The sequence below is a fragment of the Carassius gibelio genome, chromosome A20, assembly GCF_023724105.1.
Source record: "Carassius gibelio isolate Cgi1373 ecotype wild population from Czech Republic chromosome A20, carGib1.2-hapl.c, whole genome shotgun sequence".
Lineage (NCBI taxonomy): Eukaryota > Metazoa > Chordata > Actinopteri > Cypriniformes > Cyprinidae > Carassius > Carassius gibelio.
Genome location: NC_068390.1, coordinates 27545982 through 27663481, shown reverse-complemented (window position 1 = coordinate 27663481; position 117500 = coordinate 27545982). Strand labels below are relative to the sequence as shown.

At 34.0% G+C, this 117500-nt stretch overlaps 8 protein-coding genes and 1 long non-coding RNA gene across 16 annotated transcripts in view; 7 read left to right on the top strand and 2 right to left on the bottom strand.

Moving 5' to 3' along the window:
* The first annotated feature begins 15487 nt into the window (after positions 1-15487).
* On the top strand, positions 15488-24065 carry LOC127938602 (transcription factor GATA-4). The gene is made up of 6 exons (XM_052535318.1): positions 15488-16139; positions 20568-20734; positions 21984-22109; positions 22269-22350; positions 22471-22592; positions 23916-24065. The coding sequence occupies exons 1-6, from the start codon at positions 15620-15622 to the stop codon at positions 24030-24032; spliced, it is 1134 nt and encodes a 377-aa protein (XP_052391278.1). The 5' UTR covers positions 15488-15619; the 3' UTR covers positions 24033-24065.
* Positions 24066-24282: 217 nt separating this feature from the next.
* Positions 24283-34991, top strand: fdft1 (farnesyl-diphosphate farnesyltransferase 1). Of its 2 annotated transcripts, XM_052535314.1 has the most exons (8): positions 24283-25911; positions 28683-28780; positions 29442-29625; positions 31344-31472; positions 31550-31741; positions 32839-33015; positions 34222-34374; positions 34630-34991. In XM_052535314.1, the coding sequence occupies exons 1-8, from the start codon at positions 25813-25815 to the stop codon at positions 34852-34854; spliced, it is 1257 nt and encodes a 418-aa protein (XP_052391274.1). In that variant the 5' UTR covers positions 24283-25812; the 3' UTR covers positions 34855-34991. The 2 variants fall into 2 exon arrangements, with proteins under 2 accessions (XP_052391274.1, XP_052391273.1); XM_052535313.1 differs by lacking the exon at positions 24283-25911 and having other exon boundaries at positions 28170-28780.
* Positions 34992-36504: 1513 nt separating this feature from the next.
* ctsbb (cathepsin Bb) lies at positions 36505-43176 on the top strand. 2 transcript variants are annotated; one of them, XM_052535315.1, is made up of 10 exons: positions 36505-36710; positions 37547-37649; positions 37756-37841; positions 38809-38923; positions 39008-39123; positions 39851-39936; positions 41036-41179; positions 41259-41375; positions 41477-41605; positions 42950-43176. In XM_052535315.1, the coding sequence occupies exons 1-10, from the start codon at positions 36520-36522 to the stop codon at positions 43024-43026; spliced, it is 1164 nt and encodes a 387-aa protein (XP_052391275.1). In that variant the 5' UTR covers positions 36505-36519; the 3' UTR covers positions 43027-43176. The 2 variants fall into 2 exon arrangements, with proteins under 2 accessions (XP_052391275.1, XP_052391276.1); XM_052535316.1 differs by having other exon boundaries at positions 36695-36710; positions 37527-37649.
* Positions 43177-47127: 3951 nt separating this feature from the next.
* On the top strand, positions 47128-62781 carry LOC127938814 (nuclear receptor coactivator 7). 5 transcript variants are annotated; one of them, XM_052535706.1, is made up of 16 exons: positions 47128-47452; positions 48191-48287; positions 49579-49733; positions 51216-51274; positions 51351-51458; positions 51539-51640; positions 52955-53029; positions 54245-54429; positions 55538-56127; positions 59231-59402; positions 59487-59637; positions 59729-59851; positions 60690-60842; positions 60930-61025; positions 61478-61551; positions 61627-62781. In XM_052535706.1, the coding sequence occupies exons 2-16, from the start codon at positions 48250-48252 to the stop codon at positions 61760-61762; spliced, it is 2217 nt and encodes a 738-aa protein (XP_052391666.1). In that variant the 5' UTR covers positions 47128-47452; positions 48191-48249; the 3' UTR covers positions 61763-62781. The 5 variants fall into 5 exon arrangements, with proteins under 5 accessions (XP_052391666.1, XP_052391665.1, XP_052391664.1 ...); XM_052535705.1 differs by having other exon boundaries at positions 48187-48287; XM_052535704.1 differs by lacking the exon at positions 47128-47452 and adding an exon at positions 47757-47899 and having other exon boundaries at positions 48187-48287.
* A 17-nt stretch (positions 62782-62798) lies between these two features.
* LOC127938813 (interferon regulatory factor 4) lies at positions 62799-72887 on the bottom strand. The gene is made up of 8 exons (XM_052535703.1): positions 72597-72887; positions 72076-72262; positions 69393-69478; positions 69164-69269; positions 68892-68999; positions 67217-67540; positions 66083-66189; positions 62799-66002 (listed from the first exon to the last, which is right to left on the bottom strand). Exons 1-8 carry the CDS (start codon positions 72768-72770, stop codon positions 65829-65831), a joined length of 1266 nt encoding a protein of 421 aa, XP_052391663.1. The 5' UTR covers positions 72771-72887; the 3' UTR covers positions 62799-65828.
* Positions 72888-81240: 8353 nt separating this feature from the next.
* Positions 81241-82770, top strand: LOC127939065 (proteasome assembly chaperone 4). Its single transcript, XM_052536066.1, has 3 exons — positions 81241-81468; positions 82429-82504; positions 82591-82770. The coding sequence occupies exons 1-3, from the start codon at positions 81292-81294 to the stop codon at positions 82710-82712; spliced, it is 375 nt and encodes a 124-aa protein (XP_052392026.1). The 5' UTR covers positions 81241-81291; the 3' UTR covers positions 82713-82770.
* Positions 82771-83737: 967 nt separating this feature from the next.
* Positions 83738-101827, bottom strand: LOC127939064 (solute carrier family 22 member 23-like). Its single transcript, XM_052536065.1, has 10 exons — positions 100989-101827; positions 95556-95659; positions 95334-95488; positions 93806-93974; positions 92335-92462; positions 92144-92246; positions 90633-90844; positions 90512-90544; positions 89051-89174; positions 83738-87894 (listed from the first exon to the last, which is right to left on the bottom strand). Exons 1-10 carry the CDS (start codon positions 101376-101378, stop codon positions 87528-87530), a joined length of 1785 nt encoding a protein of 594 aa, XP_052392025.1. The 5' UTR covers positions 101379-101827; the 3' UTR covers positions 83738-87527.
* On the top strand, positions 95441-98346 carry LOC127939066 (uncharacterized). The gene is made up of 2 exons (XR_008148881.1): positions 95441-95581; positions 98032-98346. It is a non-coding gene; the product is annotated as an uncharacterized LOC127939066 (long non-coding RNA).
* A 14989-nt stretch (positions 101828-116816) lies between the features above and the next one.
* LOC127938481 (desmoplakin) overlaps positions 116817-117500 on the top strand; it is a 30930-nt gene continuing 30246 nt past the window's right edge. Inside the window, exon 1 of one of the 2 annotated variants that reach the window (XM_052535128.1) lies at positions 116817-117233. In XM_052535128.1, coding sequence (XP_052391088.1) covers positions 117037-117233 — 197 coding nt within the window. In that variant the 5' untranslated portion in view covers positions 116817-117036. The remainder of the gene's footprint in view (positions 117234-117500) is intronic. The other variant, XM_052535129.1, reaches the window with a different exon arrangement.

The window sequence follows — 117500 nt, the reverse complement described above, 5'->3', positions numbered from 1 at the left end:
CTTACTGAAATCCTATTTAAACTTCTTCTTCTTCTTTTTCTTCTTCTTCCTCTTATTTTTCTGGGTGAAAAATTTTTGGCCACTAACTCCTCCTAGACCGTTCAAGCTACATACTCCAAACTCGGGTCAGACCTTCATACTGTTCTGGCTCGGTGTGACTGGTTTGAGTTATGGTTTTCTTAAAAATTAATATTAAAAATCATAAAAATGGCCATAGACTTTCATTGACAGGATGTTCAGATGACCCAAGCTCCAAATCCCATTAGACTCAATCAAGCTTTGATGCTAATCAATTTAAACTTATTCAAACTCATCTATCTATCTATCTATCTATCTATCTATCTATCTATCTATCTATCTATCTATCTATCTATCATAAATCATGGTAAACTATGGTAAATCATGCTAGAATCAGTAAAACATACTTGAACATGGTAAATCGTGGTATACCATAGTAAATCATGGTAAACTACGGTAAATTGTGGTAAATCATGGGAAACTATGTTAAATCATACTACAATCAGTAAATCATACTTGAACATGGTAAATCGTGGTATACTATAGTAAATCATGGTAAACTATGGTAAATCATGGTAAATCATGGTAAATCATGGTAAATCTATCTATCTATCTATCTATCTATCTATCTATCTATCTATATATATATATATATATATATATATATCTCTGTCCTAATAATATGCTAATCAAGCTAAAATCATGCTAGCAACATGCTAGTTGCATGCTAGTCATGCTAGAAACATGCTAGCAACATGCTAATCATGCTAGAAAAATGCTAGCAACATGCTAGTCGCATGGTAGTCATGCTAGAAACATGCTAGCAACATGCTAATCATGTTAGAAACATGCTAGCAACATGCTAATCATACTAAAATCATGCTAGCAACATGCTAATCATGCTAGAAACATGCTAGTTGCATGCTAGTCATGCAAGTAACATGCTAGCAACATGCTAATCATGCTAGAAACATGCTAGCAACATGCTAGTCACATGCTATTAATGCTAGAAACATGATAGCAACATGCTAATCATGGTACAAACATGCTAGTAACATGCTAGTCGCATGCTAGTCATGCTAGAAACATGCTAGCAACATGCTAATCATGCTAGAAACATGCTAACAACATGGTAGTCGCATGCTAGTCATGGTAGAAACATGCTAACAAGATGTTAATCATGCTAAAATCATGCTAGCAACATGCTAATCAAACCAGCAACTTTCTAGTCGCATGCTAGTCAAGCTTGAAACATGCTAGCAACATGCTAGCAACATGCTAATCATGCTAAAAACATGCTACAAAACATGCTAGCAACATGCTAGTCGAATGCTAGTCATGCTAGAAACATGTTAGCAACATGCTAGTCGCATGCTAATCATGCTAGAAACATGTTAACAACATGCTAGCAACATGCTAATCATGTTAGCAACATGCTAGTCGCATGCTAGTCATGCTATAAACATGTTAATCATGCTAGAAAATGCTAGCGACATGCTAGTCGCATGCTAATCATGCTAGCAACATGCCAGTCGCATGATAATTATGTTAGAAACATGCTAGCAACATGTTAATCATGCTAAAAAAATGCTAACAACATGCTAGCAACATGCTAATAATGCTAGAAACAGGCTAGCGAAATGCTAGCAACATGCTAATCATGCTAGAAACAGGCTAGCAACATGCTAATCATGCTAGAGACAATGCTAGCGACATGCTAATCATGCTAGAAACATGCTAATCATGCTAGAAACATGTTAGCAACGTGCTAGTCAAATGCTAATCATGCTAGAAATATACTAGCAACATGTTAGTCATGATAACAATATGCTACCAACATGCTATTAACATGCTAATCATGCTAGAAACATGCTAGCAACATGCTAGTAATGCTAACCACAAGCTAGTAACTTGCTAATCATACTATAAACATGCTAGCTACATGCTAACAACATGTTAATCATGCTAGAAACATGCTAGAAACATGGTAGCGACATGCTAGTCATGCTAAAAACATGCTATTTGCATGCTAATCATGCTAGAAACATGCTAGCAACATGCTAGTCATGCTAAAAAATGATAGTGACATGCTAGTCATGCTAAAAACATGCTAGTAACTTGCTAATAATGCTAGAAACATGTTAGTCACATGCATTCTTTCTGTCAAACGAATCTATCTATCATTCTTTCATTTGAGCTAATCAATATCATTCTTTCTAACTAATCTATCTGTCATTCTTTCTAACTAATATATATTTCTTTCTTTCAACTAATCTATCAATCTAACTTTAAACTATAAACTTCTAACTTCTTTAAACTTCTTCAAACTTTCTGGTCAGGCTTTCTCAAGCCAACTTAAAGTTTGTCTCAACAAACTTTTTTTTCTAGTTTTTACTGTATTTTGATCTGGAGTGGCCAGACTCTTTCCCAAGGAACTCTAGAGGAAAATAAAGAGGCTTTCTGCCTGTTTTATCCTTTCTCTTTTCATGTCTTGATGCAAAGTTGCAGCGGCTGCGAGAGAAATGTAGGGAGTGTGTGTCTGACAAAGAGAGAAGCCTTCCTCCCTTCCCTTCTCTCCGCCTGTCGCTCAAGGCCATGTTTCCTCCTCCAGCAGAAACACTGTTACAGATCCGCTTATCACTGCACTATCAGGAAAAACACACCTGGGGCTGAACGAGAGAGAGAGAGAGAGAGAGAGAGAGAGGGAGAGAGGGAAAGAGAGAGAGAGAGGGAGAGAGGGAATGAGAGAGAGAGAGAGAAGGAAAGAGAGAGAGAGAGAGAAGGAAAGAGAGAGAGAGAGAGATAGAGAGAGAGAGATTGAAATCACCTTCATTTATACCATGTAATACCATGCTGTGTTACTACTGCAATCTACATTCAACAAACTTCAGTCTCAATTACAAAGCATCTATAAATAATTATAATAAATACCAACAAAAGCAGTATTGATAATAACAAAATATACAATCAACAAACACCCAAACAAATATAATGACAACATTACTTTAGAAAGCCAACAACAAATCATAATTTTCATTGATTTCACAAACATTCACAAACCCTAAAATTTTATAGTAATTGTAAATTGTAAGTTTGTCACTGTAAAAGAGGAAGAGAGACAGAGAGGACGGTTGATCCAAGAGCTCTGCACTGAAAGCCGGATAAGTTGAATTTACTTTAAAAAACTGAGGTAACTCGTTGCCTTAGAAATGTTAATGATGAAGCATTAGTTGAATAAGTGTGGGATTCACTGGAGAGCAGCAGATCGAGCTGTCACTGTGGATTTGAGAGGATACAAGCACATTTGACTCATTCAGGCTGTGTGTGTGTGTGTGTGTGTGTGTGTGTGTGTTGACGATGGGAAATTTGCACCTGCTTAAACAAATGGAATAATCTTACACTCACACAAAATCACACCTGTTAGTGCAAACCAGAACACCAACACACACACAAACGCACTCACACACACACACACGTTTGTTTTTGTGTAAAGTGTGTTCATCCCATAGGTGTAATGGTTTTTATACTGTACAAACTGTATATTCTATTGCCCTTCACCAACCCTACACCTACCCCTAACCCTCACAGGAAACTTTGTGCATTTTTACTTTCTCAAAGAAACTCATTCTGTATGATTTATAAGTGTTTTGAAAAATGGGGACATGGGTTATGTTAAAGTTCTCCAAATGAATTCTTAGCAATGCATATTATGTTTTTTTTTTTGCATATTTGTCACACTTAAATTATCAAATAAATTGTGATATTACACAAGGATAATGCAAGTAAATAAAAAATGCAGTTTTTCAATGATGATTTTGGTCAGAGCCATTATCCTCAAATGGAGAAAACTTGGAGAGAACAATGGTGAGCTTTCCAGGAGTGACCGGCCAACCAAAATTACTCGACCCATAATGTCAACTCATCCAGGAGGTCATAAAAAACCCAGAGCAACATCTAAAGACCTGCAGGCTCACATTTGCCAAAAAAGTATCTTGATTATCCCCAAGACATTTGGGCAAATATTCTGTGGACTTATGAGACAAAAGTTGAACTTTTTGCAAGGTGTGTGTCCTGTTACATCTGGCTTAAAGTTAATATTTGAGCTCAAAGTGGTTTTGCTGACAAAAAACAAAAACATTTCGTAGTCCCATTTCATCCCTATATGAATTTTTGTCGGTTCTGGACGCTGGTTTGGGCTCATGTGGCGATTCTCACAGATCAGCTGGTCCTGACACTATCAGGGTCTGTCTGCAGCAGGAGCCTGACGTCAGCGGGGTCTGATAAGGGGTAAGGCGTAGCTGAAGGGGGTTTAGACTAACAGAGACAGTCTGGATAAGAGCTCAGACTGATAAGAGCCCAGCCTGTGGAGCCCTATTGTTCAGAGGATCCTCCACAAGCCTCTTATTATGACATGTATGATTGTTGACGGTGTGTGTGTGTGTTTGAGTGTTTCAACCGTACGGATCCTCGACAAACAGTAATATTTCCTCACTTATCAGGCTGTATGACCTGCTGAATTGAGACACTCCTCTGGTGCTATTATTTCCTCTCATTCTGTGTGTAACGGAAAGTGACAAAAACACACTACAAAATTACAAAAAAATTATAAAAACTATATAGACAAAAAACAATTACTACAGATATATAAAAACTATATAGACCAAAAAAAAATACTACAGATTTATAAAATCTATATAGACAAAAATTTACTACAGATTTATAAAACTATATACACAAAACATTACTAAAGATTTATAAAAACTATATAGACAAAAAATTACTACAGATTTATAAAAACTATATAGACAAAAACATTACTACAGATTTATAAAAACTATATAGACAAAAAAATTACTATAGATTTATAAAAACTATATAGACAAAAACATTACTAAAGATTTCTAAAAACTATATAGACAAAAACATTACTACAGATTTATAAAAACTATATAGACAACAAATGTCTACAGATTTATAAAAACTATATAGACAAAAAAATTACTACAGATTTATAAAAACTATATAGACAAAAACATTACTAAAGATTTCTAAAAACTATATAGACAAAAACATTACTACAGATTTATAAAAACTATATAGACAAAAAAATTACTATAGATTTATAAAAACTATATAGACAAAAACATTACTAAAGATTTCTAAAAACTATATAGACAAAAACATTACTACAGATTTATAAAAACTATATAGACAACAAATGTCTACAGATTTATAAAAACTATATAGACAAAAAAATTACTACAGATTTATAAAAACTATATAGACAAAAACATTACTAAAGATTTCTAAAAACTATATAGACAAAAACATTACTACAGATTTATAAAAACTATATAGACAACAAATGTCTACAGATTTATAAAAACTATATAGACAAAAAAATTACTACAGATTTATAAAAACTATATAGACAAAAACATTACTAAAGATTTCTAAAAACTATATAGACAAAAACATTACTACAGATTTATAAAAACTATATAGACAACAAATGTCTACAGATTTATAAAAACTATATAGACAAAAAAATTACTACAGATTTATAAAAACTATATAGACAAAAACATTACTAAAGATTTCTAAAAACTATATAGACAAAAACATTACTACAGATTTATAAAAACTATATAGACAACAAATGTCTACAGATTTATAAAAACTGTATAGACAAAAAAATTACTACAGATTTATAAAAAACTATATAGACAAAAAATTACTACAGTTTTATAAAAACTATATAGACAAAAACATTACTACAGATTTATAAAAACTATATAGACAAAAAATGTCTACAGATTTATAAAAAACTATATAGACAAAAAAATTACTACAGTTTTATAAAAACTATATAGACAAAAAATAATTAAAATGACAAAAACTATAAAATTACTAAAAATGTATAAAAACTATATAGACAAAAAATGTATATGACAAAAACACTACAAACATACTGATAATTTATAAAAACTATAAAACTATAAAGACAAAAGATTAAAAAGACAAAAACATACTACAAAATTACTAAAAATTTATAAAAACTATATGGACAAAAAAATTATAAAAGTGACAAAAACTCACTACAAAATGACAAAAATTAAATAAAATCTATATAGACAAAGAATTAGAAAAAATGACAAAAGCACACTACAAAATGACATACATTAATAAAAAAATGATATTGACAAAAAAATCATAAAAATGACAAACTACTAGTTAAGTCAAGTCACCTTTATTTATAAAGCACTTTAAACAAAAAGATTGGGTCAAAGCAACTGAACAACATTCATTAGGAAAACAGTGTCTCAATAATGGAGAATGATATTAAAGGCAGTTCATCATTGAATTCAGTGACGTCATCTCTGTTCAGTTTAAATAGTGTCTGTGCATTTATTTGCAATCAAGTCAATGATATCGCTGTAGATGAAGTGACCCCAACTAAGCAAGCCAGAGGCGACAGCGGCAAGGAACCGAAACGCCATCGGTGACAGAATGGAGAAAAAAGCCTTGGGAGAAACCAGGCTCAGTTGGGGGGTCAGTTCTCCTCTGACCAGACGAAACCAGTAGTTCAATTCCAGGCTGCAGCAAAGTCAGATTGTGCAGAAGAGTCATCTGTTTCCTGTGGTCTTGTCCTGGTGGTCCTCTGAGACAAGGTCTTTACAGGGGATCTGTATCTGAGGCTCTAGTTGTCCTGGTCTCTGCTGTCTTTCAGGGCAGTAGAGGTCCTTTCTAGGTGCGATCCACCATCTGGTTTGGATACGTACTGGATCCGGGCGACTGCAGTGACCCTCTGATCTGGACACAGACTGGATCTGGTGGCTACGGTGACCTCTGAATAAGAGAGAAACAGACAAATATTAGCGTAGATGCCATTCTTCTAATGATGTAGAAAGTACATCGGGTGTTATGGGAAGTGTTTCTGGTTCCGGTTTACCTAATTAATGCAGCCTAAAAATCCTTTAACGGATTTGGATATTAAAAGCATATTAGTATGTTATGTGTATGCCAGGTTAAAGAGATGGGTCTTTAATCTAGATTTAAACTGCAAGAGTGTGTCTGCCTCTCGAACAATGTTAGGTAGGTTATTCCAGAGTTTAGGCGCCAAATAGGAAAAGAATCTGCCGCCTGCAGTTGATTTTGATATTCTAGGTATTATCAAATTGGCTGAAAAAATTATACAAACTATATAGACAAAATATAAAAATGACAAAATTACTAAACATTACTAAAAACTATTTAGAAAACAAATAATTAAAATAAAAAACACACAAAAAAACAGAACAAATGTAAAATGCTTTAACAACTGTATAACACTGTAAGAACTATGAATGAAATATAACTAAACTGAAATAGAAATAAAATAAAAATAAATAGACATTTAAAAAAAAAAAAAAAATATATATATATATATATATATATATATATATATATATATATATATATAATAAAAATGACAAAAAATACTACAACATTACTAACAAAAGCTAAATAGACAAAAAAAAAAACAATGTTAAATTAAACTAAATTAAATTGACAAAAAAAATTATAAAACCAGAAAATATAAAACTAACGGATCTCAATAATACTAAAGTGGTTCAGCACTAGTATAAATACTACTAATTAAGATCAATGCATCCCAGATCAGTTGAAAGTAGTATGCAACAGGTGTCGATTTTGGCATTATTTGCAAGCTAATATTACCCATAACCCCTTGTACTAGTTAATATATTGACTACCAATGGAAACCAACTGTGTAGGCTCAAATGTACAATGAACTGATGGCTGGAGATTCAGGAAGCATTCTTTAAGGATGATTAGAGTTATGAGAAGGTTAAGAAAATATTTATTGTTGTTATTAGCACTCTTATTATTAGTGTTATTAGCGCCAGTTGTGTCACATCATCATAATCAGGTTCTGTGTGGTTTCAGTTGTTTTATGCAGATACTGAGGGACTGGTGACCTCTGACCAGCTCCAGTTAAACAAAACCATTTACCAAAACTCCAAAAACCCACTGTATATCCATACATTTATTCAAGTGCTACATGCAGCATTTTGATCTTGTAAAGCCTATATTGGGCCTTGACCATGATGATGTAATATAATCATGAGGATCGTTACTTGCTTTGATTTTTTTTATTTCAACGAGTAAAGAAAATATTCAAACGTATAATGTTTTCATTTTGCCCTGCTCATCTTCATAATATTGGTATTGTATTGATGTTTGTGCCCCTATTTTAGTATTATTATTATTTAGAGGTTATATATATATATATATATATATATATATATATATATATGTATATATGAATGTTATTCTTTATTAAAGTTAATATTTCTATAATTTAATCACATTTGCACATTCAAAGTTCTCAGATATTGATTCATGGTCACATATGTAAAGAAAAAAAACTTTTAGCCGGGTTTTTTTTAATATATTTTTTATATTATTAAATAATAAATGCATTATAGTTATAAAAAGTAAATCTTAAATAAAATTAAATTGTATAATTATATAATATTTTACATATTTTTACTATAGTAATAAATTATTTATTATTAAATATAATTTTATTTAATTATACGTATTTATGATTTTATTAATTATTAGCATTTCATAAACTCATGAACTCCCAGTTTGGGAAACCCTGATCTAAACAACATGAATCATTGTATCTCTCTCTCTCTCTCTCTCTCTCTCTCTCTGTGTGTGTGTGTGTGTGTGTGTGTGTGTGTGTGTGTGTGTGTGTGTGTGTGTGTGTGTTGTTCTGTTGTTATCAGTGCTTCTCTCGTTCACTGGCTCGGTGTTTGTTCGGTGGTCGGACTTTAGCCCATTATTATCTGAGGGTGAGGCCCTGCATCTCTCTCTCTCTCTCTCTCTCTCTCTCTCTCTTCATGTGTTCTATAAATAAACAGGTAATAAAACCAAGAGCAAGTAATAATTCTGAGTGAATCACATGAGTGAATGAACAAAGATATATGTAATACTTTTCTTTAAGTAAATATGGAGTGCCACAAGGATCCGTTCTAGGTCCTCTTCTATTTCCAATATACATGTTGCCCCTTGGTAATATTATAAAAAAATATGGGATTAGTTTCCACTGTTATGCTGATGATACTCAACTATATATCTTAACGAGACCAGATGAAACTTCTAAATTATCTAAAAATGTAAAAGATTGGATGAAAAATAATTTTCTGCTATTATATTCGGATAACACAGAGATATTACTTATTGGACCAAAAACCAGTAGTAAGTTCACAGAATCTAGTAGACTACAGTTTGCAACTAGACAGATGTGCTGTTACTTCCACTACAGTTAAAAATCTGGGTGTTATATTAGACAGCAATTTGTCTTTTGAAAATTATATTTCCCAAGTTACAAAAACAGCATTCTTCCATCTTAGAAACATTACCCAGCTATGAAACATGTTATCTGTTTCTGATGCAGAAAAGCTAGTTCATGCATTCATGACCTCTAGACTGGACTATTGTAATGCACTTCTAGATGGTTGTCCTGCTTCTTCAATAAACAAGCTACAGGTCGTCCAAAACACAGCAGCTAGAGTCCTTACCAGGTCAAGAAAATATGATCATATTACCCCAATTTTACAGTCTCTGCACTGGCTACCTATTAAGTTCCGTATCAGTTACAAATTATCATTACTTACCTATAAGGCCCTAAATGGTTTAGCTCCTGCGTACCTAACTAGCCTTCTACCACGCTACAACCCATCACGCACCCTAAGGTCACAAAACGCTGGACTTTTGGTAGTTCCTAGAATAGCAAAGTCCTCTAAAGGAGGTAGAGCTTTCTCACATTTGACTCCCAAACTCTGGAATAGCCTCCCTGATAATGTTCGGGGTTCAGACACACTCTCTCTGTTTAAATCTAGATTAAAAACACATCTCTTTCGCCAAACATTCAAATAATGCATCTCATAATTTGTGTCTGCAATTATATCTGATCAAATGTGCATTCTTATTCTTTAGCTTGGGTTAAACTAATATATTTTACTATGTTGGATCAGCAGCTATGCCAATGATGTCTCTATGTTTCTCTGTTTCTGCTGGATCTTCATCCCGTGGTAACTAGGATTTACACAAGCTCCAGTCTGGATCCAGAACATCTGAGAAGAGATGATGCTGACCCTCAGAGGACCTCAGATGATGCTAACCCTGAATCAACAACAGAAACTAACAAATATTGCTACAAGTGTGACTGCATCATATAATAATTATTAATTATTAATAATATTCATCGTCTGGCTGACTACGTCTTATGTTAATTCTTCTGAAAAATTCTGTCATATGCACATAAACTGATAGTCACCACTTATAACCTACTACTAAATATTGTAGAAACATAATTTTCTGTGAAGTTGCTTTGCAATGATTTGTATCGTAAAAAACGCTATACAAGTAAACTTGAATTGAATTGAATATTGCTATTGTAGGCCTCATTCTGATTTATATATATATATATATATATATATATATATATATATATATATATATATATATATATTTATTTATTTAAAGTTTTATATAAAAGTTGTAGAACCGATTAAACATAGAAAAATATTTAGAAATCATTGTGAAAAATGTATCAAATAAATATAATTTCAAATTTCGTGATTCCCTCTCAGCAGTTTCAGTGAGAGCACTTCCTGTGGTTGGTCAGAAACGAGCCAATCACAGAGTCCGCAGTTCATGCGGTGATGCTGAATGGTGAAAGCTGATTGGCTGTAAACACGAGAGGTTAAAGGTAGCAGTGTAGATCTACAAATGCTACAACAACACAAACACACTGAAGCTGTTAAACACAGATGTTTACATGTTGATAAGAAATGTTTGCGTTCATATTAAGAACTTTCGAATGCAATTGTTCAGACTGTAATCCGATAATCCGATAATGTCACTCTTGTAGATGAGATGAGGGGATCTGACCAGCTCTGCAAAAACACACACACACACAAATGTACACAATGACATATAGCAATGATCAAACACACTCACACTCTGTCTATAGACACTCTCTGTAGGCCTGATTCTGAGAGGATTGGCTCAGCGAGATAACACACTATTCAGATAAGAGCAGAGAACGTACCACAGAGACGGTCATTGATCGCTCTTAATTTCATCACATACACACATATCAGTGCGAGATGCCAACAAACAAACAAAGGTCAGACATGTCTGTCGCATCTGAAAAGATCTTCAGCACGAGGTGGGACTCATTTGATCACCCTTTGAAGAAAATAATAATAATAATAATTGGATGTCTTTAACTTTCAAATAAATGAGCTGGTATCACTTTCATTTTACCGCTCTGAAATGCTTACTGCATGACAACTATTGACTAAATTTGTGTCTGTTTTTAAATCTCCTCTGGTATTTAAGATTAAACTGTGTGTGTGTGTGTGTGTCACTTGTTTTGAGCTGTTTCCTGATTTCTTAAGTCTTGTCCTCCATGTCCAGGTCTCGTTCTGTCAGTGTTTTCCGTCTGATCCTCCGATGGATGCTCTTTTGAAATGCTCTTCCTGGAGACAGGGGGTCTGGCTGCGCTCTGACCCAGAGGAAGAAGGGCCAAGCGGGGCCACCGACCCCGTCCTGAGCCCAAGAGTCTGCACAGAGCCACACAAGGACATGCATCCATCAGAGAACTGATAAATATGAATGCATCATATTGCATTTTATTTTGGACTGCCTTCATGTCAGGAGCACATCAGTCATGCCCCAGGGACAAAGATATGCAAGTATGTAAATGCAAAGGCTTTATAGTTCAATATCATGCACAATTTCATTGCAATAAAACACTACAAAAAACCATGAGTTAGTAAAAGTTAAAAGCATATACATAGCATTAAAGGAAACAATGGTTAAGAAGAAGCAAAAATGTATGCATGAATTTAATAAAATGTATACCTTAAATGCAATATTGCAATTTCCATAAAGCAATGCCCTATCACCAACCTGTTTCCTCTTTAAATGCTACAGAGTCAGGACTGTAGGTTTGCAGACAGAATGATGGTCATATTTATTACTTCACATTCCAGTATCTTGATTTCCCTTCTTGCAACACATTCAGTTCTCCAACAAACACACACTTCTCCCACCACAGTCAGTCTCATCTATGCTATCTTTCATTTCTCCCTGTCTCTCCCTCTATCTGCTCTAGTCTTCATCAGCAAACACCTCGTTCATACTCGCTTTGACAGTGGTCTGGCCCCGAGTGAATTTCACAGGCGCTTCTGAGCCGAACGTTCAGATAATTTGTACATACCTCACAAAACTTTCTTCGATCAGTAAAGAGATAGAAATAAAAAGCATATGTGACAAGAAAACATCTGTGATGATGCCCTTAGTTTTAACTATCAGAGGTGTTTTATTAGAGGTGTTTTCAAAATCTATAGTCACTAGTAAAAAAAAATCCGTAAAATATACAGTAAAAACTGGTTGCCAGAATGATACCGTAAAAAATACGGTAACACCGTTTTATGTTTAACGGCTTAATACGTAAATAAATATGGTAACAAAATTGTATGTTTAACTGCTTTATACCGTAAATAAATACAGTAAAAAAAAATTGGTTTAACGGTTTTATACTGTAAAAAAATGCGGTAACACAATTTTAGGTTTAACAGTTTTATAGTGTGAAACACGGTAACACTGTAAAAAATACGGTATCATAATTTTAGGTTTAACAGTTTTATACCGTAAATAAATACAGTAACAAAGTTGTAGGTTTAACAGTTTTATACCATAAAAAAATACGGTAACACAATTTTAGGTTTAACGGGTTTATACCGTGAAAAATATGGTAACACCATTTTAGGTTTAGCAGTTTTACCTTGAATGTACAGTTTAATACTGTAATTTAACTGATTTAACATTAATATACCAACTTACTGAAGTACTGAAATCTGTTTTGTACCTTTATAATACACTGGTAACCAGTGTATTATATAGAAATTATTAAATGTAAATGTAATCACCAAATGCAGGTAGTGATGAGAAAGTCACGTGATTAAACAAAGCCCATCACCAGCAACTTTTAAATAATAAGTAAATAGAAGGTGCACAGTGTCATTCACACAAGCACTAAACACCATCATGGTGAGACTCATTAAACTGAAATATGCAATAAATATCAATTTAACAACATTATATGTAACATACAACCCTAATAAACATAACAGATGACAAAAAGATAAGAAGAAACAGTTATTTCAAAGAAAAAACATCATATTCAAACAAAATTTGAAACGCAACGAAAATAATTCTGGGAACGTCAGTTTACGGTTTTTCCCTGTACATTTTGGGAATATGGGTTTGTACTGTAGCATTTTCACAGTTTTGTACCGTTAAAATCACAGTCATTTTTTTACAGTGTAGTTGTAAAGTTTATGTTTGGGCAATGTAAAATAAGTGCTTTATAAGTAATAAACAACATATATGTAAACATGCTATAAGCAACTAGGTATAGTGAGAATTGGCCACTAAAATAAAGTGTTACCGTTTGTATTATTGTATATCCATGTACCTGAATTTCATGTGATGCTGCAAAGGGAAAACAAAGACTTCTATACTAAAATGACTCCTCTGTTGTTTTGATTATTCTAATACAGGACCCAACCCATGCACGTTTTGCATGTCAACTCATTAGTATTAGGTGTCTGATAAGGATGTAAGAAATGCAAAATGTGGACAGCTGGGGTCTTCCAAACCCCTGTTCTAATCGACAGCACTGAAATGAGATCATCTTCATCTCTGAGCCTCTCTGATATAATGCTTGTATTGTAGAGGAGCAGAGGATTTAATGTTGTTTATCAGACCTGTGATTGGGATCACAAGCAGTAATGGAAAGCGTCCCATTGAGGTTCACAGTGCCATGCGGATGGAGACGGAGCCGCTGAGGAAGCAGGGAGAGATATGGAGGAGATCTGATGATTTTCCAAGTATTCCAGAACCTGCTTCACTTAAACTGCATCCTGCCTATCCCCTATTATAATAGACATATGCATGTGTGTGTGTGTGTGTCTGTGTGTGTGAGAGAGAGAGAGAGAGAGAGAGAGAGAGATTATCTACAATGCAAAAAATCAAACTTAAAGTACAGTAAATGGTTTTTCCATTTAATTTTGTGTCTCTTCAAGTGAGCATGAAGACTTGCACAATGTGCATATTGTTTTTTTTTATAATAGCAATTTTACCATATTTCAGGTTTTTATTGTCAATACTGATTCAGAATAAAAACAAAACAGCTAAAAACAGTTCTGAAATCTAATTCTGCAATTAGACAAAAAAAAGTTTTTTAAACAGGAAACGACATAACATAATAATGAAGGATCATTCGAGACGCATAATTGTAAATTAGGAAAGAAACGGACACCAAGTCTGAGTTTGTTTATTAAGAACAGCAAAATGACGGAAAATATTCAGATAAATATTAGAAAAATAAATAAAATATGACATAGAATGTTTGTAAAATGATTTACATATTATTGTATCACTAGTATATCAAATATGATAAGTTATGAGTAACATGATTTTGGTTTTATACTTTTACGAGTGTCATGAGAGGCATGATAAAGTTCTGCGTATAGTTTATACTAACTTGTGAAATTCACAATGTAAATAGCTCTCAGGCAATGACGATGTATTATAAGTTCATATCTGAATGTAATTCTTAGGAAATTATATTGTGTAATTAAATAATTTCGATAAACTGTCCAGACATTTAAGCATTTTAGTTCGGAAAGATTTAAACTCTTCCCTGCTTTTCTCTAATTTCTCTTCTCCTTTGCTTGTCTCGCGACATTAATGTAATTTAATCAAATCATTTATTAAGGCTCTCAGTCAAGTAGGTTTCATCTTTAGATGTGAATTTTTCATGCATTCTTTTAATTTATGCAAATTTCTTGCAATACTGGAAATAATTGATTTCCTCCTGGAAGGAATCCAATTCAATTGGGTAAAAAAAAAATAAAAAAAATAATAATAATAATAATAATAATAATAATAATATATATATATATATATATATATATATATATATATATATATATATATATATATATATATATATATATATATATAATTTTAAGTGTTTTTTAAGTACCAGAACGTATGTTTTTCTAAAGAACTAAAAATTATTAGCAAAGAGTTTTATATGACCATATTTATTATTTAAATGGAGTCTTTATTTATAAAAGTAGAATCCAGGATTAATTCGTCTGCACATGCGCAAATATACATATTGCAGTTATTATTACGCGTATAATTAAATGTCGTACATGAACTGTTGTATGCATTATATGCTTCATAACGCTCCTATACGCATCATAATGACTGTAGGTTTTTTCCCGGAATATTTTGTTCGTGTAAACGAGGTCGGTGACCCGAGCGGGACTGAGATGCGCTTTACTGGAGGCGGAGAGATTGGGAGGAGTGCTGGGAGAGACTTCAGTGGACTCTCCACCCTCATCTTCCTCTGAGTCAAGTGAAGCAGAAATGCTCCCGGCGGGCGCAGGGTGAAGGTCAGCCCGGTGAGATCGAGTGGAGTGATCGCTCACCCGTGGACATGTATCAAGGCGTAACGATGACCACGAACCACGGACCCGCGTCTTACGAGCCCGGTTTCCTCCATAACGCCGTCTCCGCCGCCGCTTCGCCGGTGTACGTGACGCCCACCCGGGTCACCCCGATGATCCCGGCGCTGCCGTACCTCCAGACGCCGCAGCAGAGCAGCCCGGTGTCCGCGCACTCGGGATGGGCGCAGTCGGGCGCGGACGCGGTCGCTTCTTACAGCTCCGCCGGCGGGCACCATCATTCCCCGGTCTCCAGGTTCACGTTCTCCACGAGCCCTACGTTAACCTCTTCGGCCCGGGAGACGGGGAGTTACTCGAGTCCGCTGAACATCTCCGCTGGCGGGCGGGAACACTACGGGACGCGCGGTCTGAGCGGATCCTATCACAGCGGGTACCCGGCCTACGTGAGCCCGAGCATCGGAGGCTCGTGGACGGCGTCGCACTTCGACAGCTCCGTGCTGCACAGCCTCCAGAGCGGAGGAGCGCCCGGTGCCCCGCGACACCCGAGCTTAGGTCAGCATTCGGAATGATTTCTAATGCACTTTTTATTAACCCTATCGATACATTATGAATAAAGTCAAATAGAGTAAAAAAAACAAAAAAACATGACATTTTAAAGCAGAAAGACTTTCGTAAAGCTTACTCCAATATTTTTTTATTTGCAGCTTTGAAAAATGTTTTTTTACAGTGATGTATTTTTGGTAAAAGCGATGTTTGAGATCTTCAAATTAGGTAGAAATTTAAGAGAGAATTTTTTTTTAAATCGATTGTTTGAGCCTGATGCGCATTTAGGGTTGCACGTGCTATTTTACGAACTTTAATAATTAAAAAAAATATATTTCTTTTTACTGATATAGGATTGAATTACAATTAATTTAACGCTTATAAATGTGCTGCTAATTTTATCTGTTCCTTGCGTGAATGTATTTAATTGTTGATGAAGCTTTATAAAATAGTGAAAGAAAGAAAGAAAGATATATAATATTTTTTTCAAGGTTGCATTGCGTTTAAAAAGCATGTGTGGCAAACTAAAAAATAAAAATGATATATTATTTTTTTACGTTTTAATCCTATTTTCTGTACAGAATAACACTTATCAGAGTAATAATTCAGTTTTGTCAGATCACCTAAAATTGCTTTACGCGTTAAAATAAATGTAGTTTGGAATTTAATGCGTATAAACAGCAGCTTTAAGAAAATATGCTGTCTTTTGGGCCTTATACAATTTTGCAGATTTATTATTATTTTATTTTTATGAAAGACATCAACAGTCTTGTACGTAATCAATGTATGTGAACCCATAATTTATATGATTTCACTCTGACCGAGTTTGACATAATAACTTATGCAAAAATGGGATCTGAATCTGAATATAGACCAATACAACACAATTAAACGTGCAGCTGTCACTTTAAATAACTTTGATTGTGTGCAATCCGTCAACGATTCATGTTATATTGAATAATTACTGGATTGCTTTAGTATAATTACATTAATATCAGTATCAATTAATAATTATAATAAAGGGGAAATAACAGCTTGTGCATTTACTGCTATCGTCATTTTACTCGTTTCTTGCGTTTAATATGAACGTATTTATTGTTGCTTAAACTTTAAAACACGATTATAAATAGTCAAGAACATTGTTTTTGAAAGCATGAGGATGAAAACCTACAACATATATAAGAATAATAAGAATTACATTTATTTTCAGATGCAGTCGAGATCGTTTATCGTTTATATTTACTTAAAGACATAATGTCTGATGATTATAAATCATGCAAAACCTATTATTTTTTGTCTTAATACGTGAATTTTTTTATTATTATTTGCATTTCATGAAGAGTAAGCACTTTAATTCAAAAACGAAAATTAATCAAACACGTGATAATTTTTATGTATTTATTATATATATATATATTTTTTAAGTATGCTCTGTTTATTTTATGGCTAAATAAATTAAATTGTTTTTTACGGCATGTATATGATTACTTTTATTTGCGAGAGACGTTTAAAACATTAATTATAATTAATTCATAATATAATTCACTGTATAACTGTAAGCGATACTTTCATTCAATAAAACCAAAAGAAGAAAACGAATTAATCACGTCTCGGATAAAATACATAACTTTAGCTATATTTAATTTGGTAATTTTTATACATACTCCAGGATAACTAAGGGTTAAATTAAAAAATATTAGCCTCTTAGATTCGTTCTGACGACTGTTAAAGAATTACTATATCTAAAGTTTGACTTGTTTTTGTGTGTGTACTAAAAATTTAATTCAGCATGAGTATAATTCATACTGACTTTTTTTTGCATTCAACTTAGCTCTTTTAAATCCTGTTAATATTCTACCCGAGGTTAAATTAACCTAATAAATGCAATTTTATTGTATATTTGAATAGATCATATTAAATAGTGAACTCAGAGTGATGCATTATCACATATCTGTGTGCATGATAAATGATGTTTGCCTGAGAAATCAAATAAACTATAGTAGCAGGTTTTTCATTAAACCTAATAACTGACAGGAATCCTGTGCTATTAATATTCTGTCATAAATGACCCAGAGATGGACTTTAACACGCGACTGAAAGAAGCTTCAGTTCATTTCTCTTTGGCTTTGTTTTCTGTGTAAGTGTGTGATCTGCAGTCATTAACGCTGAACAATCTGTTATTTGTCAGTCGAGCTGAATGATTGCTGAGGCTTTTGTGTGGATTGAAATCTCAAGGTTAGAGCTGCTGTCAGACTGGAGTAAAGGCCACTTACAGCGATATGTTCTGAGAACGTTGTGCTCACGTTGTGGGAACGTTCTATTTTAGAATTCTGCAAACATTATTTGGAACGTTCGGAAACAAGAAGTTACATTTAAAAATGTTACTTCAACGTCCAACTGAAATGCTTTAGAAAAAATATGATTTTATTTTTGTGTATGAGTTTTGAAAACATTATTTCTCAAAGTTCTCGAAATGTTCAGAATTTCGTTTTTTGTTTTGATGTTTTCAAATGCAAGCGTTAAAGGAACATTCCATTTTTATAAATTTGCTAATATTATGGGAATGCTGCTTTTGAATGCTCTCTTACATTAACAGTGTATGAATAATGTTTTAATGCATTTTTAAACATGATTAAAGAACCGATATTTCTGAAACATTCTATTTATGTTTTTTAGTTATTGCAGTCTTTTCAGTTTTTTTTTTATTGCACTTTTTTATTGTTGCACTGATTATGTTTATCTATTTTATTGTTCACTGCTTTATTATTGCAGTGATAGTTTTTATATATATATATATATATTGCACATTTTTTTATTATTGCAATTTTTATTTTGATTTTGTACTATTTTTATAATGTATAAATCGCTATATAAATGTAAGGAATTAATAATTATTTATTATTATAATTGCAGTTTCTTTTGTGTTTGCAGAAACTTTTTTTATATCAATGTTTAGTGTTTTTATTATTGCATTTACTGTATATATATTTTTTTATTTCACTGTTTTATTATTCAAGCTTTAATAGTTTTTAAAAATCTATTTTTATTATATTATATTTCATTTATAAGTTGTACATTTTCTGTGTTGTCAAAATGATTTGCAACTTGCTGTAAAAACTGAAAAGATTGCAATAACAAGATACTCGTGCAAAATAAAAATAGACAATACTCTATGCAAATGCAAAATAAATAATAAAAATAAACGCTGTAATAGATTAAAAAAACAACAACAACATTGAAATAATAACAATCTGTCCTCTGATTGATCAGTGTTCATGAAGAAGTGGATCACAGAGCTTGTTTCTGTGTCGGGTTGTTGTGTGACAGATGATGTATGATGCTGAATGCATGAGAGTAAAGCTAACAGCTTGTTAAATGTGTTTGAAAGCCTGAAGAATGGTTTAGTGAGAGACACGTGTTTGTCTCATTTGTCCACATCGGTCCGTCGCTCAGTGATGTAGTTAAGTCTGGCATACATCTGCACTGTTTCCATTTAGAAAGATTAGCTGAGTTTGAGCAGGACAGGCTCTTATGTGTGATCAGGAATCAGTCTGTCACACGCTTCATGAGCAACAGCGCCACCTGCCTGTGAGGTGAAACATCACTTTTGCAATATTTTTTTTATTATTGCAGAATGCAATTTTGCACTTGTTTTTATTATTGCATTTATTTCCATTTTTTTATTGCAGTCTTTGCGGTGTTCAAAGAAAGTTTATTTTATATTTTGCATAATTGTTTTTTATCGGTGTGTATTTTTTATGCACTTTTTATTATTGCATTGATTATATTTATTTATTTTAATTTTTCACTGCATTGCGGTATTAATTTTTATTTATTTTGCATAGTTTTATCTTTGCAGTGTTTTCAGTGTTTGCAGAAAGTAAATCGTTTTATTTTGCATTCATTTTTATTATCGCAGTGTTTAATTTCTTTTTCATTTTGCACAATTTTTCTTGTTTTTACAGAAAGTATGTTTTTTTTGCATTATTCTTTATTATTGCATTGTGTATTTTTTCACTTTTTATTATTGCATTGATTATATTTATTATTTTATAATTGCCATATTTTCAGTGTTTTATAGTTTTTTATGATTGCTGAGTTTATTTATTTTATTTTGCACTTTTTCATTATTGCTGTTTATATTATATCAGTTTTTTCAAGGTTTGCGGAAAGTTTATTTAGCACTTATTTTCATTATTGCACTCTTTTTAGTGTCTGCAGCAAGTTGCCAATTTGGCAACTTTTAATGTTTTTAATGCATTTTTTTTTTTTGACTAACTCGATTAAACTAGCACCAGATTACAGATGCTTTTCTACAGAATCGAGAGGTGTCTGTGAAATGCAGTGAGCTCAGAGCAGGTCAGATGAGGACTTTGATTGTGGTTTTGTGTGAATATGAATATGCATGAGTGTGTGTGTGTGTGTGTGTCTCCTCAGAGCTGCTGGATGATTTCTCTGAGGGTCGTGAGTGTGTGAACTGTGGGGCGATGTCCACTCCTCTGTGGCGGCGGGACGGGACGGGTCATTACCTGTGTAACGCCTGCGGTCTCTATCACAAGATGAACGGGATCAACCGGCCGCTCATCAAACCTCAGAGACGACTGGTGTGTTTCACCAACTAACAACATTCATGTGATTTCAGCCTTAACATCTATGCATGTATGATAAATAAGAATAGCACATGTTATAGTAAGTAAAGTACACTACAGTTCATTAAACACGTTTTTTGTGTTGTTGACCTATCATAATTAATAAGAGGGATAAAATGACGTAATATGGAGCGTGCAAGAACTTAGCTTCAACCTAATTTATTTTCAATTTGCTACTGCAGGGCTTTTTTTTTTGCACTATTTTTACTATTGAAAATATTTCTAAAGTATATATTAAAAATGTTCCATTTTAATGTTACATTAATTTTTATTATTGCAAGGCTATTTCTGTGTTTTATATATTTATTATTGCAGAGTTTTTGTCTATTTTGAACTATTTTTTAATTGAAAAGTTTATTTTTGCACTATTTTTATTATTGCATTTATTATTTCAATATTTTCAGTGTTTGCAGCACTTTTTTAATTTGCACTGTTTTTGATTATTTTTTATTGTTTGCAACAAGTTTATTTTTATTTTGCATTACATTTTGTTTGTAAAGTCTTTATTTAGAATTTTTTTTTATTATTATTTCAGTGTTTTTTTTTCACTTTTTCATTGTTTGCAGTAAGTTTATTTTTTATTTTGAATTGAATTTATTATTATTTTTAATTATTGCAATGGGTTTTTTTTTGTGATTCCGGCAATTTTTTTTATTACTTTTTTATTATTACAGTGTTTATTTTATACATTTTCCATTTGTTTTTATTATTCCAAGGCTATTTCTGTGTTTTTAGTTACTTCTTTTTATTATAATTAATATTTGAGTTTCTTTTCTATTTTGCACTATTTTTGTCATTGAAAAGTTTATTTTTGCACTATTTTATTATTGCATTTATTATTTCACTATTTTCAGTGTTCGCAGCACTTTTTTTTAATTTGCATATTTTTTGATAATAAGTTTATTTTTTATTTTGGATTACATTCTATTAGTGCAGTCATTATTTAGATTTTTTTTTATGATTGCAGTGTTAAAAAGTGTTTTATTACTATTATTATTGCAATTTTTTTTTTTTGCACTTTTTTCTTTGTTTGCAGCAAGTGTATTTTTTATTTTGCATTGCGTTGTATTTATTTTTTTAATTATTGCAATGGTTTCAGTTATTTATTGACTTATTTTTTGCATTACTTTTTTTGCAATGTTTTGGAGATTTGACTCATATTTGTAGACTATCCCTAACCTGCTGGTTTCTGTCTCTCGGTCAGTCTGCGTCCAGACGGGTTGGTTTGTCCTGCACTAACTGTCAGACGAGCACAACTACTCTCTGGAGACGTAATGCAGAAGGAGAGCCGGTCTGCAACGCCTGCGGTCTCTACATGAAACTCCACGGGGTGAGACAGACAGACAGAAAAACACTTGATTTAGTTTAGGTATCGAGTTTAGTTTTTCCTTTGGCAATGCAGAAGTGCAGTTTATGTTCCCAAAACTCTGTAGAAGCATGTGTGACCAGCAGACGGAGTCAGAGAATGAGTTTCTGCTCCTCTGTTCAGGTTCCTCGTCCTCTCGCCATGAAGAAAGAGGGGATTCAGACCCGAAAACGCAAACCCAAAACTATCAGCAAGTCCAAACCTGGTGAGTGCAGACACTGATCACTGAACACAACAGAACACTCTTCTCCTTCGTCTCACTCTCTAAAGCATGTCAGAATCCAGAATCAGTGATTGTGACCTTTGACCTGTGTGTGATTTGTAGGGTCATCTGAGGGTCAGACGCCGTCCAGTGCTGCGAGCTCCAGTCCCACAGAGGAACCGCGGTCAATAAAGACAGAACCGGACACAGCGTCAATCTACACACACCATAACATGAACACAGCGGTCAGTAAACACACACACACACACAGACACACACACACGCAGACACACACACGCAGACACACAGACATACACACACACACACACACACACACACACACAGACACACACACAGACACACACACACACACACACACACACACACACTCACACGCACACACAGACACAGACATAGACACACACACACACACACACAGACACACACACACAGACACACACACACACAGACACACACACACACACACGCACAGACACACACACACTCACACACACACACACAGACAGACACACACACTCACACACAAACAGACACACACACACACAGACACACACACACACAGACACACACACACACAGACACACACACAGACAGACAGACACACACACACACACACACACGCACACACACAGACACACACACACACACACACGCACACACACACACACACACACAAACACACACTTACTGCAATTTTATACATAAAGATTCCTTTACAAGTATTATAAACAGTCATTGAAATAAAATACAACGTATAATCTATTTCATTAATACATTAATTAATATTACTATTTAAATATACACAATTTGTATTTATAAATCTTAATATTAATTTAAATATGAAATCTAATAAATATTTTTAGGCGGAATTTGTTTTCTCTTTTGTCTTTTCACATTAATTAAGGCAGTACATATATATATATAAATCTATATAAATTAAATACATACAATTTGTATTTATAAATATTATAAATAGTAATATTAAATATATTAAATATTTTATAAATATATTCACAAATTCAGGTAGCTTTTCATTTCTTTTAGAGTTCATGAAAAAGTAAATATATGCATTAAATTCAATTTTATTTCAATTCAATTCAGTCCATATATATATATATATATATATATATATATATATATATATATATATAATAAATATTAAGGAAAATATTGAATATATTTAATATTTTATATATTTAACAGTTTCCAAAACTTGAAAAATGATATTATATTGTGTATATATAGTTACTTCTGTAATTTACAATATTTTAAACATAATGTATAATATGTCCATAAATAACAATTGCAACATCAAATATAATACTTGCATTATAATAAATAATAATAACAATAAATGTATAATTACAGTATATGTATTCAATTTGATTTAAAATAAAATGAATGATTTTTAAGCTTCTTTCGTTTTGAAATCTCTAAATATCCAAGTTCTTAATCAAAGGTGTATTTACAGTTATTTGTTTATTAAATGCTTTTGTCTAAAGTGAATAAAACTCCAAACAGACGGCGTCTTTCCTTCATCCTTCCAGGTTTCTGGATTTCCGTCTTATCTGGGAACTCCAAGCTCAAGTTCTGCTCTCAAGCTTTCTCCGAGTGGATCTTCTAGCTCCAAAAGTGAAGCGTGGAACAGTCTGGTTCTGGCATGAGGAACCTCAGAGGTGAAGATCAGGTCCATCTGGAGTTTCAGTGCTGGATTCACATCGACAGATCCGCCGTTGATCAGAAGCAGAAAACCCTGGAGCCAATCACAGAAACCAGAGACCGTTCAGTCCCAGCAGATCAGGAGAACATTATATAATCTTCATTATATAATTATATAATATGGATATATAATCTTCTATGGATTATATAACTCTATGGACTCACAGCATCTGCTTTACTCCTCTTTAAGACATTGGTTTCATTCCAAACCCTCTGAGTGGCATTGGGTTGCGTTAGACACTTTAAAGCAATAGTTCACCCAAAAATTTAAATAAGCTTCATCCAAGATTTTGATGAGTTTGTTTCTTCGTCAGATTTGGAGAAATGTAGCATTGCGTCACTTGTGCAATGCAAGTGAATGGGTGCCGTCAGAATGAGAGTCAAAAAGTGAGAAAGGAGAGAAATCTGCACAGATCAAGCAGTGTTTAAACAAATCTGTGTCTTGATTTTAATGTGAGAGACAACAGGAGATGCACTTTTCCACTGAGGAAGTGTTATTATGGATTATAGACTCCGTTTTTTTGAGTTAAAAACGTCTTTAAAGCTGGATTTGACTCATCTTTTGTCTTCTCCAGATGTTTTCTGATGGACTGTGGATTATTGTGATGTTTTTAGCAGCTGTTTGGACTCTCATTCTGACGGCACCCATTCACTTGCAGTAAACAAGTGATGCAATTTGTCCAAATATGATGTAGAAACAAACTCATCTTCATCTTGGATGAAGCCAATTTCATTTTTGGGTGAACTATTGCTTTAAAAAAAAAAAAAAAAAAAAAAAAAACTCTCAAGAAAATGTAGTAACTTTTTGTGGTTTGTTGTTGTGACATTTTTAAAGCAGAAGTCTTGAGAGACAATATTTAAATGAAGCACTCCAGCGGATTCTTTTCCTTCACACTTTATCTGCAGGAAACATTTATTTCCTTTCTTCATTGTCATGATGAACATGTCTACGAGCTGATCGAACTTGCAATGTGTAAATCCTGCTCACATCTGAATCAAACCTTCGTGTTTTTTTTTTTTTTTCATTTTCTTTTTAAGAAAACTTAAGTTTGATGCAGTTTAGGTTTTTCATCTATTGTGAAGACTGTTGAGTCGACCTGAAACCTTTGCATTAGCAGCCAGACACACCACTGAAGCCACTTCCTTTAAACTTGTTAAACAAAATAACCCTCAAACACAAATGTTACTTCCTTTTCAAATCTAAAAGAAAGAGACGAAACCCCATTTTCACTACAGCTGAGCTCCTATTCTTGTATCAGATTTTTAAACCTTCTTATATTTATTTCCTTAAAGAAACAGGGTTACAGTTTGTCTTTCCAACTGGAGAGGTTTCAGAAGTCAGTTAAAACTTATTATATCTTATTATATTATTTCTCATGCACATTTGATTATTGTCTTGTAGTAGCGTTCTTTAAATGTAAATATAACTGTACACCAAACTACTCACTCCACGTTTAACTGTTGTTGTGCATCATCGTCACCCCTCTGACCAATCAGCGCCTCGCACTTGTTCAAGGCGGGCCATCACGCCAGTGGCTCTCGCCGCTCATTGGTCCATGCGCTCTAAACCCATGACGCCTCAGCCAATCAGAGAAGTGAGTGGATCGTGTGAGAGAGGGATAGCGCAGGTAAACTCATCCGATGTTGAACTGGATCTGTGTAGAGTTTGAATGGAAATCAAGCTCACCTGTTTAGAAAAGCGTCCTCATAAACACACGCGGGGAAATGGACTTCCTCAAGTCTCTAGGTCACCCGGAAGAAATAATCAACCTCTTTAAATACAAAATAGGAGGCTGTCGGTCTGTAATGCCTAAACTGGATTATGTAAGTAAATGCATTTTGAGCGTTCATCTTTAATATTCATTCATTGTGAGTGCATATGCATCTGCCACGATGCATGTCAGATTTAATAAAAACACTTCTTTTAAGCACAGATTAAATGACTTTACATCAGTTCTGCATCTAAAGACGGGGACGTCTCCTGTCAGATGTCAAATAGACGTTTAGAAGATGTCTTTAAGATGTTTATGATGTAAAACTGACATCTTTAACTCAGAGTTGTTCTCTATACCTCTAGATGTCGCTGCATCTTTATTTTGTAAATAAATGTAAATATAAATAAAATGCACATTTAGTTTAATGGCACATATATGCTTTTAAATCTACATTAAAGTATTTAAAACTGTATTGCGTCAATAATTATGTGCGTTTAGATGATGTTTGGTTTGCTAACCTTTTATTGCTAATACAAGAGATTCGAAAAACTCCCGTTTTAATCAATGAAGCTGTCTAAATACTGTACAAATAAAATAATCTCTTACTTACATCATACGTACATCTGCACTTTGTTGTTTATGATGAGAGAATTTGCGAGAGCAGAATAAACAAAACTTTCAGCGATGACTCATCTGGAGGCCTCTGATTGGCTGCCTGATAGTGATCGTTCATCACAGAGATGTTTATATCTTTAAAGTGTTTGCTCATCTGCAATACATCTATAGATCGTTTCCTATCAGAGGTCAAATAGATGGTCAGAAGACATCTTAAAATAGGTCTATCAGAGCCTTTCTTTATTTTCGCCATATCTCATCTTTGCATTATGATTTCGTTTTAGGCGGTATGGTCCGACAATGTTTTCTTTATCCCGCTGCATTTTGTAAGATTATATTCAGTTTTTTACGCTAATTTTTCATTATTTTCATGCCTAGCCTGCTATGCCACACCATGTTAACTGGCCAAACATACCCATAATTCTTTGCGTTCTGATGACGTTGTTGCCCAGTTGGTCACATGTGTTAGCGATCTGTAGAGGTTAAAACAGCACAGGACCGTCATGGGATTCCCAGAGTCCCAGAGAACTGGAGCGGGTTTGCGAATCATTTGAGTCAGTTTGGGAGTTAGGAGCAGGTTCGTGAGTCATTTGAGTCAGTTTTGTAATCGCGAATCATTTCGGGAGTTCGGAGCGGGTTCGCGAATCATTTGAGTCAGTTTGGGGATTGCGAATCATTTGAGTCAGTTCGGCAGTTCAGAGCGGGTTCGGGAGTCATTTAAGTCAGTTTTGTAATCGCGAATCATTTCGGGAGTTCGGAGCGGGTTCGCGAATCATTTGAGTCAGTTTGGGGATCGCGAATCATTTGAGTCAGTTTGGGAGTTCGGAGCAGGTTCGGGAGTCATTTAAGTCAGTTTTGTAATCGCGAATCATTTCGGGAGTTCGGAGCGGGTTCGCGAATCATTTGAGTCAGTTTGGGGATTGCGAATCATTTGAGTCAGTTTGGAAGTTCAGAGCATTAATCATTTGAATCATTTCGGGAGTTCAGAGCAGGTTTTTTTTTTAAAGAAGTCTCATCTGTTCGCCAAGCCTGCATTTATTTGATCCAAAATACAGCAAAAGCAGTAATATTGTCAAACATTTTTACTATTTAAAATATATGTTTTCTGTGTGAATCTGTGTTAAAGTGTAATTTATTTGATGCTCCGCTGTATTTTCAGCATCATTCCTCCAGTCTTCAGTGTCACATGATCTTCAGGAATCAGAATAATATGATGATTTACTGCTCAAGAAACATTTCTGATTATTATCAATGTTGAACACAGTTGAGGAGAATTTTGTCAGGAACAGCATTTTTCTGAAATAGAAATATTTTGTAACATTATAAATGTCTTTATCATCAATTTATAGCATCCTTCCTAAATAAATATATTAATCTCTATAAATCGCCCCCCTCCCAAAAAAAATTACAAAATAAATAAATAAATAAAAATAAAAAAAACTCCAAGCTTTTGAATGTTATACATATAAAGTTTCAAAATCTTTTTATTTCAGATAAATGCTGATCTTTGGATATTTCTATTCATCAAAGAATCCTGTTTTAAATATTGTTATTATTAATAATAATAAATATTTTTTGCGCATCAAATCATTATTTTAGAATGATTTCTGAAGATCATGTGACACTGAAGACCGGAGGAACGATGCTGAAAATACAGCGGAGCATCACAGAAACAAATTACAGTTTACAATATATTAATATAGAAAGCGATTATTTTAAATAGTATAATAATATTTCACAATATTAGCTACTTCTTTTGCAGTATTTAGGATCAAATAAATGCAGGCTTGGTGCACAGAAGAAAAAAAAAGAAATCTTACTGTGCAAAAAACTTTTGGCTGGTAGTTTACAGTTGGTCCCATGCACAGTTCAGAGTAGGTGTGTCCTAAAACGGCCTGAAACACGCGCGTGTTAAAGCTGGGAGGAAAACCGAACCCCAGCCAATAGTAAAGCCTCATTAGTCTGTTTACATTTTAGTCGTGTGTTTGCGCATAAACACGCGCTCGGAGCGACGGGCGTTTCATCGCCTCTCGTGCGAATGACTTTAAATAAAGTTTAAGAGCGTAAAGGAAAGCAAGAGTTGCAGGAGCTCGCTCGCACATGGCTGGAGTCGTCGGTAAGAGCTCCGTGTCGTTCTCCGTGCTCAAGCGCTCGTTCTCGCTGCGCGGCTCGGTGCTCACGGGCGGGTGTCGGCTGGTGACCCGTCCTCCTCCTCACCCGCTCCGGACTCACCGACACCCCGCATCTGTGTGCTTCTCCTGCCAGGACTCAATGAGCGAGACCCTGCGGAGCTGCTACGCGTATCTGAACCAGACCAGCCGGAGCTTCGCGGCGGTGATCCAGGCCCTGGACGGAGAGCTACGGTAAGATCCGCGGAGCGCTGCGGGAGACGCGTCACCTCCGCCGGTACACTACAGCGGTGCAGCGGGGGGTTAGAGATTAAGCACATGCACATTTTGGGCGCACTTAGGTGTGCTTCACTTGTTTGCAAGATCTGTGGTTATATATAAACGACCTTGAGGAGCATGTGCTTTTTAGATAAGTCTATTCTATAACAAAATACATACAGTAAGTCTTCCTTATTGCATATCTATTTTTGTATATGCATGCATGAAAAAAAGCAGATTTCTGTATGTGACTTGGATTAAAGAAGTCATACACATCTGGCATTTTGCATGCATTAGAAATTTTTAAAGACATTTCTTCTGCTCATCAGGGCTGCATTAATTTGATCAAAAATACAGAAAAAAATGTAATATTGTGATTGCAATTTAAAATAATGGTTTTCTATTTTAATATACTTTAAACTGTAATGTATTTCTGTGATGCACAGCTGTATTTTCAGCATCATTCCTCAATTCTTCAGTGTCACACGATCTTAGGAAATCATGATAATGTGATGATTTATTATCTATTCCGTCATGCCCTGTGTGGAGTCTGCAAACCCTTCAGAGTGTCCCGATTAAAAGTCACGCAGATGCTCAGAGACCGCGTTTGTTTAAATCATCGGCGTCTCTCACTCAGGCATGCCGTGTGTATTTTCTACCTGGTTCTGCGAGCTCTGGACACGGTGGAGGACGACATGAGAATCCCGCTGGAGAAGAAGGTCCCGTTACTGCAGGACTTCCACTCGTTCCTCTATCAGCCCGAATGGAGCTTCGCCGAAAGCCGAGAGAAAGATCGACAGGTGCTGGAGGATTTCCCCACGGTCAGTCAACACAATAGATCACAACAATAGCAAAAACTAAACCTTAGGAATAGGTTTTTTTTGCAAAAAGAGAGTGAATGAAACCTGTTTTAGGAGTATTTTTGCATCATTGTGCATTAGAGATCAACCGATATATCGATTTACCGATATTTTCCCCGATATCTAAGCATTTGACCATAATTGACCATAATTGTAGACCATAATTAGGTAACAAATGTTAGCCTGAATGCACTGTAAGTCGCTTTGGATAAAAGCGTCTGCTAAATGCATAAATTAAATTTAATCGGATATCGGTTTTGTAATATCGTTTTGTAATAACTGCATCTAGGACAAAACTTTATTAATTTTAATAGAACATTCCAGTTAAAAAATGCAATAAAATGCATTGTTTTGTTTGTTTTATTCAGAGAATATTATTCAGTGAATTAAAATTATCCAGTGATTTTATTATTGACTATTAAACGGCTTGTAAACCAAAAATGAAGTTGATATGACTGACATGTCCTTTATTTATGTTCTCCATTTGAAAACATTAGACATTCTACATTTATTTTAGTTATTGTTAATATGTGTGTTGTTTCTGTTGTTGTAATATAAAGATTAAATTTAACATGAAAGACTATTTTTCAACACTTAAAAATATAAAGATGATTGAAAAGAGGAAAAACCAAAGTGAAGTATGTTCACCCAGTCATTAATTTATTTTATAACAGTTAATGAATATCGGTTCTGCATATCGGTTATCGGGCACATAAACATGCAAATAATTGCTATTGGTATCGGTTGATCATTATTTTGCATGCTTTTAGGCTTTATGTTGATGATAATTAAAAGTATTTTATCCCCAAATTCTTATTGCTGTGATGAAGCATGTATAACTGTTGTTTCTCGGATGTGTCTTACTACTTAATGAAATGTTATATATTATATAATGTACACACACACACACACACACGTTTAGCCATTTTAATTGTATAGAATTTTTGTAAATGAAAATTACACATTGAAAGCACCGGAATGAAAATTCTGGGACAAATTCGGAACAATTCTGGATGCTCCGAAACCGAAAATGCTTTGTAATAATGATTTATTATTTTATTAAATAATATAAAGTAATTTTGTAAGCGTTATAAATAATAAAATTGATTAGAAAATATATTAATATTACATATCAGTATGTTATTTTAATTCAGTTCTATGTATTACTGTAATGAACATATTACATTGTTACATTTAATATATATATATATATATATATATATATATATATATATATATATACGTGCACACACACGTGCACAATCTATTCACATATAATATAATAATATAATATAATGTAATGTTTAATACCTTTTATAATGATACATTTTTTTATCAAAAAATTTATATAAATTTAATTTAGTGTGAGAATGGGGATTTATGTATAAATCTATTAATATATATAAAAAAAACATTTAATAAGACCTTTTAATTATTAACTTTTTGAATTAAAAAAAAAGAAAATTAATGGAGTGAAAAAGTCCTGATGTGAACCCGTTTTCGCAAGGGAATTTTATTTTTTGTTTGACGTAAACCAACTTGAACTTACCAAGCCAAATTTTTCTTCATTTTGTCGTTTGCTGCTTTTTATTAAATACACTTCTGCTTGTAATAGCTTCATTACTTCATGCTTTCCTGTTTTTATTTCATGCTTTTTTTAATCGTTCCGTTTTCCTCAGATTTCGATGGAGTTCAGGAATTTGGGACTGGAGTATCAAGAGGTGATTTCAGACATCTGTCACCGGATGGGTGCGGGAATGGCCGAATTCCTGCAGAAGAAGGTGTCTTCCATGAAGGAATGGGACCAGGTAAACTACACATGTCGATTTATAGACGTGTAACTCCCCTCGTTGCATTTGAAAGCATTTCTGTTGGCTGTGTACAGTACTGTCATTACGTGGCGGGTCTGGTGGGGATCGGCCTGTCCCGTCTGTTCTCGGCGTCCCAGCTGGAAGACCCTGAGGTGGGCCGGGACACAGAGCTGGCTAACTCCATGGGTCTGTTCCTCCAGAAGACCAACATCATCAGGGACTATCTGGAGGACCAACAGGAGGGAAGGGCTTTCTGGCCGCAGGAGGTACAAGCTTTTAACCTGCTCTCGTCTTCCATGACACTTACATAAAACAGCAGCTTTGGATCCTTTACTTTACAAAAGCACAACAGCAGTATTTTAGGTTTAACTGGACTCAACTTAAATTTATGGTATTACATTATTGATATAATGTTAATATTTTATTTAGAGTTATAAAACCTGGTTTTTACCAATGTTATTTTAGTAACATTGATATAGGCTCTTGTTTATAAAAATAAAATCTAATTCAAATATTTTGTCGGTTTTTATTTTAGTTAAGGTTTTAGCAGTTTTGTTTGTTAGTTTGTTTTTTAAGTATGTCTGTTTATTTCATTTTAGGACTTAAACTGAATAAAAATGAAAAATGCTGCCTTGGGAACTGCAGTAGCTGAAATAAAATAAATATTTAATAAATAAATAAATATAAAATTAATTTTATTCTATTTCAGTTGTTTATTTTATTGCGAAAAATAAGTGTTTTATCATTAAAGTTTTAGTAATTTTATTGTTTTTTTTGTAGTTTTATTTATTTAAATAGTTCCATATTATTTATATATAAGTTTCAGAATTTAAGCTTATATTGTTTGATTTGCTTTAGTATTTGATCTGAAACTAAATGATTTGCATCTAGCTAAAAAAGGTTTAAGCTTTTTATATATTTTTTTTCAGTCAATGTTTATTTTAACTAATTACATTTTAATATATTTGAATGTTTTCCTTATTAAAAAAAATTGGTAAAAGTTTTAGTAGTATAAATACTACTATAGTTTTGTTGTGAGTTTTTGTCAGGTTTTATATAAGTCTATATACATGCATATTAAATATGACCCTGGAGCACAAAAACAGTCTTAAGTCTCTGGGGTATATTTGTAGCAAAAGCTAAAAAAAAATATATAGATTTTATTTTATGCAAAAATACACTCAAAATAATGTAAATAATAATAATAACCATAATTGCAAACAAAAATATATCAAACATTGATTTGCCTGAAAAAAACAAAAAAGTTACATTTCAAGGCTTTTAACTGCGAAGGCAGCAAGAGTGACCCATAAAAATGAAGGGCCCAGAGGGTTTTAATTGCAGTGAATGATTGGTGTTTCAGGCCTGGAGTCAGTTCACGGCTCGTCTGGAGGATTTGGCTCATCCTCAGCACCTGAGCTCCGCTCTGTCCTGCCTCAACCTGCTGGTGACCGATGCCCTCCATCACGTACCAGACGTCATCGCATACCTGTCCCGCCTCCGCAACCAGAGCGTCTTCAACTTCTGTGCCATTCCTCAGGTCTGATTTATTTCTGACACTGAGCACTGAACCTTCATCAGTTTATGTGGAGTTAAACCGGTCAGGTCAAACGCAGCGGTAATGCAATGCAAAGTTATCTAATGCTATAAAAGTGCAGATTATAGAAATGACACGCAATTAATGCATGGTTTTAAACATGTGTTCCACTGTGATGCTTTACCATAGTTTACTATACAAACATGCACTAGATGCAGTGTTGTTGTCATTAACTAAATCTAAAATGACTAAAACTATTATTTTGAAAAATAAAAATTAAATGGGTTAAAAAAGGTAAATATATCAAAATTGTAATCTTGTTTCAGTTAATTGCGAAGGCAAAAAAGGCAAATTAAAAGAATTTTCAAGTACAAAAGTGGGCAAAATAAAAATGTACAAAAGCTAAATATACATAACAAACACAAACTAAATGATTAAAACTATAACTAAAGTTAAAAAGAAAACGTAAAATATAAAAACTAATTTAAACTTTCAGCCTTATTTTTGTTTGAAGTACTGCAGTTACTAAAATTAAAACTTAAATAAAAAAATTGTAATATTTAAAAAAACAAACTACAAAAACAATTAAAGTAAAATTAAAAATAAAAATGAATTCGCAATAGAAAATAAAAAGTACTCATTTAATTTCAGTTACAAATGCAGAATTTCTTAGTTCTGTTTATTTTAAAGTTGAAGTGCTAAAACTAAAAATGACAATTTTTTAATAAAAACTAAAGACATAAAAAAGCAAAACTCACTGAAACACACACACAAAAAAAACTTTAGCTTAAATGAAAAATATAAAAATAAAAACGAATTCAAAATAGAATATAAAAAACGAATTTTTATTTTATTTTTAGTTAAGGCAGATTTTTTTTCGTTTAAAGAGCAAAAACGAATAAAAAAGAAACTAAAACTATTACTGAAACTAAAATAAAAAAATAAAAAAAATATAATAATAATAATAAATACAAAAAATAAAAGGTAAAAAGACAAACACAAAATAAAAAACGAATAAAAAAAAGACTAAAACACAACAAAATGACTAAACCTAAAATTTTAATAGAAAATATAAAAATAAACTAAGCATAAAATATAATTATGTACACAAAATGTACTTATGCAATTACTAATAAAAATACATCCTAAGATAGTAAAGACAGTAAAATAACAGTGCTGACAGTAATTGTGCTGCGTTCCTCCGCTCAGGTGATGGCTATAGCGACTCTGTCGGCGTGTTACAACAATCCTCAGGTGTTTCAGGGGGTGGTGAAGATTCGGAAGGGTCAGGCTGTGACCCTCATGATGCAGGCCACAAACATGAGCGCCGTTCTGAGCATCATCGCACAATACACTCAAGAGGTGCGTCCTGAAACACATTTCAATCATGACATCCCTCCGAGGTAATGTACACGCATGAAATAATCATCAATCGCCTCTTAGTAGATCTATACAGGTGGAGCTGGGGAAGCTGCACTAGTCATAGATTTGAATACTGAGCTGTGAGCTCATTGGCTACTGATACAGGAGAGAGCCAATCAGCTGTGCCATGTGATGATGATGTCATTGAGTTCGGCCTATAGGACTGTGCCATCGAGAGTTTCCTGTCTTCCACAGATCCTGCAGAAGGTTTCCGTCACAGACCCGTCCCGGGAGAAGACGCTGCGTATCCTGAGTCTCATCCGAGAGAAGAGTGTGTCTCCAGCCGCGCTGTCGTCCCGCGCGCACCACATCTCTCCGGTCTACGTCTCGGCCGTCATGCTGTTAGCGGCGCTCAGCTGGCAGTATCTGAACGCCTCGGCCGGGCAGCCACCAGGGGGCGCAGACATGCAGGGACACTGACACCACACCCGAAAACCGCCAGACCAACATACTTGAAAAAGACATGAGTTTGGAATGTTTCGTTTTATTTTCTGTGATGCTACATGTTTTTCAGGTCATTTTCACCCAATAATAAATATATATGTATATATATATAACTTGTTTGGCTCATCAAGGCTGCATTTATTTGATCTAAAATACAGAAAAATACAGTAATCTTGCAAAATGTTATTATAATATAAAATAATGGTTTCTGTTTTGATATACGTTAAAATATAATTTATTTCTGTGACGCAACGTTGAATTTCCATCATCACTGCTCCAGTATAAAGTGTCACATGATCTTCAGAAATCATGAAAATATACTGATTTGTTATTAGATTTATCAATGTTTTTTTTTTTTGTAAGCTGATACTTTTTTTTCAAGATTCTTTGATGAATAAGAATTTAAAAAGAACAGCATTTATTCGAAATATAAATATTTTCCAACAATTTAAATCTTTGCTATCACTTCTTAACAATTGAACACTTCCTTGCTGAATAAAAGATTTTTTTTTTTCTAAAAAAGGAATAATAAAATAATAAAAATTGACTGACCCCACACTTTTGAACTATAGTGTATATTCTTAGAATTTTTTATTAAATAAATGCTTTTCTTTTTTACTTTTTATTCATCAAAGAATCCTGAAAAAAAAGTATCAGTTTACAAAAAAAAAAAACCATTGATAAATCTAATAATAAATCATATTTTCATGATTTCTGAAGATCATGTGACACTGAAGACTGGAGGAATGATGCTGAAAATACAGCGGAGCATCACAGAAATAAATAACACTTTAATGAATATTAAAATAGAAAACTTTAATATACATCGTAACAATGTTTCACAATATTAAACCATTTTTTTCCAGTAATTTTGATCAAATAAATGCAGCCTTGATAATCAGAAGAAAATACTCCTGTAAAAATAAATAATTCTGATCCCAAACCTTTGACCGGTTAATAAATAAATAAATTATATATATTTAATTAGTTTTTATGTATGTAATATGTAGCAAACTAAATGTTACTTTTAAATATAAAAAAGCTAACTATATATATCATAATATATTATAATACCTCATAATGCAGAAAACTAAATAACGGTATAATAATCATAATAATATATAATTTTTTTCTTATTATTTGCAGAAATCTAATATCATCACTAAAATTGTGTAATAAAAATAATGCGTTATTTTCATTAAACATTTTCTCAGTGCTGTTATTACATTTTTGTGACTAAAATAAAATCTATAAAATATTGTAAACATTTTTATATAAAATATATTGTGAAAATAGTAATTATAAAAAAATAATGTAATTATTATTTAAAAAAAAAAAAAACGTTTTTGATTTTTTTTGTTTTTGTTTATGGTGTGTCCCAGACATGTTCTTGACAGGATTCATGAGTTTTGAGGTTTGTCACACATCAGATGTTAATGTTCAGCTTTTATATGGAAAAGCTAGCCAGAACTTTATGCATATCAAAGATCAGTTTAATTAGCATTGCTATGTAATGTGGGAGCTTGATTTGTAAATGCATTTAGAGATAATAAATCTATTGGATTCATTGACTGTTGAAGTGTATTATAGCAGCACTCCTGCATCATGAAGATGTTTGTGATCTAGTTTTCTGTTGTTCTGATGAAAGTGAACCCAGTTCTCAGGTGTTTGTCTCATGTTCGTGTGTCAGACCTGTGCTTGTCTTGTGATGTTGTAAAGGCACCTGACCGTCCGTCACATGACGCTTTACTGCATCAGGCTCTTTTAAAGGAGCAAACTTCACATTGTGTCACTTCAGTTTCAAAGACAGAGGAACAGAATCTGAAGCTCAGGTAAAGTTTTCGTTTCATGCAAAATAAAAACAGGAGATCAGTGTTTAAAATGAGTGATTTGAAATAATGTGACTATTGTGTAGCATAATCCTTTAGTGACTTAGAAACATGGTTCTGTTAATAACCTATATTTCTAATATTTCTTATCTACATCCTTAAATGCTATTAGTCTTTATTCATATTTTTTATATCAATGAATGTTAAAAACAGTCAATCAAATATTTCCGTGACATTGTAATAGGTTTTAATAATAATAAAAACAAATCTAAATTATGGTTTAAATTTGGCATTTTATTTATTTTTAATATATTTTATATTTGATTGATTAATAGTTATCATTTTTATCAGACTTAATTTCAAATATTGAAATAACATTGTAACAAGTTTTAAAAAATGCATTTGAATTTAGATTGTTCATATAGTTATATTTAAATTGTTCATTTTAATTTTTAAATTGTCTTATTTATTGTCGGTTTTACTGAATCGTGTATATGAATATTACAAGCATGGTTAATCAAATATAATTTAAAAAAATTATGAAGAATATAAGTTTATGCATTTTATTTTTCATTTTGATTTGATAAAATGTAAACATTTTTTATTATTAGTAATATTTTTGTATAGTTTATTGTTTATCCACATGAATATTACAAACATGGCTAAGCAAATATAGCAATCAAATTCTGAATAATTATATTATACTGTTTTAATTTAGATTTTATCTCATTTACTATTATTTTATTTTTTTTTCATAATTTGGCTGTTTCGTTCTGTTTTCTTCTTCATATTATAATTTCATGCACATGAATACTAAAGCCCGTGCACGCTGTTCTCAGGATGTGGCGTGTGTGTTTCCTGTCCGCTCTGCTGTCCGTCACCTGCGGCCGGTCACATGATCACATGATCAACTTCATCAACACGGCCAACACCACGTGGACCGTGAGAGTTTGACTGTGTTTCACTGTGGTGTTTGACCGTCTCTGTTCATCTCCGTCAGCACCTGTTCACCGCTCTCTCTTCCTCTTTCTCTCTTTCGTTTCTTCAGGCAGGTGTGAACTTCCAGAACGTGAAGGATGAACATCTCAAGTCTCTCTGTGGGACGATACTGAAAGGCCCACGACTGCCTGATACGTGAGTGACAAGAATCACAGTATATTATATCATAAACTGTATGCAAATTCATGCAACTCAGTAGATCTTCCTCTCAACTGGTTATAAACTGATGAATTAGAAATGCATTTGATTTGCATGCTAAGATTCTGAGTCGTGCAATCAGAAGAAGGTCACGGGTTCGATTCCCAAGGAATGCATGAACACAATGCATCTGCCAGATGCATAAATGAAAATTTGCATTTGCTTTATTGTATTGCAACAGCAAGTGGATTTTACATGATTAGTTAATTCTCAATCAATTTATCGGAAACTATAAACAGAACTAAGTAAATGTATCTCATCGTCAGTGTTTCTGTTCTAAAATACAGTATATTATTAATTAAACAATAAAAAAAACAAAATTCAAGAAAAAAATTAAGATATATATTAATGTATTTTAATTTATGCTGATTTTCACTACATAGACAATAAATAAATACAATTTACATTTTACATTTGGTAATATTTTACAAACAAACTGATTGTACATTTATTATTATTAGTTATTTATGCTGATTTTTGTAACAAACAAACAATATATTTTTTTATACTATTATAACTATTATATATTATGCCAATATTGTGCAAATAATAAATAAATGCACTGTACATATATATATATATATATATATATATATATATATATATATATATATATATATATATATATTTAAAATTATGAATATATTATGATAATCTTTTACAAATAAATTTTTTGCACATTTATAGCATTTTTTTGTGGGAAGTGTCGTGTAACAAATATCATGCATAGCATTGATAAACATATGGAAAACATAGAAATTAAATAAAAAATTAAATAAATTAATTAAAAGTACCAAGTAAATAAAATAATATTTATTTAAATAGTTGTAAAATATATAAATATATTTTAATGAATAAAAAAACACTAAAAACAGAATAAATTGTGTGTTTTGTCGATCTTTAGGGTGAAACATGTCTCTAACATGAACCTTCCTGCCAGCTTCGACCCGAGGACGGAGTGGCCTTACTGTAAAACCCTCAGTCAGATCCGGGATCAGGGCTCGTGCGGCTCCTGCTGGGTATAAACCACCTGCTACAGTCACAGCGCGCGTGTGTGTGTGTGTGTGTGTGTGTGTGTGTGAGCATGTGTCTGTCTCCCGCAGGCGCTCGGTGCAGTCGAGGCCATCTCTGATCGTATCTGCATCCACAGCAAAGGGAAAGTGTCTGTGGAGATCTCCGCTGAAGATCTGCTGTCCTGCTGCGAGGAGTGTGGCTTCGGGTGCGACTGACCACCGAAAACACACACAACTGCAAATATATCAAACCTCAGAGAGATTTCAGTATCAACTCCATCCTTCCTCATCAGCTGCTCCCACCTTCATTAGTGAACTACGACAACAAACATCTTCGTACTGAAAGAAAATATATATATCACTTCAACTTTGCCAAGACAGCATTTTTAATTTTAATTTAATTTAATGTTATGTGTTAAAATAAATACAAAAAAAATAATACAGAAAATAAGAATGAGAAAAAGAATGAGAATGAAAAACCACAAAAAAATTATTAAAACTTTAACTAAAATGAAAGTGAAAACAGAAAATATACAAATACAATTTTATTCAAGATATGAACAAAAACTATAATAGTATATTAATCTGTACTCTTACTGGGTACTTTATATCAAAATACAGAAAAATAAAACAATGTGGTATGTAAAATAAATAAATAAAAATATAATAGATTTAATACAAAATAATCAAATTCATTTTTAAAATGTTAAAATGAGATAAAAATATTTATTTGAATATTTTCGCCTTACAAATAAAAAAAAATGATAATTTTTTTTTTAAAAATTAAATTGTAGAATTGGTGTTTTCTGAGATCACAGACTAAATAAGTAACTAAATAACATTTTAAATGTTTAAACTGCTATTAGGGATTTTAGTAGAAACATCTGTATTAAATCCTGATGAATGCTGGGATGTGTGTTTCTCTGGAGGCAGATGTTCTGGAGGTTTTCCGTCAGTAGCTTGGGATTACTGGACCAAATCTGGTCTGGTGACCGGAGGACTGTATGGATCTAACCAGGGTGAGTCTGGATCAGAAACATCTGACAAGAATAAATGAACTGAAGCTCATCAGATACGATAACAGATCATCAGAGACATGAATTCTGCTGTGAGTTAAGTGTAGAGGTTTTAAAAAGGTTTGTTTGTCAAACGTGATCGCATGAAGGCATGAACATTGTGCTAAATATCTCACTTTGAGTTAAAAAAGGATATCATTCAAGTCTGAAATTAAATGAGTGAACCATTTTATAAATGTAAACAACTAAGAATGTAAAAAAAAAATAATTTCAACAACAACAAAAAGTGAATAAATTAGTAGACCTATTTCTGTCTTCTGAGATCTTTTTGAATATTTCTACATTGCAGGCAAATAAAATAAAATAAGGTAAAATAAAAAATGTAATAAATATTATATTAGAATAAAATAGTTGTAAAATTGTGGAGGTATTTTTGAATGTTTTTAGGTTGCAGAATTAAATTAAAATTAGATTAAAATTAAATTAAAAGTAAATTAATTTAAAAAAAGAATTTACTTTTTTAAATTTAATTTTAATTTAATTGTAATTTAATTTTTATTTTATTTTATTTAACAAACAAACAAATTTAACAAACAAATATTATATTAGAATTAAATAGTTGTAGAATTGTAAAGGTAAATGTATGTTTTAAGGTTGCAGAATAAAAGAAAAGAAAAGAAAAGAAATATTATATTAGACTAAAATAGTTTTAGAATTGTGTTGGTATTCCTGAATGTTTTAAATTAAAATAAAATAACAAATATTATATTAGAATAAAATAGTCGTAGAATTGTAAAGGTATTCTTGGATGTTTTAAGGTTGCAGAAATAAAATAAAATAAAAAAATATGATATTAAAATAAAATTGTTGTAGAATTGTGTTGGTTTTGCTAAATGTTTAAGGATAAAATAAAATAATTGTAGATTTTTTTTTAGAAAGAATAAAAAAATTATATATAAATGTTTATAAAACAGTTTTTGAACATTTCTAGGATGCAGACCTTGAATAAAATAACATGCAAAATAAAATAAAAATATACACATTGAAAACAAACTGACTGAAAGTAGCGGTAGTTGTAACACTTCTCTCTGACCGCGTCTAGGATGCAGACCGTACACTATCTCTCCCTGCGAGCATCACGTGAACGGGACACGGCCGCCGTGCTCCGGAGAACAGGACACACCTCAGTGTAACTCCGTCTGTATTCCTCAGTACAGCGTCCCGTACAAACAAGACAAACACTTCGGTGAGGCTCATCTTCTTCTTCTTCATTATCTTTACCTTCTCCACTGGCTCTCAGACCGTGTCTCTTCCGCCCCCTGCAGGATATAAAGCGTATAACGTTCCCTCGGACCAGCAGCAGATCATGACGGAGCTTCAGAGCGGGGGTCCGGTGGAGGCGGCCTTCACCGTGTACGAGGACTTCCTGCTCTACAAGAGCGGTCAGAACACACACACACACACACACACACACACACACACACACATCTCTAACAGTCGTCTGCATCAGGGCCACACACCAACATCTGCTTCGGTCTCTCAGGTGTTTACCAGCACGTGACGGGCTCTGAACTGGGCGGACATGCTGTGAAGGTGCTGGGATGGGGAGAAGAGGACGGGACGCCCTACTGGCTGGTGGCTAACTCCTGGAACTCCGACTGGGGCGACAACGGTGACAAATTAGCATCAGATAATCATTATGAGAGTTTATTATTAAATACATGCATTCTTAATGAACTGCAGTGATTTATTATTGTAATTTTTATATCATTGATTGTTATCATTTCAATTGTATTTAATGAATTACAATAATTATTTTTGCATTAATTCATTATAAAATATATATTACATCTTTCAAAATTATTATAATTAGTTAAGAATTTATAAGATTTTTTTATTATATATATATATAATTCAAAAATGTCTATGTTTTGAGATCTTTTTTCTAGTTTGCAGATCGAGAATTTTATTTTATGTAAAATAAATAAAAATACACAATTTTTTACAAAAAATAATATATAAATATAATAATATGATATTAAAGAAATAAAAATGTAATAAAATATATAATAAAATAAAAATAATAATATATAAAGTTCTTGGATGTTTGTAAATGTTTCTGCATAAAATAAATTAGTTATGAGGTTTTTTTTTTACATTTCTAAGTTTATAATAAAATAACATACAATATAAAATAAATTATTTAGAAAAAAAATTTAATAAATAAATTAAAATAAATAAAATATTACATTTAAATAAAGTGTTCTGAACAAAATTATAATAATATATTGTAAAAAATATATATATATATATATATACAATCAAATAAAAAACAATAACAATAAAAAAAAGAGTTCTGAGTTCTTTGGATGCTTTTAAATGTTTCTAGGTTGTAGACCTAAAATAAAATAAAATAAAATAAAAATTTTCAGACCTATAATAAAATAACATACAATATAAAATAAATAAATTAGAAATATATTAAAATAAATAAAACCTATTTACATTTAAATAAAGATTAGTTGTAAAATGCATGAGTTCTTAACAAAATTATAATAATATATTATTATTATTAATATTGTGAAAAATGTTTGTCTTTCCACACAATTCAAATTTTAATAATCCATTAATAATGATAATACAAGAAATTCATTATTATAATTGATTACTACTAATACTATACCAGCTTATAATTGAAATGTATTATTAATGTTGTGGAAAATATGTTTGTTTTTCCATATAACACAGATCTTATTAACTAAAACTAAACTAAAATACAAAAAAAAAAAAAAACATGACAAGGCAGCATTCCTCATTCCATTTAGTTCATCTTGATGCACTAAAAAAACTAACTAAAACAGAAATAAAAAATCAGGAATTAAAAAATGAACACATTACATAGACATTCAAAACAGAAAAACTTTTATTTTTTTATCAAAAAATACAAATGATTGTAAATGATTCAAACTTGAAGTGAAAAGCGACTGAATGTGAGTGATGTTCTCTGTGTGTGCAGGTTATTTTAAGATCGTGAGAGGCCAGGATGAATGTGGGTTTGAGAGTGAGATGGTGGCTGGCGTTCCTCAGCTCTGAACATCAACACTGAATCATTTCAACACAAATAAAACTCTGTCTGAGTCTCATTACTGTGGTTGATACGTTCTAAAATTATAGTCAACAAATCATTAAAAGCAAAACTCTCATTGTGGTGATGTGAAAAATAAAGATATGTCATTTACATTTTATTATGTCATTTTGGGTTATTTATTATTATTATTTTAAAATATTATTTTTTACATTTTCTTAAAAAAAAAAAATATATATATATATATATATATATATATATATATATATATATATATATATATATATATATATATATTTATTTATTTATTTAAATAAATAAATATCTCTCGACTCTCACGCACACAGTGTCAGTAAATTTACCCAAGTAAGTTACGCGTTGTCATTCACACCCGACGAAAACCGCCCACTGAGTCTAGTGCTTTTAACTGACATGTAAACTGGCCAATCATCGATGAGCGTCTGTACGATCCAGCCAATGAAATTAGATCTTTTGGAGGCAGGCGGTTTGTTGGCGTGTAGTATTTTACTAGATCAATTTATTTGAAAATTAAAATGGATATTTCAAAATTCTTCTTCTTCAAAAAAAAAAAGGAAGTAACCCCCCCCCCCCCCCCTGCCAAAACACTTGAACGCCAAGATACAACAGCTTCTGGTATCTGTAACTTTTAATCATAGTATTATATTTCTTTTTCGGTTTTAAACTGTGTCTGATTTAACGTTACATTTTGAACATCTAACAGTTAACGGTTGCGCAGCACAGTCTTTAGGACACACACACACACACACACGCACACACACACACACACACACACACACAGAGCCGTTATACCGACTCACTCATTAAGGCAGTGTCATGCCGCCACCTAGTGGCAAAGTTCCATTCTATTTTTTTTTCATAATTTCATATTTCTGTATTCCAAATTTTATATTTGATACATTAGCCTCATAAGATTATTTATGCAATTTGTAAGTGCTGTGTAAGTGCTCCTTCAAAATATAAGTGTATAGAGCCCTGCGTTTATAATTATACTTGGCTTTAAGTGTACATAAACACAGAGATAAAGTTCTTTGACCGGTATATCTTTGTAGAGTAAGAGCAAGATTAGGTGGCTAGCCAGCTATGTTTCAGCTTAGTTTCCGCCAACCCTGGGTTTTAGGTAGTATGAAAGTAGCTCAGCTTTAAATAAATATTAATGTATACAGATCATGTAATATAAATAAGCTGTAGAATCAAAAGATTGAACTATTTAAAAAATTACAAACACTTACATGTTCAAGTCTCTATCACTATATATTTTCAAATGTATAAACTAAGTTAACAAGTTCCACTGATGGAGCAAGATCATTTATTTTATTAGTCCTCCTTCATTTTTCATATGACATTTAAATTTGTCATATTCTTCAATCTCTTAACCTTTAGCAAAACCTTTAACCTTTAGTTTTGAATCTCGCTGGGTCTCTCGCGAGAAGTAAATCAAACTTGCTTTGTATTGCAAGGCTCGTGATTGGCTCTTCGCCAGTGATGTCACACATTCGTGTGCACGCACTCGGGATCAAAGAAAGTTGATGAACAGCATCATGGTACCAACAAAGCCGGACGAGTGTAACCAGTCAGGCTTGATTGGAAAACAAAATAAAACAGAGACAGAGACAAAAAAAAAAAAAAAGTGAGATAGAGACACAACATCAGCATATGTGTCAGGATACAAGGGAAACACTTTAAATAAAATGTTTTAAATTTGTTTTTTTGTTGTATATTTTAAACAAGGTAAATCTTTCTGATTTCTTTAAATAAAAAGTCACATACATGGATTTTTCTGGGCTAAGCCCCGGATCTCCACTCACCCTAGAACCAACCCTGCTTATGACAACAAACTGTTAGAAGAAAGGGATCAATGGGGTTCTATATAGAAACATAGGGTTCTTTACTCAATTCCAAAGAACCTTTTATGCTAAAAAGGTTCTATAATGACAAGAAAGAACCCTTTTGGCACAAAGGGTTAATATCTTGAATTTTGTGATCATTCTCATGCATTCATAAATGCATTTGAATACACCGAATAATGCAGTGAAAGAACGCACTCAAAATGCACATGTTCACTATTATGACTTCATCATGTAGCTTTACATTAGCCTAGATGCTGCACTTTTTAGGCACGATTTGTTTAGTTTTTGAATATACTTGATACTGTTAAAAGACACATCTTTAAAACAAAAAATACAAGTTCACATATCACACCTAAACATGCGTGGAAAACGTAATTATAACTAGCTACTAAATTAGTTAAAGATGCCTATCCATATACAGCTATGATTGGCGATCCCCAAATTGACTCAAATGATTCGCGAACCCGCTACGAACTCCCGAACTGACTCAAATGATTCGCGATCCCGCTACGAACTCCCGAACTGACTCAAATGATTCGCGATCCCGCTACGAACTCCCGAACTGATTCAAATGATTCCCGATCCCGCTACGAACTCACGAACTTATTCAAATGATTCGCGATCCCCAAATTGACTCAAATGATTCGCGATCCCGCTACGAACTCCCGAACTGACTCAAATGATTCGCGATCCCGCTACGAACTCCCGAACTGATTCAAATGATTCGCGATCCCGCTACGAACTCACGAACTTATTCAAATGATTGGCGATCCCCAAATTGACTCAAATGATTCGCGATCCCGCTACGAACTCCCGAACTGACTCAAATGATTCGCGATCCCGCTACGAACTCCCGAACTGATTCAAATGATTCGCGATCCCGCTACTAACTCACGAACTTATTCAAATGATTGGCGATCCCCAAATTGACTCAAATGATTCGCGATCCCGCTACGAACTCCCGAACTGACTCAAAGGATTCGCGATCCCGCTACGAACTCCCGAACTGATTCAAATGATTCGCGATCCCGCTACGAACTCACGAACTTATTCAAATGATTGGCGATCCCCAAACTGACTCAAATGATTCGCGATCCCGCTACGAACTCCCGAACTGACTCAAATGATTCGCGATCCCGCTACGAACTCCCGAACTGACTCAAATGATTTGCGATCCCAATACACATAATGCTGTAAAAGTGTGCACATCAAGAGAAATAAACAGCAGATGTTCATGTTAACAACTTCTTTAACTTTAACAAACGCTGCTAATACACATACATTTGTTAATAAAGTAAATTAAACAAAACATGAATGTTTTAATGCTACTGAATAAAAATAAACGAGACCTGGATCAGTGAGCTGCGTCTCGGGTCGATGACGTCACTTACATGGAGGCATGTTGTACACGCCCCCGTCCATTGACTCCGCCCCCACGTCATAACAGTGCCACAAAGAGAGATGTGCAGAAAAGTGAAACGCAAAGGAAAAATGGTATCGCAAGCTCAAACTAGACTGACACGCAAAATAAAAGCAGCGTTGCAAATAAATTAATAGATATGACCATGGAAAATATGTATTGCAAAAGCATTGCTTTCGCGCTGTTTCATTTGTTTTGCAATTCTTAATTTTTGTTTGCAAAAAGCAAATGTGTTTTCCTCAATACTTTAAATAAAATGTTTTAAATTTGTTTTTGTTTTTATTGTTTTTGTATATTTTAAACAAGGTAAATCTTTCTGATTTATTAAAATAAAAAGTCACATACATGGATTTTTCTGGGCTAAGCCCCGGATCTCCACTCACCCTAGAACCACCCCTGCTCCAGTCCATCAGTTAACATCTGGAGAAGACAAAAGATGAAACAAATACAGCATTGAGACACTTTTAATGTCTAAAATATGAGTTCATAATCCATAATAACACTTCCTCCAGTGAAAAAGTGCATCTCCTGTTGCAATACAGTACAAAATAATATACTATTTGAAAATATACATATGAAATTCCACAAAGGATTTTATGGATGCCTTCTATGTATAAAAAGTTAAAATAAAACTGTACAACAATAAAAACGCACAAAATGAATACGTCATGGATCTGGAGTTAAAGCGGGGGAGGGGCGTTTCCGCTTTTCCTGTCAATCATACGGGGAAAGGGGCGTGGCTAGGAAGGACTTCGACCTATGAGGAAAACTACATTTAAATTGAGATATGAATGCATAAATAATTCTATTTGCAAACCCAAACACGCACATCCAGCGTCTCGGTCGATTTTTTTGTCGATATAACAGCTCAAAGTCCCGAAAACAGGCAGAAATTCATCCAGAAAACACGGAATATGCTTTGAATCTCGATATAGATGGAGTTTAATACTTTACTAGCGTTAGCCTGGTAGCTTGGACTGCACCACTTGAATATCACGAATATCACAAGACACACACTGCACCAAAAATCCACATGCACCACTTAAATACGAATATTATTGTCATAATCGACGCCTGATGCTGTTGAGAAGTAAAGGAAGCTGTGGGACGTCAGTGTTTGTTTAGGTGGGTGTTTGCTTCTCTGCACATGTGCATGCGATGCATTACCTTCTGAATCCCATAATCAGATCATCTGAATGACAGGACCACGTACGTTTCAAATGCATGCAACAGGAACGTGTTTAGTGCACTTGATGTATTGGCATGCCTGTTTATATATAATATGAGCATACATCATTTGTCCTGCCTGTGTGTAAAGGTGTGCATGATGTGATCTTTTGTAAAAACCTTGCATATAATGCATGCACATAATGTTGTCACACGTGCATTAATTTCTAGTGTTGTGCGCGCGTGTCAGATCCTCTGTGACGCACGTGACGTCATGCTGCATGCATGCGCGTAAAAGTTACGTGCTTAACGTGTGTTTCACATCTCAGACGTGGGTTTTAATCTGATTATGTAATTTGTTTGTTCAGTTTGGTGTGACCAAAGCTGATTGATTGGAGATATCAGGTAGTAATCAGATGCTTGGGCTCAATCTAATCACTGCTTGTCACTGGCTTTTGTTGATCTTGGACAATAATGAGTGTTTTAACAATAAAGATATATGATCCAGTGGCTTCACCCCCAAAAAACAAGCTCAGTTTTGTCAGGTCAGGTCTGAATCGGCGGTTTCTCGTCCCTGATGCTTATGTTTTTGGGGGTCATTGCAGCAACCCTCTAGGTGACCCATTGACCCGAGGCTAAAGATAAGGGCGAGTGTATTTAAGGGCCAATCATAACCTCCTTTCTTTGTGAAGACAGGAACGCTCAGGCAACATTGCACGACTGATACTGGAGTTGGAGCATTTCAGACATCCACAATGGAGAAGACAGAGAAGAGGCCTGGATACTTCGCCAGGTGAGATGTAATTTACACAGGAAGTACTTGACAGGAAGTGAGAGCCGAGTGGACAGACATTAAGGGATTGATGAAAGAGGAACACTCAAAATTTGGATATAAAAAGTGGTAATTATGACATACAGTGTTGAAATTATTAGGAAAAAAAGTCTTAATTTTGAGATACTAAGTAACAATTATGAGATCAACATTATGAGATAATGTGTCATAATTGTGACAAATATTCTAAATTATTATAAAAAAAGTCATTATGATGTACAAAGTTAAAATTATGAGAATAAAGCCATAAATATGACTTGAACTGTCGAAATTACAAGAAATAAGTCAGAATTATGAGATACCAAATCATAATTGTGACATATGTTGAAATTATTATGTATAAAACTGCAAATTTGGATATAGAAAATTCATAATTATAACATACAAAGTTGAAATTATGAGGACAAAGGTCTTAATTTTGAGATACTAAGTAACAATTATGACATCAACATTATGAGATACTGTGTCATAATTGTGATAAAGTCAAAATTATTATATAAAAAGTCATTATGACATAAAAAGTAAAAATTATGATAATAAAAGCCATACATATTACATGTAATGTCAAAATTAGAAGAAAAAAGTCAGAATTATGAGATACCAAGTCATAATTGTGACATATGTCAACGTTATGATGTATAAAATAAATTTTAAAAAGTAAAATTATGAGATATTAATCATAATTATGACGTTAGCCAAAGTTATGATGTACAAAACTCAATATTTGATATAAAAATTCATAATTATGACTTACAGTATTGAAAATATGAAGGAAAAAAAGTCTTAATTTTGAGATACTAAGTAACAATTATGACATCAACTTTATGAGATACTGTCATAATTGTGACAAATATTCACAATTATTATATAAAAAGTATTTATGACGTACAAAGTAAAAATTTTGAAGATAAAGGCATAAATATTAAACACAATGACAAAATTACAAATAAAAAAGTAAGAATAATGAGATACCATGTCATAATTATAATGTTAGCCGAAGTTAAGATGTAAAAAACTCAAAATTTGGATATAAAAATTGATAATTATGACATACTTATGTGTTGAAATTATGAGGGGGAAAAGTCATAATTTTGAGATACTAAGAAACTATTCTGACATTAAGATTATGAGATACTGTGTCATAATTGTGACAAAGTCAAAATTATTAAATAAAAAGTCATTATGACGTACAAAGCTGAAGCCATACATATTACATATATTTATTATATATTATATTTATATATTATCTCAGGCTGAAGAAGAAGCGGCAGCTGAAGCAGAGCCAATCAGAGAAAGCAGATGCCGAGCAGAACCAATCAGATTTGGAATCCAAGACTCCAGTCATCTGTGAGCCCGCTCCCATTGGTCGATCTCAGGAGAGGAATCCGGAAAGAGCGAGAGGCTCAGGTGAACACATTGAATCTCATTGAAGGAGTTTTAATGAAATCAGTTTTTTTATTTTCTTATTTAGTGTCTATCTTTACTCTTACAATTTCAAGAATATTTATGAGTAGGGCTATGTAATTGATCAAAATAAATCCAAAATCGCCACATGGCTTAATTATTAGATGCCAAAGTCTGAGTTTTAATTAAATTGCATTTTGGGAACACAACATATAAAAACCATCTTCCCACGCTTGTAATTAAAAGCTCTTATCAACACAACAGAAGCTACGCTTACGAAAACCCATCAAAATAAAAGTTAGGTAGTTTTAATTTTTAAATTAAGGAAATTAATAATCAATAAATATTAGTTAATAATAATAAAGTAAATAAATATCAGTATTGTAATTTTACACCTCTGATGTACACTTATTATATAATTTTATAATACTAAATTATTATATTTCTTAATTTTATATTACTGTAATAATATTTCTGATTTTGATTTATAGTACATTTTAATATTTTTATTTAGTAATGAAAATGACCTTTGTTATGTCATTTATTTACATATTTAAGATTTTAAGTACATTTTTCAGCCTATTTTATTAACTGTTATTTTAAGTCAAAATTTATATAATTATAGTATTTTATTATAATTTTGTCTTTTTTCTATCTTTTTTATTTAATCTAATAACCTAAGGGTTATATGCTATGATGAATAGATAATTTTTAATTGCCATATATGTTTTTTGTTCAATGTATTATTTCAACTTTGTCAGTTAATGATTATTTCAATTCAGTATTTACATTTTAGTTAACAATAAAAACACTGAAATGAACAACCAGACGCTACTTTTAAATTTGAATTCAATGTTACAGTTTAACCCACTGTAACAGTTTTTGGTTTTAAGTAACATTTTGACTGATTCAGTGATTCAGTGAGTCGTTCCTTGGTTGAGTCATTTGAGTCGTTTGATTCTTTTTTGATTCATTCGTTCAATAGAACCGCTTAATTAGAGTCATTACTTTTCAAATCGGACCACACAAGTGTTATTTTATCACTGTTGAAATTATATTATTAAAATAATATTTTTAGTTTGTTTCTATTTTTCTGATTTCATTTACATTTCTGTTAAAGTTTTAGGAATTTTATGTTTACATAGTTTTACTTATTTAGTACATTAAATGAAATGAAAATGACTGAAAATTATTTAAAATATTATTATTATTTTTTATATATATATATATATATATATATATATATATATATATATATATATATATATATATATATATATATATATAATTTTTTAAATAATTTTTTTTTCATTTTATTTTTTTTATTTTTTCTGTTTTTTTTTGTTTGTTTTTTTTTGTTACTTCATCATGATCATCGTTCAGTATTTATTCAGTATCTTTCTCAGCAAGAAGTAATTGTTCTGTGATTCAGCAAGGATATAAGCATCCTCTAAATATCTTGCCTGTTGAATCTTTTCTTTTCAGATGACTACAGCCGGACCAAGAAAGAGAAAAGCAAACCTCCAGGGACTGTGGAGTTCACGGTGAGTGATTCTGACTGTACAAACACTGCTCCTCTCATCAGTAAACCGCTTATATGTGATGTGTTTGACTGGTCAGGTCGGACCGAAGGACACTCTGAACAGCATCGCTCTGAAGTTCAACATCACCCCGAACGAACTGCTGCATCTGAACCGTCTCTTCTCTCACAGCGTGGTACCTGGACAGGTGCGTTCCTCTCCCGCTGGCTGATCTGTGATTGAGTAAAGCCTAGAACTGACCGTCTCGTTTCTCTCGATCCCGCACAGAAACTGTTCGTCCCTGATGTGGACCAATCAGAGCGCAGTTCTCAGGTGGACGGCTCCTGTGAGCGTCTCTCAGCGTCAGAGTCCACAGAGAAGGAGATGAAGGTAAAGCGCTTCAGACGGACGGTTTTCTCATTTTCTCTGTGAATAGATTCACAAGCACACCAACTGTGTGAAGCAGAACAGTGTTCGAATATCACAAGGAAGACACACACTGCTTAAACTCTTTTATGAGTCAAACATCCCACTATAATAAAAACATAATTAGTGTAAAGTAATGCTAGAACAGGGTTATTATAGTTAACTGAAACAAAAAAATAAATATGTATAAAAACCTTTAAAATCTTATTTAACCTTAACTTTTTTATGTTTTTATTAAAACTTTAGTTTTATTTAATTAAATTGTTTTTTTATTGTGCTTTAAAAAATATATATATATATAAATTTATATTTATATTTATATATTTGATTTTTTTTTAATAAAATGAAAATCAGAAACTAAAATATATGTATATATTTTAAATACTAATTTTTAAATACTAAAATATGTATAAAAAACTGTTTTATATTTATTAAGAGCTTCTTATTTAATTTTAACTTTTTAATTTTCATTGAATTTAACTTGATGTACTAAAATGTATCATTTAGGCTTTTTAATATAATTTGGTAAAATTTTTCTTAATTTTAGTTTTATTAATTTAGTTTAATTGCTTCTAATTGTGCTTTTTAAAAAAGAAATATTTTTTTTTGTCATTGTAGTTTTTAAACTTCAGTTTATTTTTAGTTATTTTTAGTTATCTAATATTTAGATTTGATTTAATTTTATTTCCGCTTTATTTAATTTTACGATGTATACAACTAAAAATGAGAATTGTTTTTTTACACATTTATAGCAAAAATAACAATTTAAATGAAAATAACAAAAAATAAATAAATAAATATATATATATATATAAAATAGTAAAAAAAAATATAAGTATAAAATATAAATATATATATAATAGTATCTCAATGATACTAAAATAACACAGCGCTATACAATCAGTGATTAAACAACTTTTTTCTTAGTCAAGTCCCCCTTAGATTTAAATATCCTAATAATGTTTAATAAATTGTTCAATAAATTCGAACAATTTTTCTGATGTATTTAATAGGAAACACACAAACTAGTCCTATTTTAGTAAGTGTTTCAATTTAGCTTGATTGTTTTCAGGTTTCCTCCAACCCCAGAATTTCATAAAAGCTCATGAATTATTAATATTAATATGATATTAAGCTTGTTTGTTACTGGCGGGGCTGTATTAAAGTGCTTAAATCTCCAGTATCCTTCATCCGGAGGAGTTTTTGCTTCATTCTGCTGTATTGTTGACTAATGCAGTCAGACAGCACTAATGGATCTCTGATATCTCCGTCTGACAGGATCTGTCTGAAGACGAGAGTCCCACCACCGTCAGATTCATCAAGATGAGCTGCAAGTACTTCACTGACGACACGGTGAGCCTGACATCCACATTTCAGAAACGTTCTGTAAAGATTCAGTAAAGATTCACGTTTCATTCATGAAGATGACAGGAAAAGAAAAATCTCCTGGTGGAAAACAAAGACTTTTAAGATGAAAATTACATGACATTTGCATTATAATCAGCTCTTTCTTTAAATAAATATAATAAACTCTTTATAACCTCTTTCTTTAAATACATTTTATAATTTTCTTATGCTAAGCTCAACTACAGGGAGCCCTTTTATTTTACTATAAGGCTACAATGTAGCAACAGAGCTAACTTAAATTTAATTGCTATTTATTTTTAAATATAATAATCAACGGTCACTCAACTTAAAAAAATAAATAAAATAAATGCATGTAAAGATGTAAATTGCACATTGTGCAGTTTGGAAATTGCTTGTTTCATAACAGATTTATTTAAGCATACATTAAATAATTAATACGTCTTATATTATAACATATTATTATGATGTAAAATAACGTTTTTCTATTTTAATATACATTAAAATCTTTTTTGATGAATAAAAAGTTAAAAAGAAGAGCATTTGTTTAAAATAGAAATATTTTCTAACAATATACACTACAGTTTAAAAGTTTGTGGTCAGTGCATTTTATTATTATAATTTTTAATTAACTTTTATTCAGCAAGGGTGTGTTAAATTATTAAGAAATGATTTATATGGTTCCAAAAGATTCATATTTCAAATAAATCCTGTTCTTTTTTAACTTTTTTTATTCGTCAAAGAATACCGAAAAATAAAGAATCGCAGTTTCCATAAAATAACAATTTCAACATCAATAATTCCAATAATAAATGTGACTCTTTACACTTGAGTAATGATGATGGAAATTCAGCGTTGCATCACAGAAATAAATTCTATTTTAAAAGATATTAAAATAGAACCTGTTATTCTATATAGTAATAACATTATGAAAGATTACTGTATATTTTTCAGTATTTTTGATTAAATAAACACAGCCTTGATGACTATAAGAGACTTCTTTAAGAAGGTAGTGTATATAGTCTAATATTCATTGGAGCGAATGCATGCACCGTTACACACCTTATCAACTCTGATAGGATACAGTGTTAAAAACCTTCTGACCAATGGATTTCTGGTCATCCCAGATACATTTATACTCAGTAAAGTGATTTGCATGATGCATTAAATGAGGCTTGTGTTTGACTTCTGGGATCTCTGCAGGGCGTCGTGGGAGGAGTGTTGATTATAACACCCAATAACATCATGTTTGACCCGCACAAATCTGACCCGCTGGTGCTGGAGAACGGCTGTGAGGAGTACGGTCTCATCTGTCCCATGGAGGAGGTGCTGTCCGTGGCTCTGTATGACGACGTGTCCCGAATGAAGCGCAAGGACTCGCTGCCGTCGTAAGCAGGACTTTAGATGCATTGCTAACAATTCATTTGATGATTTTCTCACGATTTAATTTTTATTGTTGCACCATCAGATTGTGGATTTTCAAATGCATTAGTCGTATCTCGGACAAATATTGTTCTTTTCTAACAAACCACATATAATTTGACCAAATTTGACCCTTATAACTGGTTTTGTATTGTATTATATCGATTTTACGTTGTACAACAGTTTGAAGCAACTGCATGCCATATTTTTATCATGAAAATTAACAAGCTGAAAACACTCTTCCAGAGAAACTTAAATTGCTTTTCTATAGCATTTAACCCATTGGTTTGGTTTCATGGTAATCATAATTACCTAATTAAACACCATAAGGACTTTTATTATGTAATCTATTAGAAGCCAGATCCTTTGCTTTTTTATCTTTAGGGGTTTAGCTGTTCTAATTTCTCATGATTTAGTTTGTTTCTGTGGTAATATTTGGCAGTTCAATTGTTGAAATTAAATTAATTTAGTATTTAAATTAATTTAGTATTTCATATTTTAACATTGACCAACAGCAATCCAGTTGTTTTTTAAATGAAATGTATTTATTTTTTAAATTTTTTATTACTTTTTTATTGTATTTATTTATTCACTTAAATGTAATTTACTTGGCATTTATTTTATTTTAACTTATCTAATTTTCTCCAAATATTAATTTATTTGATTGGAATCTGATTTATTTTATTTTACCGGTATTTGTTTTTATTTTATTAATTTTAATTTTAATTTATTTTCTTTATTTATTAAATAATTTTGTATTATTATTTTATTTATATTAATTGAATAATTTAAATGTTGTGTAAAGTTTATGTTTCAAGCTTGCTTGAAACCCAAGCTTTTTTTAATTTATTCCCACAGAATGAGAGATGTAGATCACCTGAAATACTCCACCTCTTTCACTTTTTCTCACTCGTTCCATTTGCGTTCAGCTTTGACACCAAACACCACTTTTATCCCTTAAGTTTTGTCATATTTATTTGTCATGTTCACTTGTCTCGAGTTTGTTCATTTGGGATGTTTTGTTTGTTTTTCTCTTTAATTTCACCATCTCCCCTCTCATGATGATGATGACAGGCCGGGCGAGTGGGAGGAGCTTCCCTCCGAACAAGATCTGAACCCCTTTAGTCGTTACGAGGCTCTCGGAGCGCCCAACCAACTAATCGTGTTAGACGATATCGAAGCGGCCATCTCTGAGATATCAGAGTGCCAGATCCCTGACAAATCTCCGTCGGACGAAGGTTTCACCGAACTGGAGCTCCTGCAGAGCGACTGTAACACCACCTGCTCCGGCCACGAGGGGGCGCCACCACAGGAGCAAAGAAAGACGCCAACAGACCAATCAGTGAGGTTGTATCTACCCGAAAAGCTGGACCAACCAGCACTGGTGCATGATGGGAAGGAAGCCGTCATAGAAGTGGACGAGGTGACCAAAACAAGGGGTGAAACGTTAGCAAACAGAGTCTCAGCAATCGAGGCGATCGCAAGAGACCAAAAAGAGATGACCCCAGAGGACTCTGGGAAATGTAGTTGGCCTGGACCAAATGTTGAGGATAGTAAGACGCCAAACTCGGACGTAGAGCTTCCTGAAGCGGAGATACACAGACGAGCCAGTGAGGCCGAGATGAAGTCGTGGCTGCTAAATAGAATACAGAGACCAATCGAAGGTGAGTCTGTATGATTGACAGGAAAACCAGCCAATCACAGCCAAGGATTGTTTTTGAGATGCGCATATACTTTTTTTATTTTATTAATTTTTTAAGCTCGGTTTCTGAAACTAATGTACTGCTTTGCTGCCTTCCGTCTACATAGGCAGCATCCTAACTGAAATAAGAAACTTATTTATATATTATTATAGTATTTATTTATTTTATTGTAAGTTTTTTTAATTATTAATTTTACTTTAATTCTTTGGTGTGTGTGTTTTTGTATTTTTTTTTTTTTTCTAAATAGTTTTAATTCCAGTTTTAGGTTTATTTCAGTTACCATAAATTAAGGAAATTGTAACTTAGTAATTTTTTGTACATGTTTAACAAAATTTTCCACAGTCTTTTTTACATTTTTTTTATTATATAATTTTTTTTATATAAATCTGAAGAAAAAAATAGTTTGTTTATATATTTATTTCAGTTATTTACATTTTCGGTTTTATTAATTTTAGAACTAATTTAATTTAGTTTCTAATTATCCGTCATGTTTTTTTAGTAGGGCTGCCCCCAAATAGTCGACTAATAGTTAGTCGACCAAAAAAAGCCTAGTCAACCAATTTTTTTATTAGTCGCGCTCACTGACAGATGATATTGTGCTTTTGTAAAATAATGAAAGCAAACAAGATGCTCTTTCTGCCGTCTCGGTCTCTAAACTTGAGTGTGATCTCGGTGTATACAGTATCTTTCCCTTACAGACATTAAAATATATATCTATAGAAACTGAATTATTTACTTTTTTAAACGAAGCCATTCAAACGGAAGACACAATCTCAGATTATGTTCACTACTGCGGAGTCAGTGTCGCCGACTTCATCCCTTAATCCGAAAACATAGAAAGCACTTGTTTAACATTTTAATAATCCTTACTGTTTTTCACTGACAAATTCATAATCATTACTTCTGCCGGTGCGCTGTGACAAGCTTTATGTGTGTACTTGAGCTCTCAGTAGCCTATGTTGGCAGTTAAAGGCTTATTATAATTAATTAAATGGTTTATTAATAAACGTGCAATTAGTCGACCAATGCTTCAAATGAACAACAGCTAGTCGACCAGAAAACTATTTCGTTGAGGACAGCCCTACATATATATATATTGTGTGTGTGTATAATGTCTTTTTGTTAATTTAAATATTTAATAATTTGTATAATAATATAATCAATCCGAAGTGAATAGCTTCAATTTATACAATGCATATTATATTTGAGATTTATTACTTTTTTAATGTTTTATATATATATACATACATATGCATACACACACACTGCCATTCAAAAGTTATAAATAAGTCGATTCAAACAAATCAGAAAGATTTGTAATGTGTTTTAACCTGTTAAATGTCACCCCGTCCCGTATTCGGGATGCCTACGTTGACTATACTATATTACAATCAAATCTAATCTAATCTTGACAAACTATATATCGTTGGAAAGGTCTAAGACTCCCAAATATATATTTTACCAATATTTTTGGTTAGAAATTATGTAGGAAAAGTAATAGATGAATTTATGACAAGAGTGCACCCTCAGAAATCTACATTACAAAAGGAGTTTTGACCTTTGTTTAAAAAAAAGACTTCCTCGTTGCCTTTTTCTCTGTCACATTTTAGAAATCATCAGAAGTTATATATCACTTGAAAACATAAAATCTCAAAATTCATCCTTCAAAACCCATTTTAAAATCAGACATTGCATTACCATGTAAATGGTACATCAAAATCATGTTACAAAATGTTTTCAGACATGAATTAAAAAAATTTAGGTTTGTATCATGCACATTCATGTCTATCTTCAAAAACGTGAGTGACAGTTATCAGGTTAAAGAGGTCTCTTTTCATCAAGTTTGCATTTATTTGATCAAAAATACAGAAAAAATGGTAATCTTGCAAAATGTTATTACAATATAAAATGGTTTGTATTTTAATATCTTTTAAATATATAATTTATTTCTGCGATATAAAGCTGAATTTCCATCATCATTACTGCAGTATAAAGTGTCACATGATCCTTCATAAATCATTCTAGTATACTGATTTATTATTAGAATTATTAATGTTGTGCTGCCAAATATTTTTTCCTTTTTTCAGGACTCTTTGATGAATAAAAAGTTTAAATCTTTTCTAACAGTATAAATACTTGCTATCACTTCTCAACAATTTAACACATCATTGCTGAATAAAAGTTTACAAATTTACAGTAAAAATACAAATTTACTGACCCCAAACATTTGAACTGTAGTGTGTATTGTTTAAAAAGAAATATATTTTAAATAAATGCTCTTTTTTTTTACTTTTCATTCATCTAAGAATCCTGCAAAAAAGTATCACCTTGAACGAATCAATGACTCCCTCATTAAGACAGTGACTTGCCACCACCTTCTAGTTCTTTGGTTTCATATTTAAAATTGCATTTTCCCAACATTTGTATGTTCAAAAAAAAAAACAAAAAAAAAAACATTAATCTTAGAATATTATTTTTGAAATTTTATAAAAAAGGTTGAAATTTTACTGTGTAAATGCATTCATGGAACCTCTTATTTTCATTAAACAGTCTGACTTACTACATCTAAATGTAAAACTTAAAACTTTTGAGTTTGTTGATAATGATTTCATTTGAATGGTAACAACCATACAGTGTCTTATTATCTTAACTGAATGCGTTTATTAAATGTGTGCGAGTCTGTAGGGGTTGATGCATTAAAAGTAACAAGCTGTTTTATGGATGCTTGTTAACGAAATCTTAATAGTAATTAGATACACTACTAGTTACTGCAAAAAGTATTACTAATACTTATTATTGTAACTAGTTACTGCACAACACTGTTGTTAACCATGTTAAAATTGATATAAAAAATAAGAAACCGTTGGAATGCTCACAGGTATCTTTAATTTTTTAGTTGCTAAACATACAGTAAAAAGAGCTTTTTGCAGTGTGTTGTGGGATTGCCTTCTCCATGATGGATACATGGATGCATTGCATGCGTTAAAACAAAAAATAATGTTGCGGTAGTATGGAGCAGCTTGTGTGTATTAAACGCTGAGTTGAGATCTGATCTGATTTACAGACATGCTGCTGTCCAACGAAGAAAAGAGCAAAGCTCCGCCCATGTTCCTCTGCTTTAAGATGAGGAAACCAATGAGGAAGTCTTTCGCCACTGGTTGGACGTCTAGCCCCGCCCACTCGTACATTGGCAGAGGGCGGCAACCAGAATATTGGTTTGCTGTGCCTCAAGAGAGGTACGGATGGGCTCCTCAATATGTGAATGGGTTTAATATGAGAGATTACGCTTCTGAACAAACCATTCTGCCATTTCTTCAAAGAGTGGACCACATGTACTCGTTCTTCATCCAATGGTCTCCAGACATCTATGGGAAGGATACTCAGGAGCAAGGCTTTGTAGTCGTGGAGAAAGACGAGCTCAGCATTATCGACAACTTCTTCTTTAGTAACCCGGTTCCTCGCAGCTGGGAGGTGAGGAACATGTGACTCCGGGAAAACATTTGGGAGAAACTGCTACAAGAATATGATCGATATGAGCGCTCGGTTTGTTCTTTGCCGTCAGATCATCACGATTAACGATGCCAAGAGACGCCAGAGCTTCAGTTTCGAGGACGAGGAACTTCTAGATCTTCTTCCTGTTCTGATGGACGACAGTGCTCTTCTGGAGGACACGCACATTGAGAAGGTCTCCATTGTTTGCTACTTTAAACGGACAGTATTTGGTGATTCATAAAATGCAATGGCTACCTGTTTTTGAGAATCAAAAAAAGCATATCAAGGAAAACTAAATTAATGCCTGGGACTCCTAACGATATATTGTGGTCTTATGAAGCAAAGCGATCAATCCGTGAAAGAAACTGGACATTATTTACAGCTTAATTATATTTAATCCAGAGCCGCAGGCAAATGAGGAACTCGATTCTTTTCCTGAAGAACTGGTTCTTTCAGACGGTGAACTGGTTCAGTATCACAATGATGTAATATATACACCGTTATATTATTAAAGTACCCAATAATGATGCGAATCGTAGATGTTTTATGGCTTATTCGTCCAAGTCTGATTGTTTTTCTTGATTGAGTGACTGTTGGAGGAACTTGAGCGATAAATAAGTTAATTTATCATTGAATCCGATACGCAGCTATTTTGACTCATTTATAGTCTGAGTGACTGTCAGCCATCTGGAAAAGTGAGTTTCGATTGAGTAACTTGTAGATTTGTGCTACTCGAGTCGCAAACTGTTGCAGGCGATTCAGTCCTGTTTGATTAACTGGCTCAACTAGTTCACTGAAAAGAATTGATTCAAAAGAACGATTCATTTGTGAACCAGACTTCACTCCAGACCTTTTGCCTCCGGACCTTTCTTTTTTTTTTGAATAATGTTCAGGTTCTTGCACACACTGATCGTTTCGCTTCATAAGACCTCAATATATCGTCAGGAGCCACGGGGATCCAATTTCTGTTCCTTGATATGTTTTTTTACTAATTCTCAAAAACCATTAGCCATTGACCGTCTCCTCTGCAGTTGTCCACTCGATTGCCGGCCCGTGTTCAGGGCTATCCGTGGCGTCTGGTCTACAGTACATTGGTACACGGAACCAGCCTGAAAACCCTGTACAGGAACATGATGACCCTGGACTGCCCTGTGTTGATGGTCATCAAAGATATGGAGAACCAGGTACATCACTACTGTGACCGCTGTTGGTGTCACAATTGGTGAAACTGGTGTTGCCGTGTAAAAAAAACTCTTCATTTTCTCCTGCAGATTTTTGGAGCATTTTCCACTCACCCTTTCCGAGTGAGTACGTACTGTTATGGTACAGGAGAGACCTTCCTCTACAGCTTCCGCCCAGAGATCAAGGTGTGTTTCTGATGATGATTTTATTGTTTTGTTTTGTTTTTAATGACCCGCCCCAACCCAACTTGCGCACCGCTTCTACCAACCACAACTGCGTAGTACCCAGCAAACCACCAGAGCTTGAATCTTGAATCAATCATAAGGTTCCTAGCAAAAGATAATCAACACACTGTTCCAAATTTAAGAATATTGCTTTGTTGCGCCACAATTGTGAGTAGCTCCAAAGGGACTATTTTAGGAATGTCATGGCGTCTTAAATTCACATCGCTTAATCGTGCACAGCGTAAAAGGCCCTTATATCGTTTAAAACTTTTCAGTATTCAAAAAATTTGACCGTTTTGGTTTGTTTATAGTTAAGTGAATTCACGTTTATTTGCATAGCGCTTTTCGCGATACACATTGTTGCAAAGCAGCTTCACGGAAAATCTTTGGTTAATGACGCTCAATGTCCTCAGGTTTACCGCTGGACGGGTGAAAACTCATACTTTGTGAAAGGAAACACAGATTCCCTTCAGATTGGTGGAGGAGGGTGAGTTCAGAAACATGCTAACGTGCCCTACATGTAGGTTTCGCTGTGTTTAATGCTAAACTGTCCGTTTTCCAGGGGTCGTCTGGGCTTGTGGCTGGACGCTGGCCTTTACCATGGCTTCTCGTCCAAATGCGCCACCTTCAACAACCGGCCACTGTCTTCCAAACATGACTTTACCATCCAAAACCTGGAGGTGTGGGCCTTTAAATGAGCGCTGCATGCTAACGTACCTATGCGCACCAAGAGACACGCCGAATCCAATCCTGCTTGACCACATGGTTTTATTTGGTTTCTCCTAGTCTTAGCCTAGTTCCTAGTCCGACTAGAGAGAGAGAGAGAAGTTTGTGGCAGCGATGCCGCCCAGAGCTATCCCAGCATGCAATATTCTCTAGAGATGTTCTCGTTCAAAATATAACCAATATATAAAAACATGTGAACGGTGAGGTCTGTGTATGATATTTTGGAAGCGTTCAAAGCCGAAAACATATACAGTGGTCAAATCTGTTGCTTCGAAGCCATGTGCACGAATCGTATTCTTGGTTTACATCGTGGCGGTTTGATGCTTTTAATTGGTGTATTTGCGCTAGTAAATACAAATATGTCCTGAACTGGTTTTTATTGACCAAAGCATTTTAAGTGCCTTGTTCTCCAATGTTTTATATTACATTTTATGGAGTGTGTGTTTTTATTGGACGTGACGTGATAATTGTTTTACTGTTTTGTGAAAATTTTAGCGACGTTTTCTAGTTAATTCGAAAGGGAAGCACTTGATATTATGCCAGTATTACTCGTGTACACTGTGGTAATCGCAAGCCTGATTTCGTTAACCGAGTTGTATCAGTTTCTAGCACATCAGGTTTACCACTTTACTGTGGGTTTGTGTATACAATCATTGACCGATGTCACTTCCTGTTACGCGGTAGCACTACTGTATAAGGAAAGCGTGAAAAGACGCATGGTGCATTCTTGCTGTTGGAGGCTTGATGGGTTGCACAGCTCTGTAAAAGCATCCACTTATTCACTACTAGACCCCTTCAGTGGGCATTAACTAACCCTGTCCATTCCAAATCCACATTACATGGTCCATTAGGGGGGAAAAAAAAAGTTTACAAGTGTTTTAAAGTGTCTCTGATTTTAAACACTGTCCAGTTGTGTGCAGTAACCCGTGAATGTCATATTTATTGTGTATTTTTGTGTTTTAAAGTGAACCAAATAAATGCAGTAAATGAAGATGTAAATGACTCCTGTTTCATTGATTGAATATCATTTAATGCAAATATTAACAGGAAGCACATTTTTGTCAACATTAGTTATTTTTTTACAGCATTTATTAACCTTTGTTAGAAATACAATTGTTCTATTTTATTTAAATGGTAGATCCAGTTTATTATTGTGCAATATATGTGGATATTTTATTCCAAACATAAAAACAAATACATTCATTTTAAAAATATTTGGTCCCTGAGATGTTGTTGAATAACAGTTTTACAGCATAAACACTTATGCATTTAGCAGGCACTTTATTCAAAAGCGACTTACAGTGCATTCTGGCTATATATATTTTTTTATTATTATTTATTAGCAGTATTATCCCTGGGAATTGAACCCACAACCTTTTGCGCCGCAGGAGTCACAGGAACACACAGTACAAGCAGAGAAAGTAAAATATAAATCACAAAAATATAAAAGTTATTAACCAGACAGCCATCAAAAAATATTTCTTAATTTTTGAAAATGTATATATATTTTTATATAACATTATATATATATATATATATATATATATATATATATATATATATATATATATATATATATATATAAACCCAGTACTGTGCAAAAGTAGGCCACTAGAATTTTCACCAACAAAAATGGTTTTAAGTCAGTTATTTCTGTTTTGCTGTAGTTTGTCAGTAGGAAATATCAGTTTACATTTCCAAACATTATTTTTGCCATTAAATGTAATAATCCAGTGATTTTTCTTTGCACAGAGTCTGACAGCAGCCAGTGCTCCACACAGAGATCTGATCTGATCACCATCAGTCTATGTGAAATAACATGAAGAAACAGAACAAACTGAGACAGAATCAATCCAGAAGAACTGTGCCAATGTCTCCAAGACACTCCAAGAAAACTGCAGAGATACCTGAAAAACAGTGCACAAGTGCAGCTAGGACGAAAGCTTTTTTAACGCATACATGTGCGTCTCAACAAATTAGAATGTTGTGGAAAAAGTTCACTTATTTCAGCAATTCAACTCCATTGTGAAACTTGTGTATTAAATAAATTCAATGCACACAGACTTAAGTAGTTTAAAGTCTTTAGTTCTTTTAATTGGGATAATTTTGGCTCACATTTAACAAAAACCCACCAGTTCACTATCTCAACAAATTAGAATATGGTGACATGCTAAACACGTGCAAAGGTTTCCTGAACCTTCAAAATGGTCTTAGTTTGGTTCACTAGGCTACACAATCATGAGGAAGACTGCTGATCTGACAGTTGTCCAGAAGACAATCATTGACACCCTTCACAAGGAGGGTAAGCCAAAAATATTAATTGCGAAAGAAGCTGGCTGTTCACAGAGTGCTGTATCCAAGCATGTTAACAGAAAGTTGACAGGAAGGAAAAAGTGTGGAAGAAAAAGATGCACAACCAACCGAGCGAATCACAGCCATATGAGGATTGTCAAGCAAAATCAGTTCAAGAATTTAAGTGAACTTCACAAGGAATGGACTGAGGCTGGGGTCAAGGGGTCAAGAGCCATCACACACAGAAACCAAGGTCCTAGAGTCTGGAGGAAGGGTGGAGAAGCTCATAGCACAAGTTATTTGAAGTCCAGTGTTAAGTTTCTACAGTCTGTGATGATTTGGGGTTCAATGTCATCTGCTGGTGCTGGTCCATTGTGTTTTTTGAAAACCAAAGTCACTGCACCCGTTTACCAAGAAATCTTCATCCACCATCTTCATCTACCACTTCATGCTTCCTTCTGCTGACCGGCTTTTAAAAGATGCTGATTTCATTTTCCAGCAGGATTTGGCACTTGCCCACACTGACAAAAGCACCAAAAGTTGGTTAAATGACAATGGTGTTGGTGCGCTTGACTGGCCAGCAAACTCACCACACCTGAACCCCAGAGAGAATCTATGGGCTATTGTCAAGAAGAGGAAGATGAGAAACAAGAGACCAAGCAATGCAGATGAGCTGAAGGCCACTGTCAAAGAAACCTGTGCTTCCAGACCTCCTCAGCAGTGCCACAAACTGATCACCTCCATGCCACGCCGAATTGAGACAGTAATTAAAGCAAAAGAAGCCCCTACCAAGTATTGAGTACATGTACAGTAAATGAACATACTGTACTTTCCAGAAGGCCAACAATTCACTAAAAAAAAATGTTTTTATTGGTCTTATGAAGTATTAGAATTTGTTGAGATTGTGAATTGGTTGGTTTTTGTTAAATATGAGCCTAAACCATCATAATGAAAAGAACCAAAGACTTAAACTACTTCAGTCTGTGTGCACTGAATTTATTTAATACACAAGATGAATTACTGAATTTAATTAACTTTTCCAACATATTCACATTTTTTGAGATGCACCTGTAGTGTGGTCCCACCAAATGTTGATTTAATTTAGTTAAGTTTATAGAAGTTAATTAATAAAATATATCTATGGCATTATTTTTGACGGCATCCTCACTTTACAGCATTTTTACACAAATGCCTAAAACTTTTAACTGTCCTGTATCTTTGCAGGTTTCTTGAAGTGTCTTGGAGACATTGGCACAGTTCTTCTGGATTGATTCTGTCTCAGTTTGTTCTGTTTCTTCATGTTATTTCACACAGACTGATGGTGATCAGATCAGATCTCTGTGTGGAGCACTGGCTGCTGTCAGACTCTGTGCAAACAAAAATCTCATTATATTTAATGGCAAAAATAATGTTTGGAAATGTAAACTGATATTTCCTACTGACACACTACAGAAAAACATAGAAATAACTGACTTAAAACCATTTTTTGTTGGCTTTTGCTTTTGCACAGTACTGTATTTATATAATAAATATTTTATATTTAGATTTATAATTTATATTTTTTTATTTAATGTATATATACTGTATATATGACTACATTAAAATGGAAAAAAGAATTGTGTGTGTGTGTGTATATATATATATATATATATATATATATATATATATATATATATATTTGTTTTCCTTTTTTAATAAAAAAATAAAAAATTGGTGTCTTAATAATGTGTTGTAACTCTTTTGGGGTCACTCTTGTATGAAGTTTCCGTGCGTCTGGTGTCCGCTGATGACAGGATTCTCTTGGTGGGCGGGGTAAACCTGCTCAGGGGTCAGAGGACAAAGTTCATGGGTGCTCCTCGTGTAGTTCACACCGCCCTGCTGGAGGAGGAGAAGCAGCTGACGGACGAACAGTGGCTCCACCTGTAGGACAGGAGAAGGGACAGCCGTGTGTAGTCATGTGGAGGCGTGACAGAGCAGATGGAGAGGTCAAAGGTCATTACCTGGACCGTCAGGGGTCTGTTGTCAACGGAGGGGTCACAGCACTCAAAAAACAGCTGCACGTGGAAACGCGGAGGAGGACGAGCGTGCAGGAAATAACCCTGGAGCTCTGCAGGAATTAATGCATATAAACTTAAAGGGTTAATAAAGCCGAAAGTAAAGATTCGTCATCATGTACTCACCCTTATGTTGTTCCAAACACTTTAGACTTATATATATATTTGTAATGAAACTTGAGATTTCTGTTCCTCCATTGACAGTCTATGCAATTTTCACCTGTGTTGCCAAGTTCTCGGTTTTAATTCGCAAAATTGGGTTACTTTTTTGTTGTTACCACACACACGTTGCTTTTTAGTCTGCAGGTTTTTGGTGGTGATCTCCAACCCTTGGAATGCTATTTTGACAGAGCAGAAAACGGGGGAGAAAATGCAACCGGGCTAATTTTGATTTTGATTGACAGATCTGGCAACCCATACTTCTGAGGTTTCAAAAAGTTCATAAAGAGATCGTAAAACTAATCCATATGAATTTAGCAGTTTAGTCCAAATTTTCTGAAGAGACTAAATGATGTGCAGATTTAATTTAGCCTTTCATTCAGATATTTATATTGAGCAGAGAACCTGAACAGAACCTCTTTGGTTCTTACAGAAGCTTAAACATGCTGCGTAACACACTAGAATGAACCTCATTGGTTCTCACACATCAAGCAAGCATGCTTGAGCTTCCATTTCCCATATCTGATGTGTGTGTTGATTAATGTTAACTTGTGAATAAAGTTTAAAAATCGCTTTATGAACTTTTTGTTTAGCACCAAAGTGGTAGTCCGGGTTGCCAGGTCTGCAAAACAAAATCACCCCATCTATTCAAAACTAGCCGTATTGCGTTTTTTTACTCTGTGGAAATGGCATTCCAATGGGTGGGAGATTGCTTTAAAATCTGGACTAAAAAACAACACCTGACAACAGTAGAGGGATAGGTTTCATTAAAAATATCTTAATTTGTGTTCTGAAGACGAACGAGTCTAAGTCTTAGAGGTTTGGAAGAATGTGAGTAAAAGAAAACCATTTTGGCGTGAACTATCTTTTAACTATTAAATATATAAAAATGCCGTTTAGTAGTTGTTGAGCCGTTCTAACCTGTCAGAAAGAGTTGTGTGTCCAGTAGTTTGCTGGTCTGCTCTCGCTCTAGTTTGCAGAGTTTGGTGCTCAGGTTAGCGTGCGTCCCGTCGCAGTAGACCCTGGACTGACAGAAGCGTCGGGCGTACAGTCCATCGGGCATCATCCAGAGCAGGACGCCCCCCTCCAGCGCTCCTCTCTCAACCTGAGGGAGAGGAACCAGCTCCGGGCCGCTGTAGGTCCAGTTATCGTCATGTGGAGCCAGTCGACAGCCCTCGGCGCTCACCACGGTGACGTCCGTGACCAGAGTTTCACCGCTGAACACCATCACCTGCAGACGGGCGTCTGGAACGGGTCAGAGATGCTGGTGAGTTTCTAGACAGTTGCTAGGTGGTTGCCAAGATGTTCTAAATAGTTACTGAGTCATTTATATGTAGTTTATATGTAGGCAGTTGCTAAGATGTTCCAAGTGTTTACTGGAGCATTTTAAGGTAGTTCTAGTATTATGTCCTACATAGTAACTTTGGCCTTTGTAAGTAGTTGCTTGGCATTTTAGGTTGTTGCAGGGCAGTTGCTAGGCATTTTAAGTTGTTACTAGGCTGTTTCTAGGCATTTTAGGTTGTTGCTAGGCTATTGCTAGGCATTTTAGGTTGTTGATAGGCTGTTGCTTATCATTTTAGGTTGTTGCTAGGCTGTTGCTTAGCATTTTAGGTTGTTGCTAGGCAGTTGCTAGGCATTTTAGGTTGTTGCTAGGCAGTTGCTAGGCATTTTAGGTTGTTGCTAGGCTGTTGCTTGGCATTTTAGGTTGTTGCTAGGCATTTTAGGTTGTTGCTAGGCTGTTGCTAGGCATTTTTCATGGTGTTGCTAGGCAGTTGCTAGGCATTTTAGGTTTTTGCTAGGCATTTTAGGTTGTTGATAGGCTATTGCTAGGCATTTTAGGTTGTTGATAGGCTGTTGCTTAGCATTTTAGGTTGTTGCTAGGCTGCTGCATGGCATTTTAGGTTGTTGCCAGGTAGTTGCTTGGCATTTTAGGTTGTTGCTAGGCAGTTGTTAGGCATTTTAGGTTGTTGCTAGGCTGTTGCTAGGCATTTTAGATTGTTGCTAGGCAGTTGCTAGGCATTTTAGGTTGTTGCTAGGCAGTTGCTAGGCATTTAAGGTTGTTGCTAGGCTGTTGCTTAGCATTTTAGTTTGTTGCTAGGCAGTTGCTAAGGTAGTTCTAGTACTATGTCCTACATAGTAACTTTGGTCTAAGATGTTCTGCATAGTTACTGGGGCCTTTGTAGGTAGTTGTTATGATGTTGCTAGGCTGTTGCTAGGCTGTTGCTTGGTGGTTGATAAAATATTCTAAGTAGTTCCTGTGGCATTTGTAGGTAGTTGCTAGATTGCTATGATGTCTAAGTAGATAGGCTGTTGCTAGGTGGTTCACAATATGTTTTAATTTTACTGGGGTATATTGTTGTTGCTAGGCAGTTGCTAAGATGTTCTAAGTGGTTACTAGGGCATTTGTAAGTAGTTGCTAGGCAAGTGAGTTAAGAAGTTGGTAACAGGTATTGTTAGACAGTTGTTCTAAGGTGTTTACTAGGTTTTTTGTCAAGGTGCTTTCTTTGAGTGGTTGCCTGCTGTTGATTGTTATGTGCTAAGATATTCTGAATGGTTACCAGGGTGTTGCTAGGAAGGTTATTAATTGTATGTGCACCTGACAGTGCCAGGGCCTCGGCTGATCTCATGCTGGCATCCAGGGAGAACGGTGAGGGAGGCGAGTCGAACGTGTTACAGCTGTAGAAAGAGCCACTTATCTGGTACCCTGCACACACACACACACACACACAGAGAGACACACACACACACACACACAGAGAGAGAGACACACATACACACACACACACAGAGACACACACACACACAATCTTTACTATAAATGACTCAATTTATTTTGTAAATTGAAACAGAGAGAGAGAGAATAAATACCGGTGTCCCAGCGTGAGTTCTGGCTAAAGTGGACATCGGACAGTGAGTTCTGCTCACACAGGAAGTCCCTCCAGTTCCTGTCAGCAGCAGACAGGAAGTTACACACCTGTACAGGGAGACGGACACACAAACAGATTTCCACCTTAACTGTTTCATTATCATGGACAGATATTACGTTAGAGTTCAATTTAGTGGTGAATTACAGTAAGCTTGATTAAAATAGTGTTACCTGACCCTCCACGGGTTCATATGAAGGATAAAACGGGTAGTTGTGGTGACCCACGCTTGTGGAAACTTTTTCATATGATTTTGGTGCTGAAATGAAGGAGAAATGAATTGCTATTTAAATGTAAATTAATATATATATACAATTTTAAAACAGAATCACAGAGTTGGAAAAAGGATCACCCCTCCTAAAAATGATTTGTAAACTCAATCAGATGCAAAGGACAAAAAAAAAAAAAAAATTCAAAGGCTTTACCGATGCCTAGTGAAGTCTATTATTCAGAAATGAAAGGTAAAACACAAACGCTCCCTGGATCAGAACATCACTCCAAACTGATGAAAGAGCCGGAGGAAACTGATCAGAGAGACGGTCGAGAGACCTACAGCGACTCTGAAGCAGTGAGTGGTCCTTGTCCACATCTAAAAACATCACAGATTGAGTTATTTAGCCTCAACAGCAAACAATGTGTCTGGAGTACATCTAATCCAGCTCAGCATCCAGATAACAGCGTTCCTGCAGTAAAGAACGAGGTGTTACTGTCCTGTTATACAGTGTTTCTCTGCAGCAGCGACTGGAGCACTTCTCAGACAGAAGCACAAGTCAATAAAAGACCTGGAGCACACAGCAGAACTGAGCTCACACAGGTTAAAGGAGAAAAGCTGAATGTCCCTGCATGTCCTCGACAGAGTCCAGACCTGAAGACCGCAGTCTAAAACACTGTCCATCAGACCAAACTGAGCTGAACTGAGCTGAACTGAACTGAACTGAACTTAACTGAGCTGAGCCGAGCCGAACTGAACTGAACTGAGCCGAACCAAACTGAACTGAACTGAGCTGAACTGAGCTGAACCAAACTGAACTGAACTGAACTGAGCCAAACCAAACTGAACTGAACTAAACTGAGCCAAACCAAACTGAACTGAACCGAACTGAACTGAGCCAAACCGAACTGAACTGAGCTGAACTGAGCCGAACCAAACCGAATTGAGCTGAACTGAACTGAGCCGAACCAAACTGAACTGAACCGAACTGAACTGAGCCAAACCGAACTGAACTGAACTGAACTGAACAGAACTGAACTAAACTGAACTGGACTGAGCCGAACCGAGCCGAACTGAACTGAGCTGAACTGAACTGAACTGAACTGAACTGAACTGAGCTGAACTGAGCCGAACCAAACCGAATTGAGCTGAACTGAGCCAAACCAAACCGAATTGAGCTGAACTGAACTGAACTGAAAAGAACTGAACTAAACTGAACTGGACTGAGCCGAACCGAGCCGAACTGAACTGAACTGAACTGAACTGAACTGAGCTGAGCTGAACTGAGCCGAACCAAACCGAATTGAGCTGAACTGAGCCAAACCAAACCGAATTGAGCTGAACTGAACTGAACCGAACAGAAATGAACCAAACCAAACCGTACCGAACTGAGCTGAACTGAACTGAACTGAACTGAACTGAACTGAACTGAACTGAACAGAACTGAACTAAACTGAACTGGACTGAGCCGAACAGAGCCGAACTGAACTGAGCTGAACTGAACTGAACTGAACTGAACTGAACTGAACTGAACTGAACTGAGCTGAACTGAGCCGAACCAAACCGAATTGAGCTGAACTGAGCCAAACCAAACCGAATTGAGCTGAACTGAACTGAACTGAACAGAACTGAACTAAACTGAACTGGACTGAGCCGAACCGAGCCGAGCCGAACTGAACTGAACTGAGCTGAACTGAACTGAACTGAACTGAACTGAGCTGAACTGAGCCGAACCAAACCGAATTGAGCTGAACTGAGCCAAACCAAACCGAATTGAGCTGAACTGAACTGAACCGAACAGAAATGAACCAAACCAAACCAAACCGTACCGAACTGAGCTGAACTGAACTGAACTGAAATGAACCGAACTGAACTGAACTGAACCGAACCGAACCGAACCGAACCGAACTGGAGCAGTTCTGCAAAGAAGAGATAACTGCAAAGTTACTAGAGACAAACCCCAACAGACTGAAGACTGAAGTTAAAGCAGAAGCTACTTCAACAAAACACTCATCTTTTTTCCAACTCAGTGATTCTGCTTTTTTTTGACATGTTAGTGTTCTATCTTTCACTTGATGTAGTAAATACAGCTGATAAAACAAAAACAGTCTTTATTTCAGGCCCCAGAGCTACAAAATGGGTTATTTTAAAGGAGACTGATTCTTTTCTAAACCCACTGTATGTTTGTGTATATATATATGTGTGTGTGTGTGTGTTTATAATTTTAATTATTAATGTATTATAATCTATCTATTAATTAATAAATAAATATAAACAAATGTATATTTAACATATAATTAAATATAATTTAATATAATTTGTTAATATAATTTGTATTTAATTAAAAATAATATTTCTATATACTAATTTCTCTGTTGATAAATTAAGTTGAATAAATACACAGTTATCTATATAGTCTATGTAATTTTTTATTACTATACATAAATGTATATTTAATCAATTATTTAATATATTACACTATACATACAATATATACACCTTTTGAAATGAGTTGGTATTTAATTTTTTTTTTTTTTATTATTTATAAATTGCATTGAATACATTTTTCAGTCATGCAATATCTGCATTATAAATAATTTCCGTTTTTAAATGTTAGCTCTATTTATGTGTATGAGTGTGATCACCTCTTTTGGTTCCCTCGGGAATAACGCGGTACACTTTGAACGGTTCCGACACGTCCAGCTGGCTCCGGCCCACGAGCTCCTCGAAGTCGCTGCTCTTGTTCAAGGCGCACCTGAGCCGGGTTTTCCAGGTGGGAGGATCCGGTTTATCAATTCCCTCGCGATACTTGCCCTTAAACAGAGCCCAGGCCTGATCCAAGAAACCAGACATCATTAACATAATTTATGCGGAACGGATCTCATTTGCATATGAATGAACAGCAGCGCTGAAAGTGTTTGCACAACTGAAAATATCAGAATGCCAGTGCATTATAAAATTAACGGATATATAAACTATTGCAAATAAATAAATCAATGTACAAACACACTTTACAATCAAAATAGTTCATTCATACAGTTTGAAATGATCAAACAATTATCGTGACTAATATACATTTTATTTTATTTTTTGCATGTAAATGCAATTCATTATTTTTGTGTATTAATATTGATTTTTAAGTTAGTTTTAAATGCACCTGTATTACCTTGAAGAGCGCGGCGTCCTCGTCTCGGTTGTAGTCCTGCTTCCCTGCGTGTTTCCACGGGATGCGGAACACGGTCCGCTCCCGGTCCTCCCAAACTAAACCGGGGTATTTCCCGGTGTCCACCTGCTCGATCAGCCACTGACGCAACTTCCCGTTCCCGGTGCTTCCCGACATCCTCAGTTTGACAAATCAAGGCTTGGGAATATCGTTTAACAGAGCAATGATGCAAATAACAGGAGCTCTGGAGACGCATGTGTCTTCAGCAGAAGCTGCCGAGGATTTGGTTTTGATAACTCATGAGGTTCAGTTTTCAGATCAGATTTTTCATAATTATTTGCCTTTTTATGGGAGGAGCAACAGATGCGAAGCTCAAAGTCATGAAAGTTCTTCAACATATACACACGCGCGCGCACGCACACACACACTCAAAGACGCACGCGCGCGCACACACTAAAACACACACAAACACACGCACACTTATACTTAGTCTTCTGTTGCTCACAAATTACTTTTCTTAAAATTATATAACTATTAAACACTGTAACAAATATTGTTTTTAAGTTAAAACTGATTAATGGAGAACATTTTACAAGAAAATAAAACTTCCACATTTGATTCAGTGTGTTACTTGACATCTCTTTTTATTTACTGGCATTTTCTGAGTGAAAAGTGTTTCTGCACCAAATTTCTTTCAGTTTTACCAAACATTTCTGCATTATTAAAAGTCAAATTTTATGTAGTTTGATGCCATTATCAAGAGATTCATTTGAAGGATAAAACAAGCTTGTGGAAAAGTTTTCATTAATATTTAGAAATAAGTAGTCATTTCATTTATGAAATTTTATGGTTTTACATTCATATATACTTACATCTATATAATAAATGTTGATGCATACATACATACAAATATATATATATAATTTCTACACTTTTGTGTCTGTGCCCCAGTCCTTAAAGTTTTTGCATTATTAAAAGTCAAATAAAATGTATTTCCTCCAATAGCTATGTGTCACTATCAGGACTTTTTGTTGTTTTTATTAATTTTTTTGCAGGTTTAACTATATTTGACCGAATCTCTCTGTTCTGCCCGAATGAAATGCACGTCTCTGTGGAGACCATTGAGGCATTTTATTAATATCACAGATGATTATTGCTTCGACATGACCTGAGAACATGACCGCAGCAGTTTAAAGCCACAAATTCCCCTCCGTGTTAAATGACAGAGCAGTTTTTGTGGCGTGTGCACCTGTGAGTGTTACTGCTCCTTATGTTATGACTGGACGGGAACACAAGTCCTCTGGGACTGCGATTACTCAGCAACACACACACACACACACACACACACACACAGAGAGAGAGACTACTCGAGCTAAAGGTCAAATAATAGCATTTCATTTATTCATTTATAAAAAAATGTACGGGGTTTGAGATTAATGCATTTATTTTCCAGACTTTTTAATGTGGGCATCCACAGATCATGTTCACTTAGGAAATATTACAATCAGAAATTCATATACTGTGTATATATATATATATATATGTGTGTGTGTGTGTGTATATAGTGGAAATACAATATAACTATAAATATATATATTTTTTAAATATTTGGATTATGGATATTTTATTTAATTTAATATGGACAATTACTTAATTATTTTTTAATGAATTGACATTTAATCTAATTATTTAACAAATTTTTTTTACATACATTTAGCTCATTATTTTGACTAATTAATTTTTTTAAATTCTGTTTTATTTTCATTTATTTATTTTTAATTGTTTCTTAATATAATATAAATATAATCAGTGTTAAATATAATCTATCTATCTATCTATCTATCTATCTATCTATCTATCTATCTATCTATATATTTTATTTATGACTCAAAATGCAAACTCATTTTCCCAGAAATCTGTTACATTTTGTGGTTGTCGGCCGGATATTCAAATGAATCCCTTCATCTGTTCAGCGTGAAACTGTAACAAAACTGTCAAGTCATGAAATTAAAGTCGTTGTGTGAATCTCGCATCTGTTTTTTTTTTTATTGTTTGGACCTGAAAATGTTTTCACGAAATGCATCTTTCCACAAACACGGTCTGAAGAACGGCATGAAATAAATGTGAAAAAAAACACAGTGCTTCTTAGAGATGCGAATGAGCAATAATAAAACACAATTACTCATATAAAGAGCAGATGTGTGTCTTACAAGATACAAATATCAGTTATTAATCAGCATATCATCAGTCGGAGAATGTCTCCCATATTTAACCCATTTAAGTTTTATATGTTTACAATCTCAGAGTCTGTTTTCTTTTATTTCATCTGTTAAAAACAGCATTCAGCAAACATGCTGCATTCAAGAAATCATGATTTATGTCCAAAACAAACATGAGTCTCCATCGTTTAGGAAACTGAGAGCTTTTGGGCTTCTGGTGAGAAAAGATGAAAGTTATGAAAGATGCATGAAACATCCTTCAGATCACATGAATTCAGACACAAGATCACAATCCTTCACCTTTAGATGCATGAAGATGATGAAACACGTGAACGTTTGCAGGTTTTTCTTTGACACACACCCTCGAGAACGGCTTTGTTTCGATTGATGTAATGACACTATGTGAAACTGCCATGGTTGGAGAAAATGTATATTTTTGAACATATTTTATTAATTTCACATCTTAAGGAAAGTTTGACATTCACCAGCAGCTGACTTAAATTAGACTTAAAAACATGCAAAATGTTGGTTTCCAGATTTAAAAAAAGGGGTAAATGCATCACTTTTTAAATATGTAAAAAAATAATAAAATGTATATAATTTTTTAATTATATACATTTTATTTTATAGACACATATGCATATATAATATAATAAATAAAGCATTTTTTATTTACAAATTTTATTTATATGTATTTAAGCATTTTTCAAAAAAAACATTGCATTTATCCGCAGAAGCAGGATGATACATTTATTAATAATTTTCACAATAAATTAAAACTATATGGCGATTAATGCTCTATAGCATTATAGCATATATGAATCTTTTACTTCATAGAGAAAAGCATATATACTGTGCAACTATCCTATCTCATGTTTATGCAAATATTTCCGGTGTTCAAATATAAATGCATTAGTCAGAAATAAATAGAATTCGTCTGATTCATTTTGGCATTTTTCAGAGCCATGTGTTCTGATTTTGACTCACTGATTCCATTATTTTGCTCCGTTTGAACCTCATGGAAATAAAGTAAAAATGTCCTTTCTTCCTTTTTTGCGTCTTTCATTCTGACTTTCTCACACACACACACACACACTCACATCTGTGCAAAACTGCTGTTAGAAAGTTGAAAACATGAGATAGAAATTGATTGTCTTGTGAGATTTCTCGCACTTTCTTTTCCTCACCTGAAAGCAGGGGAAGTTGGATTTCACTTGAGGGATCACACAAACATCGCTTTCTTCTAGAATCACCTGATCATGAGTTTCACAGCGCTTGTTTTCAGAAAGCGTGAATCTTTTGCCATCACTGCAGTCATCTTGAACTGAAGGAGGAGACAGAGAAGTCTCTGTGATCTTCTGGTCTGTAGAACCAGAACCAGCACTAATTAGATTAGAAGGAGGATGAGAAAGACACGAAAAGCTTGAAAAGCTCTCAAAAATAAACAAGCGTTTTTCAAAGAGACGCTATAAAAGAACCTTTCAGTGAACAGTTCTTAGAAGAACCATTTTTTTGTTAAATTTGAGGTGTTAAAGGTTCTTTGGAACCAACAATTCCAAAAAAGAACCTTCAGTATTAAGTGTGTTTGATGGTTCCATGAAGAACCTTTAACATCCATGGAAACTCCTTATTCTGCAAATTCTTGATAGTGAAAAATGTGTTATTTAAAAGAAAGAAAACAAACTGAAAGGTTCTTTGGGGAACCTAAAATGGTTATTTTATGGTGTTGCTGTGAATTTTTTTTTTTTATTAAGAGTGTGTGAAGAACTTTCTGAAGAACCTTTTATGGAATATAAAGATTCCCTGGATGTTCTTCATGGATCTATCAAAGACACTTAATACTGAAGGTTCCTTTTTGGAATTGTTGGTTCTAAGAAACCTTTAACACCTCAAATTTAACACAAAAAATGGTTCTTCTAAGAACTGTTCACTGAAAGGTTCTTTGGAGAACCCCAAAATGTGTCTTCCTTAACACCCAAGGATCATTTCAAATCCACAAAAGGTTCTTTGTATTGGAAAATGGTTCTTTAGATTAGGGGAAAAATATTATTTTAAGAACTGTTAATTTAGAGGTTCTTTGGGGAACCAAAAATGGTTCTTCAATGGCATCATTAAATATTTATCATTTTTCATAGTGATGCCATGGAAGAACCATTTTTGGTTCCCCAAAGAACCTTTCAATTAACAGTTCTTTGAAGATCCTCTTTTTTTAGTGTAAAGAATGTTCTGAAGAACCTTGGTCCACTATAAAGAACCTTTTGTAGAATGGAGAGTTTCCGTGGATGTTAAAAGTTCTTCATGGAACCATCAAACACTCTTAAAACTAAAGGTTCTTGTTTTGAATGGTTGGTACCAAGAACCTTAAACATCCTTTCCATTTCACAGAAGGTTCTTTATAGTAAAAAACATTCTTTAGTTTAGTAAATTAGTTTATTTTAATGTTCATTGAAAGGTTCTTTGGGGAGCCAAACAATGCCTCTTTTATGGCATCTCTAGAAACAAAAATGCAATTTTTACTTCTCAAAAGAACCTTTCAGCAAATATGTATGAATAGAACCACTTTTTCTTAGTGTAAAGAGCCTTTTTTCCACAATGAAGAACCTTTTGTGGATTGTAAAGCTTCTGTTGATGTTAAAAGTTCTTCGTGGAACAATCAAAGCCAGTAAAGGCCCTTTAAAAGTGTTTGTTGGTTTCAAGCAGAAAGTTCTCAAGAAAATTTTATTTTAAGAATTGATCACTGGAAGGTTCTTTGAAGAACCAAAAGTGGTTCTTCTGTAAGATCTCCATGAAAATCATTCCTGTATATTAGAGAGATTTTCAACATTTTCTTGTCATTCTCCATCCTAATATCCCTCCTTCTTTTAATCTAGTTGGTGGATTCAATGCATCATTTCTTAAACCAAAAAATGGTCCTTCTATGGCATTGCTGCATGTGAAAACCCATTTTGGAACCATATTTTTTAAGAATGAAGATAAACATCTATGAACATTTCTTCATTTCTGCATGTCCATCATTGGTTATGTGATTCATGTATATATAAAGATGCTAATGTGCATTTTGGGACCGAATTTGAGCAACACATCACACCCATTGATACCCAAAGCACCCTTCCAGGCCTGAGGCATTGATTTAAGTGCACAAACAGCAGTGTGCACTTGACCAGGTGAACTTAGTGTGCCATCAGACCTGCTGCAAACCAAGAGAGTGCGATCTCAACAGGTTGAATTGCTAAATTCGTCCGTTTTGCCCGGCAACAGAGCCCCTTGCCCCCCTCTGTCCTCAAATCCAGCAACAGCTGCTGCCATATTCTTTCACACATGCCAAAAAAACACACACAGGCTTTTCTCGTTTGAACTGAAAGAAAAACCGGAAAACCAACAGTTGCTAAAAGAGTTCAACACCTTGTCCCAAAAGCAAAAACAGTATGTGTCCTAATCAAATTTGCTGTGTTAGAGGAAGCCAGAAGCTCTGTACCTCGGACAGATGTTCTCAGGGCTGAGTCTGGGGTTTGGCCTTCAATCGGGCCTTTAGAGGCAGATTAAACACAATCAGACTTCAATTAATGAATGCATGTGCATGCATGGGATGTCAGTTGGAGTTTATAACTCAACATCAGTCCATTAGTGAAAATTATTTTATGCATTGTCAAAGAAACCACACCATAATGCACAATACACAGGCCTCACTTTAATATGTTGTACAATCTTTTTTTTCTTTTTTTTTTAATATGTCATGCACATGTATATTTATCTTAAAACCTGTAAAAAATTTTATATTATATGATTAAATGTATAAGAGAAATGTAAAAAAAAAAAAAAAAAAAAAAAAAAAAAAATATATATATATATATATATATATATATATATATATATATATATATATATATATATATATGTATATGTAAAATATATATATATATATATATATATATATATATATAATTATTATTTTTTGTATAAACAATGTATTAATAAAGTTGCATAAGTAAATATAGGCTATATTTTTCACATATGTAGTTGCAGCACAAAACAAATCATAATATAGATATTAACATGCAAATATACTGAACATGTAATTTTTCTGTAAGCATGTGAAAATTATATATGGACATATATGGCAATATCACTCTTATATATATGGCAATATATGATATTTACACATGGGATATTTTATTTGTATTTTTTGTTAACGGTGCAAAACATGCTGAAAATCTGCGATAAAGCTGGAAAATAAACAGAACAAAATATTCTCACATTCATGTTTCTTTACTAGCTACTGTACCATAAATCCAATTAAATCAAAAATCATTCAACAAGAAGTAAAAAAAAAAAAAAAAAAAAAAAGAAGAAAAGAAAAAAGAGAAAAGGTACTATTTTAGCACGAGGTTGTGACGGACCGAGAAACGCACTGTTAGTGTTACGAACCATCTTTTCTTATGTGGTGCTCATCACCTGTAAATGTTGGTTACAGGATGCAAAATAGAAGCATATCACGAGATATGTGGACAGCTTGCAGCACTTAGGACGCGATGCTCTTATTTTAAGGCTGATGTTGTCGTGTCAGGTTGCGCTGACGGTTGTTATTCATATTGGAGATTGTGAAAATATCACAAAAATCCCCTTCAATTCCCCATGCACTAGCTGATATACATGCACTTCTACTCACAGATGTAAACATTCCTCTGTCCTGTCCGTGAATGCTCGCTCTCAGGGGACTCTGAAGGGGCCAGAGGCTCGAACAGGGACGGCCCCTCACATCCCAGCACCTGCGGACAGACGTGAGCGCGCATGGGACCCGCTGCACGTGCACACGCATGTTCGGCAGGTGATGGTTATCATGAAACTCAGCGCAGACCAGCGTGACGCTGCGGGCTTGAGCCACTGGGAAGTGAAACCCTCTTATCGACTTTAGCTGTGCTTTCACATGTGTGCATCAAATTCATTCTGGTTGGAGATGCACTCCTATTACTGCAAGCACGGTATATATAGTATATAAAAAGAAACTGTTTTTTTTTTTTTTTTTTTTTTTTTACAGTAGCCTAATAATTTAATAAACATAAGTCAAGCAAAGTTAATTGATAATGAAATGATAATAGGCTATTACTAATATTAATAACAGTAAAAATAGTATTATTAATATTATGTGCTATTATTATTGCAATTAAAATAATCATAATATTATTACTTATTATTATTATTATTATAAAGCAAATTTGTCAATTAATACTAATAATACTCCAAAAACTAGTTTACATCAAATACAAGTAGCCTAATAAAAAACACGGTTACATATACTTTAATCATGGTGACTATAAATTAATCAAGGTTTTGCTACATTAACCCTAGTATTACTATGGTAGCCTATTTGTAGTAAAATATAGGAAAAAACATGGTTTGTAAACTTTTGCCATAATAACACCATGGTTAATTTTCTTAAGGGATTTGTATCTGTGTATTCATTGTTTATGACTTTTTATGTTTTGTTTTTTACTTTACTACACTTCCGTAAGTTCGCGATGCGCTCTCAGAAGTTTCGATCTGACTCAAATGATTCGCGATTCAAAGTCCCGATCTGAATCAAATGATTCATGATTCACTACAGTATAACAGCCTACTGCAATAATAATAATAGTTTGGTTTCTCATTTAAAGTTAATAAAGTAACAGCGATATTTTATATAAACACGGGAAAAATATTGCCATTCCCTCTCAGTATTCGTTATCCATTTGTTTGGAATCAGCAGAAGGTGATTCGGGTGTTTACTTCAGAATTTCGGGTGTTTCGAGCTGTGTCCGGTGTCTTCAGAAAAGCTGTAAAACAGAGACGATTCTACGGGTAAAACATCAGTTCACAGACTAAAGTTTGGTTTAGTGTGTGTTATAATATATATAGTCAATTACTGTATATGGCACACATTCATTTGTATAGGATATATATATATATATATATTCAAAATTCCGATCATATTAATGCACCATTTAATACACCAATTTCTGAATTAAAATAAAAAAAATATATATATTTTATTTTAATAAAGTTAAAATACTTTGTTTACAGCGGTAACCAAGGAAACCCTTTAAGCTCTGTATAAATGTTCCTAAATCATAATTTTGAATAAATCTGTGTTGAAGCTATACATTTTATGGTTTGAAAAAGCACTTTAGTTTTAAAACAGCAAGACTAACGTTAACTGTATGAATAATTGTATTTTTGTTCTGGCGTTTTTTTGCGTTTTTGGAGCTTTCATTTAACTTTCATTGTTGTTAAAAACAGCGTGAGCTTTATTAAGGACTTTTTTTTTTTATCGTATGCATATTAGTAATGTTCAAGATTTATAAAACCATAGCCTGTATAAAAACGCGATTAAAGGCGGTTCTCGTCCTCCAGACCGCAAGGTGTCGCTGCAGTTTTGCGTCGCGGCGGAAACCGGAAGAGCGAGGAGCGTTTTTACTTTCGTTCTTCATTCGTTGGTTTTCGGGATGGAGACGGCGCTGAACGGAGACTCAGTGGAGCCCATCACGGTGCATGATTTCTCGGAGAAGGTTCTGGAGCAGCTCGTTCACTTCCATGTGATGAAGCTGAGTGGCGGGTTCTTCCTCTGGATCGGGTCTGAGCCGGTTCTGTCCAGTCTGGCTCTGGCCGTCAGCAGCAAACACGTGAGTCCAGCCGAATCAGAATCAGAATCAGAATCATATTAGTTTGGTATTAGTGTATGTTTACCAGTTAAGCTGGGGCAGTGTATTTTTATTATTTATTATAATATTTAAATGCAGTATTATTTATATTTCGAGTTATCTTTTTATATTTTCAGTTTGTGGTTTAAGTTTACTTGTTTTATCACATGCTTTTTAGCTTGATTTAAATTTATTTTTAATATTTTTTATTATTATTTTTTGTAGAAACAATTTTTACTTTGTATATTTCCATTTAGCTTTTCTTTAGTTTACTGTATTTCAATCTTATTTTTAGTAATTTTTAATATTTCAGCTTCAATCTTTCATATTTTATTTTTCTTTAGGTGAATTTTGTTGTTGTTGAGGTTTTCATATAATATTTAGATTTTATTAATTAACTTTGTTTTTATTAAAATAGATTTAGTTTCAGTGATGTAGTTTTATACTTTAGCCATTTTTATTTTAACTCTTCTGCTGAAACCTATTTATTTCAGTTATTTGCAATTTTCTAATAATATTTTTTTTTTTTTGTATTTAATTTCATCTTTATTAAAACAATTTTTAATAGTGTAGTTGAAAGTAACAATATCTAGTTTTAGTAACTTTATTATAGGATTTTATTTTTTTCATTATTTAGCCTAAATATTTTCAACATATTTCTCTTTAACAGTTTGTCATTTATTAAAAATTTTTAAATTTAACACTTTTTAGTTTCTAATCTAATATTGTATTTAATTCCAGCTTTATTTAAATGAACAAAAACAGTTTTTAATAGCGGATTGCTGGGATACTCTTCTCTAAGTTTAATTTAAAGCACTTATATATATATATATATATATATATTATCTTGTAACAATCATTTTGTCATTGCCAAGTGTTTATAAGTCTGTTTTATTTCCTGCAGCTCGTATCATGTTGTTGTTGTTGTTGTTGTTTTCCCAGGATGCAATGCCTCTGTCCACTCTGGTTCTGGGCGACCCGTCAGACACGACTCCAAGCTCTCTTGCACAGAGACTCAGTAAGATCTGCTTTAACCAATCAATTCAGTGTTTTACAGCAGAAGTGAATGCCATCAAAGTGCAATGACATCCTCTTTCTTTTCAGCAAAGAAGACAAAGAAACAGGTTTTTGTAAGTTACAATTTACCCCTGACGAACTCAAATCTAGCGCTGCTGGTGGAGAACAGAATCAAAAAGGAGATGGAGCTTCATCCTGACAAGTTTTAAACGTTTGCTGTTTTACCTTTCTTTTTGTACATAGCTCAATAAATCTAAAGAAAAAATCTTTCAGTCTTAACAATATTATTTTGTGTGGTACTAATCCAGTTATGAGCCAAATGTAAGTTATAGCAAAGAAATCTGGTATTTTCCCATTAAATTAAAAAAGTGAAAGTACTTTAGGTTATGCACAACCTGGAAATATGAGGGGAAAGACCTCAAACAAAGTTATATGGAGTAATTATTAAAATCCTTAATTTATGAAAAAAAAAAAAAAAAGAAGGTGTGGAAAAGTTTATTTCTGTCAAAAGATGTGAGCTAAAAAAGGCAAATATTTTTATCTCACAATTCTGAGAAAAAAGTCATAACTACAAGATCAGAAGTGCAAGAAAATGGTCTAAATTCTGAGATAAGTTGCAATTAATGGAAATAAATTAAAAATTATTATTAGCTATAAGCTGCAATTGCAATCTGAAAATGTAGAAATTAACATTTCTAAATAAAAATGGTCATGATTAAATTTAAAGAAGAAAACAAAACCTGGAAATATAAGAGTGATTTTATACATTTGATTTGCAGACCTCAAAAAAAGTAATGGGGAGTAATTATTAAAATCCTTTATATAAAAAAAAAAAATATTATATTCTGCAATTGTGTAGAAATTGCTTTGTGTGAGTGTTCAGGAAAAGCTTTTTTTCTGTCACAAGACAAACGAAAAAGTACATTATTTTTTATCTCACAATTCGAAGTTACTATTGCAAGAAAATAATATTCTGATAAAAAAAAAAAAAAAATCGCAATTAATAGAAAACAAAATCTTTATTTGCTATAAACTGCAGTTGCACATAAAAAAATAAAAGAATCATAAAATAAAAAGTATACTTTTTAAAATATCAAATTATTATTTTTTTGGTTCTGCGGCATAAATATTTTTATAAAAAACTTAATTGAGACACAAATTCAGAAAAATTGTGAGATAAAGTTCAACAAGCTTCCGTAAAACCCTGTTATTAAAATATGAACAACAAAACATATTGTATTAGAAAATGGTATTTATTTACAAGTGCAATGTCTTCAAATGAACTTCTATATGTATTAAATCCTCTTTTAATTCTAATGGTCAAAATGACACGTGAAAGTCAAATACAGAAAAATACACTGATGCCTTTCAATGTTTCAGTCTCTTTTGCAAATTTTATGCACTTTGTGTTTGAGTGAATCTCATTAATGCGTGTCCAGGTCATGTTTCATACCAAAATCTAAAGGATTTAATTTTTTTTACTCAAGATCGCATTGCATTGTGACACTTCTTAATCATTTTAATATATATATTTTTTAATTAATATTTTTTGTTTTTTGTTTTGTATATATACAAAGGTGCTTGACAATTAAATAAATGTTTTTCCACATTAAAATCATATTTTTGGTACTTAATTTTCTTTAAGAAAAATATAATTTGCCCTTTGTTTTTGTTATTTTTGGGGTGAAATATGACCTGGAAATATTTTTGATTTTGTGAGATCGACTCCAGTGTGCTCTTAACAATGTGCTTTAATCAGTATTTGAAGTATTATGGAGTGCTTTAGTGTTGAAAAAGTGAAATTTGATCCTTTGCTTGTTTCTGATTATTCATTATTACTCTTGCCATTAGGATGTGAAATGACAAAACTCATATTCAGAGATAAATATACATATATCCCAGAATCCTGTATATATATATATACACACACAATCACTGTTTAAAACCGCAAACGATGTCGTTTTTGTTCTTCATTTGGTTTCTTATTCAGTAGTTTGAGGATAAACAGGAGTTTGTGTGATGTTCAAGTTACTCCACTGCTACTCTACACATTAATAATACTAGCAATAATTGTTAAATATATATGAAAACAATAAGCAGCCCTTCTAGTGGTCTTGCTCCACGTCGGCCCGAGTTCACATTTATGAATCAAGTGAATGTCTGAGTCACATTTCACAAAATAAAGCAATAAAATGAAGCCTGTTTCTGCATTGTGACATTATGTTAATAACAATTTAACACAATGCAATAAAACAAATCTCATTTTCGTAATGCATCTGCACGTTATACCTTCGTACTTCTTATTTGTATTATTCTAATGATTGTCATTCAATTCTCATTACTTGACATTGACATTTTTAACTTCATATTAGCATACCGAGTCTAAACAAAGGCTTTGTTTTGTTAATGCAAAACATCATTTGTTATTTCTTTAGATTTTGATGTGAAATGTGTCCCAGGGCACTTTCCTGACAAGTTTCATCCCTGTTAAGTTTGGTTTTTGAGTTTGTGGATGTTTGCATGTTAACCCTTGTACGTCTTTAGGTACTTTTAGTCTTTTACACATTTTTTTGTTAATGCAAAATGACCTTTTTTTTGTTGTTGACATTTTGTCTTTTAAATTGACGCACAAGGGTTAAGAGCAGACCATTACATAGTGCTGTTTTTGTTGTTGTTGTTTTTGTAGCAGCCATCATCTGTCCAGTCGTGGTTTCACACGCGTTCATTTCAGATTCATCTGGCCGACTCGTGATTGCTTTTCTAGTTTTAGTGCAAAACAGACAGAATATTAAAACCTGAACATAGTGAGGTACACAAGAACAGCATACTTCATTCATGAAACATGAGCCAAAACGTATTTCTGATGTGCTTAACCATTTCTATGAATGAAAAGAGTTTACTAAACAATTTGTGCATATAATTTGTGTCATGAATATGGAAACTTGTTTCTGCCACAGGATAAAAAAAATTATAAATAAAAAGGGTAATTGCGACTTTGTTATATAAAAAAAGTTTTTAATTCTAACTTTTTTTTTTTTTACAACATTTTTTTTTTCCTCAGAATTGCAAGTTTATATCTTACGATTCTGACCTTTTTCAGGTTTGCGAGTTTAATTTTGCGATTCTATGTTTATATCTTACCGTTCTAACATTTTTCTTAGAATTGGGTTTATATCTTACAGTTCTAACTTTTTTCAGGCTTGCGAGTTTTAATTTTGCGATTCTGTATTTATAGCTTACAATTCTAACTTTTTTCAGGTTTGCCATTTTTTCAGGTTTGCCATTTTTAATTTTGCGATTCTATGTTTATATCTTACAATTCTGACTTCTCAGAATTAGGTTTATATCTTACAATTCTAACGTTTTCAGGTTTGCGAGTTCTATTTTTGCGATTCTATATTTATATCTTACAATTCTGACTTTTCTCAGAATTAGGTTTTTATATCTTACAATTCTAATTTTTATTCAGATTTGCGAGTTTTAATTTTGCGATTCTATATTTATATCTTACAATTCTGACTTTTCTCACAATTAGGTTTATATCTTACAGTTCTAACTTTTTTCAGGTTTGCGAGTTTTAATTTTGCGTTTCTATATTTATATCTTACAATTCTGACTTTTCTCAGAATAAGGTTTATATTTTACAATTCTAACTTTTTTCAGGTTTGCGAGTTTAAATTTTGCGATTCTATGTTTATTTCTTACCATTCTAACATTTTTCTCAGAATTGGGTTTATATCTTACAGTTCTAACTTTTTCAGGTTTGCGATTCTATGTTTATATCTTACAATTCTGACTTTTCTCAGAATTAGTTTTATAGCTTACAGTTCTAACTTTTTTCAGGTTTGCGAGTTTTAATTTTGCGTTTCTATATTTATATCTTACAATTCTGACTTTTTTCAGGTTTGCGAGTTTTAATTTTACTATTCTATGTTTATATCTTACAATTCTGACTTTTCTTAGAATTAGGTTTATATCTTACAATTCTGACTTTTCTTAGAATTAGGTTTATATCTTCAATTCTGACTTTTTTTAGGTTTGCAAGTTTTAATTTTGTGAATCCATGTTTATATCTTACAGTTCTCACTTTTCTTAGAATTGGGTTTATATCTCACGATTCTAACTTGTTTCAGATTTGCGAGTTTTAATTTTACTATTCTGTGTTTATATCTTACAATTCTGACTTTTCTTAGAATTAGTTTTATATCTTACAATTCTAACTTTTTTCAGGTTTGCGATTTTTAATTTTACTATTCTGTGTTTATATCTTCAATTCTCACTTTTCTCAGAATTGGGTTCATATCTCACGATTCTAACTTATTTCAGGTTTGCAAGTTTTAATTTATCAATTCTATTTTTATATCTTTTCATTTTGACTTTTCTCAGAATTGCAGCTTAAAACGTTGTGATTCTGAGTTTATATTGTGCGATTTTGACCTCAGAATTTGCTAGTTTTAATTTTGCAATTCTGTTTATATCTTACAATTTAGATTTTTTTTCCTCTGAATTTAATTTATATCCTACGATTATGACTTTTCTCAGAATTGCGAGTTAATATTTTGCAATTCTGGTCTCATCTTACGATTCTGTCTTTTCTCAGTTTTGTTATTTTAAAGTTTCCAATTATATCTTGGGTTTGTATCTTGATTCTTTTTTCCTTAGAATCGCGAGAAAAAGTATGATTTGCGAGATAAAACATTGCAAATACCTTTTTTATTTACTTTTTACCCTGTGATGGAAACAAGCTTCCGTGCATGAATGAAGTCAGACGGTTCTTACTATCAACGTCATTCTGTCCTTAATAAATACCAAACTTACAAAAAAAAAAACACTGCTCTATGAGTTTGTTGTTCGGTAGTGGCCATTCAAAAAATAGAGCTCATTTCGGTGAATGCAAGTTAAAATAACATTTCCAGTTTGTTCAATGGTAGTAATCTTCACAGATGCTGGTTAATGAGGCGTTTGGCACTTTTCGCGTTTCACAGTTTAAAAACTCTTCATTCGAACGTTCATAGAAAACACCATTATGACGTCCTCATACCATTGGCTGTGCTGTTGCTAGGCACCAAGCCATTGCCGGGGTTTACGACTTGGTGAAGAGGCGTGTCCTGAACGCGTGAATACTCCCTGACTTCGGTCCCGGCCAGTAGGTGGTGCTGCTCTCCAGGGAGGATGGGCTGCCGCAGAAGCCCCTCCCCCTCAGCGATAGTCTCGGGCAGCGGTTGGCCAGCGGTCTCCGGGAGCAACGGTATGCAAATGGTGCAAAGCAGAGTGCAACAGGTGAGGATCACGTGATGCAGAAAGAAACCTTTCTGATTGTGGAGCTCCATCAGCGGTGCCGTTAGCATGCCGAAACCTGCGCTCGCCAGGACCAGACCCACACCACCACCCCTGTAACGACGAACCAAGAGACAGCCGTCAAACACGTTCAGCATCATCAGGTAATTCATTAAAGGTGCAGTAAGAGATTTTTCAGAAACGCGGTTGTCAATGGATCAGACCGTGCACAAAAACACACATTTAAACTTTTAGTAAAAATAGGGTTAGTGTAGGTAACTAAAACTAAAACCATAGAGAACACTTATTGTTTCTTGAATAAAATAAACATTAACCAAAATAAAATGCTTTTTTTTTTACTTTTTTTTTCTCTGATTATTGCCAAAGCAGCAACTCTTTGTGCTAAAATTAACTAAGGCTGAATAAATTACAATAAAATAAAAAAAATATGTAGACATTTAAAAAAAATACTAATAAAAATGCACAATAAAATAACAAATTGTAAGAATAAAGTGAAAAAATATATTAGAAAAAAGTTAAGGAAATATAAATATAATTAATTCAATATATTAACAAAACACTTGTTAAAACGAATTATATTTTCATTTAGTTTACATTGAACTACTAAAATAACTAAAAACAAAACTAATTAATAAATAAAAATTTATAAGCATAATCTAAAATAATAAAAATGACAACTACATAATTACTAAAACTTTAAAATAAGTAAAAACAAAAATGCAAACTAATTTCAAAAATTAACAAAAATGACATTTTTCATTTTAGTTTAGTTTAAAATAATTATCTAAAACAAATAAGTTCATAAAAAGTATATATTTAAAAGAACTAATGAAATTGAAACAAAACAACAAAATTATTAAACCTTAAACAAAAGAATAATAAACTAGAAATTAGAAAATTAACATTTGGTTAAATAAGCAGAATTATTCAAACCGAAAAAAACATAATGTAAGAAAAAAAGACAAATGAATTGTATAAGTTTCATGATTTCAAAAAACCAGAGATGCTTTTGATTACTAACAACAACAACAACACAAATACTGAAACCTGAACAGAACTAAAATAACAGATTTAATAACAGAATCGAATTCAAAATGACTGATACACAATTAAAATCAAAAGTTGCATCTATTAATATTATTTAATTAACCTCAGATAACTAACAGTGCATAGCTGTATTTGTACTAACTGAACAGTGCTCAGTGTAAAGTGCTGTGGATCGCTCAGAACAGACTCGGCTTGAACTGACCTGATGACCGTCGGCGTGATCTCAGCGCAGTAGAAGATGCTGAGTGTGCTGACCGCATGAGACGAGAACATCCCGATGATGGAGAAGGCGTGCGAGAAGCGCTGGTTCAGTGTGTCCTGCAGAACTAGGACCACAGAGACTATATAGAAACACACGCAGCTTGCCCCAAACATACAGTAACTTCAGTAAATCACTGCTAATTCTGTTCTTGATGCATTTAAATCAAAGCTACAATTCATGTTCGAATGGAGTGATTTTCTTTACAAAGAAATATGTGTTCGAGATTCATGAATGAAGCCCATTCTTCTTTCAGATTTTTCTATAAAGTTTGTTTCTGCTTCAGTGTTTACATCATCAGAAAATGTAACTATTATTGTCCAGATCTAATCTGATAAATGCAACTATTCGCCATAAAGATATTAACAATAACATTAACACTTTTGAAAAGTGCTGTACACATACAGAGGACTCATTTTCTTTCTTCGAAAAAATTAACATAAAAATCACAACATTATTCACAATTACTTTATTTATTGACATCCCTAGTAATTTATTGCTTTAAAAATATTTTTATATTTACTCTCAATATACTATATGCACTGGTGTGATAATAAACTGAATAGACACACACACATATATATATATATATATATATATATATATATATATATATATATATATATATATATATATATATATATATATATATATATAAATATATATATATATTTGTGTGTGTGTGTGTTATATATAATTTCTAATATTATGAATAATTTATGACTCAGAATGTTACAAATGTATTTGTAGAAATTAAAAAATATATTATTGAAATTAACATTATTTATAGAAATGTAAAGTGTTACTGTCCAGCCATAGTATATTTTATTTATTTGACTATTTTAATATATTTTTAATGTAATTCTTTATTTTAATCAGGTTTTATGTATGTATTTATTTTATCTTATATTATTTTAATTTTATATTTTTTATTTATTTTAATCTTTGTTTTAGTTTATATTTTACTTAAATTTAAATATAATAAAATATTGATTAAAATAAATAAATGTAAATTAAATGGATTTCTACTGTATTTCAATATAATGCATGATCAAAATAAATACAAAATATTCTCTCTAATGCATATGTATTATTTTAAATTACCTTTATAATAAATCAATTGATTAATTAAAAACAATATTTTTTATATTACCTAGGTTAAATTAAGCCAAATACAATTGATTATTTTATGCAAAATGTATAACTCAGAATGTTTAAAATGTATCAGTAGAAAATAATTCACATTAATAATTGCTGGTTATTGCTCCATGCAATTTCATGTTAGCTACAATATTGCATGATTATTTAAATGCATTTGATCATTTATTTAACATTCATTATTCCCTTCTGTCACAACAGTGCTTTATAAAAAAAGTATGCTAATGCATGATATTATTGTATTACCTGCATCGTGCAATAGACTGTACTTCCCGATCACTGTATAAGGAGAAAGAGACATCTGTTAGTAAACGCGCAGAGACCGATGCACGCGCACAGAGTCTCCGTCATCACGCGCTGTACGTACGGTTGAGCAAACCCAGCTGCAGCAGCGACGCCAGAGCCGTGATGATCATGAAGGTGAGCAGTCCTCCTCTCCTGCCGAAGCCAGCCACCACCGGAAACAGCACCAGGCAGGACGAGATGGCGATCGCCGCGAGCGCGTAATAGTGAAGATGAGACGCGCTGCCCTCCAGAACACTGCGCGCGAAGCAGTGATGGATGCCGTAACCCGTCAACCTGAGAGCAGCACACAGAGCCGAGGATTCAGAGTCGAGAGCAGAACAAACACACAACCATTCGCTCGCAGACTAGAGCTGAGTCTCAGAGAGAGAGAGACTGGCGCACAACTGGGGAGAAATCATCCAGATCCGGGGATTCGCAAAGGAGTGACGGGGTCCGTGGAAACGTTTTCCGAAGTAAAAAATAAAAATGTAAATACATTATATATATATATATATATATATATATACTTACTTTAATCAATAGTACATTATATATATATATATATATATATATATATATATATATATATATATATATATATATATATACTTACTTTAATTAATAGTTTTTAATCAAATTTTATATATTTATTTATTTTAATAGTATTATGTATTTATTTATGTATTAATTTTAATGTATGTTTTAATTTTAATAAAAATTTAAATAAATAAATAAAAAACAATTCATTAAGAAATAAGATTAAAATAAGTGTTAAAATTATTACAATAAATAAATAATATTTATATTAAATAAAAATGTGAATATATATATATATATATATTACAATAATATATTGTAAAATATATATATTAAAACATAAATAGTTTAATTAATAGTTTTTAATGAAATTTTTATTTATTTTAATATTTTTACGCATTTATTTATTTCGATACATTTTATTAATGTACTTATTTTAGTCTAATATTTATGCATTTATTTTAATACATTTTTTATTTTAATTTAATTTATATTTATTATTTTTTGTATTTGTTTTCATAGAATTTTATGTATTTAACCTGTTTTTATTTATTTATATATTTCAATTTTCTAATGTAATTATTCATGTATTTATTTATTTTAATGTATGTTTTTATTTTAATCCACTTTTTAAATAAATAAATACAACAATTAATCTATTTATCTATCTTATTATTTATATTTATATTTTTTTATTTCTGTATTTGTTGTAATTTTATCTATGTATTAAATCTGTTTTTAACTCTTTATAAATTTCAATGTTTCTTTTGTGTTTTTATTTTGATCTTTTTTTATGTATTTATTTATTTATTTATTTATCTCAATGCATGTTGTTATTTTAATCTAATGTTTTAATAAATAAATACATAACAATTTAGTAAAATAAATAAATAAATAAAAAAGATAAAATAATTAAATAAAATAAAAATTCTTAAAATAAGTAAGAGTCAATCCCAGAATGCAGAACGCTCAAGAGTCAATCCCAGAATGCATTGCAACAAGTTTCTAATGTAACATGATCTCTCTGTGTTTAAGAGGGCGTGATGCAGCACTCACGAGTTCACACACAGGACCACGGTGTTCTTCCACAGGTTTCTGGTGCCAGTTATCTGCGTCACACAGTACGTCTTCGGCTTCTGCTGCAGCTCTGCCTCCAGCTCTGCAAAACCACCATCATCATCCTCATCATCCTCATCCTCTTCCTCACGCTGGAGGTAAAGCACTCTAAACGCAGCAGCTCTGCTCACCTGAGAGGATGCCGCTGGAGTCGGTTGCCGTGGCGATGCTGTTGCTATGGGCGATGCGGTACATCTGTTGCTTGGCTCTTTGGTAATGTTGAGTGACCAGCAACCAGCGCAGAGACTCCGGAAACATCCTGAGCAGAGAAACACCAGGGCGGGACGCTTAAACTTAGACATAAAACTGCCCAAAAAAGATTTTCTTTGAGTTTTTTGGTCTTGTTTTCATAAAAAGGCCTTAAAACACAGAATTTAAGAAGACATTATTTGTAAAGGTTGATTATATAACACTTACAGTGAACTAATAAAAAGATTAAACTAGAAATGAGAAAATTAACATTTGGTTCAATTAGCAGAATTATTTAAACCAAAAACACAGAATTTAAGTTAAAAAGACAAATGGATTGTATAAGTTTCATGATTTCAAACAACTAGATATGCTTTTGATTATTAAAATTTAATTTAGACATTATTAATTTAATAATTGTCTTTATTTTAATGTAATTTATATTTATGTTTTAATCAGTTTTAATCTAATTTTAAGTATCTATTTAATCCGTTTTTATGTATTTATATATATTTTTTATTTTTTTTAACCAAATTATCTATTTATTTATTTTAATGTATGTTTTTATTTTAATCACATTTTTTAATAAATAATAAAAAAAGATTGTATAAGTTTCATGATTTCAAACAACTAGATATTCTATTGATTATTAAAATTTAGACATTGAATCAAAAGTAAAAGAAAAAAAAAAGGAATTTAGGAGATATTAAAAACATATTTCATAGGGCTTAAAACATGTTTCCTGATTTCAATCAACTAAACAGTTTATTTTATCATAAAAATTAAAGTCATAAAATTATAATTAAATTTAAACATTTAAACAAAAACTAAGAAAGAAATTACAACACTTAAAAACACAGAAATCAGTCAGAGTTTATCCATTAAAATGGGATCACTTAAATCAATTAAGTAATTTATTTATTTATTTATTTTGGGGGAAAACCCAAAAATGTTCAGAAACTAAGGGAGTTTATCATTAAAATGAGGAAAAATATTGGTCAATGTCTGTAAATTTCCCCCTTTGAAACTAAATTCAGTTTTTCTTACTACACTGAATAAACTTTACTTTAACAATAAACACTTAATTTCAATACATTTTTCAGAAAACAAGACTTAATATCATAAAGTCATTTGACAATTTTTTTAGTAAATGCATCTTGATTAAAGGATGTTAAGATAACGACAAAACACACTTATGCTTGTTTTTTTTTGTGTGTGTTGTTTCGGGGTGATTAAATGTAAAATAGATTATAGACTAAACTAAAGGAAATATGGTCAAAACAAATCTATCCCTAAAATGTATTTGAGTTAGTAAACACGATTTTGTTCTCATGCATTTCAGTTGTGCATGAGTGCTTTTCCAGTTGCATGTGTCTCGTGCTCGGGTTTAATGTGTTTGATCGAGCGTCTTACCAAACGTACGGCAGCATGAGCACAAACGGAGCGATGATGACGATCTGCAGGATCTGCCAATCACGACACAGCGCCGCCAGACCGGGCATCAGCAGCTGACCAATCACGATGATCAGATTGGCGATCAGCGTCATGGAGAAACGCCACGCGGGCAAACACAGCTCGATCCCTGAGAGACCAGACACCGGCAAACATCAGCACATCCAAATTCAAATGGGATCCAGAAAAAAAATAAACAGATTTTTGGTGAAAAAAACAAAAAACAAATTATAGGGCCCTAAAATTATTTAATACATTTTGTTAACTTTTAATAATTAGGTGTTAAAGTATGTAATAATTAAACACTGGTTTTAATCAAGCTGGACTAATAGTTAATTACAAAAGTAAAAATTATAATGAGAAACACTGAACAAATCGAATTGATTTCATAGGGAGCTAAAACTGTAAATAATAATAATAATTATTTTTTTATTATTATTAATAATACAATTTAATTTAACCATTGAAACAAAAGAAAAAAAATAAAATAAAATAAAATAAATACAAAACAAAACTACGGTTCTCATAGGACAGTAAATAATTGTATACTTGTTACACTTTTAATAAACCTTTGTTAAATTGTACCTGATTCCAGTTAGTTAGACTTTATTTAACCATAAAAAATTGAAATAATCAAGAAAACAAAATACTAAAAAAAATGGGGTGGTTACATTTCAATTAATAAAGATTATTTATTTTAATTTATTTAATAATCTGTTGTAAAATTGTATACATTTCCCAGTTTAAATGAAATAAATATGTTTTTATTAATAAAATGTTATTTAACCATTAAAATAAAATTCTAGAAAAATTACAATGAAAAACAGAATCATCGTTGTTCAACTTGTAAACGTTATTTTATTAAAAAAAAATTCATTAGAAATGTTTTTTATTGCTCAAATATAATTTAAACATAAAAAAATTAATCAGGGGAAAAAATTAAATGGAATTGAGGAAAAAAATTTTTTTTTCAAGATTAATTGTTGTTAAACTTGCAGAAGGCAGCTATTGTTTTGGTTTCCGGATTTCAATGAATTAGTTTTGGACTCTTAAAATGTAATAATTAAAACAGAATCCAGAATTGTTTTACAGAAAATAAGTATATTATATTACTTCGTACCTAAAAAATAACAGTAGTGAGTGAAAAGCATTGAGCACTCTTTTTCAAACTCTGCTTTTTCAGCTAATAATGCACACAAAGAGTTTTGTTTTTCAGTAGTACACAGCGCCACCTACTGACCTGGAAAAAATGAAAATTTATTACATATTCACATAGAAAACAGCTATTTTAAAAAGTAAAATTTGTAAATAATTTTACTGTGTTTTTGCCCAAATAAATGCAGCCTTGGTGAGCAGAAAACATTTAGTTAGTAAGTGTCTCTCTCCTTATTCTTCAGACACTGAGAATGAAATGGATGGAGTCCAGACCGCAGCATAACTCAATCCTACAACTCTATTCATCTGGGAGTAACAGAGGGGTCGGACTCACTCAGGACGTAAAGCGAGAGTCTGATCGCCGCCAGACAGAAGCCTTCGAAGAAGCGCAGCGTGCTGAACATGGCCATATCCACAGAGAAGGCCACGGCCAAGCCGAACACCAGCACAGACAGCACAGACACCAGCAGCACGGGGATCCGGCCCAACCTGAGACACACACACCGTCACACACACATCACAACATCTGCAACACACCAGTGTGTCTCTGACCTACCAGTCTGCCATCGCTCCCATCAGCAGGTACCCCACGATCGAGCCCACCAGCAGAGAGAACTTAGCGATGTGGACCTTCCACTCGCCGTCACACACCAGCGTCCACTGCAACACACACACGACAGAGTCATAGAGACACACACACTGCAATACACACTCAACAGAGTCAAAGAGACACACACACTGCAACACACACACAACAGAGTCAAAGAGACACACACACTGCTGCAACACACACAAGACAGAGTCATAGAGACACACACACTGCAACACACACACAACAGAGTCAAAGAGACACACACACTGCAACACACACACACAACAGAGTCAAAGAGACACACACACTGCAACACACACACAACAGAGTCATAGAGACACACACACTGTAACACACACACACAACAGAGTCATAGAGACACACACACTGCAACACACACACAACAGAGTCATAGAGACACACACACTGCAACACACACACAACAGAGTCAAAGAGACACACACACTGCAACACACACACACAACAGAGTCAAAGAGACACACACACTGCAACACACACACAACAGAGTCATAGAGACACACACACTGTAACACACACACACAACAGAGTCATAGAGACACACACACTGCAACACACACACAACAGAGTCATAGAGACACACACACTGCAACACACACACACAACAGAGTCATAGAGACACACACACTGCAACACACACACACAACAGAGTCATAGAGACACACACACTGCTGCAACACACACACAACAGCGTCATAGAAACACACACACTGCTGCAACACACACACAACAGAGTCATAGAGACACACACACTGCAACACACACAAGACAGAGTCATAGAGACACACACACTGCAACACACACACGACAGAGTCAAAGAGACACACACACTGCAACACACACACACAACAGAGTCATAGAGACACACACACTGCAACACACACACACAACAGAGTCATAGAGACACACAGACTGCAACACACACAACAGAGTCAAAGAGACACACACACTGCAACACACACACACAACAGAGTCATAGAGACACACACACTGCAACACACACACAACAGCGTCATAGAAACACACACACTGCTGCAACACACACACAACAGCGTCATAGAGACACACACACTGCTGCAACACACACAACAGAGTCATAGAGACACACACACTGCAACACACACACAACAGAGTCATAGAGACACACACACTGCAACACACACACAACAGCGTCATAGAGACACACAAACTGCTGCAACACACACAACAGAGTCATAGAGACACACACACTGCAACACACACACAACAGAGTCATAGAGACACACACACTGCAACACACACACAACAGCGTCATAGAGACACACACACTGCTGCAACACACACAACAGAGTCATAGAGACACACACACTGCTGCAACACACACAACAGAGTCATAGAGACACACACACTGCAACACACACACACACACACACAACAGAGTCATAGAGACACACACACTGCAACACACACACACAACAGAGTCAAAGAGACACACACACTGCAACACACACACAACAGAGTCATAGAGACACACACACTGTAACACACACACACAACAGAGTCATAGAGACACACACACTGCAACACACACACAACAGAGTCATAGAGACACACACACTGCAACACACACACACAACAGAGTCAAAGAGACACACACACTGCAACACACACACAACAGAGTCATAGAGACACACACACTGTAACACACACACACAACAGAGTCATAGAGACACACACACTGCAACACACACACAACAGAGTCATAGAGACACACACACTGCAACACACACACAACAGAGTCATAGAGACACACACACTGCAACACACACACGACAGAGTCATAGAGACACACACACTGCAACACACACACAACAGAGTCATAGAGACACACACACTGCAACACACACACAACAGAGTCATAGAGACACACACACTGCAACACACACACACAACAGAGTCATAGAGACACACACACTGCAACACACACACAACAGAGTCATAGAGACACACACACTGCAACACACACACAACAGAGTCATAGAGACACACACACTGCAACACACACACAACAGAGTCATAAAGGAACAATAATAATAATGAGAATTAGATCATTACAATAATGAACATCTGGAGGTTAAATGTTAAACAATTCAACAAATATGCTTTGTTTTTTTAATGCAAAATATAATTCATCTCTCATTTATATTCAGATGTAAAAAAATAGAAAACCTATGCACTGCAAGAAACGGCCTAAAACACAAAATGCGTTTAACAAAACTCCTGTGTGACTCACTCCAGAAGGACATTGTGTTTGCGGCATTGAAACATGATAATTAAAATGACAAATTTGATTAGAAATTGCACTGCTGAGTTCACAAAGACCAATAAACTTCACTAAAGCTAGATCTCTTCTCTCCTGCAGTGTTGTCACATCCTCAAATGGGCCAGAGTGCTTCATTAGCATTTGAATGAAGCTCTTTAACACAAAGAAAAAGACACTAGACTATCGGTGTGATAAAGGTCACACACTCACAGCAGGTCATCAGGACATCAGGCATCCGTCTATTCAGCCAAAGACTCCAAGAAAAACATCCCAACAGGAACAGTGCCCTGGAATGCACAGCATTATCTCAGACTCACAGATAAACTAATGAATTTGGAGGGAAGCTTGTGCTTGTTGGGGCTTGTTTCACCAGGGGATAAAATAAAAATATGATTGTGACTTTTTATCTCACAATTCAGGCTCTTTCTCTCTTAATTATAAGAAAAACTAAACAATTGGGAAAATATTAAGTCAAAATTGGTAGAAAAAAGGCAGATAAGATGTTCACTTGCAACTGTTCATGAGTTTATATCTCAATTCTGAGTTTATATTTCAATTCTGAGTTTATATCTCAATTCTGAGTTTACATCTCAATTCTGAGTTTATATCTCAATTGTGAGTTTATATCATGCAATTTTGAGTTTATATTTCAATTCTGAGTTTATATTTCAATTCTGAGTTTATATCTCAATTTTGAGTTTATATCTCAATTCTGTGTTTATATCTTAATTCTGAGTTTATATCTCAATTCTGAGTTTATATCTCATTTCTGAGTTTGTATCTCAATTCTGAGTTTATATCGCAATTCTGAGTTTATATTTCAATTCTGAGTTTATATTTCAATTCTGAGTTTATATCTCAATTCTGAGTTTATATCTCAATTGTGAGTTTATATCATGCAATTTTGAGTTTATATTTCAATTCTGAGTTTATATTTCAATTCTGAGTTTATATCTCAATTTTGAGTTTATATCTCAATTCTGTGTTTATATCTTAATTCTGAGTTTATATCTCAATTCTGAGTTTATATCTCATTTCTGAGTTTGTATCTCAATTCTGAGTTTATATCGCAATTCTGAGTTTATATTTCAATTCTGAGTTTATATTTCAATTCTGAGTTTATATTGCAATTCTGAGTTTATATCTCAATTCTGAGTTTATATCTCAATTCTGAGTTTGTATCTCAATTCTGAGTTTATATTGCAATTCTGAGTTTATATTGCAATTCTGAGTTTATATCTAATTTCTGAGTTTACATCTCAATTCTGAGTTTATATCTCAATTGTGAGTTTATATCATGCAATTCTGAGTTTACATCTCAATTCTGAGTTTACATCTCAATTCTGAGTTTATATCTCAATTGTGAGTTTATATCATGCAATTTTGAGTTTATATTTCAATTCTGAGTTTATATTTCAATTCTGAGTTTATATCTCAATTCTGAGTTTATCTCGCAATTCTAAGCTTATATCTCAATTCTGGGTTTATATCTCAATTTTGAGTTTATATCTCATTTCTGAGTTTGTATCTCAATTCTGAGTTTATATCTAAATTCTAAGTTTATATCTCATTTCTGAGTTTATATCATGCAATTCTGAGTTTATATTGCAATTCTGAGTTTATCTCGCAGTTCTAAGCTTATATCTCAATTCTGAGTTTATATCTCAATTCTGAGTTTATATTTCAATTCTGAGTTTATATTTCAATTCTGAGTTTATATCTCAATTCTGAGTTTATATCTTGCAATTCTGAGTTTATATCTCGCAATTCTGGGTTTATTTTTCAATTCTAAGTTTATATCATAACTCTTGAGTTTATCTCGCAATTCTAAGCTTATATCTCAATTCTGAGTTTGTTACTTGCGATTCTGAGTTTATATCTCAATTCTACGTTTATTTCCCACAATATTCTGTCTTTTTTCTCAGAATTGCGAGTTTATTTCTTAATTCTGAGTTCACATCATGCATTTGTTTATATCCTGCAATCCTGTGATAATTCTGAGATAATAATGAAACAAAAGACGAGTTTGGTGTGAGAATCACATATAGCATTCATATATATTTATTTAGAGTTTATTTTTTGACAATTCAGAATTTTTTCTCAGAATAGGGGAAAATTGTGAGACAAAAAGTCACAGTTACCTTTTTTATTCTTTTATTCCATTTCAGAAACAGCCTTCCATATGAATTAGCCAACATCTGTGCACTGAGCTCTGAAAGGAAATAGTGACATAATAATGTGATAAAAGCCTTTATAGGAACTAGTTCTGTGTGAGATTCACACACAGCGTTCAAAGATGTTTATTTGGAGTCTCAGCTGCGCAAATGCAAATCTCACAGGAGTTTCCAGGATGAGGATTCTCAGACTGTGACTTTTCAGACAGTTTTTGCAATCTAACAGTCTGTTTATTCAGATTTTTAGAAGGAGCATGCTGACATTAGTCATTGGGCCTCAGCATAATCTCTTTCTCTGGGGTGAGCATTTAAACACTTATTAAAGTCCGAACTAAGAGATATAAACTTGCATTTGCGACAAAAAAGAAAACAATCAGAATTGTGAGATAATATAGTTAATTGTTATATTAGGTTTAAATAGTAGGCCATTTCATGCTGTAACTGCATGCTTTTTTGAATTTTACCTGTTTCCCTCCACTTGTTTTTCTGCACTCTCAGCTGCAAGAGTGACGTAATTGAGACATTTATTCCAAATTAATCTATTATGTATTTTAATGTGACAATTATGACATTTTATGCCATAATTACGATTGAGCAAAGCATGAACAGGCTTTGGTTCAGCCTTTTTGCAGCTCAGCCCCACAGTCCCCATTCACTTCAATTGTATAGAAGCAGCATGAACATTCTGTTAAACCTCTTCTTCTTCGTCGTACGTGTTTGAAAGGACAAAGTAAATGTGAGTAAACATTTAGGGGTGAGTAAATACGACACATTCTGACCAATGACGGAATTTAATATTTTTAGGTGAACTGTTTCTTTAAATGGTAGATTTCCATCCGCCGGAGGGAATCCTTTCCAAGGGCATCCTTTAGAGCATCTTACCTTGGTGACCACATTCTGCTGCAGTCCCGACTGCAGCTCGAACCTCCACTCCGGGCACACGCATGCCGTGATGTTGCTGCTCTCAGCGCCGTTTCCGGTCGCGATCAGATCGAAGATATCCCGAGCCGAACTCGTCCTGTTCTGATCCGGACGGACGCACTTCCTGTCCGGTTGGCCGAGCAGAAAGTGGTCCGAGAACTGGCTGAACGAGATGAGGAACGCCGGGATCCACGTCAGAGCCACCAGGCGCCGCTGGTACCTCCCGAACCCCCCGAGGAACGGAAGGACTACCGTGTCCACCTGCGAGAGCCGCTTGTGCGGCGCAGACTGCGACACACTGCCGTTCTCCTCCGGTGATGGCTCGAGCCCGTCCAGCTGAACCGCGTCCATGGCGCATCGGTTTCAGGGGTCTTTGTCTCACAATCACACACACCGAGGTTCGGTCCGGTCTGAACGGGACCCAGTAATGATAAGTAGATGCGCAAGGGGCCCCATAAGGTCTTTCTCGAACCCGGTTGTCACAACAACGCCATCGCCGGGCTGAACGATGCCCCGATCTGCGCGACTGTGCCCGGTGGTCTCCAACAGGTCCGCAGGTAACGCAGCTGGCGCACAGGTGTGGCCCGTGTCTCCATGCTTGAGTCCCGCGGTCCTCACATCAGGGATGATGCTGAGCTGTTCCCGCCCAGCGCTCGCGCTCTAGCTCATAAACATAATAAATAACCCCCGGGTGTAGCGAAGGCTTGGTCACTCGGTGCACCGCACGCCCGACGCACCAGCGTCCGCCCGTTTATCACCGGCGATCGAGCACCAAACGCAAGATCCGCCCTGTTCTCGCGCTGCCATTGGCTCACGCGCTGATCTGTCATCCGGTGTGTGTGATTGGACGAGCGCAACAAAGAGCCTTTGTGTGGCATCTGCCCCCCGTGAACTCCGGGCAAGACACTTGCACAGTGGCCTTCGACAAATAGTGCGCATTTAACTTCAGTTTGTTTCAAATAAACAGACTGCACAAAAATATGACATATTCAAGCCATACTACATGACAATAACATATTTTATTCTGTAGTATACTATGCATTGCGTTTACTCTACATTACTTTGCTAAAGTAGATAAATGAATACAAATAGACATGAAATATTGATTTTTAAAAGTTTTTATTTGAGGGAAAAAAGAGTGTCAAGGAACATTATATTATATTATATTATATTATATTAAGCTATACATTATATTATAAATTTACATTACATCTTAATTTGGGTTTATTATTTTATTATATGAGAAAAAATACAGTGCCGAACATTAATGAATAAAAAAATATTATTATATATATAAATTATTGCATTATGTGAGAAAAAAGACTGAATAGTATTAATGCATTATATTATATTATATTATATTATATTATATTATATTATAATGTGCATTATGTACATGATCTTGCTAAATAAATAATTAAATAAACGGACATGAAATATTGATTTGAGTTTACATTATTTTAATATGTGAGAAGAAAGAGTGCATAGCATTAATGAATTATTTCATATTATGTAACATTTTATTAGATTAGATTAGAATGTGTATTATTAATCTACTTGCCATAAAAATAATTAAGTAAATGGACATGAAATATTTAATTTATTATATGAAAAAAAGGACACATTTAGTTTATCATTTATTTCACTTGAGATTCGAAAATGATGAGGACCAAACACTATAACAATTCAGCTTTTGAAACATATTTTTGAAATGCATTTTGGTTCATGTTAAATGCATTCAACAGTCCAGTGATGTCTTCCCTATTTTTATGAAGTCATTGAAATATCTGCATGTTTGGGTTGCATCAGGCCCTGCAGCATATGGCCTGGCACACATGAGAGCAGACACAAAGCTTCTCCTGGAGAAGTCTGCTGTCCTTGGCTCACTCTGTGGATTGTGGATTATCCTTTACACCCGAACCAGGACAAGTGCAGCATTCAGGACACGGACTGTACATCAGACATTCAGCACAGGTAATCTTTCAGTGCTTTTTTAATTTATAGGCACATTTATGTCAATTGAAATGCAATCATAAAAATAGACTATTTTGTCATGATTTCCACCACAACCATCAATTTGGCCCCTAAAAATATTAGTGTTCTTGCTTACTAAGAAAACAACAGTGTAAGTGAGGAGCCTGAGAAGAAATACAATAAAAAAGTTATTATTATTAATTTTTTTTTATCATGTTTTCATTGTGCATAATTTCCAAGCAAGCTGCAATTGTGTCAGATTTCTCAAATTATATGTTTTAGAACGATGCATTTTTTAAATATATGTAATCGTGTGCATTTAGGATAAAAATTGACAAAATTTACGTCTTAAAATGTCACAAAATGAGTAATGATTATGTTCATGAAATCAAAAGACCAATACACGATGCATCTCGAACTTCTGATATTATTAGACCAAATAAACTAGTAAGAATGGGCGGGGTTTAGTGGCCTCCCATTGATTTTAATTGGTTAATTGCATCTGATAAACAACAATTGTTTTGTTTCTCTTTTTTCTTTTTAATTTATGGTATTCGTTGTCCAAATTAAATACGATTCAAATACAGTTTTATAGGCATGACAAAGGCTAATTATTATTGTCAAAGCATTTGCAAGGACTACAAAGACTAGATAATAACTTGAACAGAGAAGAACTTGCTCCCCCTGGAGGCGGATGTCGGTAAGCGCATATTCCAAATCTGCGTTAATTGTAGTGAGCAGCAGATGGCGCTATTTGTAAGCTTTACAACACACTTCCGGTGCAGTTTTGGGTCATATGACCACAGTGTAGGGTTTTTTTCTCATGAAAGCAGTTCAGAAGTAAGTTCACTGTGTTGGGTCTCCTCCTGCTCTTATTGCATAACACTGGAGTTACAGAAATAAAACGCATTTTCATTCTCTTGTCTAAAGTAAGGCAGTTTCTGAGTAAATGCATGAGCTGGGAGGTTATATGATACATGCTAGAGAAGCCACATATCAGCAAAAACACTAGTTTGTGTTCCTATTCATCCCAAATGTTCAAGTTCTTCCACATTTCTATAAATGAAGCACATAATTCTCTAGAAAGAATGGTTGTTGTCTGGAATGTGTTTACTATGTAAATGACTGGAATAATCATTCAAAAGCTGTCAACATACTTCTGGTCATATAATCTATTTATAGTCAGTGACTGAGCATGTATATGCATGTTTGATGTATGTCGTTACCTTATACACACAAAGAGTACTATAGTATTACTGTGGTTAGACAAACAGCCCAGGCATGTGTTGCATGTATTTGTTTCTCTTGTTTCACTAGAATCAGTCTCGTGTATTATTGATGACAGGAGCGTTCAGCTGCCAGATGCCTCTGTGTTTGGAAGAAAAAGAGTTTATTACACATCTGTCAGCCTCTCCGAGTAATGGAGAGAGAGAGAGAGAGGAGAGAGAAGAGAGAAAGAGAGAGAGGAGAGCTTCTTCACAGTGAGACAACAGCATCTCTCTATCTCTCTATCTCTCTATCTATCTATCTCTTTCTGTTTATAGTTTTTTCTTGCAGTGTGGGTGTGTTGCAAGACAAAATATTTGTTTCATCTCCACCCAGTCAAGGTCACACACACACACACACACACACACACACACACACACACACACACACACACACACACACACACACAAAATTACACTCCCAGCCCCTCACTCACACTAACACACACTCACGCACACACACACACACACACCTGTTGTGATCAGGCTTATACAACACCTGCATGTGTGAGAGGTGGAGCCACAGTGTAGTTTGTGGTGTGTGTGTGTGTGTGTGTGTGTGTAAGTGAGAGAGAGATAGAGAAGGTCAAGGGAAAGTGACTTATTTTGCAATGAATATAAAGAGCTTTTGTGCGAACTTCACTAGAGATTTAATGTGTTGATTTACATTGTGTAGAACACTGAAGAACAGCTCAGAGCTCTGTAAACCATCATAACAGCATAGTTATACTCTAATGCATAATGAAATAAACAGTTATACTCTAAACAGATATACTCTGATGCATAATGAAATAAACAGTTATACTCTGATGCATAATGAAATAAACAGTTATACTCTGATGCATAATGAAATAAACAGTTATACTCTGATGCATGATGAAATAAACAGATATACTCTGATGCATGATGAAATAAACAGTTATACTCTGATGCATGATGAAATAAACAGTTATACTCTGATGCATGATGAAATAAACAGTTATACTCTGATGCATGATGAAATAAACAGTTATACTCTGATGCATGATGAAATAAACAGATATACTCTGATGCATGATGAAATAAACAGTTATACTCTGATGCATGATGAAATAAACAGATATACTCTGATGCATGATGAAATAAACAGTTATACTCTGATGCATGATGAAATAAACAGATATACTCTGATGCATGATGAAATAAACAGATATACTCTGATGCATGATGAAATAAACAGATATACTCTGATGCATGATGAAATAAACAGATATACTCTGATGCATGATGAAATAAACAGATATACTCTGATGCATGATGAAATAAACAGATATACTCTGATGCATGATGAAATAAACAGATATACTCTGATGCATGATGAAATAAACAGATATACTCTGATGCATGATGAAATAAACAGATATACTCTGATGCATGATGAAATAAACAGATATACTCTGATGCATAATGAAATAAACAGATATACTCTATACTCTGATGCATAATGAAATAAACAGATATACTCTGATGCATGATGAAATAAACAGATATACTCTGATGCATGATGAAATAAACAGATATACTCTAATGCATGATGAAATAAACAGATATACTCTGATGCATAATGAAATAAACAGATATACTCTGATGCATGATGAAATAAACAGTTATACTCTGATGCATGATGAAATAAACAGATATACTCTGATGCATGATGAAATAAACAGATATACTCTGATGCATGATGAAATAAACAGATATACTCTGATGCATGATGAAATAAACAGATATACTCTGATGCATGATGAAATAAACAGATATACTCTGATGCATAATGAAATAAACAGATATACTCTGATGCATAATGAAATAAACAGATATACTCTGATGCATAATGAAATAAACAGATATACTCTGATGCATAATGAAATAAACAGATATACTCTGATGCATAATGAAATAAACAGATATACTCTGATGCATAATGAAATAAACAGATATACTCTGATGCATGATGAAATAAACAGATATACTCTGATGCATGATGAAATAAACAGATATACTCTGATGCATAATGAAATAAACAGATATACTCTGATGCATGATGAAATAAACAGATATACTCTGATGCATGATGAAATAAACAGTTATACTCTGATGCATGATGAAATAAACAGTTATACTCTGATGCATGATGAAATAAACAGATATACTCTGATGCATGATGAAATAAACAGTTATACTCTGATGCATGATGAAATAAACAGTTATACTCTGATGCATGATGAAATAAACAGATATACTCTGATGCATAATGAAATAAACAGTTATACTCTGATGCATAATGAAATAAACAGTTATACTCTGATGCATAATGAAATAAACAGTTATACTCTGATGCATAATGAAATAAACAGTTATACTCTGATGCATAATGAAATAAACAGATATACTCTAATGCATAATGAAATAAACAGATATACTCTAATGCATAATGAAATAAACAGTTATACTCTAATGCATAATGAAATAAACAGTTATACTCTAATGCATAATGAAATAAACAGTTATACTTGTCATGATCCTGCCCTCGTGTCCTTGATTTTTCCTAGTCTTGAGGCAGGATCATGACAGACCCTTGTTTTGTGTACAAGCGCATGGCCTTGTCTTTGGGCCATGTGCTTGTGTTGTCTCGTTCCCTTGCCCCGCCCCCCTTGTTAACCTAGTCGTGTCTTGATTGTCCCATCTGTGCCACCTGTCGTGTCTTGATTGTTTCCCCTATTTAGGTCTCCAAGTGTGCTCTGTCTTGCGTCGGTTCATTGTGATTTGTGTACCTCATATGTGTTCCTCACCTGTGATCGAGATATTGTATCCTGTATAACCGTGAGTGTTATTTGTAGTTAGTGTTCTCCTGTGTTGAGTCTTTGTTTATCTTGATTAATCAGTCCTGTTTAGTTATTGTTGTATCTGCCTTAGTCCTGTTTTCCCCCTCGTGGGTTTTGTTTTCCCCTTTTGTGAATAAACCCCTTTGTTTGAGAATCCCTGTCTGCACCTGAGTTCCTCCCTTACCAAGATCCTGACAGAATGAACCGACCACAAAGGAACTCAGCAGACAGGAGGCAATGCTGGATGGCATCAGCCAGCCAGCGAGATTGTTTTGAGGGCTCTCGCCTTGTGGTGTTCCGGGGGACCAGGGGAGGTCGTTCCGGAGCGAGCGGGCGAGAGGAGGAGCCCCAGAGGTCCCCACCTACCCAGCTGCCCACGGTCCCAGAGGGTCGTGTCCTGGCCGTGGCAACCCTGGGGGATCAGGCAAGTCCCCCCCAGAGTCCTGAGGCACCTCCCACTACCTTCGGTCTCCCCAACAAGCGAGGGAGACGGTTTTCATGGGAGTCGGCTTCAGAGTCTTCGGCGTCCGAGTCTGCCCTGTCCGAGACCAAACTCCCCCAACCCGCCTCTGACCCAGCTGTAGCCTCTGCACCGCGCCCGAGGAGGAAGAGGAAGAAGAAGGGGCCTGCCGGTCCTGTGACCCTGTCTCCTCCCGTGCCAGCAGCGGAGAGAGCTGGCGTGCCCGTGCCAGCAGCGGAGAGAGCTGGCGTGCCCGTGCCAGCAGCGGAGAGAGCTGGCGTGCCCGTGCCAGCAGCGGAGAGAGCTGGCGTGCCCGTGCCAGCAGCGGAGAGAGCTGGCGTGCCCGTGCCAGCAGCGGAGAGAGCTGGCGTGCCCGTGCCAGCAGCGGAGAGCGCTGGCGTGCCCGTGCCAGCAGCGGAGAGCGCTGGCGTGCCCGAGCCAGCAGCGGTGGGCGTGCCCGAGCCAGCAGCGGTGAGCGTGCCCGAGCCGGCAAAGAAGAGAGCTGCAGTCGTGAGAGCGGAGGAGAGAGCCGCAGCCGACTCTGCAGCAAAGACTCTTGTACAGTCGGTCTCTTCTCATAAGGAGATGCCTATTATCCTTGCTGCTAAAGCCTTTTCTGATTATTTGTCCCGTCTTGTCCAAATCCTAGAAGTCCCCGTCAGTCCTGTTTTGTCCCCTGACCCTGTCCCCAGAAGTCCTAAGTGTCCAGCCGTTGTCTCCCCGTGTCCTGTTGATGTGGCCCCGTGTCCTGTTGATGTGGCCCCGTGTCCCGTTGATGTCCCCCCGTGTCCAGTAGATGTTGTCCCCCCGTGTCCCGTGAGTGTTGCCCCGTGTCCAGTGAATATTGCCCCGTGTCCCGTAGATGTCCCGTGTCCTGTTGTCTCCCCGTGTCCAGTAGATGTTGTTCCCCCTTGTCCAGCTGTCGTCTCCCCGCGTCCGGTAAGTGTTGCCCCGCGTCCCTTGTCTGCTCCTATCATGTCCCCTGTCAGTTGTCCCGAGACCCCTCCCCGCCCCTCACCACCCAGACCTGCCCGTACCCCCCGTCGTCAGCCTTCGTCCTGTCCTCCTAAGACTCCTGCCCCACCCACTCACCCTGGTCTGCCCCCCATGAACTTTGTGGTCCCGCCCCCTCCCCTTCCCTGTTTGTTTTTTTGTTATGTCACCCTAACCCTGCCATTGTGTTTTCATGTTTGCCTTTGTTATTATTAGTCATGTCTTGTTGGTTTGTGTCTGTGTCCCAGTCTGTCATGTCAGTCATGTCCCGTGTTTGATGTTCCCTTGAGGAGCGTCTGGAAGCCGCTCCTTAAGGGAGGGGTTCTGTCATGATCCTGCCCTCGTGTCCTTGATTTTTCCTAGTCTTGAGGCAGGATCATGACAGACCCTTGTTTTGTGTACAAGCGCATGGCCTTGTCTTTGGGCCATGTGCTTGTGTTGTCTCGTTCCCTTGCCCCGCCCCCCTTGTTAACCTAGTCGTGTCTTGATTGTCCCATCTGTGCCACCTGTCGTGTCTTGATTGTTTCCCCTATTTAGGTCTCCAAGTGTGCTCTGTCTTGCGTCGGTTCATTGTGATTTGTGTACCTCATATGTGTTCCTCACCTGTGATCGAGATATTGTATCCTGTATAACCGTGAGTGTTATTTGTAGTTAGTGTTCTCCTGTGTTGAGTCTTTGTTTATCTTGATTAATCAGTCCTGTTTAGTTATTGTTGTATCTGCCTTAGTCCTGTTTTCCCCCTCGTGGGTTTTGTTTTCCCCTTTTGTGAATAAACCCCTTTGTTTGAGAATCCCTGTCTGCACCTGAGTTCCTCCCTTACCAAGATCCTGACAATACTCTGATGCATAATGAAATAAACAGTTATACTCTAATGGATAATGAAATAAACAGTTATACTCTAATGCATAATGAAATAAACAGTTATACTCTAATGAATAATTATGCTCAACCTGTTGGACCCGCAATGTCAAATATGATATTTCTGATATTTTTGCTGTAGTGACAAAGCTGCTCATTTTAAAGCTTAATTTAACTAGAATTGGTAAAATAGAAATAAAAATTAAAATAATGAAATTACATAAATATAATCATTTTAAATATAAAATAATTATTTTATTATATTTTTTATTTAAAGAAAATATGAATATTTTTATATTTTATTTTAGAGCTTGACAAAATATTTTAATTATAAAAAAAATTATTAATTATAAAAAAATAACATTTTACTACTTTTTATGACTTTTAAAATAAAAAGGGCAGTTGTTAAGAATTAATTTTGATTAATTATCTGTATTTAGGAGTAAGTCTGTGCAAAAAGAGTTTTTAAGTCTAGATAAAGTACCTTTAACTTTTCAACAATATGCATAAAAGTATTTTAAACAACATACTTGTTGATAATTATCATGCATGCAAATGTGTAACCTCCTTTGATTTTAATAGCCCAAAATTTTAAAAAGTGCACATATGAAACTTGTTCTTTTAAAACGGTTGAAGTGATCTGTTAGAAGCTTAATTCTTTTTAAAACACTTTGCATTTATAAATGTACTCATTGAAAATAAAAATAAAAATTGCTTCCTGAAATTAAACCTTTTTCCTTTAATCCTGATGTTAAATAAATGTAAAAAAGTCCAGTTTGAAGTGAGATCCTTCTAGTGTTCATCCCGAAGTGTTTGCTTTTGCTGTTGATTCTGGGTCTACAGGAAAGACGAGTCTTAAAAAGCCCTGCAGTCAGTTTCTGCCATTTAGCTGCTCCAAATGAGCATGAATTGCCTCTGGCACCTGATTAAAGAAGCGGTAGACAGAAGTTAAACAGGTTAACACAGGTAAACTCCAGCTTCGGATCTGATCACTACATCTGTTTGTCCTCTGAAATGATTACTGTGCAGTTTGAGTTGTGCATGTATTTGGGTGTGGTGTGTGTTTCTCCTGAACTCTGAGAAACGGTGCGCCACATTAATGTTTTCTTCATGCACATTGCATCAATTAGCAGACAAAAGGCACTTTTGAAATGATTTACTTTCTGCATATTCTTGATCTGATTTTGCATGCTTCAACGGTGCATGCTCTTTGCAATGTCATCATTATTTTAAATACTTCCACTACTTAAAACTTTTTTTGTATTCTTGATTTAAAATAATAATAAATTAATGCTCTTAATTTTTTATTTTTTTAAGCTAATTTTCATTTAGTTTCATTCTGTTAAACACTTTTTAATTTTAAAGAATGATTTTAAATGATTTGATTTAAATGATAAACTTTTTGTATTTTAAGCTTCTTCTGTATTTTTAAGCACATTTTTGATTTTTTTTTTTGCATCATTCTTTTAAATTCTTCTAATTTAATGTTTTATTATTTATTTAAAATTATCTAAATGTTTAAATTTTTTTGCATTTGTTAGCATTTTTATATTTTTATTATTTTTACATTTCTGTTAAATACGTCTCATTTAACTTTTTTATTATTTATTTAAAATGATTTATAATTAAACTCGTTTTTGTATTTTAAGTGCATTTTTAATTTATTTTTAATTTTATCTTTTTAATTTTTAAAAAATTCATTAAATTAGATAAATGTTTAACTTGTCTGTATCTTTAAGTATTTATTTAATCTTTTACCTTTGAGCCTTCCTGCAAAAAACAGAGTAAAATAAATTAATACATTTGACTCCAGTGTTCATTTGCATAATAGTGCATATTGATGCAATCTTGTAATTGAATTGCAATTATTATGTAGATGAATTATTATATAAAATAAGCTTGATGATAATAAAACGTTGTTATTCACATGCAGCATTTAACACAATAATCTTTAATCAAAATCTAATCATTTACTCCAAACCCGTCCCATTACAGAAGTGAATGGTTTTGTGGATGCTGGTGTCTCTGTGGGTGTGAACGGTGTTAGTCCAGACACGCAGACGCAGTATTTCACAGCAGGATGTGTGAATGAGCGCATCTGGCCATGCATACGGTCACAACCGCTCAGAGAGAGAGAGAGAGAGAGAGAGTGTTTCTGACTGTTAATCAATGCTCTGGGCACATTTCTGAAGGTGTTTACTGCATGTCTCGGCCTGACGCTCATTCCTCCACATGCACACAACGATCTCACCAAACCTCTGACTGTCACCTAACATATAATCAGAAGCAAACACTTTCTCAGGAATTGCACATCATTATTGCATAAGAATGAAACTAAGGAATCACTAATGAGAAGCAGCTTCTCCTGTAGTGAGCAATGACGTCTCCTGCTTCTCAGATGTTTCTCCTTCTTCAGCATTCGAGGAGATCTCAGAAGTGTTTCAAAGTGCGCTCAGATTTGATAAGGTCTGAAATCAAATCTCAAGATGAACTCAGTGACCGGAGCTGCTCCACATTCATCTAATTGCTCTGTAATCTTACTATACAACTGCATTTAAAACTCAGATTTTAGGAGAAGAGATTATTAAATAATCTGACTGCACAAATGCACATTTAAAGGAATAGCTCACCCCAAAAATGAACTCGCTTTCAAGTCGTCACCTTTATTTGTGGCACTTTATACAATACTGATTCTGTCAAAGCAGGAAAATAGTTGGTGGAGAATTTAAGAAGATAATAACAAAAAGAGACATTTTTCAGTTGTCGGTGAGTTTGTTTCTTCATCAGATTTGGAGAAGTGTAGCATTGTGTCATTTGCTCACTGCAAGTGAATGGGTGCCGTCAGAATGAGAGTCCAAACAGCTGATAAAAACATCACAATAATCCGCAGTCCATCAGTTAACATCTGGAGAAGACAAAAGATGTTTATAACCCAAATACATAGAGTTTATAATCCATAATAATTTATTATAGACTCTATGTATTTACATACATTTACATACATTTAGTCATTTAGCAGACGCTTTTATCCAAAGCGACTTATGGAAGCAATCAAAAACAACAAAAGGACAATTTTATTTAAGTATTTGAGTTAAAAACATCTTAATGCTGGATTTGTTTCATCTTTTGTCTTCTCCAGATGTTCACTGATGGACTGTGGATTATTGTGATGCTTTTATCAGACTCTCATTCTGACGGCACCCATTCACTTGCATTGAGCAAGTGACGCAATGCTTCATTTCTCCAAATCTGATGAAGAAACTTGCTCTCCGCTCTAATCATTTTCCCAGAACGCTAGAAATCAGGTTTTCACACACACACACACACACACACACACACACACACACACACTTGCACATGCAAACAAGTTCAGTCTTCTAGTCCGTGTCGCCTTTAGTGAGGGTGGAGACGATCAGAACTGACACGCTGCCAATTTCACAAAACCTGACGTGAACACATCCAGCTCATATTTCACCTCAAAAACTAAAGAAAACAATTATACTTTGCATGAAGAATATTGATTGTTTTTGCATTGTGACACCACGTTCAAGACAATTTGCAACGAAAATATCATTACTGCAACACCATAAATAAATGCATGAAACTTTTATACATTATTTGTTGCAATACCTTTAAAAATAAAGCTAATGCTAATTATAGTATTACAGTAATCTATTGAGAATCATCATGAATAAAATATATGATGCAACGTGTTTCTGTGAGTTTATAGCTTTTGGGCATGAGTCTCAGTTTAATATGAACTTACATCTGGAATCATGTCAATCGTTTCATGACTTACAAATTGCCCTATGAGAAGAAAAAGCTTTTAATCAGTGATACTTACACAAATCCCTCGCATTGAGACGATTAATCTGAGTCTCAACAGCATCATCCTGACTCAAGACACACGTGTGTATTTGACCTATAGAGCATTAAATGCTTACAAAACTATTAAAACCACTTAATAGAGCAAAGAGGGTGAGTCTTTCCCTTTTAGAAACATTATGTAATTATGTCGTCTTCCATGTCACAAGCAAAGATTAAAAAATGAAGGAAGCTGCTTCCTTTTTTTTCTTTTTTTTTTGAGGCTGTTAAAACTTAAATCATGCAATCATTTCCATTACTTTAAATAAAAGCGATATTAACTGTAATAATATGTGTGTGCGATTTTATGGAATTATTTCTCATTTCACTTAAGTTAAATTTACTTAAGTAGCTAAAATTAAATAAACTAAAAGTGATTAAATTAAAATGAATGATATAGACATATTTAAAAAATTTAAATTATATATTTAGCCGAGACTTTTATCCAAAGGGATTAACAATAGAAGAGCATAAGCAAAAAAAAAAAAAAAAGGACAAATAATAGTTAAAAAAAAATTATAAAACATAAAACAATTACTAAAACTATAACGAAAAACAGAAAAAAAAATTCAAAACTAGTGGTATATCAAATGTATTATTATTATTTTTTATTTTATTTTTTGGCTAAAAACATCACAGTGGAAAATATATGTGCAATCTGTCACAATTAAAATAATCTGTCAATATTAAAACATCGACAATAAAAATTATATGTCTAATGAAAAATACTCACTTACTTTTGATATGGAGAGACAGACCTTTAGCTTTCATTAGTGTGCAGTTCCAGCATCTACCACTGGGGCTTGAATACAGTTTCTCTCAGTCACTTCGGTGCATTTCTCAAATCAGAAATTCTCAAAACTACTTATACAACCTCCACATCATCTAGTCATTTATACACATCACAAAACCAGTTTCTCATTCTTTTGAACAAGTTGCGATAGCTTTTATACATTCATGCAATTGATTACGCACATTTATCTGCGGTTTCCTACATTATCAGCTGCTAATGTCATGTCGCTCAAATTGTATTATACAGTCTTACCCCTCAAAACATCTAGGCATTAGTGCATCTTATAAGTCATTAAATGCAAAATTGTTCATCTAGTTTTCATAAACTGCCAAGCACACTTTTTTATTTTTATTTTTACGCATTATCATTAGACTTTTTGTCAATTTGGCATGAATTGTGCAAGTGAATCTTGACTAATGAAGAGAATGGCACTGCATGTTCATTGACACAGATACTTATTTTTGAGAGATGAATAAGGATTTTGAGCAGGAGACTGGCTTCTGCAGGTAATCCATGGTGTTTTGCTATTTGTATGAGTTGTTTTGAGAAATGCACTTACTGTTTTGCAAATCTCAAGGATGATTCGAGAAATGTACCAAAGCGACTGAGAAAAACTGTAACAAGCATGTGTTCACATCTCATAAATCTGTCTGGATTGGTGTAGACATGCAGCGTAAGACCGCAGTGACTGATTGAATATGCAAATAAACCCAATGGAAGCTGGTTTTGTGCAGAGACACGCCCCACGACGGTTCACTCCAAACAAACGATAACAACACAGACCAGACAAAGCATCTTCATACTTCCCCAAAAGCTCTTTTCTCAGATCCAAAAAAAGAATAATAATAATTAGTGTTGTTTGAAAACGGAGGCATGCAGACAGGAAGTGACATGCCTGGAAACCCAAGAGAAGTTTCTGTGCAAACTCCCATGGTGTTGTGCAAATGTAGCACGCATAAATGTGTGACTGAGGGAAACCCATGCAGTTGTGCTTTTTTAAACAGGAAGTGAGTCAGAAACACCCTCCTGATTAGACTGTTTGTGTTTTGTTCCCAAAAGCCTCAAGTGATCATGTTACGTTTCACCTGATCTCTCTCTCTGCATCTCCATTGTCTGCCATTCCCAAGATTCGAGCTGCATTATTAGGTTAATAAAAGCAATGCATCGTCAAATTGGGTGTTTCTTCAACTTCAGGCACTTTCAGTCATGTGCTCTAATATCAAATCATACTTTAAGCTCACTAGATTATTTGATTTATTTAACTATAGATGCTTTCATGGCTTGCTTAAATATTAGTATTGCACTAATTTGAATTTAATTATTATAGATCAAACTCTTAAAAAAAAAAAAAAAAAAAAATTCCACTTAGATTTCTGAATTCATCGAACCCTTGCATGATTATCAGTAACAAGTGTGTTGTTTAAACTAGTTTTATACATATTAAAAAGTTAAAAGCAGTTGCTATTAATTGGAAATGATCAGTAATTAATGATTAGTTTATAAGCCAGCAGTTTCAGATGGAAATATATATTATATAATATTATATACTGGAACCAAAAACACTAGTGTTTTTAGCATTCACAAGATTTATGAAATGCATTGGACTTTAATTGGAACGACTTGCTTAAATATTCAATATTAAATATTCAGCAATTTATGGAAGGTTTGCATTGCACTTTTTTAATATATATACTGTATATAAATTATAATATATAATTCTTTATTATAAATTAAACTCTAAAAAAGCAAACAAACATTCAGCATATTCATCTGAGGTCACAAATCTGCATGCATGATAAAATAACCTATAATATAACCTGATCAGTTTTAGTACTATACCAAAAACTGATTTTAGTAACTTGCTTAAATATTCAAAGTTGCCAAAGATTGCATTGCACTTTTTGTTGTTGTTGTTGTTGCCCATTTTAAGTTTAATTACAGATAAAACTTTTACAAAAGCATTAAATTATTACTTTTTTATTTTTCTATTATTGTAGCTCACTTAAAAGGATTTGCAAAAGCATTTCTAAAACATTGTTTATGTGGCTGATGAATTCATCCGAGGTCATAAATCTGCATGCATGATAATGAGTTAATGTTTTTTTAAACATTTTTCTATTGAAATGTTTAAAATAATTGAAATATACAGCGTTATTAAATGCATCAGACTCTCTTAAATATATAGTGAAAAGTTTGCATTGCACTTTTTTCACATTTCCATTGCACTTAATTTGCATTGCACATTTTAAATGAATTACAGATAAAACTCTTAAGTTTAAAGTTTATTGTAGCACTTTTTTTATTGCAGTTCACTTAAAAGGACCTGTAAATGCGTTTATGAGTTATGAATTCATAATGAGGTCATAAATCATCATGCATGATAATTAGCAACAATGCTGTCTAAAATATCTGTATGCATATTGTTGAAATGTTCAAAACAGTTGATTTTAAAATAATTAAAATATAGTTTTCCATTTCAGTATTCAAGAGATTTATTAAATGCATCAGACTTGGAGTGAAAAGTTGCATTGCACTTTCTTCACATTTGCATTGCACATTTTGAATGAATTACAGATCAGACTCTAAATGTACAGTTATTTGAGCACGTTTTCACTTAAAAGGATCTGCAAGTGCGTTTATGGGTTATGCATGAAAAATCCTCATGCATGATAATTAGCAACAATGCTGTCTGAAAAATAGTTTAGTGCATGTGACAGTGCTGAATGCGGTGGTGATGTTCTCCATCAGGAACGCCTCCAGCATGAGAAGGCGGGTGTGTCCAGATGGCGCTCAGTGGGTGTGACCTCGGATCCTAAACTGAGGCTCGTCGGAGCGGAGCGTTGCTCAGTCGCGCGAGCGTCGCGGAGGATCTGGATCGATCTGAGCTCAGGCTCGCGTTTGAACTCCGCCATCTTTAGCGGTGACCTCGGGAGCAGTCATGAGCTTGTACAACTCGCAGCGCGGCATCAGCGCGACGGTACGCCGCACCGGATCTCGCAGCGAGCTCAGCGCGGGCCCGGCGTCTCCGTACGCGCGCAACGAGATGGTGGTGGTGCAGCGGGGGAATAATGGTTTCACCCAGGAATATGTGGAGGGATTCAACCACAGTTTCTCCAAAGGGAGCAGCGGCCAAGTGTGAGTAAACACCTGTTACTCGCGACTTTTACTTTCTTTCTCTCTTTTTTGTAACACTTTTATTATAGCGTTCATGTAACCTACGCAATAATTAAAGTTTGCGTTAACATGCATTTAAAGCATTGACACTAATATAACACTAATGTTTTACAGCAAGTTATATAAAAAGTTAAAAGCTTAAAAATACAAAACAAACATAATGCAAAATGATACATAGTTTTAAATTATTTTAAGAAATTATTTTAATAATTAATAAAACACTAGTAT

Coding starts and splice junctions, on each gene's coding strand:
- LOC127938602 (XM_052535318.1), top strand. CDS start 15,620: ATGTATCAAGGCGTAACGATGACCACGAACCACGGACCCGCGTCTTAC. Junction 16,140..20,567: donor CCCGCGACACCCGAGCTTAG/GTCAGCATTCGG, acceptor GTGTCTCCTCAG/AGCTGCTGGATGATTTCTCT. Junction 20,735..21,983: donor TCAAACCTCAGAGACGACTG/GTGTGTTTCACC, acceptor TCTCTCGGTCAG/TCTGCGTCCAGACGGGTTGG.
- fdft1 (XM_052535313.1), top strand. CDS start 28,518: ATGGCTGGAGTCGTCGGTAAGAGCTCCGTGTCGTTCTCCGTGCTCAAG. Junction 31,473..31,549: donor CCATGAAGGAATGGGACCAG/GTAAACTACACA, acceptor GGCTGTGTACAG/TACTGTCATTACGTGGCGGG. Junction 34,375..34,629: donor TCGCACAATACACTCAAGAG/GTGCGTCCTGAA, acceptor TGTCTTCCACAG/ATCCTGCAGAAGGTTTCCGT.
- ctsbb (XM_052535315.1), top strand. CDS start 36,520: ATGAAAGTGAACCCAGTTCTCAGGTGTTTGTCTCATGTTCGTGTGTCA. Junction 36,711..37,546: donor GAACAGAATCTGAAGCTCAG/GTAAAGTTTTCG, acceptor CGCTGTTCTCAG/GATGTGGCGTGTGTGTTTCC. Junction 41,606..42,949: donor CTCCGACTGGGGCGACAACG/GTGACAAATTAG, acceptor CTGTGTGTGCAG/GTTATTTTAAGATCGTGAGA.
- LOC127938814 (XM_052535706.1), top strand. CDS start 48,250: ATGGAGAAGACAGAGAAGAGGCCTGGATACTTCGCCAG. Junction 59,852..60,689: donor AGGACACGCACATTGAGAAG/GTCTCCATTGTT, acceptor TCTCCTCTGCAG/TTGTCCACTCGATTGCCGGC. Junction 61,026..61,477: donor GCTTCCGCCCAGAGATCAAG/GTGTGTTTCTGA, acceptor CAATGTCCTCAG/GTTTACCGCTGGACGGGTGA.
- LOC127938813 (XM_052535703.1), bottom strand. CDS start 72,770: ATGTCGGGAAGCACCGGGAACGGGAAGTTGCGTCAGTGGCTGATCGAG. Junction 69,000..69,163: donor GAACTCACGCTGGGACACCG/GTATTTATTCTC, acceptor GTGTGTGTGCAG/GGTACCAGATAAGTGGCTCT. Junction 67,541..68,891: donor CGAGGCCCTGGCACTGTCAG/GTGCACATACAA, acceptor GACCCGTTCCAG/ACGCCCGTCTGCAGGTGATG.
- LOC127939065 (XM_052536066.1), top strand. CDS start 81,292: ATGGAGACGGCGCTGAACGGAGACTCAGTGGAGCCCATCACGGTGCAT. Junction 81,469..82,428: donor TGGCCGTCAGCAGCAAACAC/GTGAGTCCAGCC, acceptor TTGTTTTCCCAG/GATGCAATGCCTCTGTCCAC. Junction 82,505..82,590: donor CTCTCTTGCACAGAGACTCA/GTAAGATCTGCT, acceptor CTTTCTTTTCAG/CAAAGAAGACAAAGAAACAG.
- LOC127939064 (XM_052536065.1), bottom strand. CDS start 101,378: ATGGACGCGGTTCAGCTGGACGGGCTCGAGCCATCACCGGAGGAGAAC. Junction 93,975..95,333: donor ACTCTCGCTTTACGTCCTGA/GTGAGTCCGACC, acceptor CTGGTCTCTCAG/GGATCGAGCTGTGTTTGCCC. Junction 90,845..92,143: donor GTGGTCCTGTGTGTGAACTC/GTGAGTGCTGCA, acceptor TGCTGCTCTCAG/GTTGACGGGTTACGGCATCC.